This window comes from Myxocyprinus asiaticus, chromosome 18, assembly GCF_019703515.2.
Source record: "Myxocyprinus asiaticus isolate MX2 ecotype Aquarium Trade chromosome 18, UBuf_Myxa_2, whole genome shotgun sequence".
In the NCBI taxonomy this organism is placed as follows: Eukaryota; Metazoa; Chordata; class Actinopteri; order Cypriniformes; family Catostomidae; genus Myxocyprinus; species Myxocyprinus asiaticus.
Window position 1 is genome coordinate 45161494 of NC_059361.1, and position 144179 is coordinate 45305672.

The 144179-nt window shown below is 39.0% G+C and overlaps 2 protein-coding genes and 1 pseudogene across 3 annotated transcripts in view; all 3 read right to left on the reverse strand.

The window, feature by feature from the left end:
* Window positions 1-6938: 6938 nt before the first annotated feature.
* On the reverse strand, window positions 6939-77673 carry LOC127456149 (early endosome antigen 1-like; annotated as a pseudogene).
* Window positions 77674-88640: 10967 nt separating this feature from the next.
* On the reverse strand, window positions 88641-108752 carry LOC127456095 (guanylyl cyclase-activating protein 2-like). 2 transcript variants are annotated; one of them, XM_051724418.1, is made up of 4 exons: window positions 108469-108752; window positions 92312-92461; window positions 91733-91838; window positions 88641-89968 (listed from the first exon to the last, which is right to left on the reverse strand). In XM_051724418.1, the coding sequence occupies exons 1-4, from the start codon at window positions 108667-108669 to the stop codon at window positions 89949-89951; spliced, it is 477 nt and encodes a 158-aa protein (XP_051580378.1). In that variant the 5' UTR covers window positions 108670-108752; the 3' UTR covers window positions 88641-89948. The 2 variants fall into 2 exon arrangements, with proteins under 2 accessions (XP_051580378.1, XP_051580377.1); XM_051724417.1 differs by having other exon boundaries at window positions 88641-91071.
* Window positions 108753-133011: 24259 nt separating this feature from the next.
* LOC127456111 (CBY1-interacting BAR domain-containing protein 2-like) overlaps window positions 133012-144179 on the reverse strand; it is a 16947-nt gene continuing 5779 nt past the window's right edge. Inside the window, exons 4-8 of the mRNA XM_051724447.1 lie at window positions 141229-141234; window positions 134803-134907; window positions 134487-134600; window positions 134277-134405; window positions 133012-133681 (exon numbers count right to left, since the gene is read on the reverse strand). Of these exons, the coding sequence (XP_051580407.1) occupies window positions 133526-133681; window positions 134277-134405; window positions 134487-134600; window positions 134803-134907; window positions 141229-141234 (510 nt within the window). The 3' untranslated portion in view covers window positions 133012-133525. The remainder of the gene's footprint in view (window positions 133682-134276; window positions 134406-134486; window positions 134601-134802; window positions 134908-141228; window positions 141235-144179) is intronic.

Sequence of the window (144179 nt, forward strand, 5' to 3'; positions counted from 1 at the left end):
AAAAGGCACCTGAAGGACTCTCAGACCATGAGAAACAAAGATTGAACTCTTTGGCCTGAATGGCAAGCGTCATGTCTGGAGGAAACCAGGCACCGCTCATCACTTGGCCAATACCATCCCTACAGTGAAGCATGGTGGTGGCAGCATCATGCTGTGGGGATGTTTTTCAGCGGCAGGAACTGGAAGACTAGTCAGGATCGAGGGAAAGATGAATGCAGCAATGTACAGAGACATCCTTGATGAAAACCTGCTCCAGAGCACTCTGGACCTCAGACTGGGGTGAAGATTCATCTTCCAACAGGACAACGATCCTAAGCACACAGCCAAGATAACAAAGGAGTGGCTCCAGGACAATCCTGTGAATGTCCTTGAGTGGCCCAGCCAGAGCCCAGACTTGAACCCGATTGAACATCTCTGGAGAGATCTGAAAATGGTTGTGCACCGACGCTCCCCATCCAACCTAATGGAGCTTGAGAGGTCCTGCAAAGAAGAATGGGAGAAACTGCCCAAAAATAGGTGTGCCAAGCTTGTAGCATCATACTCAAATAGACTTGAGGCTGTAATTGGTGCCAAAGGTGCTTCAACAAAGTATTGAGCAAAGGCTGTGAATACTTATATACATGTGATTTTTTTTTTTCATTTTTTAATTGTAATAAATTTGCAACGATTTCAAACAAACTTCTTTCACGTTGTCATTATGGGGTATTGTTTGTAGAATTTTGAGGAAAGTAATGAATTTAATAAATTTTGGAATAAGGCTGTAACATAACAAAATGTGGAAAAAGTGAAGCGCTGTGAATACTTTCCGGATGCACTGTACATCTCTGTCTTTCAGAATTTTATTTTAGATAAAAAAAATTTCACCCAAGCATTGATCGTATAATGATAAGCAAACTTTATAACTCAAAATGTCAAATATTTAACCTACATTCTTTCTTTTTTAGATTGATGTCAGTGTTACCGAAATAATGACAGATGAACAGCTGAAGACATACTGTCCATCATATGGTGATCGCGTGGACTCAAACCTGTTTAAACGTTAATCAATGCAGTATTTAAACATGTTACTGTTAGTTGTACAGATGTTTGTTGCTACAGCTGAGCATTTCTTTACTCGGCGTATGCGATATCTTAAGGATAAATTGCTATGGAAAGATTTGCATGTTGTGCTTTTGTCCAACAGCAATGAACCCAAAGCATTACTCAAGGTACCATTTAAATATTTATTTAATGCAGTATACAAATAAGTAAGAATGTGCTGCTTTTAGTTTTATTTGTTTTCACATACAGTAGTAGCCCCACTTAATGTTTTCCTTTCAATACAATAAAAGTTACACAACAAAACATAAACATTAAGGTTGGAACCATTAAAGTGATAACTGTGTGAATGCCTTTAAGAAATACATTGCAACCATATCAAGGCATTGTTTCTCAACCTCAACAGCTTATGTGTATTACTAAGCAGAGTATAACATTTGTTTTCAGATAAGGTTCCATTGCAATGTAATATCCTTCACAAATGAGTTCAGTCTGCATTATTTAGTTCAGTATTTATCAGCTCCCTTAGTTTGATATAAATATCCAAATTTGAATAGACATCTTTTGACATATCCAGATTGTGTTCTGTAATGAGGTGAACACAGGCATCAAACACTTCTTTGTCACAGGGGTAGTCTTTGAACACACATTCCTCCAGATACACTTCAACTTCTTCTGGGCCTACAGGGTGCAAGTAATCTCTTGCACCATATGACTGGGGTACTGCATGCATAATGGCTGGACGGCCATTTGGAGATCGAGAGTTATGGACTGATCATATTCTGTGATTGTTCCACGATGATGCCACTTGATCCAGTTCCTCCTAAAGAAATAGAATTACGGAGGGTATGTTTACATGATGGGTGTGATACAGTAATAATTATTATAATTATTAACAAACAATTGCGTGAGGGATTCACATCAATCTTAAACCCTCATCGCTCAGGAACAACCAACAACAACAACAACAAACAATTACGTAAGTCATGGCATCCACTCATGTTATTTCTTCCTGCATTGCATGTCATATGTTTATGATAGCTTCTTCCGTCAGCAGTGAGGGATTCACATGTGATAAATGTCAGGAGGAATTAGTCAGGTTGACGGAGAAGGTTAATGAGTTAGAGACACGCATCCAAACACTAGTGGAGGTCAGTGAGAAAGAGAAGCCAGTAGATACTGTTTCGGATGCGGGTAGTACAACGAGCAACACACACACTTTGGTTCTGGCTCTAGAGCCCCTGCAGCAGGGTTTTTGGGTGACGTCTCGGCAGCATACTCGCTCAGCAAAGCGACACCACTCTCCCGTTCCTGTTAGGGTTTCCAATCGATTCTCCACACTCAGTGATGCACCCGCTGAGAATCGTGTTGAAAGAGCCCTAATAATTGGTGATTCTATTGTAAGGAACGTGGAAATAGAGACTCCAGCCACTATTGTTAAATGCATTTCCGGGGCTCGAGCGTCTGACATCAGATCAAATTTACAAGTGCTGGCTAATGCTAAACGTAGATTTTCTAAAATTGTTATTCATGTCAGTACTAATGATGTCTGGCTTCGCCAGTCAGAGATCACTGGATATAATGTTAAAGAGGTGTGTGAACTTGCAAAAACGATGTCAGACACTGTAATATGCTCTGGCCCCAGCCCTGCTCATTGTGGTGATGAGGTTTATAGTAGATTAGTATCACTGAATGGCTGGATGTCTGAGTGGTGTCTGGAGAAAAGCATAGGATTTATAGACAATTGGAAGAGTTTTTGGGGAGACCTGACCTGCTAAAGAGGGACGGACTCCATCCCTCCAGGGAAGGTGGCGCTCTCCTCTCTAATAATTTGGCTCATAGTCTTAATAATGATAGTATCTGACTAACTGGGGCCCAGGACAGGAAGCAGACAAACTGGTTAATCAGAATATCTGCTAGCTGCCTTGAGACGTCACACAGGTCACATAAACATATAGAGATTGTATCACCTAGATATCTCATAGAGACTGTGTCTGTTCCCTGAACTACCAAATACAAAACTCTCACTAAATCATTCAGAAAAAATTTGATTAAGGTCAAGCTTGATATAAATTAAAAAAACTCTGTCGTCTTTTGCCCTTGCTACAGTATATAGATCACCCGGGCCTTATTCTGATTTCCTTGGTGAATTTGCTAATTTTTTCTTCATATCTTGTAGTTACTGTAGATAGAGCTTTAATTGTTGGTGACTTCAACATTCACATAGATAATGAAAATGACACATTGGGATTAGCATTTATCGATATTCTCAACTCTCTTGGAGTCAGACAAAATGTGACAGCACCTACTCATCACCATAATCATATGCTAGATTCAATTCCGTCATATGGAGTTGATAATATAGAAATTCTTCTGCAGAGCGATGACATCTCAGATCATTACCTCGTCTCTTGTTTGCTGCGATTAGCTAATGTTACTCAATCTATACCACGCTATCGTTCAGGTAGAACTATTCTTTCGACCACTAAAGATAGCTTCACTAATAATCTTCCAGATCTATCTCATACACTCAGTAAGCCCCAAAGTCTAGAAGAACTTATTGGAAACATTGACGTTCTGAAATAAACGACATTACAAAAGTTAGGCAACATTCATTAACATTAGACATAATTGCTAGTCTGATAAGGTCAAACGTTGTAAAGTTTTTATAACTGCAGGATATTCTGGCCAAATAGACCATGGTAGTAACTAATTTATAGATTGTCATTGTTACCAACCAGTGGCCAACATCATTTCAAGACTCACATGTCCTTGGCAAGCCTATTTATATAAATTACTGCCGTTATAAAGAAAATGCACACGTGTGATAGCAAGTGAAAAGTTCTGCACTGATTACAGTATAAATATTGTATTTCACTACACATGTGTGTGTGATTACACAACTATACATAAACCATATCAGTAAAATATCTTACCTGTTGAGTAAGAAAAAAGCCATCTCTGGGTCGCTTTTAAATCCTTTCAGATCTCAGAGTTGTTGCCACCTTTGAAAAGTCAAGCCGATGTTGATTCAGGTTTTATTACGGACTCTGTCACTTTCCCTTTTTGCTTGAAGACTCTGCTCTGTTCGGGGTTTCTTTTTTACAACCGGTGATTCCCCGGAGGTTTGCTGTTTTGTTTGTTGTGACAACAAACCTTCACACCATACACGCACTACAGTAGCCGGAGCTTATTTTCTCGGTGTACGGATATGACATCAACACGTGAACACGCACGGCAAATGATGTATGAATGCAATTTCCCGCAAAATCCATCCCAACAGCTGTAAAATATAAATCATTATTATAGGTTTATCAAAGTGTATTTGGGTAAAGACATGGTTCGGAAGATGGATTTTTGTTGCACTTAACTAATAACTGATTATTTATGTGTTGATTTGAAAATAAATATGCTTGTGGGCCGGGCAATGATATTTTATAAACAGTGGAGTAAAATATGCTTATGTGACATACATATATATATATATATATATATATATGTGTGTGTGTGTGTGTGTGTGTGTGTGTGTATCAGTGTACCATGAGAAATGTGTTGATAATCAAATCTCAAAATCAAACCTCAAATCCTTTTGTCACTCAACCATATATACATGTGCAACAGTGGGTGAAAGTCTTGGGTGCAGTTCCAAGCAACATAGCAGTATGGCAATTACAATAAACATCTGATTTACACATAACACAGTTTACACATCTAACACATCTAATCAAAAGGCATTGCAGAGGTGAATTGTATGTGTGTATTTTCCTTTGTTTTCAATGAGCAAACAAATACAAACAAACACTAAGGAGCTGAAATCAACTTCTTTATTCAACACTCCAAGTTTTACCATCCACCTAAAACAATAACATTTTTGTGCAAGCATCGCATCAGGTTTTCTGGATGAGTCTTCCCCTAGAAACCATCATTAAGTACAGAATATATCAAACTATTATTCAATACTTAAGTCTTCACTTTTCTTAAACAATATAGTAACTTTCCGATTTGAATGGAATGCAGCAAGAGGCAGATTGCTAACGCTAGCTAGCTAGCTTTGCTAGTGTAATGGGAGCCAGCTGATGGGTAGCTGTGCAATGTGTATAAACCTCACTCTCCTGACCTCAAGAGGTACACTAGAGACAGATGCTAGTGGCTGTAGCCTTTAGCCTCCTTGTTAGCGCACCCGCCTCCCATGCCAGAAATGCCAGTTCAAGTCCTGTATGGAGCAGGTACAACAGGAGCGTCACACTAGCATCACTTACACTAAGCATACCTTTCTTTATGCTTCCTTTCTAAGTGCCAATAAAAGTTTGACGTGGTCCCAGCCATCTCGGTAACATTGCATTGCAGAATTTACATACTGCTGTGTGTTTTCTTTTGGACGCTTTTTTGCAGATGAACTCTTTGTGGTTTAGGTCAGTGTTTCCCAATCTTTTTTCTGTCACGGCACACTTTTTACAATTAAAAAGTCCCATGGCACACCACTATCCCACATAACCATCGTTGATAGTTTTCCTTTTCAAGAACGTGTCCATGTTTGCTGTCTGTCTTAGTAGCGTGAACTCGTAATGTTTGATATTCGGCTATGCAAAAAACATAAGTAACGCTGTATAATGAGATCACAGGTGACAAAAGCGCTAATTGGATAATGAAAAACCAACAAATTTGGGTCTTTTCCAATTTATAGATTTGTTTGTGCAAATTAATTCTTGCAACAGCACAGCAAATAAGTGTTTTATTTATTGTATTTTCCGTAAATAAAGTCGCACCTTTCTGTAAGTCGCACCGGGTCAAAATTGCGTTGTTGATAGAGAGAAAAATAGCTCACAATTCGCACTGACAGAGGTGGATCCGTCAGGCACTAGGACCCAGGAGCAGACCAATTTTGTGTACTACAACACTGCCTCAAACCATTACCGAACAATGTGTGCAGTGTGGCAGGGCGTCTCATCCTGCCATCAGGGAATATCATTGCCATGAAGGGATGTATCTGTGTCTGCAACAATGTTTAGGTAGGTGGCACATGTCAAATTTATGTCAATATGAATGGCCGGACCCAGGGTTTACCAGCAGAACATTGCCCAGAGCATCACACGCCCTCCTCCGGGTTGTCGTCTTCCCACAGTGCATCCTGGTGCCATCACTTCCCCAGGTAAACGGCACACACGTACACGGTCGTCCATGTGATGTAAAATAAAACGGGACTCATCGGACCAGATGACCATCTTCCACTGCTTGAAGGTCCAGTTCTGACACTCGCATGCCCATTGTAGGCATTTCGAAGGTGGACGGGGGTCATCATGGACACTCTGACAGTTCTGCAGCTACGCAGCCCCATACGATGCACTGTGTGATGTGACACATTCCTTCCGTAACTATCATTAAACATTTCTGACTTGTGGCTCAGTAGACCTTCTGCTGGTTCGGACCAGATGGGATAGCCTTTGTTGCCCTTGTGCATCGATGAGCCTTAGACGCCCAACACACTGTCGCCAGTATGTGGTTTGTCCCTCCTCGAACCACTGTCAGTAGTTACTCACCACTGCTGACCGGGAGCACCCCACAAGCCTTGCCATTTTAGAGATGCTCTGACCCAGTCATCTGGCCATACCAATTTGGTCCTTGTCAAAGTTGCACAGGTTTTTACTCCCGCCCATTTCTCCTATAGAACTGATTGATTGCTTACCATCTAATCTACCCAGACCTTGACATGTGGCTTTGTTAGGAGATAATCAACAATTTGCTTCACCTGTGAGCGGTCATAATGTTTTGGCTAATCATTGTATTGTATCATTTAATGTTTGTCTCAAATTTGTACTATTTACTAGAATATATCTGATTATATATTTGGTTTACATCAAAGAAAAACTGTGTGCATGTGTAAGAGAAAACCAGACAACATGGAAGGTATCAGTAGTTTAATTAAAAAAAGATTAACTTGTTTCCTCCTAAATCATACTCCACTTACATCCATTTATGCAGACAATGTAGTGTGACTGCTGTCAACAGTAATATTACATTGTGACTCAGCAAATCAGAGCGTATTTAATTTGGAGTATATGTAACAGAAATATTCAAAACTCAGTCCACAACAAAATGTAGTTGTTAAAGGGTTAGTTCACCCAAAACATAATTTACTCACCTTCATGTTGTTTCAAACCTGTGTGACTTACTTTCTACTGTGGAACACAAAAGGATATGTTATGCAGAATGATCGGCATTGACAGCCTTATTCACTATTCATGAATGACTGAGGCTGTTCCAGTCCCTAACATCTCATTTTGTGTTCAAGTGAAGAAAGTAATATGGGTTTTGAACAACATGATTGTAAGTAAATGATGACAGGATTTACATTTTTGTGTGAACTAACCCTTCAATGCCAGTGTTTTTGCACAGCAATAAGCAAGTAAAACAAGTAACAGAATGTTACTTTCCTTTTAACTGGGATGAACATTTCAGCAGATTTAGTGCGCAAACAAAACAATTTCTCTTAAGTATTCTCTCTATACAAAGAACATTAAATACTTTATACTTTTGATCTCACATATTAATTTCTAGTGCAGCCAATAAAGACTGACATACTCAAATTTACCTTCAGCTTATTTGAGTGTAGAATGTGCAAAGCATCATTGCTTGAGAAACTAAATCATTAAAAATTTCAGTGCATAACCATTTCAGCAGGTAGGAATCATGTCTAATGACATGTTTGTGTGTGTGTGTGTGTGAGAATGTACACAATCTCTGGCATTATCAAATCTGGTGTTGAAGCCTACATGGAATTTATTTGCTGAAATATGACAGTGATCTGCGGTAAGTTTCAGCTGAAGGTTGCGGTATCTCAGAAATGCAGTTAACTATTCTGCTTTACACCATTTAAGTGAGCAACCGATGAGATGTTCCTGTACCGTCATTATGATGCAGTGTAGATTGAGGGCCTTCTAGACCAAAGTTTATGGTAAATGCTTCATTTGTGTGATTTTGATGGTGGTTGTACTTTAGAGGGCACCACTGAGGCACATTAAAACCAGCACATGAAGCATGAGAAGGTAAGCCATGAATATATAGCGTGATTTTGCCCTGGATGTCAGCTGTTTGGAACAGTATATGCTCCTTCCTTTGAGCCAACGCCGGCATAAGTGCATCCCACTCTTCATCTGAAGAACACACAGCACAACATTTAGGCACACTCAAAAGTGAAAGCATTACTACAAAAGTGAACATTACTACAAAATTAATGTTTACTTAAAAGAATGAAAAATGACAGTTCGGTTTGGAATCAGCAGGCAGTTCTTTCCACAACACATTGGCAGCTTCAATGTCAAGCCAGAACTCAACATTTATATGGATATTAATGGTTAAAGTTACGGCTGTCAATTTAACTCGTTAATTTAGTATGATTGATTATATAAAATTTCTTAAATAAAAAACAGTTAAAAACATTACGCAATTAATCATGCTTTGACCAGCACTTTAATTGCCTAATAAGGATTGTTCCTGCTGTTCAATTCAAGCTTGATGTACCACCTTAATGGTTTCGCAAATCTGTGACAGTTGGGGCCATTCGAAGCTCCACGCCTCGTCAAACCAACGAGAGCAACAGGCAGCATAGCCTTCCACAGATGACACGTTTTTGCGCTCAATGACAACTGGACCGAGCACAACAGAATGCAGGGGTCTCGTGATATGGTTTTTAAAGTTCCAAACTATGTTTAATTTGACACAGCGTCACTAGTGAGATGTGACGCAGCCAAAAGCCCTATTCGGACGGGATTCGTTTTAAATGGGGACGTGGGGAAATGTAATAATTACCTGAGCTTTTCAGTAATTTTAATCGGTCATGTAAGTAGTTTTTCCAGACTTTTCCGGACTGCGCGTTTCTGCGCCGGTAAAAATGACAGCGTGTTTTACCTACCATGAAACGCCTGGTAAAAATAACCAACAATCATGCCACATTCAAAATCACTGAGATCACATTTTTTCCCCATTCTGATGGTTGATGTGAACATTAACTGAAGCTCCTGACCGATATCTGCACAATTTTATGCACTGCTGCCACACGATTGGTTGATTAGATAATCACATGGATGATTGTTGGTGCCAGACGAGCAGGTTTGGAGTATTTCTGTAACTGCTGATCTCCTGCGATTTTCACACACAATATTAGGCAGGTGGTTTTAATGTTGTGGCTGATCGGTGTAATTTTCCTTTAGATTGTGTACTGCTGAGCATGACTTCACATCCAAAAAGACAACAATAATAGTCTAATATGAGTTTCAATAATATCCTTACCGTTTCCAAATTAAAATTTGCATGTTTACAAACCTACTGACTTGACTGAGCATGACTTTTATCAGACAACAATAATAGCCTAATAATAATTATTATTTTGAGTTTCAATAATGTCCTTTCGTCAGTGTAAAGCGCATTTCACACGAGCTGCATCGAGGCGTCAGCGCTCTGTTCAACGTCAGCGTCAAGCGTTGCTTTGCCCTCCACGACAAGCATTACAGAAAGAGTCATGGAGGGGCGATTTTACGAGTTTGCCATGCAAGAAAGCGGGAGATGTGCACAATAAACATTTAGAAGAGAAAAAAAATGGCAATTGCTATGTCTGCAGAAAGAGAAAAGAGGATTTGTTTATGGTCTTTGCGTTTTCTCGTGAATGTAATAACTTAAGTTCAATAACTGGGTAATATTTAATTAAAAGAAATTATGAGACAATCAATAACTCCTCATAAATTTGAACAGTTTTTTTTTATATTTCTTGTTACTTTGTACTCTCAAAGGCATCATTTGTGAGGCAAAAACGTGTGTGAAAAACAGCCGAGGTTGCGCTGAGGCGTCACAGACTGTGTTGCAGCGCTGTGTGGAAGCCCCCCCAAAACAAAAACTCTTTGGATTTGCACAAATCATAAAAGTGACGGCAAAATGGCAAGATTTGCCGAAAGGTAAGTAGTTTGCATCCCTGTATAATTATAAAATAATTGCCACACCGTGCAATTAATTTGATTGAAAATGTTAATCGATTGACAGCCCTAGTTAAAATAGCTGCAGGTGATGACTGGAAGCTTTGATGAAGCAGTAATGTGACATGGAAGTTCTGTAATATGTTCACTTAAACATTCAGTACCTTGCGCATGAGTAGGTGCTGGTTTGGATCTAGAATAAGAGCTTCAAACTGTTCCTCGTCTGTTTCCAGCTCAATGCTAAAGTCCCTCTGAGAAGACCAGGATGTGTTTGACTCCATGCTGAAACAAACACAAACTCAATAACTCCAAACACATCTGCATAAACACTGAAAATCTAATGAGCTAATTAAAAGGAACAGAGTTCGAATCCAGGGTGTGCTGAGTGACTCCAGCCAGGTCTCCTAAACAACCAAATTGGCCTGGTTGCTAGGGAGGGTAGAGTCACATGGAGTAACCTCCTTGTGGTCGCTATAATTTGTTTATCGCTCTCGGTGGGGCGCGTGGTGAGTTGTGCGTGGATGGCACGGAGAATAACGTGAAGCCTCCACGTGCTATGTCTCCGCGGTAACACGCTCAACAAGCAACGTGATAAGATGCCCGGATTGACATCTCAGACAAGGAGGTAGCTGGGATTCGTCCTCCGCCACCCGGATTGAGGCAAGTCACTATGCCACCACGAGGCCTTAGAGCACATTGGGAACTGGGCATTCCAAATTGGGGAGAAAAGGAAAAAAACAAAAAAAAAAACAAAACTAGCACAGCCAAGCTTCCTTTAAATTTTTTATAGGAAGCCAATAGTTGCTCCGCAAGGAAGAAGCCACTGCTCCAAAACCACCATAAAAAAGCCAGACTACAGTTTGCAAGTGCACATGAGGACAAAGAGCTTTTGAATGTCCTCTGGTCTGATGAAACAAAAATTTAACTTTGTGGCCATAATGACCATTGTTATGTTTGGAGGAAAAAGGGTGAGTCTTGCAAGCCGAAGAACATCATCCCAACCGTGAAGCATGGGGGTGGCAGCATCATGTTTTGGGGGTGACTGCAGGAGGAACTGGTGCACTTCACAAAATAGATGACATCTTGAGGAAGGAAAATTATGTGGATATTCTGAAGCAACATCAACACATCTGCCATGAAGTTAAAGCTCGGTCGCAAATGGGTCTTCCAAATGGACAATGACCCCAAGCATACCACCAAAGTTGAGGCAAAATGGCTTAAGGACAACAAAATCAAGGTATTGGAGTGGCCATCACAAAGCCCTGACCTCAATCTGATAGAACATTTGTGGGCAGAACTGAAAAAGCGTGTGCAAGCAAGTAGGCCTACAAATCTGACTCAGTTACACCAGTTCTGTCTGGAGGAATGGGCCAAAATTCCAGCAACTTATTGTGAGAAGCTTGTGGAAGGCTACCCAAAACGTTTGACCCAAGTTAAACAATTTAAAGGCAATGCTGCCAAATACTAACAAATTGTATGTAAACTTCTGACACACTGGGAATGTGATGAGAGAAATAAAAGCTGAAATAAATAATTCTCTCTACTATTATTCTGACATTTCACATTCTTAAAATAAAGTAGTGATCCTAACTGACCTAAGACAGGGAATGTTTTCTATGTTTAAATGTCAGGAATTGTGAAAAACTGAGTTTAAATGTACAGGTGCATCTCAATAAATTAGAATGTCGTGGAAAAGTTCATTTATTTCAGTAATTCAACTCAAATTGTGAAACTCGTGTATTAAATAAATTCAATGCACACAGACTGAAGTAGTTTAAGTCTTTGGTTCTTTTAACTGTGATGATTTTGGCTCACATTTAACAAAAACCCACCAATTCACTATCTCAACAAATTAGAATACATCATAAGACCAATAAAAAAAACATTTTTAGTGAATTGTTGGCCTTCTGGAAAGTATGTTCATTTACAGTATATGTACTCAATACTTGGTAGGGGCTCCTTTTGCTTTAATTACTGCCTCAATTCGGCGTGGCATGGAGGTGATCAGTTTGTGGCACTGCTGAGGTGGTATGGAAGCCCAGGTTTCTTTGACAGTGGCCTTCAGCTCATCTGCATTTTTTGGTCTCTTGTTTCTCATTTTCCTCTTGACAATACCCCATAGATTCTCTATGGGGTTCAGGTCTGGTGAGTTTGTTGGCCAGTCAAGCACACCAACACCATGGTCATTTAACCAACTTTTGGTGCTTTTGGCAGTGTGGGCAGGTGCCAAATCCTGCTGGAAAATGAAATCAGCATCTTTAAAAAGCTGGTCAGCAGAAGGAAGCATGAAGTGCTTCAACATTTCTTGGTAAACGGGTGCAGTGACTTTGGTTTTCAAAAAACACAATGGACCAACACCAGCAGATGACATTGCACCCCAAATCATCACAGACTGTGGAAACTTAACACTGGACTTCCAGCAACTTGGGCTATGAGCTTCTCCACCCTTCCTCCAGACTCTAGGACCTTGGTTTCCAAATGAAATACAAAACTTGCTTTCATCTGAAAAGAGGACTTTGGACCACTGGGCAACAGTCCAGTTCTTCTTCTCCTTAGCCCAGGTAAGATGCCTCTGACATTGTCTGTGGTTCAGGAGTGGCTTAACAAGAGGAATACGACAACTGTAGCCAAATTCCTTGACATGTCTGTGTGTGGTGGCTCTTGATGCCTTGACCCCAGCCTCAGTCCATTCCTTGTGAAGTTCACCCAAATTCTTGAATCGATTTTGCTTGACAATCATAAGGCTGCGGTTCTCTCGGTTGGTTGTGCATCTTGTTCTTCCACACTTTTTTCTTCCACTCAACTTTCTGTTAACATGCTTGGATACAGCACTCTGTGAACAGCCAGCTTCTTTGGCAATGAATGTTTGTGGCTTACCCTCCTTGTGAAGGGTGTCAATGATTGTCTTCTGGACAACTGTCAGATCAGCAGTCTTCCCCATGATTGTGTAGCTTAGTGAACCAAACTGAGAGACCATTTTGAAGGCTCAGGAAACCTTTGCAGGTGTTTTGAGTTGATTAGCTGATTGGCATGTCACCATATTCTAATTTGTTGAGATAGTGAATTGGTGGGTTTTTGTTAAATGTGAGCCAAAATCATCACAATTAAAAGAACCAAAGACTTAAACTACTTCAGTCTGTGTGCATTGAATTTATTTAATACACAAGTTTCACAATTTGAGTTGAATTACTGAAATAAATGAACTTTTCCACGACATTCTAATTTATTGAGATGCACCTGTATTTGGCTAAGGTATATATAAACTTCTGACTTCAGCTGTAATAAAAAAAAAAAAAATCTCAGATGTCCAGAATAAAATTGCATTCCAGCAAAAAAGCATGATAAACAATGAATAGGTGTTAGAATATGTAGAAAATCAAAGGACATCTAGACTGAGCTTCTAATCCAATCAGAAGCTGAAATTTTCAACAAAATAGCGGAGAACATACATGCAATCCAAAATAGCTCATCTGCGTTAGAGTGCCACCTAGAGTTCAGATCTGTATATTGTGATGGATGTTGATAAAGAACTTTTTTTTGCTGCCATCTAGTGGAATGAAATAAGACATATTGCAGGGAGATAGAGCAAACAGAACCAGAAATACATGCTTATAAAATAAGGACATAAAACATATACAGTATTATTTATGAATTATTGAAATATTTATTTATTTTTAATTATGAGGGCTTTGTATAAAATGAGACCAATTTTTGGCAATTAGTCCACTGTATGCATGTAATGTACATTTTTTTAATTTGGGTGTGGAAAATTGCTGGCGGCAGCCAAAAAATGCACCAGAGTTGAAGAGGTTAATTATGATTAAATATTTTAATTGATTGACAGCCATGGTAAGAGCATAAAGCATTTTTGTAGTAGCATATATTTTTTTTTAAAACAGTATTTCAGATCCAAATTTACAGAATGAGACTTCTAGTTACCTGCAAAGGTGAATACTGATTTTGCGATTGTCTTTCCAGCAAGTAGCAGTGGTTTTGCAGCTCACTAACAGCTTGCTGTGTGTCTCTGAGCATCTGGGAAATGGTGCTCAACTGGGCGGTCACCCCTGCCTTTTCGTCAACTGTCTGTTGCAACTAGTGCATATGAAAGGATAATAATACACGAACACAAAAGAACACAATTAATGACAGCAAATTTAGCAGTTTATTTTGTTGTCCAGGTGTAACAGATGGATGTGTACCTTGATGTTGAGTTGTTGGAGGCCAAAGTCTCTTTGCTGTATCTCTAACTGGCACCGCTGCAGGTGGCTGTGAAACTGGACCCAGTGTTCTGGAGACACATCTTTACCTCGCAGAGCCATGGACACCTGCTCTCACACAGACAAACATTCACACCACTTTTTTGTAACTTTGTTTTTCATAAGTGTCATGAAACACTAAATCATGTTTTTTTGAAACATTAACTGATATGTATGTTTTGCCCAATATGGAAGAGTATGATGACATTATAAAATGTTGAGTCTACATTTCAGGGAACAGTGGTCAGTTTATGCACCGAGCCATTTTCTTAACCTAGCGATTTTATTAATCATGAGACAGAATGTCATCTTATATGATGTTCTAATCCATATGATATGGTTATACTCTAGGAATGGCACCATTTAGGGCCCCCCCAATCCATTTGGGTGGGGGAGTAATACATATACAGTACTGTGCAAAGATTTTAGGTACTTGTGAAAAATGTTGCATAGTGAGGATGTCTTCAAAAATAATGCCATAAATAGTTTTGATTTATCAATTAATGTCATACAAAGTCCAGTAAACATAAAAAAGCTAAATCAATATTTGGTGTGGCCACCTTTGCCTTTAAAACAGCCTCAATTCTCCTAGGTACACCTGGACACAGTTATTCTTGGTTGTTGGCAGATAGGATGATGCAAGCTTCTTGGAGAATTCATCTGTTTAGGCTGTCTCAATTGCTTCTGTCTCTTTATGTAATCTCAAACTGACACGATGTTCAGTGGCTCTGTGGGGGCCATGACATCTGTTGCAGGGCTCCCTGTTCTTCTATTCTAATCTTTTCTATTTGCAAAAGTAATGTTTGAGAGTCTAACATGTATTTTTGTAACATGTATTATTGACACACTGAAGCTGAAGATATAAATAACCATCTTAAGACAAATGTTTTTGTGAAACATCTTATGTGCCTAAAACTTTTGCACAGTACTACATATATATATATATATATATATATATATATATATATATATATATATATATATATATATATATATATATACACACACACACACACACACACACACACAATGCTCTATTTTGTGACATTTTTTATTCACACTTTTTGGGTGTGCACGCAAGCCAACAATTTGACAAGATTTCCTGTTTCAGTGGCATTCCAAAATGAAAAGCTTATAAGTTGACAACACCCCCCCCCCCGTAATGATAGTGTTTGCTATCATTACAAAGAAAATTTTTCATTTTTTTAAATTATATAGATAATAATACATTCTGAGACTCTCAGCCTAAGAAAATGCTAAACACACATTCACAAAAAAAATCTAATTTTTCTTATTTTAAATTATATATCTCTGGGTGTAAATAATGTGGCTCTGAAAAAATGTATGTTGATACGACAAAGCAATCAAAAGTTATAGCATTACAAAAATAAATGATCATAGTGTGTAAAAACATCTCCATATGTCCAAAAGCCTCTCCAAACAAATAAAACATTATATTTGCACAAAAGAACTAATTACACATGCAAACACAACAATGACTAAAGGTATGCATGGAGACATGAGTTTAGTCATGAGATTTCACAGAACGAGTGCCTTGAGTCTACATGGAGTGTGTGTCATTTACCTGGCACCACCTCCTGGTGGCCATATGTAACATTGTGCTTCATGTGGATTATTACCTTGTGTATGGGTTCGTTTGAAAGATAATCACCTCCTCAAAGTAATGGAATGTGAGATTTTATGTTCCGTTTATTTTTCGTGATGTTATAAGCGCAAAAGCGGTATATAAGCAACACCAACAAAATTGTCAAAGAAATATACTTAGCTATTACTTGCTACATTTTTGTCTGTGAGTAAAACGAATAGGTGGTTGTATTCTACTCTTTGAGAGTTTTCCAACAACATATGACACATGGCTGTTCATGAGTTTGATGTTTTTACTAATTGCAATATGTACAGTGCAATTTTGTTTTTAATATAAATGATCAAAATGGAACACTTCTGATTTGTCTGCAAATTTCAAAGCACTTGTTCAGTTTTGGTCATAATGCCTGCATGCGTCGGAAAGTAAAGCTTCTAAGCTTTCAAACGATACCTATTTTGTGTTGGTCAAGACTGTAGTTATCAATATTTTTACAATTATTATTTTTTTCTCACTGGCCTGTCAGCATCGAGCTTAAAGGGTTAAAAAAAAACTTTAAAAATTAAAATTGTATTCTAACCATGATAATGAAGCGCCATGCGTATTTTTACAAATACCACAGTATTACTATAAGTTCTGTGCAAGAACTAAGGTACATTTTTAAAGGTAACAAAGCAGAATCAATAATTAAGAGCCTCATGAAATAACAATATCAGTAAAGGAGTCTTAACCCAGTCCCTCTGTCAGGATATTTGAACTATGCCTTAGATAAATTAAGGAAATGTTAACATATTTTTATTGTTTAACAGAATTGTGCATTTAAAATGTGCATTTCTATGGGTCAAAAATGTGCAATAGTATTGGTGCGATACAACACTATCACTGTTTTTAGTGGTTTATGTGCTTTAATTTTTCAATTTCAGTCTTACTGTGGATAAATCTTTTGTCTGTGATTAGTTTAACATTTTTAAGCCATTAATTTTCAGACTCTAGGTTTGTTAAATTCTTTGATTTCCTAATTTTAATTCATTTAGTTTCATTTTCATCACTAACCTGGATGTGGAGTTGTTCTCTCTCCATCTTCATTTCTTCCTCCATGTCATTCATTGTGCAAGATTGCTGCTGGTTGCGTTGTACCTGTTCCTGCATTCTCTGAATCTGCAAAATGGTGTTTCTGCAGATATCTTCCTTTTCCATTACCAATTTACCTTCCTCCTCTTCCTTTAATGATTTTTCATTGATAACTTTATGTAGCTCTTGTCTGGTCAAATTATATTCCTCTTGAAGCTTCTTGTATAACTCATCCAGTTTCTGCATTTGAGACTGAGCAGCAAAAATGACTTGTTCTTTCTCAGTTTGTGTTTCCCAGAGTTGTGTTGCCTCTGAGGATAGTCCGTAGACAGTTCAGTTGTGATATTGTTTTCCAGTTCTGCCACACTACCTTGCAAGCACAGATAGTTCTCTTTCTCCTGCCTCAATAAATAATCCTTTTCATCAACCACACTCATGAGATGCTTATTCTTTTCTAGTAAGTTCAGTAAATCTCCCTGAAATGTAGCAACTACATCCATTTCTAATTACAGTTGGGCTTTACATGCCTCTGATTCAGCCATTAATGTCATTTTTACCAGAGAGAACTCTTGTACTTTATTTAACAGCAAACCATCTTTGTCTTGCAAAGCTGTCTGTAAACTCTGAGCTTCTTTCTGTAGTTCAGAAATCACATACATTTTCTGGCTGATTTGGCCCTCGCTTTCCAACATATTGTCTTGCAACTTTTTGACACTCATCTCCTGCACCCTGAGAGCTTCCTCTTTCTCCTGCAAAGTGAGGTGTAAAACTTCATTTCCAGCCAATTCACTCTGTAGGGAAGCAATCATCTTCTGTTGTCTAAATATTTCTACCATTTAATTCTTCAGTTCAGATTTTATTGTATTGTTTTGCTCAGTAAGTGCCTGAACAGTATCCTGAAGTTCTACGAGCTCTATTTGTTTCTGTCTTAATTCCTCCTTCAGTCTTGCACTTTCTGTTAAGTGCTGCTCTAAAGTGCATTTTAAATTAGTATTTTCGGATTTAAGTTTCACATTATTTTCATTCATAATACCAAACTGACTAGTTAGCAACAGGACAGACTATTTTCTTTTGTCCAGTTCCTCTGTGCACTCAAGGGTTTTCTCTCTTAAAGAGCTTTCTTTTGCTTCCAAAGTATGGTTTAATCTGGAACACTCTACTTTCAAAGACTCTTATCTCATGTTGCAGATTAAAAACAAGTTCTCTTTCATGACCAAGTTCATTTTGAAACAAATTGCATGCATTAGATTCTTTCTGTAGCAGCACATCTTTTTCTATTAAGCCTGATTTATGAGCAATGGCTTGTTCCTGGAGTAATGGAAGAATCTTATGAAGATGCTCAAGTTGGTGCTGATAAGCCTCCATTTGTGTACTTTGGTCCTTCAAGATTTTGTCCTTTTCAAGAACAACATGGCTGTAATAAATGACCTGAGAACTGGAGGACTCAAGCTCCCCTCTTAGATGAGCTACTTCCTCTTCTGTCTCCACAACACGTTTTGAGAGGGCTGCACATTCTGTAGACATTTCCTGTAAGCTCTCGGCTCCAGACTGCTGCTTCTGCTTGAAAACTTTGAGAAGTTCCTCTGCCTGCAAAAGCAACTCTTTCTTGTGTTTAATTAAGTCTTCAATGACTTTACGGTTTTCCACATCTTGCATCTCAAAAATTGAGATTTTGTTTTGTAAAGTGTTTCTCTCCTTAGTCATTTCTGTAAGTGACTTTATATGTTCGGTCGTTTGTTTCTGAAGGTTCTTATTCTGTTCACCTAGACTAAAGACTTGAGAAGCACGGTTTTCATTCTCTTTGGTCATTATTGCTACCTTGTTATTTGTTTCAGATACAACCTGGGTCAGATTAAGCACTTCTTTTTCTTTTCCTTCAAACATGGCTTGTAATTGTTGATTCTGACTATTCAAACACTGCATATGGTCATGGTGTTTAACGGCACCAGCTTGAATCTGAGCCAGTTCCTCTTTAAGTTTGTTTTTATCAGTAAGCAAAATGTCTTGTGCCACCTTAATTGCAGTGATTTCAGACTCCAGCCTCACACTGATCTCATTCACTGCAGCCAACTGATCACTCAGTAGTGCCACAGACTCGTTTCTTTCTCTAAGCTCATCTATGTGTGTTTGACATTTGTGAGTCCTGTTACTGAGGGCTGTTTCGCTTTTTTGGAGACTCCTGGGCAATCCTGTACATTCATTTCTTAGAGAATCAAACTCACTTTGAAGTTTAGATGAATGCTGTCTTTGTTGTTGAAGCTCACTCTGTAAAGATGTGCACTGTGCAACCTGAGCTTGCATTATGCCATCTTTTCCCATTAGTTCAGTTTTCAAAGTAGCTTCCTGTTTTTGAAGTCGAGTCATAGCCTCTTGGATTTGAAGAAGCTGGATTAATGGATCAATTAATGCATTTTTCTCACCTAGAATTCTTTCTTTCTCAGTCATGCAGGAGTTTGATTGGTCAATCTGATTGTTTAAAGACTCAACTTGAACTTGTAAAGATGAAATCATTTCTTTGCTCTCTCTGAGCAATGCATTATGCTGGCTGCATTCATTTGACTTCTCTAACAACATCTCAGACATGGACTGTTTGTTTTGCTCAAGTTCTTTCTTCAGTTCAGTTCCTCTGACAGACAAGTCTTCCTGTTCTTTCTGCAAGTCTTCAATTGTTTTTGCACTTTCTATAAGCTGAAATTCAACCTCAGATATTTTGGCTAACAAAATGTTATTTTCTTCCAAAACATTAGAGAGAGATTGGCTTCCAGTGTCAATTTTCTGCTTTAATAGACAACTGTCATCCGTGAGACTTTTGACTTGTAATAGCAAGCTGGAATTCTGATCTTGCAGAGTGTGCATTTCTTCCTTGATATTATCCAGGAGCTGCTTTTGTATTTCAAGCTCTCCCATATTCTCCTTAAGTGATTCTTCAAGTTTCTGGTTGTCATTCTTCACAGATTTCTAGTGGGCTTTTATCGTAGCTATACTCTCATTTTTACTTGACAATTCTTTCTCAAGCTTTTTCTTGGCTTCATCTCTAGTCTTGAGTTCTGTGCTATATCTAGTCCTCTCTCCTTCTGCCTCCTCTTGTACAATCTTCAGCCTCTGCTCCAATGAAAATATCATCTTTGACTTGCCCTGGACATCTTGCTTGAGCTGTTCTTGATATGCAACCTTCTCCTCAAGCTCTCTAGAAAGAGTCTGAAGCTCACTTTTATGTTTGGTGACTTCAGCAAGAAGCTTATTACATTCCTCCTTGAAGAATTTCAATTCTTTTTCATGCATTTGTTTTGAATCCAACAGATGGTCTTTGTGATTCACATTCACCTTCTGTAATTCCAGTCTGAGATCTTGAATTTTTTTCGTCATCTTCTATTTGCTTTGTCAAGTCTTTAATATCATTACTCTTTGACTCTCCCTACGTTTTAGCCACATTTAGATCACTTTCTGTTTTCTTCAATTGTTCCATAAGCTCAGCTATTAAGTTATTAAAGGACTGTTGGTCAGAATGCTGTGGGTCTCTAATTGTTTGAACTTCCTGTTCAACGTTAGCCAGTGCAGTCTCTTTGAGCTTTACTTGCTGTTTAAGTTCATGAATTTGCTCTAAACATTCTGTTGTGCTGGATGATAGAGCTAATATTTCTTTGTCCTTGTCAGTGATTATATTTTTAAGGCTGTCGATTTTACGCTCACAGCTCTGCAAGTCATGAATGAGCTGTGCTCTTTCTTCCACATAAGCAGTGTTCAGTCGGTCAAGCTCATCGTTTGTTTGAACCAGATCACTCTGCAATGATTCTATAGTAGCCTCTTGTTTCTGCACCTGAAAAAATAAAATGGAATAGAAGGAAAAGTTAATTAATTTCTGTCAAAACATAATGCACTTAAACATTAAAAATATAAATGACAATATTGTCAAATCTCATTCACAAATTAAAAAAACGACATTTGAGTTATGGGAGCCAGTGAATGATGTTACCTTGTCTTTTAGCACACTGAGTTTCTGCGTCAGCTCTGCAACTATTGATTTCATCTCTGAGTTTTTCTTTTCAAAGATGCTGCATTTCTTCATAACTTCAGCCAGCTACATAGGAAGGCAATCTTATTTACACAGATGTAGTAGTCCAGTCTGATGTATCAGAGATTGATTTTAATAAGCAATTTTTGACATGCATATATTTATTGTTAAGTTTACAGGTATGTAGCTATATTGAAAGGAACAGTTCATCCAAAAATCTCTCATCATTTACTAACCCTCGTGCCATCCCAGATGTCTTCTGCAGAACGAAAACAAAGATTTTCAGAAGAATATCTCAGCTCTGTAGGTCCACACAATGCAAGTGAATGGTGACCAGAACAGATATTCTTCTAAAAATCTTTGTTTGTGTTCTGCAGAAGAAAGTCATACACATCTGGGATGGCATGAGGGTGAGTAAAAGATAAGAGAATTTGAATTTTTTGGTAAACTATCCCTTTAATGCTATAAAGATAAAGTCATGCAAACTTATTTGTTAAATATATAGCTGAAGTTACTGTTTACAAACAAACGCTCAGCTCCGGCACTTGTTGTTTTGGTACAGTAGAAAAGAACTGCTTTCAGTGGGTGCTTTGTTGAAATAGAGTTTAAAAAATGCCCCCAAAGTGCTGTTTTTTGGGATTAAAATACCTAGTTTCCATCAGGATTGGTGGATGAGAACAAACTCAGAATCTGAAAAACATTATGACATTTCACAGATCACCGTCATCGTGATCACCTCTGCTCTAATAAATCCCAATTGCCCCACTGCTGCAGTTGGTAGATTTGAACATGTCACAAAGGAATCACACAAACTCAGATCGCAAATGGCTGTTTTAAATTTCCAAACTGTAGTGAGAGATATGAGGTCACATTATGACCTAATGATAATCTTATACCACCGAGTAAGGTCTAAAGGGATGAATGGTACCACAGCACATAGGCTGCTGTTTGTGAAAGGATATGCAAATAAAAATAATGCAATGTAACCATGGAAAGCTGCTGCCCAAAAGAACCCAAAGTGAGGTTTCCTGCTGTGTGATGTCACGGTAATTTCATTTATAAAGTGTATGACAGTCAGTTCACTTTCTTACTCACATTGTGTTCAGTTTGCAGCAGTTTTTCAGCTGTGTCTTTGTGTTGTTTTTCTTTTGTCCGTAAAGCCTCTCTCAGACTCTCAATACACTCCAGTTTCTCAGAGGTTTTAGCGAGAGTGTGCTCCTTTCCTATGAGCGAATACTCCAGACACTCCTGTGTGCTGTTCAGTCTGAGTCAACAGATGCTTTATTGACTTTATAGACTTTGCTTTTTAACACACTGCATTAGTGGAAACTACACATGTACATTTATTCATAAGCTAATGGATAAATCACAACAGCAGCTGATGAATAAATCACAGAACCAGAAGCTTATTTGAAGTAAATACCCTTTAAGTTGTTCGTTCAGACTGGTGATGAGTAGCTGGTGCTTTTCTGCATCTTTGACCTGCTGACTGCGAAGGCTAGTGACCTGTGCCTGCAGCCGCTCTGACTCATTCTGATGGAATAGCTAGGAAACAGATCAGAACAGCAATTCAAGCAAAACAATTAGAACAAAGAAGCACCCCACTGCACACCCAGTGTTTCATGTTTGCATATTGATTGAAATGTGAAAAATAATTTGTGTGAGAACTGCACACTTATTTATTGTGGGAACAGGACGGTGATAAAACAGGTACAAAAAAATAGATTTCACTGCCAGACATGCTCTCAGAAGCTCACACAAACATGAACAAACCTGAGATATCGCTTGACCGCCTTCAGCTATGCCAAATGTCACCTGTGTTACAAAATCCTATAGTTCACTCAATGTCTAGGTGATTAACTGACTATCCAACACTCATATCAACAAGATTCAAACAGACCAAAATAAAATGTGAGTAGAATATTTTCTAACAATCAATTTATCAGACAAAAAGGACCGGAATCTTTCAGCTTTCATTTTGGACATTTGATTCTGATCCTAACAGATGAAATTGACTCTTCGCTAAGCCCCACCTTAGAAACATTACGGACCAATCCGTCCTTGGAAAATGTTGCTTTCCGCCATATTATCTGAACTTCTGCTTTTTTAAGTCTATGTATGTCTTATTGCAACATTTGACAGAAATCATTCAAAAGTATGGCAAAACGTTGTTGGGGCACTTATAACATTGACAAAATGTACCCAGAAAGGATACACACCTTTTCTAAATCTTACATGTTTTTTGGGAAGAATACATGGATTATAGTATCCATCAGCCCTCATTCACAATAGTTATTTGCGGACACATTTAAATATTGATTCAGGTCATAGTAGTGGTGATAATAACTATGGAGTTCAAAGTACCATTGTGAGAACACTGTAAAAATGTTACAAACAGTTTTGTTCATTACTATTATTATCAATAGTTATCACAAAAAAATGCTGCTTCTCTCTTTTTTAGTTGACTAAGGCTGCATACATTAGTAAAAAAAACTAGGGCTGTCGATTTAACGCGTTAATTCGGTGTGATTAATTATACAAAAAACAATGCCATACAAAATTAACGCAATTAATCATGTACCCGGGCGGAGCAATTCAAGCTTGGAGTACCACCTCAGGGTGCAGTAAGCGAAACTCGCTGTATAGGCAATGCACAGCTCAAACCGACAGAGAACACACCGCACTTATTGAGAGCAGACAACACAAGATGAGAACATGTTCTTGTGTTCAAACTCAGCTTGATGGAGCACAAATCCGAAGGCAGGGATCTCAAGATGTGTTTTTCTAAGTTTCAAACTTTGTTTAACTTGACACAGCAACCTAAAAACAGTATGCAACCGTAACAGTATGAAGCGATGCAACCGAGACGCTCCAAAAGCTTCTGTCTGGCGCAGGTGTACATTGATGCGTCCTTTGACAATCCCTTATAATAAATCTCAAACTGACTGACGAATTCAATTGCAAAATGGATTGCTGTGAACTGTAGGCCAATGATAGGCTTATGTCCAATAATATGCAAATAAACAATATACTGAATTCTAAAGCCACTTTTTGTATTGTCTTTTTTAATACTTGTGTGCCAAAATAATGTAATACATTTCAACTATACGTATCATACATTTTTATAATATATATTTTATTTATAATTATTTAATCATTATATATTGAATTATTGTTACTTGATGGGCTTTCTCAGCAAATATTTATGTATGCGATTAATTCAATTAATTAATTGATATACCATGTAATTAATTTAATTAAAATGTATAATCGATTGACAGCCCTAAAAAAACCATTTTGAGATTTTTTTCACAAATATTGCAATGTAAAATGCAATTTGATTTAACATCTAATATAGCTCAGATATCAAGGCTAAAATAAATTCACATAACAGCAGCTCTCAGGTTGGAAAACGACAAATTAGTAGGTTTTTCCCTAAAATAAGCCATGTTTGTCCATACTCTGCTGCCGGTAGAAATAGTAAGTCTTTAAAGGTGCAAACAAGTATTTTTTTTTTTTTTTTTACTTTATTATTTTTTTTTTTGCTAATTGCTACACTTTTAAAGAAGATGAAATAGTAATATTAGAATAGTATATTTGGAAAAATAAGTTTAAAAAGATGTACTCCACATAAAATAATGGCTTTAGCCATATCAGTCTTAAGTCCCGTTCACACCGTCAGCGACACCGTTGCTTGGTTTTGCTAGACTCTGCGATCTGCGTCGCTGGTGGGCAATCCTACTGCTGTCACTTTAATATTATTGGTGGACTGCACATCTGGCCATAGTAGCTTTAGAAATTCTGATTACAGACTATACTGCTAGTAAAACTAAGATATCATTCTAATTTGACAAGGAATCAGATCTATTGTCTCTGAAAATGAACATTTTGCAGGGGAGAGTGTTTTGATATAACCTGCAACAGTGCTCAATGCATCATCTGAAGAAGATAAATGATGTATCAATGTATGAATCAAACTCACTCGGAATTCTGACACGGTTTTCCATGCATCATTTTTATTAGGCTATATCCATGTCTGTGGATCTGTTATAGACAAATTATACAGAACAGTGAAATCGCTCACAGAAACTTTTAACTTCTCCGTCTTGCCTGCACTCGACTCCAGTATCTCGCACACTCACTGCCTGGAGACGGATGATGTGAGCTCCACTGTCTTCACTCTCATTGGTAGTCACTCCCGAATGTCGCTCGTCATTTGCATAAAGTTAAAACTTTCTCAATTTTGTGTTGTCGCTTGCCATGGTGACCTCTGTCGCCAATGGTAACTGCAGCTCGTGTCACCGAAGTCGCTCTGCTCTTATTGAAAATGAATGGAATTGTGTTATTTTGTTGTGCAATGTTGCCAGCAGTGTGAACAGGGCTTTAAGAAAAAGCTGTTTTATTCTACATATGGTGCTGGGCACACATTCATGAGCGCCGGCATATTGAGATCATATGACCAGGAATAAATTAACCATGGCTGACTGCGAATATCACATTTTTACAATTACATCAGTAACTGAGAACTTCTGTTTTTGCTTGATGCTGCATCAAGCCACAAGTTGTCAGTGCAACATGAACACAAATTTTACTGAGTGCACCTTCAAGGGTGTTCACTTACACCCTGTCTACACCGGACACGAGTGGTGTGTCACGTCAAAAGCAAGGGAGGTCTTGATCAGCTCCGATTCCGATCAGGTTAATCACATGATTTTAAAGAAGCCCCCCAAAGAATGAGCAAATTAGCTTTCCAGGGGTCTCCGGTTACATTCAGGAGGTCTGAGACCCCCCAAGACCCCCTGTAATTCACACTGTTTTTGTTGTTGCCATGCATTCGCACCGGCAAACAACGTCAGAAGAAAAACCGCCGACACTAGATGACGTCACTATGAGGTTACTTTTGTGAATGCGAAGGCAAGAGGGGAAACGTCTCATCGAGTGTGCTATTCCTCTTAAGATTCTCATCTAGAAGTTTCTAAGGGTAAAGTACCAGGACTGTAAGAGGGACAGGGGCTCATGTCAGACATGAAAAAGTAACTTAGCAAAGGGTCAATTGGCATGGTTTCAGGATGAAAAGCTGCTATGTCCTTAGGTGAGCCTTGCATATTAAAGGGGTCATGAAACTGAGAATCAAATTTTCCTTGATATTTAGACATATAAGACGTAACTGTACTATAAAAACATACTGTAAATTTCAGAACTCAAACTTCCTCCCCAGTCTAAAAAGAGAATTTATAGTTGCCACCCTGCTGAAACATCTCGTTTTGAAATCTGTCTGTTCGTGACATCACGACACACTGCTCATTTGTATTTACACATCCACAACATGTCATCGCACCCGTGGCCCCGCCCACTGGCACGCAGTTCAAGTCAAGAGAGCAGGCCTTGTGTGGCTGACTATTCCTAACATTACACCAAAGGGGACCCATCAGGACTATTTTGAATTATTTTGTATATAAACATTAACTACACAGACTCTTTGACCGCTGCCATGTATCTTGCTGCTTTTAAAAGATGGAGTGTCAAGTTACAACTCTAAAGATGAGAAGCCATTCTCTTTCATTCAGCTGCTACTTCTTGTTGCTTTCGCACATCTGCGCTATTTTTAATTTTCTTTGACGATGGACATCTTTGACCGTTTCAGAGTGTTTCCGGTGATGTGCACCACAGTGCGCCTACAGAATGTGTGTGTTGGGCCTCATGTATTCAGATAGAAGACAAAGGCAGGCCTAACACAGTCGTAAAACCTAACTCAGGCCCCCACATACCAGGTCATAAATTATACTGATAAAAATCGCACCAAAATCAAACAAAGGGAGTCCAAAACAGACTACAAATCCCATGAAGCCTTGCTCACTAAAGGATCGAACACTCAACTCCTATTGGATGAGGCACACAACAGAACGTCCCTCAACCATGACATCATCAGCAGTAGAAATACCTCTGAAATGTCTTCCGGGATTTGCTTCCAGCAACTTTGCTTGCCGTGTGTAGACGCAGCTCATCTCTGCTCTCAGGTGCAGTCTCGTTGCACAAGGAAGTAACGTCTGACTTGAAACTGTGGCCATACAATCTCCATCTCGCTGGACGAGTTGAGATTACTCTGTGTTCAACCGAACACTCTAACGGATCCGAAGGAGACCGCCAAGCAATCCACAACGTCATCCGTTTGCCTGCAGAAGTGAAGAGATTAAAGATTTCTCTTCCATTTTCAATCAAGTCGACGTTTCTGATTTCTCCGCCAGCCCGCCAAGAATCAGCAGCCGTACCGCCTGCCGACAGAGCGAGGAAACGGCCTCCCGTCATCACCTGAGCCTCGAGGAACCGAGTCTGAGTTAAAGGACGGATGAACACACATTCCACCTGCATCCTCATGCGATTCAAGTAAGAGGTTTACGTCTGGGCAGAGATAGAATATTATAGTGTGTTATTCTTGTGTTTCAAGGTTTTTGCTTGTACAGTTTACGGACCGCCATGTCCGCTCATTATTAATACTCAGGGTATTAATTATCACAAATTTGATTTGCTGTATTGTGGTCCTACCATAGGATTATTTTGATTTCCATATCTAATCATATCACTGTTTAGTTTGTAGTTGTAAGTCAGAAGTTTATTGACTGCATTGTATTAATTATTAATTGATATTACTGCATAAATAAACTTTGTTTATATTACAAAGAGAAGTGTTTTGGTTTGTTTTGCATACACCTGTGTCATGCTGACGGGATGTCAGTGCTCGGATTCAAGCCTTCATTCATTGTTTTTTTCCTGAAAATCGATATTCTTCGGATGTCGATTTTCCTAAGAAAACAATCTAATATTGAGACTGTTTTACTATCTGGTTATTAGTCCCTGATTTCAGGGTGGTGCCCCGTCAATGTTAATCCTTATTAATATTCTATTGATTTTTGATAATTGATAATTATCTTTGATGATTGTTGAATTTGAATGATAAATAAGCTAGTGTTAATTTTAATTAATGTTTCATCGATGTTAACAATTAATGATTATCTTTGATAATTGTTGATTTAAAGGATTAGAAAAAGCTAACATTGATTCTCATCAATGTTCTATTGATTTTAATAATTAATCATTATCTTTGATAATGATTAATTATTGCTAATAACCAAACTTGCTCCTAAACGTAGCACACTACATTTACTGGAGCCCCATATGAGGTTTTAATGAGTTAGATTCAATTAATTCATTAAATATTAATTAATAATTACAGAAATAATTATTAATTATTTCTGATAGTAACACTGATCTAAACAACCAGTAAAGCCCTACATATGTGTCATTTAACCATTCTTTGGACTATGATGTGTTCATTTTTTTTCGGCTCATGTCAGCGTCAATTGTTTGTGAACCGTCATAATACGATTCAAGCTTTGCAAAGGAACTGTTATTGAAGGAAGGGTTAGTTAAAAACACTTCAAAAACGTAAGTAAATATTTCAAATGTCATGACTGTTTGATAATTTATGCTGCTGAGTGTTAACAGCTGTGCTTGAGATGAACAGTTTAATATATTCGGATGCAATGTGTTGGATGTGTGTTATGTAAGTTTTATAATGTCAAGGTTCATACTCTTCCGATTGAGTTTGCTGAACTTGAGGCCAAACACAACAGTAGGAGTTTACGTTGAAGTTTTAAGGAGGTGCTTAGCCAAAACTGAGCGTTTCAGACAGAGGGTCAGAGACAGGGTGGAAAATTATCGTATATTACTAAATTCTGACTGTTTTGGTGAAAAAAAAAAGAAAACTTTTATAACATTATCACTGGACCTCAGGAAAGATAATAAAATGATAATAAATAGCACTTCATGACCCCTTTAATGTTGATAAAAATGCATAATGCATTAATACGTACTTTCCAAACAGAGTTTCAATGTACCTGTAGCAATTCAATACGAGCCTGAAGTTGCAGTTGGTCCTCTAGACCTTGACATCTGCTCCTGCAGTTGGTTTCTCTCTAGTTCGAGCTCCTCGACAACAGACCGTAAGCCATCTAAAAAAAAAAAAAAAACAGAAATCAGCATACAGCATCTACACAAATAACCTCCAATAATATGCTAAGGGCTGTTATACTGCATACTATTATAATACTGTCACTGGGTTCAGTTTATTTTCTAAAATTCTGAACCAAACACCTCATACATGTCTATTTATTCATAGTAGGAAAGATCATTCCGGAAATATTTGTTGTTGTTTTTTTAAATTCAACAATTAATTAACTGCATAAACATATGAGGAGGACCCCAAAAACCATGTAAATATAATCTATTTTCAACAACAATTTAAACATCTAATTAAGGAATGCAAGTATTAGTATTTTCCTTTAAATACATTTTCAGTTCACTATATTTTAATGCATGTAGGCAGTTTAGTATAAATTTAATTAGTTTAATTTACCAATAATTTATTACCGTTAATACTAAATTTGAAGAAAACGTGACAATTTAGATGTGACCATATGCAATCTAGCTTCAAATGATTCTACAGACAATGTTTTCGCACACTGCTCGAATAATTACTAAATGCACTTCTGCTGAAATTGATTAATTGATAATTGAAAAGCTTAACTGATCAAATTATTAACAAGAATTAATTGTTTGTTGATTAATCAGCACCCCAAATTCATACCATTGTCTACTGCACTACAGCTTACACCGAGTTGACAAAATTTAGTAAACATGAATGAGTAAATCAATAAATGACAAAGACTGGCCACAGCCAACATATAGAATATGGACAGTGTGTCTAGAAGATTTCACACCTGTATCTGCAGCACTATGCTTTGGCCACCATCCACCCATATTCTCTCTGTCCATGAAAACATTGGGACCTCTCGGGTCTGGGAAACACTGCCTGTTATGAAACTCCAAATCTTCCTGCAGAAAGAAATAGAAAGAATATACACACACATTTAATTTATTTATTTTTATTTTTTATTTTTTTAAACACTTCTGGAAACAGAGTTCAGAGAATTACAATTAAGTACACCAATTGTTTACTCAACCTCATGTAGTTCCAAACCCATGTGACTTACATTCTTCCACATATTTAAACATTGTGTGTCAAGACTGATTACAAGAAATGGGACACACAATGCTCTTGACATGCCACATTTGGATTGAACACATGTGTGAATAAGATGTAAGAGCTGTGTCAGAGGGAAAAACATTTTCAAATGTACAATTTAAATTTCTGCCTGTTCCTCACATAAAGCTACCATTTGGCTTTAGAAAATATACAAGTTATTTCCCTCACTCATCTGGATGGAATTTATGAAAGGCCCTGTACTTTTGGAGCTCTGGTGCCCCAGAGTGTTTTACAATTATTTTAAATGGGATTTATTCATATGCAATTCAAAATTAAATGTAATTCATGTTGTACATAAGGGATATTACAATTTTAATGATAATGTTAAATGATATTTAGTCTTTGGTACACATCTTTGGTTTTGTGTCGATAAAGGGGAACTTGAGTCCTACTGATTGTGCTGTGGGGGTACTTATAGCAAAAAAGGTTGGGAAACACTGGTCTACATGTTTCGTCTTATTTGTCATCTGTATAAACTAAGACAAGCGCATTATTTTCCAGCTATTCTCTTCTGCGCATTCTTGCCATCAATTAAGCTGCATTTTAGTATATTTGTCCAATCATACATTTTCATTTGTGTCCTCAACAACAGCAGACAAGAGGCAGAAAATGAATTGATAAAAAAACTGCAGGCGAGTTTTAAATGTTTAAACTTGTATATTGATTTAGCTATGTTTTAACCTTTTAAGCTCTGAAGGTGTTTTTAAAGATTTCCTGTTTCGGTGGCATACCCAAAATTAAAGGCTTATAACTTGACAAAAAAAAAAAAAACAAGGAGGGTTGAGTGTTTGGTATCAATGTAAAGAAAACTTTTCAAATGTTTTAATGATATAGATTATTATACATTCTGAGACTCTCAGCCTTCGAAACTGCTGAAAAATCAGACAAAAACTTGAGCCAAAAATTTTCTTTTTTTCCTATTTTTCTTATTTGACATATACAGTATATATCTCTGGGTGTCAATAATGTGGCTCCGAAAAACTGATTTTGTTTTGTTCCCAATCATATCAACTGTGTCTGAGAAAATTTGTGTTGTTGATACGACTAAGCAAAAGTTATAGCATTACAAATATAATTTCATGTCCAAAAACGTCTCCATGTGTCCAAAAGCCTCTCCAAACAATTAAAACATAATAATTGTACATAAGATCTAATTACACATGCAAACACAACAATGACTAAAGGTTTGCATAGCATGGAAATTTTATTTTAGTTTTCACAGAATGAGTGCCTTTTGACTCACTGAGTCTGCATCATTGAGTTTGTGTCATATAATTGGCGCCAACTCCTGGTGGACATATGTAACTTTGTGCTTTGTGTGAATTATCTAACAGAGGTGGGGGTAAGTCACACATGTTGAAGTCACAAGCAAGTCTCAAGTCTTAACCATCAAGTCTGCATCAAGTCTCAAGTCTTAACCATCAAGTCCGAGTCAAGTCTCAATTATTAACCATCAAGTCCGAGTCAAGTCTCAAGTCTTAACCATCAAGTCAGCGTCAAGTCTAAAGTCTTAACCATCAAGTCCGAGTCAAGTCTCAACTATTAACCAACAAGTCCGAGTCAAGTCTCAAGTATTAACCATCAAGTCCGAGTCAAGTCTCAACTATTAACCATCAAGTCCGCGTCAAGTCTAAAGTCTTAACCATCAAGTCCGAGTCAAGTCTCAACTATTAACCATCAAGTCCGAGTCAAGTCTCAAGTCTTAACCATCAAGTCCGAGTCAAGTCTAAAGTCTTAACCATCAAGTCCGAGTCAAGTCTAAAGTCTTAACCATCAAGTCCAAGTCAAGTCTCAAGTCTTAACCATCAAGTCCGAGTCAAGTCTAAAGTCTTAACCATCAAGTCCAAGTCAAGTCTCAACTATTAACCATCAAGTCCGAGTCAAGTCTCAACTATTAACCATCAAGTCCAAGTCAAGTCTCAAGTCTTAACCATCAAGTCCGAGTCAAGTCTAAAGTCTTAACCATCAAGTCCGAGTCAAGTCTCAAGTCTTAACCATCAAGTCCAAGTCAAGTCTCAAGTCTTAACCATCAAGTCCGAGTCAAGTCTAAAGTCTTAACCATCAAGTCCAAGTCAAGTCTCAACTATTAACACACAAGTCCGAGTCAAGTCTCAACTATTAACCAACAAGTCCGAGTCAAGTCTCAAGTCTTAACCATCAAGTCCGCATCAAGTCTAAAGTCTTAACCATCAAGTCCGAGTCAAGTCTCAACTATTAACCATCAAGTCCGAGTCAAGTCTCAACTATTAACCATCAAGTCCGCGTCAAGTCTAAAGTCTTAACCATCAAGTCCGAGTCAAGTCTCAACTATTAACCATCAAGTCTGAGTCAAGTCTCAAGTCTTAACCATCAAGTCCGAGTCAAGTCTAAAGTCTTAACCATCAAGTCCGAGTCAAGTCTCAAGTATTAACCATCAAGTCTGAGTCAAGTCTCAAGTCTTAACCATCAAGTCCGAGTCAAGTCTCAACTATTAACCATCAAGTCTGAGTCAAGTCTCAAGTCTTAACCATCAAGTCCGAGTCAAGTCTCAAGTCTTAACCATCAAGTCCGAGTCAAGTCTCAACTATTAACCATCAAGTCCGAGTCAAGTCTCAAGTCTTAACCATCAAGTCCGAGTCAAGTCTCAACTATTAACCATCAAGTCCGAGTCAAGTCTCAACTATTAACCATCAAGTCCGAGTCAAGTCTCAACTATTAACCATCAAGTCCGAGTCAAGTCTAAAGTCTTAACCATCAAGTCTGAGTCAAGTCTCAACTATTAACCATCAAGTCCGCGTCAAGTCTAAAGTCTTAACCATCAAGTCCGAGTCAAGTCTCAACTATTAACCATCAAGTCTGAGTCAAGTCTCAAGTCTTAACCATCAAGTCCGAGTCAAGTCTCAAGTCTTAACCATCAAGTCCGAGTCAGGTCTAAAGTCTTAACCATCAAGTCCGAGTCAAGTCTCAACTATTAACCATCAAGTCCGAGTCAAGTCTCAAGTCTTAACCATCAAGTCCGAGTCAAGTCTCAAGTCTTAACCATCAAGTCCGAGTCAAGTCTCAACTATTAACCATCAAGTCCGAGTCAAGTCTCAACTATTAACCATCAAGTCCGAGTCAAGTCTCAACTATTAACCATCAAGTCCGAGTCAAGTCTAAAGTCTTAACCATCAAGTCTGAGTCAAGTCTCAACTATTAACCATCAAGTCCGCGTCAAGTCTAAAGTCTTAACCATCAAGTCCGAGTCAAGTCTCAACTATTAACCATCAAGTCTGAGTCAAGTCTCAAGTCTTAACCATCAAGTCCGAGTCAAGTCTCAAGTCTTAACCATCAAGTCCGAGTCAGGTCTAAAGTCTTAACCATCAAGTCCGAGTCAAGTCTCAACTATTAACCATCAAGTCCGAGTCAAGTCTCAAGTCTTAACCATCAAGTCCGAGTCAAGTCTAAAGTCTTAACCATCAAGTCCGAGTCAAGTCTCAAGTCTTAACCATCAAGTCCAAGTCAAGTCTCAAGTCTTAACCATCAAGTCCGAGTCAAGTCTAAAGTCTTAACCATCAAGTCCAAGTCAAGTCTCAACTATTAACCATCAAGTCCGAGTCAAGTCTAAAGTCTTAACCATCAAGTCCGAGTCAAGTCTCAACTATTAACCATCAAGTCCGAGTCAAGTCTCAATTATTAACCATCAAGTCCGAGTCAAGTCTCAAGTATTAACCATCAAGTCCGCGTCAAGTCTAAAGTCTTAACCATCAAGTCCGAGTCAAGTCTCAAGTATTAACCAACAAGTCCGAGTCAAGTCTCAAGTATTAACCATCAAGTCCGAGTCAAGTCTCAACTATTAACCACAAAGTCCGCGTCAAGTCTAAAGTCTTAACCATCAAATCCGAGTCAAGTATCAACTATTAACCATCAAGTCCGAGTCAAGTCTCAAGTCTTAACCATGAAGTCCAAGTCAAGTCTCAACTATTAACCAACAAGTCCGAGTCAAGTCTCAAGTCTTAACCATCAAGTCCAAGTCAAGTCTCAAGTCTTAACCATCAAGTCCGAGTCAAGTCTCAACTATTAACCATCAAGTCCGAGTCAAGTCTCAAGTCTTAACCATCAAGTCCGAGTCAAGTCTCAAGTCTTAACCATCAAGTCCGAGTCAAGTCTAAAGTCTTAACCATCAAGTCCGAGTCAAGTCTCAAGTCTTAACCATCAAGTCCAAGTCAAGTCTCAAGTCTTAACCATCAAGTCCGAGTCAAGTCTCAAGTCTTAACCATCAAGTCCGAGTCAAGTCTCAACTATTAACCATCAAGTCCGAGTCAAGTCTCAACTATTAACCAACAAGTCCGAGTCAAGTCTCAAGTATTAACCATCAAGTCCGCGTCAAGTCTAAAGTCTTAACCATCAAGTCCGAGTCAAGTCTCAACTATTAACCATCAAGTCCGAGTCAAGTCTCAAGTCTTAACCATCAAGTCTGAGTCAAGTCTCAGGTCTTAACCATCAAGTCCGAGTCAAATCCGAGTCAAGTTTCAAGTATTAACCATCAAGTCCACGTCAAGTCTAAAGTATTAACCATCAAGACAAATCAAGCAGGTCAAGTCAGTCACTTACCTCAGTCAAGTCCTGTTAAGTATCAAGTCGTCAAGTCACAGTACCAAAATGAAATAAATAAAAGTTAAAATTTGGGCTCCATATTTATTTGTACCCCAAAAAGATTAACTTATATACATATCTTTACATATATGTATATGGATTATATACATATCTGTGCTACATTAATATCTAAAAATAAAATAATATAAAATAAAATTCAGTTACTTACAATGTTCAAAATCGCAACGAAAATCCAATCTACATTATTGTCTAAAATTGATTTAATTTACAGAAAATAAGGTTAGCCAAGACCTTGCCACTAAGTTGTGAACGAAGGGGCCACATAATAATCCCTCCATGGCTAAACACACGCTCAACAGGATCATAAAACATCATTTCATAAAAGCTAAAAAAGTATGAAATATCATCCTCGAGTGAAACGCCGCTAATAAACATCACAGTGTCATTAAAACTGTGTTTACTGTTTTCCATCATTAAAAGAAACGAGTAAAAAGGCAAATGTCAGCTAATTTCAAACGTGTTATTAATCATGCTAAAAATACAAAACATGAGATTAATCATGAATAATTATTTTGATTTACTGACAACCCTTAAAAAAAAGAACAGTAATTTTGCACATTAATCTTTCTAGATATTAGTGAAATCTATCCATAACGAAATTATTTACTTACCTTTCTTTGTGGTTCTTGAAATGTCGGATGAAATTTGAGGTCGTGGTGGTCATGTCCTATATTCTTGCATTTCATATTGTGCAACTGGCAAATCTTTTTTTATTGACACGGTACTTATAGCCAAAAGAGATTATTTTTGCAGGTCGAACTATTATTTTTCGCTTAAACTATTTGTTCTTCTTGTTTTTTTTGTTTTTTTTTTAACATAAAAATATTGCCTACTGACTTTTAGTCTACCCAATTCTTTTAACACGATGAATTGCAAATATCAACTGAAGTGAAGATTTTCCTTTATTCATTTAAAAGTTTTTCTATAACAGATTAAAATTGCCTTTGTTGACTGTCATGCTTCTCTTTGTAGTTTCAGTCCTCCACTTCAAGTCAAAGTCAAGTCTCAAGTAATTTGCTCTCAAGTCAAAGCAAGTCCCAAAATTTGCGACTTGAGTCAAGTCATGTAACTCGAGTCCCCCACCTCTGTTATCTAATGATCTATGCATCCGATTACCTTGTGAAAGACAATCACCTTCTCTAAGAAATGATATGTGATATTTTATGTTCCATTTATTTTTCATGATGTTATAAGTGAAAATGCAGCATATAAGCAACACCAACATAATTATCAAAGAAATATACTTAGCTATTACTCGCTATATTTTTGTCTGTGAGTAAAACAAATAGGCTGGTTGTATTCTACAGTTTGAGAGCTTTCCAGCAAACATATGACACATGGCTATTTGATCAGTTTGATGTTTTTACTAATTGCAATAATATGTCCAGTGCAATTGTTTTTTTTTGTTTGTTTTTTTTTACTTCTGATTTGTCTGCAAATTTCAAAGCACTTGGTCAGTTTTGGTCATAATGTCTGCATGCATTGGAAAGTAGAGCTTCTAAGCTTTCAAACGATACCTACAGTTGAAGACAGATGTTTATATACACCTTAGCCAAATACATTTAAACAAAATTTTTCACAATTCCTGACATTTAATCATAGAAAACATTCCCTGTCTTAGGTCAGTTAGTATCACTACTTTATTTTAAGAATGTGAAATGTCAGAATAATAGTAGAGAGAATTATTTATTTCAGCTTTTATTTCTTTCATCACATTCCCAGTGGGTCAGAAGTGTACATACACTTTGTTAGCATTTGGTAGCATTGTCTTTAAATTGTTTAACTTAGGTCATACATTTTGGGTAGCCTTCCACAAGCTTCTCACAATAAGTTGCTGGAATTGTTGAGTCATGTTTGTAGGCCTCCTTGCTCGCACACGCTTTTTCAGTTCTGCCCACAAATTTTCTATCTGAGGTCAGGGCTTTGTGACGGCCACTCCAATACCTTGACTTTGTTGTCCTTAAGCCATTTTGCCACAACTTTGGATGTATGCTTGGAGTCATTGTCCATTTGGAACACCCATTTGCGACCAAGCTTTAACTTCATGGCTGATGTCTTGAGATGTTGCTTCAATATATCCACATAATTTTCCTTCATCATGATGCCATTTATTTTGTGAAGTGCACCAGTCCCTCCTGCAGCAAAGCACCCCCACAACATGATGCTGCCACCCACATGCATCACGGTTGGGATGGTGTTCTTCGGCTTGCAAGACTCACCCTTTTTCCTCCAAACATAACGATGGCTATTATTTCCAAACAGTTAAATTTTTGTTTCATCAGACCACAGGACATTTCTCCAAAAAGTAAGCTCTTTGTCCCCATGTGCACTTGCAAACTGTAGTCTGGCTTTTTTATGGTGGTTTTGGAGCAGTGGCTTCTTCCCTGCTGAGCAGCTTTTCAGGTTATGTAGATATAGGACTCGTTTTACTGTGGATATAGATACTTGTCTACCGGTTTCCTACAGCATCTTCACAAGGCCGTTTGCTGTTGTTCTGGGATTGATTTTCACTTTTTGCACCAAACTACGTTCATCTCTAGGAGACAGAATGTGTCTCCTTCCTGAGCAGTATGATGGCTGCGTGGTCACATGGTGTTTATACTTGCATACTATTGTTTGTACAGATGAACATGGTACCTTCAGGCATTTGGAAATTGCTCCCAAGGATGAACCAGACTTGTGGAGGTCCACAATATTTGTTCTGAGGTCTTGGCTGATTATTTTTTATTTTCACATGATGTCAAGCAAAGAGGCCTTGAGTTTCCTATCAGAAGCTAATTGGATAATTGCCTAAAGGCTTGAAATCATTTTCTGGAATTTTCCAAGCTGCTTAAAGGCACAGTTAACTTAGTGTATGTAAACTTCTGACCAACTGGAATTGTGATATAGTCAATTATATGTGAAACAATCTGTCTGTAAACAATTGTTGGAAAAATTACTTGTGTCATGTAGGACAAGTAAACGTCTTGCCAAAACTATAGTTTGCTAATATGAAATCTGTGGAATAGTTAAAAAATTAGATTTAATGACTTCTGACTTCATCTGTATTTTGTGTTGGTCAAGACTGTAGTTATTAATATTTTGACAATTGATTTTTTTTCTCGCGGGCCCACCTGCGGGTCGGAATACAAACTTGACATATTACATACCATATATACAGTTACACCTGCCTGTTATCTCGTAATTCTCAAAAAAAAGGTTATTATGGAAACGTAAATATAGGGCTATAAATAAATATTCTGTTACAGTGGATATCCAAAATAAAGCATTAATATTAAACATACATAGTGTAAATATGACCGCATTCTGACTTATATATTGTAATGTTCTTGTGCACGAAACGTGCTCACTCCTTTACTAGTCGGTCAACAACTTGTATTTGCATCACTAAGTCTTCAAAAAGTCAAGTCAGTGCGCACTAGCTCACTGGAGCATTAACACACACACACACACACACACACACACAAAAAAAACATTTGAACGCATGTTTGTCAGTTGCCGTACACATAAGTACATTTTCACATCAGTTTTTGCCTTTATAAATCCCGTTTTAGTCCTCACTTTTAACTTAGGATCAAATCCATGAAATTTAGGACCAATTCTGATAGTACGTTTTGTGCTTTATAAGTCAAAAGAACAGCATGAACAAACTGTCATTTCAAAATAAGAGTCCTCCATGTGTTTCAGGCTTGTTGAGTGTTACAAGTCCCACATTATGCACCCAATCTTCTTTTATTAGGGGGCCAAGCACCGAAGGTGCTGGAACCGTATTGTATCCGTTAGAATTTTCTTAAATTTCAGCACATGAAGCAGCATATCAAATTTTGTGACAATCGGCCACACGGTGGCACTATAATTAGCTAATTTGCATTTTTGCTAATATCTCCGGAACCGTATAGGCTAGAATAAAATTCTAAAACTTTTCTGAATCCATCAGTGCCCCCAAATAATAGTCACATGAATTTCCAATTCTGCAACAAACATCTTCATTTTCGATTTATTTGAAAAACCAACTTTTTCGAACTCGTCCTAGGCCGTTTGTCCGAGTCGCACAAAACTTGGTATACGTCATCTACAGACCCTCCTAACAAAAAGTTGTTAAAAGAATTTTGATCTGTCAAAAATGTTCTGAAGATATAAACAAATATATTTTGGGGCATGGCCTATAATGACTAATTAGCCTGTATCTTGTGAGTGCAATTTTCAAACTTAAAACTTTTTACACATGGCCAAGAGAACACGCTGAGGTAACATGCTGAGTTTCATTCATTTTTGGTGCTAGGGGGCGCTATAACTTAAGAAAATCCTATTTTTTCAACTGTGCTCAAAGCAGTTGAAATTTCACACCATAATAGCTGTGTTCACAGCATCCACAGGATTTTTTCTGTAAAATTAGATTATTTTGATAATAAACACCAGGCAAGTCTGATGACACATGCTAAATTTCACCAATTTCTGTTGTCAGAAACACATCAAAATTATTAGTTTATTCAACTATGTGAATTACAGATGCAGGGTGTTGTACCAATTTTGTACAACAGGACAAGAAATCCTAATTCGGTATGCAGTCTGTCTTCATTAGCGCATGCTAAAGTTTTGGCTTGTAAAGGTCTACTGGCATCTTGTTTATTTGTTAAGGAAATGTCTGTTTTACCATATCTGGTGCTGCTGTGCATGAGTAATATTAATCACAGTTTTAAATGCATTTTAGAGAGTGCTAATGTTTATCTTAATTGATTTTACCTTAGGAATTTTTCTATGGAAATAAGTATGTAATACTTGTAATGCTTATAGACTTGACTGATTTCTCAGTTATTTATCATCAAAGGTGTTTATTCATCTTCACAAATTTTTTATTTGTTATCTGTAAACAAAAAGCTTAGTTAGCTCTTCAGTATTATAACAAGTGCACCTGCAGGTCTCTGTGAGACCTCATCTCAATGTTGATAATTCAGTATTAAATTAGAATAATAAACTTGACTGGGTCCCACAGTAATATTTTAGTATTATGCAATGTTCTACTGAGTTCCAAAAATGTGTTTTTACACACCTTGTTCATTCACAAAAAATTTTTTAAGTAAACTATATATGAAGGTAAATAATGCTTTTTATTAGGCTACTTTGTATAATTGTATATAATATATAAATATAAATGTGCATATCAATGAAAGTGATAAGATCTCATTCTCCCTTGTGTTAATTTAGTGTAAAACTAGTGAAACATGCCTTCATAACTTTTAAATAGATTTAGCTGTTTCAGGGGAAATACCTAATTATTCAGATTGAATATCATCAATAGCCTGAAATTTTTTTAGATAATTTTTGAAACCACTGTGTCCAACCCTAGTTTACTGCACCTCTTTAAAACATGTTCTGTTCAAGTAATATGACAACATTTATTCTTTATAGTATTACTGCTTTGCTGTATTGTCATATTAGTTTTGTACTACTATTTATTATGCTGATTTATTTTTTCTCACAGAAACAATACACTAACCAAACATGTACAGTCTTCACTTGACAATATACTTTTGAAATATAAACTCAACAAAAAAAGAAATGTCCTCTCACTTTCAACTGCTTTTATTTTCAGCAAACTTAACCTGTGTAAATATTTGTATGAACATAAAAAGATTCAACAACTAAGACATAAATTGAACAAGTTTCACAGACATGCGACTGAAATGGAATAATGTGTCCCTGAACAAAGTGGGGGTCAAAATCAAAAGTAACAGTCAGTATCTTGTGTGGCTACCAGCTGCATTAAGTACTGCAGCACATCTCCTCCTCATGGACTGCACCAGATTTGCCAGTTCTTGCTGTGAGATGTTATCCCACTCTTCCATCAAGGCACTTGCAAATTCCCGGACATTTCTGGGGGGAATGGCCTTAGCCCTCACCCTCCAATCCAACAGGTCCCAGACGTGCTCAATGGGATTGAGATCCGGGCTCTTCGCTGGCCATGGCAGAACACTGACATTCCTGTCTTGCAGGAAATCACGCACAGAACGAGCAGTATGGCTGGTGGCATTGTCATGCTGGAGGGTCATATCAGGATGAGCCTGCAGGAAGGGTACCACGAGGGAGGAGGATGTCTTCGATTGCATGCAATGACAACAAGCTCAGTCTGATGATGCTGTGACACACCGCCCCAGACCATGACGGACCCTCCCCCTCCAAATCGATCCCGCTCCAGAGTACAGGCCTTGGTGTAACGCTCATTCCTTCGATAAACGTGAGTCCGAACATCACCCCTGGTGAGGCAAAACCACGACTCATCAGTGAAGAGCAATTTTTGCCAGTCCTGTCTGGTCCAGCGAAGGTGGGTGTGTGCCCATAGGCGACATTGTTGCCGGTGATGTCTGGTAAGGATCTGCCTTACAACGGGCCTACAAGCCCTCTCTCAGCCTATTGCAGACAGTCTGAGCACTGATGGAGGGATTGTGCGTTCCTGGTGTAACTCGGGCAGTTGTGGTTGCCATCCTGTACCTGTCCCGCAGGTGTGATATTCGGATGTACTGATCCTGTGCAGGTGTTGTTACACGTGGTCTGCCACTGCGAGGATGATCAGCTGTCCTTCCTGTCTCCCTGTAGCGCTGTCTTAGGCGTCTCACAGTACAGACATTGCAATTTATTGCCCTGCCCACATCTGCAGTCCTCATGCCTCCATGCAGCATGCCTAAGGCACGTTCACGCAGATGAGCAGGGACCCTGGGCATCTTTCTTTTGGTGTTTTTCAGAGTCAGTAGAAAGGTGTCTTTGGTGTCCTAAGTTTTTATAACTGTGACCTTAATTGTCTACCGTCTGTAAGCTGTTAGTTTCTTAATGACCGTTCCACAGGTGCATGTTCATTAATTGTTAATGGTTCATTGAACAAGCATGGAAAACATTGTTTAAACACTTTACAATAAAGATCTGTAAAGTTATTTGGATTTTTACAAAATTATCTTTAAAATACAGTGTCCTGAAAAAGGGACGTTTCTTTTTTGCTGAGTTTACATATATTACGATGTAACAATACCAGTGTTTCTGCAGTACCGGTAGTACCGACTCAATCCAGTACCAGCGCGCAATATGACTGACACACGACTGCTTTAAAATGCTCATTTTGAACTGCAATGGAAATCGTGACATGTCCTAGTGTGATTTATTAAACCGCTAAAGGCTGCAATCTTAGTGAAGAAGAGCTGCGTACTTTGAATGAATTTATTAATCCGACCGCTCATACATGTTGAGAATAGAGATGTGCGAGACTGGCACAGACCTTTTGGATCAACAGACGAATATGCCCACCACGTTTTGTTCCGATCTGCCTTTTTTAACATTGTCTAAAAGCTGCTAAAACATGATTGGACAACGGCAGCCATGTTTCATTAAGATATGCAGATAGACCTTGTTGGCACCTCGGACAATGACACAGCATGCAAAATTTAAAGTCATTCAGGTTGGATGGGGACCGTCGGTGGACAGTCATTTTCAGGTCTCTCAAGAGATGTTCGATTGGGTTCAAGTCCGGGCTCTGGCTGGGTCACTCAAGGACATTCACAGAGTTGTCCAAAGCCACACTTGCGTTGTCTTGGCTGTGTGCTTAGGGTCATTGTCCTGTTGGAAGGTGAACCGTCGGCCCAGTCTGAGGTCCTGAGCACTCTGGACCAGGTTTTCATTAAGGATATCTCTGTATGTTGGTGCGTTCAGCTTTCCTTCAACCCTGAACAGTCCCTCAGTTCCTGCCGCTGAAAAACACCCCCACAGCATGATGGGGTGGTATTGTGTAGGTGATGAGCGGTGCCTGGTTTCCTCCAGACATGATGCTTGGAATTGAGACCAAACAGTTCAATCTTCGTTTCATCAGACCAGAGAATCTTGTTTCTCACAGTCTGAGAGTCCTTTAAGTGCTTTTTATGTGTCTTGCACTGAGGAGAGGCTTCCTTCTGGCCATTCTGCCATAAAGCTCAGTTCGGTGGAATATTGCAGTTATGGTTGTCCTTCTGCAAGTTTCTCTCATCTCCACATATGATCTCTGGAGCTCAACCAGAGTTCTTGGTCACCTCACTTACCTTCTCCCCTGATTACTCAGTTTGGCCAGGCGGCTAGCTCTAGGAAGAGTCCTGGTTGTTCCAATCTTCCACTTAAGAATTATGGAGGCCACTGTGCTCTTGGGAACCTTCAATGCAGCCGAAAAAATTTTGTAACCTTCCCCAGATCTGTACCTCGATACAATCTCGTCTCTGAGCTCTGCAGGCAGTTCCTTTGACCACATGGCTTGGTTTTTGCTCTGATATGCATTTTCAGCTTATATAGACAGGTGTGTGCCTTTTCAAATCATGTCCTATCAATTGAATTTGCCACAGGTGGACTCCAATCAATGTGTATAAACATCTCAAAGAAATGGGATGCACCTGAGCTAAATTTCATGTGTCATAGCAAAGGGTCTGAATACATACGTCAATGTGATATCAGTTTTTTCTTTTTAATAAATTTGCCAAGTTATCAAAAATCTGTTTTTTGCTTTGTCATTATGGGGTATGGAGTGTAGATTGATGTGAAAAAAAAAAAGCATTTTAGCATAAGGGGTCTAAATACTTTCTGATGTACTACATCTAGGATTTTATTCATTTTGGACTCTGGCCTCTATGTCTTTGCTGACTAAGAAAATATTGTCACATTCTATGAATCGATTTGAAAAACTATCGGTCAATTAATCGGTTATCAGCATTTTCCACCACCTTAGTTACTGTATGGGCAAAATTCACCATCGTTCAACTTCTAAAAACAAAAAAAAAAACAAAAAAAAAAAAAAAGCAAAAAAAAAAAAACTTAAAACCACTGTAAAAGTAGTCGAAGGGTCTTGTGCGCTATTTTCCAAGTCTTCTGGTGGCACATGTTCACTTCGTGTGATGAACAGACCAAAATTTAAGCTGCTATTCACGCTCAAATGAAATCCAATCAAATCATTCATCAACTCCTGCAAACAGCGCACAAATCAAATATAGTGATACTTAATTAACGTGAAACCTCACTGGTTCTTGCGTGTCTCGTGACCAATGAGATTTAATGTTACTGAAGTGTCACCATCTTTGATTTGTACTCCATGGAATGAATAAAGTCATATGGGTGTGGAATGACAAAACTTTAATTTCTTGGTAAACTATTCCTTTAATTCAACTTTGCAACACAGCAAAAGAAAAAATAATGAATGGGGGTAAAGGGACTCTATCATTTATATAGTATACTGAATTGGCTTTAGTTCATACCTGCAAGCTGTGTGGGGTGAAATATTTGGGCCTCCTGTTTTTCTTTGTGTGGAGACCATGGGCCTGGGCCAACTACTCCTCTACATCTTGTTGCCGATTGGCTAATGCTGGATCGGAGCAGCCAGGAAATAACCAGTCATCCTTAATCAGTTTTGTGCCACAAGATGATGGGAATGGATCAAATACATTTAGAGCAATGGAGTACAAGGTACAAAATCAGAGTGAAGAGAGAGAGACAGAGAGGTAATTCTAGTGCAGATAAGAGAGAGTGGTGAACACGGATGTAGGAAGCAGCAGGAAGGAGCACACACTGCAAACTTGTTTTTCAAGGCAACAGCATGATTGTGGACCAAGAGACTAAAATACTTGCAGTTCACACAAAGCCATGCACACTTGCTCCAGATCAGAACACCCCACAGTCATCTGCAGGGTTTCATTTAAACCTAAATTTCACGTTGACAGCATTCTCAGATTGCCTCAATCAAATCGCATGCGAGTATGTTTTGATCCTACGGCAAAGGAAAGGCTTCAATTCCTTTGTGACAGGGTGCCACAATATTTTTACCTCAGATTAGGGAAAGGGAGTTTAGAAAGCACCACAAAACCAACTCAACTATTTTGTGCCACTGCACAGGAAACAGGAATCAGTCCCATCTGTTTTGTGTTGAGGAAAAAGGTTTAAACATGCAGTGAAAGGAAAGCGTCAAGATTAGTGATAAACGAAAACTGATCTATGATCACAGAAATAAACAGGTTCTCGTTGATAATGGAGAGAACAATCATGAAACAGAAAATGAAAAACTCAGCCAAAAATGTACTTTCTTTCGCTGAACATAATGAAAATGTACAATGAAATCATACAGAGAGCAGGTATTGCAAAGTTACAAGAAAGCATCTTAATAGTCCATACGACTCGTGCACTATATTCCCAGAATTAACTGAAATTCCTCCTTTACGCTACAGCTCTCAAATCTCACCTTTGTTGGTGCCAATAATAGCTGTGACTACGGCTGCGCGATTATAACAAAAATCTTTATTGTTGATTATTTCCCTGGGCGCTATTCAGACAGGGTTCGAAAAATCGTCCGCCAACAATCCAAAAGACAGCAGTCTGATTTATTTTTGTTCAAGCTGCGATGAAAACTGTCTGACCAATGAGATTAGAGTCGTTGCTGCTGCACAATTCAGTGCGCTGTTGCCGCTAATCAACTGGCAAACACAGGTGCTACACTGTTTTACTCGTCTCAAGCACAAAAAATCTGAATTCAATGCAAATATGCAGTAAATAAATAATATAGAATCTGTAAGCACAATCTTTCTTTTTAGAATATTTATGTAATGTCCTGATACCTCATATCATATACTGTACCTGGTGTTTTGTCTTAATGTGCATTATGGGTCTGTTCCAAAACCCAGTGAGCCTCCTCTGTAGGCAGCATTTTAAGGTATCATAGGTGCACTCCCTAAAGGTAGGTATCTTAGACCCGTTTCCACATGGTATTTAGATGCGTTTCAGTGATCCCATCACATGTGGTCAGCCCTAAATACAGGTCTAAACGAGATCTAAAACATTTTGTGATCGGAAAACCACATACGATTGTGGTCAAAAACAGGTGACCACATCGCATTTGAGGTGTAAACGATAATCCATACTGTATGCGTCCTGGCAGCAGTGAAGCGCCACCCCTCACCTGTCAATAAACCACTGTGCAGTGTGTAGCTTCTCATTTCTTAAACAACCATGTCGGAAGATGTATTTTACTGTGTTTCAGAAGGGGCAAATTAGTGGCCTGCATCAAGCAAAGAAAACAAGTAAGAAGATTGCTGAAATCACTGGAATTGGGTTTAAGAACTGTCCAACGCATTATTAAAACCTAGAAGGATAGTGGTGAATTGTCAGCTTCACGGAAGAAATGTGGGCGGAAAGAAATCTTGAATGATCGTGATCGGAGATCACTAAAACGCTTGAAGTCACATCGTAAAAAATCAACAGTAAAAGTCACGACTATGTTTAATAGTGAAAGTAAGAGCATTTCCACACACACAATGCGACGAGAATTTACAGGATTGGGACTAAACAGCTGTGTAGCCACAAGAAAGCCACTTGTTAGTGAGGCTAATCAGAAAAAAACGCTTCAATTTGCGAGGGAGCTTAAAGATTGGACTGTGGAAAAAGGTCATGTGGTCTGAAGAGTCCAGATTTACCCAATTCCAAAGTGATGGGCGCGTCAGGGTAAAAAGGGAAGCACATGAAGCGATGCACCCATCATGCATAGTGCTCACTGTAGCCTCTGGAGGCAGTGTTATGATCTGGGGTTGCTTCAATTGGTCAGGTCTAGTCTCCGCAATGTTATGCGGCAATACAATGAAGTCAGCTGACTACCTGAATGTACTGAATGACCTGGTTATCCCATCAATGCATTTTTTTCTTCCCTGATGGCACGGGCATATTCCAGGACGACAATGCCAAGATTCATCTGGCTCAAATTGTGAAAGAGTGGTTCAGGGAGCATGAGGAATCATTTTCACACATGAATTGGCCACCACAGAGTCCTGACCTTAACCTCATTGAAAGTCTTTGGGATGTGCTGGAGAAGACTTTACGGGCTGGGTCACGAATTCAGCATTGATTATTCGTTTAAAACCTCTATGAAAGCTCATAGTGTGTCGATGATTAAACCAGTTTAAATTTTTATTAAATGGCCCCAACATTCCAAACAGCACTGAAAAGGAATAAAGGAGAAATCTGCACAATGAACAGACAGAAATTGTGAGGTTTCAATCCACACATCACAGATATTCAAAAGAATATTTACCATGAACTCATTTCAATATAGTAGTGAGAGAATACAATTTAATTTCTGGATGTGTTTTACTTACGAAAAATGCCATAATTTGTTTTATGGTTACTGCTAATCATGGTTTTACTTTTGGTTACTATGATCTTATTGCAAATGCCACAGTGAAAACTATGGATACAATGAAACTTTCCTTATGTGTAAAATCTTTTCTAATGCCCTCTGATTGTAGAAAAAGGCTTTGTTTGTCTTCAGATGACTGTATTTTAATCATCAAGATCCTGATAAAAAGAAAGAAACCGTAAAATATTTTTTTTTTCTTTCAGTTGGACCAGTGCGACCATTTGAAGAATTTAACACCGGTGTTACCACTCTTAAATGTTAGTCTGGAGCCATGTAAATAAATAGATAAATAAAAAATTATATGCTGTGGCATTGCAAGAATTAATTTGCAAGAACAAATCTAAAAATAAGAAAAGATGCAAATTTGTTGTTTTATTCATTACCCAATTAGCACTCTTGCTACCTGTGATCTCATTATACACCGTACCTACGTGACTTGAGTTTTTTGCATAACCGAATTTCAAACATTACGAGTAAACACGCAACTAAAGTGGACAGAAAACATGGAAGTTCTTGAAAAGGAAAACTATCAACGATGGTTATGTGGGACAGTGGGATAGAGGTGTGCCATGGGATTTGTTTAATTGTAAAAAAGTGTGCCGTGGCAGAAAAAAGGTTAGGAAACACTGGGCTAGTGCACTATCAAACAGAGACACTGTGACAGAACCTTGGAGACAGCAGCAGGGTTTCCATTAGCTGGTAATCAGTACTGCCGCTCCCTATACGCATATTACGCAGTCCGCGTAGGGCACCAACTCCCTAAGGGGGAACCAGAAACTCCACCGGCTGCCTTTACTGGCACGTTATATGTTATTCAATGACCCGGCAGCAGTCACGGAACACAGACGATCGCCTCGCACTCACACTTTCACTTCACGCTCTCACCGCGCCTCGCAACTTTTGCCTCGCACTCGCACCGCGCCTCAAAGTGCAAGGCAGGTGTTCAAATGACAACTGTCTTGCCGCTGCAATGATGTTACAATGTTAGGAGCTCTATCTGTGCTTTGCAGGCATGTTCTACCACTGTGCTACATTGATAAAATTTTTGGACCTGGTCTCAGCATGATGTCTCCAACCATCTGTTTTCCTGACGGCAATGCATGTGACATTAGCGACGTTTGCACGAATTGACTCGCTTCTCATGAACTACGGTTTATTAAAAGGGTCATATTACGTGTTAACGGCGTTAAAACAATTTTGTGGTGTTAAACGAATTTTTGCATTATTAACGCAGTAACTTCGACAGCACTAATGTGTATATATAATAGGTGATGAGTCATGTGGACTACTTTAAGGTGCAAAGTAGTAATTTTTGGATCTAGACAGCCCCTGGTCACTGTATGCTTTCACTGCATGGAAAACATTCTCCTAATCTTCTAATTTTCTGTTGTATGGAAGAAAAAAAGTTCACACAGGATGACACGAGGGTGAGTAAATTATGGCAGGTTTAATTTCTGGGTGCAAAGAAAGTACAAGAAAATTATTCTGAAACCATTAAATACAGCGAATCCACTGAACGAGAGCTTCATTAGAGTTGTCATTAGAGAGGAATTTTTATTTTATTTGAGCAGAGGTCGGCAAAGATTTCCACATTAAGTCACATTTTTTCACTTTGTATTATTATAAGTGTATATACAGTACTGTGCAAAAGTGTTTCACATGAACATTTGTCTTAAGATGGTTATTTATATCTGCTACTTTAGTGTGTCAATAGAAAATATACATTTTATACTCCCAAACATTACTTTTGCAAATATAATAGAATAGAAGAACAGGGAGCCCTGCAACAGATGTCATGGCTCTCACAAAGCCCCCCACTGAACATCGAGTCAGTCGGGATTACAAGAAGAGACAGAAGCAATTAAGACAGCCTAAATAGATAGAAGAACTGTGGCGAATTCTTCAAGAAGCTTGCAACATCCTATCTGCCAACAACCAAGAAAAACTGTTCAGGTGTACCCAGGAGAATTGGTGCTGTTTTAAAGGCAAAGGTGGTCACACCAAATATTGATTTAGATTTTTTTATGTTTACTGGACTTTGTATGATATTAATTGATTAATGAAAATTATTTATGTCATTATTTTTTCAAGAAATCCTCATTTTGAAAGTTTTTCACAAGTGCCTGAAACTTTTGCACAGTACTGTAGGTCTTGTTTCAGTAAAAATATCTAAACATTCATAAAACAAGATAAATTAACTTGAGGGGCAAAATGGCATAAGATATTTTGTCTTGTTTTCAGAGAAATTGAACAAAAATTTAGTAACATTTATGCTTATAAATCAAACTATTTGAATTAAGTTTTTTTTTTTTTTCTTAACTAGGGATGCACCGATCCGATACCTGGATCGGTATCTGCTCTGATACTGATGTTTTTAGACAGATCGGGTATCGGTCTGACGAGCCCAATCCAAATTAGAGACTGTGTGTTAGTGATGTTCGTTATTATCAAGCTCCAAAAATGACATAAAGAACCATAAAAGCAACATTAAAGTAGTCCATCTGACTCTTGCATTTTATTCAAAGACATGCGATAACTTTGCGAATCGTAAAAAGGCTGCGTTTATTAAGTAAATATACAGTATGCATGTGCAGTGCGTTTCGGTGAATAGCGCTGCTCTGTTGACACACATACATAGCACGCGCAGGCTGGTGAGGTGGTCGTGGCTATTTTAAACCCTCAGAGCTCGCGGCTATTTTCATATTGGAGCGCTACTCACGAACAACATTTCAGATGTAGTTGCTCAATAGTTCGTTTCACTTATCATATACATTTAGAATGGCACCGGAGGAGCATTTTACCAGAATTTGAATAAGAAGCTAATTAAACTACTGTGAACTAGCCTACATACAGACACTTACAGAACTTCCTGGAGTGTTTTGACCGTCAAAATAAAAAGCTTGGGGGTTTTAAAGTTGAAGGTGCACGACTGAAATACATTACTGTTGTATTTTAAAATTCTAAAAGTCAATAATAATAATAATAATATTAATGATCATTTATTATTATCATTATTTGTTTACAAATTACAACAATATTTAAGTTGAATGTGGACTTATATCTTACAACTAAATAAAAAAAAAGAAAAAATGATCTAGATACAAGTTGAAAAAATTGTGCAAAGAAATCTGGCTTCTTTTCTACTGAAGACTGCTACATTATCCAGTGAACTAGTTAACAATAAAGTGTTTCTTATTAGGCTACACATTTATATTGAAATAAAGTGTAGTTAGACCTTTGTGTTTCTTTACATATTAAAGAGTACTCCCAATCAGTTCCACACAGATATTCTAAACTGATTATGAACAAAAAACAACTATGGTATCATATCGGAATTGGCCAATACTTAGATTTCAGATATCAGAATTGGATCTGAAGAGAAAAAGTGGTCTCGATGCATCCCTATTCTTAACCCATTGTCAAATAGTTTTTTTTTTTTCTTTCTTGTTTTCAACGTAAACCCCACTAAATGTTGTTACATTTCTCTGAAAACAAGACTTTAATATCTCATATTATTCTGCTTCTCAAGTCATTTTGTTTTAAGGATGTTATATTTTGTAAATGTAGATATTCTTTTCTGGAAAATAAGCCAAAGAATTACTCAAAGAAATTTGCCAACCCCTGCTTTAAGAGTAAAATGTATTTAGATTATATTTGGGGAAAAAATCTGATGGAAAATGACTACCAAAGCTTTTTTTTTTTCCATTTCTTATGTAAGCTGGTTTCATTATCATTTACCCGGTTAGAACAGGTGCTGGGGTTAGGTGGACATCATTAGACCAATGAAAACCTCAATCTGATACTACCATGCATTCACAGAGGTGAAAAGGTTGGACATTAAAAGTACTGACACAACAGATACATGTCACAAAGAGGTTTAATGCTACAGGCCAGTATTACAGGTCTTGTCCAGGGAATTGAAAGAAGAGGAAAAATTATGAGAAAACAGAAAGAGACCACAGATGAAGGACAGGATGCCAAATGGGCTGGCCTCACCTGTACTGCCTGAGTTTCCTCAGGAGGAGATGAAGAGCTGCGGGAAACCACAGGCAGTACAGATGGAGGCAGACGCTGGAGGGGACGGAACCTGCATGCACAAAACTGATGGGAAACTGTTCTTAGTGGCTGCACCCATCACACGGAGCAGGAGCAGAGGAGGAGGTGGGGAGGAGGAGAGGCTCGGGACCGATTGATGGGAGAGAAGTGTTACAAAATAAAAGCAATCAAAAAAATAAACCAAACAGTTTGGCAAAATAGAAAGCCAAGATGGGTTTACATGGACCTCTCTGGTGGTATTAAAGAGATAGTTCACCAAAGCTGAAAATTCTGTCCTCATTTACTCACCCTCATGTGGTTCAAACGCATCTGACTTTCTTCCACAGAGCACAAAAGCAGATGTAAGGCAGAATGACAACCTCAGTCTCTATTCACTTCCATTGTATAGAAAATGATGCAATGAAAGTGAATGGTGACCGAAGGCTGTCATTTTGCCTAACATCTCCTTTTGTGCTCCATGGAAGAAATAAAGTCATATGGGTTAAGAACACCATTAGGGAGAGTAAATGATGACAGAAATATTTTATTTTGGGTGAACTATGCTTTAAAGTCTAGTTTTTTGTCTATAAAGCAGCACTAATAGGGCTCTTTATACTTTGCACTATGTGCCTGTATAATATAATTTAATACCCATAATTCATAAAAAGTAAAAGAAAAAGAAAAAATAGAACCTGAGAATATTTGCAAATGGTAAGCAAATTTCACGCTTCCAAGTAAATAAAAGTTGTGCCCACAATGTGCCAGGAAAGTACAGGTCTTTATCAGCAGATTCTTCTGTTTGAAATATCTGTAAAAGTATAATATTTAAAAGTGTCATCCTCACCCTCTCTCTCCTCTTCAATGTGGCTCATTCTGAAGGCCATAGCATGCTTTTCATGACCCTGATCCTGAATCCCATCTGACTCTGTCACCACAGTAACCATCTCCTGCCACTCCATCACCTGACTCTGAATATCATCCATGCTGCCCGTCTCACTCGCCTGTCATTGGGAATGCACACAATCATTCACATTTAAATTCATTTTATGACATCAGAGGAGCTAGTGGAATAACTGAGTTCACTTTTAAAGTGTTATTTGACCATTGTAGTCACAAATGTACACAAATAAACAACAAGAAAAATTTCAACAAAAAAAAACTTGTTACTTGTATGAAGGTTATATGTATATCATGTACCGGTAGTTCCAACTATAAATTTGGATAAATTCTGAGCCAAAATTGAAGCTGTAAATTGAATATAAATGCACACCTTGCCACACTGTGTGGTCAATAGCAAACAGCCTACAGATAGGATAAAGAACTATATTACTTGACGGAAGAACGATTTATTCCCATAAATATTAACAGAATATATGTTTATTAAACATTGTTGCCTATATAAAAGGAATAAGCCACCCAAGGTTGTAAGTAACAGTGATTTCACAGTGTGTAGGGAGTTTTAGGTACACAAAATTCAGTTCAGTATGGACGTTGGTGTTCGGGTCATGATTTTGGTACAGCAGCGAGAACAAAGATTCTTGAAATTATGTGTTGTATAAACACAGTGGCTGCAACAATTTGTATTTTGAATGCAGTATTTTGCAAATGACTGCATTATGCATATGATCTCTCCAACTAAATAAAACAAAACCAGAAACAGGAATTCTGTTCTGTACATGGGGGATAATCCCCCTTTAGATGCCTCATTCTGAGGGGATTTATGCGCTTTGGGGGGAATGCTAAAACTTTTTACAACATTCTCTCAATCTCATTCTTACCTGTAGTTTTAATCAGATGGAACCATTTTTAAAGTATACAGCCTACACCATGGCCCTTTCTTTCAGTCACTTGTTTTCCTGCGAGACGTGATGCGATTGTGTGCAGATTTACAAAAATTGACTTTTATTTTAATTACTTAAAGGTGCACTCAGTAATTTTTTTCTCATTAAAAAAGTGTACCTCCTAAAGACATGAATTGTACTTTTGCAATATATGTAGGAAATCATGAGCACTCACATTAAAATGAAGACTCCAGTCATATCAGTAACCTTATAAAAGCTGTTTTATTCTACATGTTAGAATCACATGACCAGCCGAATACTACTCGTTTAATCTCAGCATCCATCCTGTTATTTGACACTTTCACTCATTGATTAAAGTAATCATGGCTGACTGTAAATACTAAATTTCTACAATGACATCTGAAACTGAAAACTATTGATTTTAAATGATGCTGCATCCAAGCCGCTAGATGTCAGTTCAAGTTCAAGAAGACATATTCAAACAATTACTGAGTGCACCTTTAAAAAGGTAGCTGAGAGTAGATGTCAATACTCACCAGTAATATTAAATAAGGGACAGTGTGAAGCTGAAAAAATGTCCTGAGATAGGGGACCATGCCGCAAAACCAGTTTTTACATATTATAATAGAAGATAGACAATAATAATAATAATAATATGTATATAAAAATATAGATAATAATGCAGTCTGGAATATGCATATACAGGTTCATCTCAATAAATTAGAATGTCGTGGAAAAGTTCATTTGTTTCAGTAATTCAACTCAAATTGTGAAACTTGTGTATTAAATAAATTCAATGCACACAGACTGAAGTAGTTTAAGTCTTTGGTTCTTTTAATTGTGATGATTTTGGCTCACATTTAACAAAAACCCACCAATTCACTATCTCAAAAAATTAGAATACATCATAAGACCAATAAAAAAAAAAACATTTTTAGTGAATTGTTGGCCTTCAGGAAAGTATGTTCATTTACTGTATATGTACTCAATACTTGGTAGGGGCTCCTTTTGCTTTAATTACTGCCTCAATTCGGCGTGGCATGGAGGTGATCAGTTTGTGGCACTGCTGAGGTGGTATGGAAGCCCAGGTTTCTTTGACAGTGGCCTTCGGCTTATCTGCATTTTTTGGTCTCTTGTTTCTCATTTTCCTCTTGACAATACCCCATAGATTCTCTATGGGGTTCAGGTCTGGTGAGTTTGCTGGCCAGTCAAGCACACCAACACCATGGTCATTTAACCAACTTTCGGTGCTTTTGGCAGTGTGGGCAGGTGCCAAATCCTGCTGGAAAATTAAATCAGCATCTTTAAAAAGCTGGTCAGCAGAAGGAAGCATGAAGTGCCCCAAAATTTCTTGGTAAACGGGTGCAGTGACTTTGGTTTTCAAAAAACACAATGGACCAACACCAGCAGATGACATTGCACCCCAAATCATCACAGACTGTGGAAACTTAACACTGGACTTCAAGCAACTTGGGCTATGAGCTTCTCCACCCATCCTCCAGACTCTAGGACCTTGGTTTCCAAATGAAATACAAAACTTGCTCTCATCTGAAAAGAGGACTTTGGACCACTGGGCAACAGTCCAGTTCTTCTTCTCCTTAGCCCAGGTAAGACGCCTCTGACATTGTCTGTGGTTCAGGAGTGGCTTAACAAGAGGAATATGACAACTGTAGCCAAATTCCTTGACATGTCTGTGTGTGGTGGCTCTTGATGCCTTGACCCCAGCCTCAGTCCATTCCTTGTGAAGTTCACCCAAATTCTTGAATCGATTTTGCTTGACAATCATAAGGCTGCGGTTCTCTCGGTTGGTTGTGCATCTTTTTCTTCCACACTTTTTCCTTCCACTCAACTTTCTGTTAACATGCTTGGATACAGCACTCTGTGAACAGCCAGCTTCTTTGGCAATGAATGTTTGTGGCTTACTCTCCTTGTGAAGGGTGTCAATGATTGTCTTCTGGACAACTGTCAGATCAGCAGTCTTCCCCATGATTGTGTAGCCTAGTGAACCAAACTGAGAGACCATTTTGAAGGCTCAGGAAACCTTTGCAGGTGTTTTGAGTTGATTAGCTGATTGGCATGTCACCATATTCTAATTTTTTGAGATAGTGAATTGGTGGGTTTTTGTTAAATGTGAGCCAAAATCATCACAATTAAAAGAACCAAAGACTTAAACTACTTCAGTCTGTGTGCATTGAATTTATTTAATACACAAGTTTCACAATTTGAGTTGAATTACTGAAATAAATGAACTTTTCCACGACATTCTAATTTATTGAGATGCACCTGTATATTAATCATGTGTATAATTACACAGAGAACAAACCTAATAGTGCCCTGTTTATGATCAAGTAGATTCTGTATTATGAGCAAACAGCGCGATGAGACATGGCAAAACTAGATAGCTCCAACATTAACGTTTCCGGTTTTTTAGAGGTTCCTGTAACGATTCCAGTAATTCTTTTAGTACTTTTGAGGAAGAATTATTTGAAAATGAGAAATGCAATTCTTATTGCATTTCTAATACTCTAATTGCAGTCTGTTGGCAAATGATGACATGGTTTAAGATTTCTACAGAGCAGATATAACAAATCAGAAATAAATTACAAATAATTCTTGCAAAAGGTGTGTTTGCTGAATTTTTAGAGACATAAATCCAATCCAAGAATTGATCCTAACTAGACGAATTTAAAATAATAATAAAAAAATCTAAACAAAAAAGAAATGTGATGGCATATTTCATTCATTTAAAAAAAAAATATATATATATATATATATATATATATATTCCTTGTATTACAAAACTCGTTTATCATTAATTAAACATTGCCATATGAACAACCAGTCCGTAACTACGCTGCTTGATTAAAGTCTCAGAGGTCTAAAGAAATATGACATAACAGTAACAGTTCCAGAGACAGTTTAGACTGTGTTCTTTTGTCTAAGGGCATTTTCAGACCTGTAGCTCGTTTAATTTGTTGCAAAACAGGGGCTAAAATTGTTACAATGTTGCATTTCCTTTTGGTTCGGTTCGCTTTCACAAGGCAACATTTCAAACAGACCTAAACTGTGTCAATAAAAGTCACATATAAGCAAACTGTCCCCTTATTGGTCAGAATGTTTGTGTGCTGTTCTGGGATGTAGCGCATCCATTGATACAGGATCAATTAAAATGACATACCTGTAAAATTTTGTCAACCGTGACACATTTTCAAGTGTTGTTTATGTCACGCTTATGCAAAACGTCACCGGATGTTACAGAATGCGCGTTCCAGTCAGAGGTTGCAAAGACACTTTATCGGACACACAAATGATATGCGATGTAAAATTTGCATCATGGCTATTTTTATCCATCATTAGTTGATTTTGCATTATTTCTGCATTGAAAAATGCCTGTTCTCATGGTCATAGAGTTGGCTCTCACACACATGCACACACGCACAAACAGCAGAGAGAAGCCATGGAAAAAACAGTTTTTTTTTGTCAATAAATTTTAAACATACAACTATATCTAATATAGTTGCCAAAAGGCTATATATGTGTTTTGATGATGAATTACAGTAAAGTGCTGACCTACAGATGTCTTCTCCAAAGATCCATCAGGTATGTTCATGGTTTTTATAGGGAAATTGTTTGGTTTGTTGGTCCATTGTGTCGGATTGCATCAGATTGCAAGCAAACCATTCCAGAGTTTGTTTGCAATCAGTCTGAGACCACCTCATCTAGTTGGCATTGGACCGATTGTTTTGGAGCAGATCCGAGTGCAATTGCCATGTTCATATATGCCTAAACTAACCAAACTAAGGGAGAAAACGCACAAGGTTCCAAACGAGCCAGGTGTGAAAACACCCTAATGTTGTACTTCATGAGTAATTATTTTGGGAATCTGACTATAACAGAAGCGCTGTATGTTTCACGCTGTAGATTTAACAAAGCCGGCACATAATTCATTAATTTGTGTGTTTTACGCTGTAGACCCAGTAAAGGGCAGCGCTGCTGCTGAAATGCGCTGCAGGAAACACCATCAGAGTATTTTAGCACAGTGTTCCAACCGGATCTGCAGAAAATCCACAGGAGAACCGTTAACGGAACCGAAAGTCACGCAGATCATTCGATTCCGGTATTTTGTAAAGAACCAGTTCTCGGTTTCCAGCCCTAGTGCTTGCACTACAGACTGCTTTGTTAATTATAAACAGGAGTTATAGTTTAATTGTGTCGTCATTTGCATGTCACATTAACAAGTTTTTACCCAGCAATCCATCATTAACAGAAGTACAAGAACTACGCAAGAGCGCGCTTCCTTTACTGTGTGAATAGCAGGACTCCGCTCACGGCCACACTAAACTCAAGTGTTTAAAGGGTGTTTGTGTATGCTTTGCTACGGTAAAGTCAAGAGACGCATGTAGATGATGTAAGACAGAATGAGCCAACTAGCCAGGTTACAGAAAGCAGCTGATGCTTTTTTGTGCCATGTTCTACTAAACTCGGTAATACATAAAAGAAAACCCTGTACCCTTTCAGTTCGGCACGGATAAATATACATTTACAGCCCTAGTTTTAGACACTTTGCTTTGCGTCATGCCAAGGAATACCCCTTATCCGGGATAAAATCACTTGCAAATGCCTGTTGGGTTACTGCATATAATACAGTCAGAATAGAAGATGTCACTGACCTGTGAAGCTGCTCTCTTGGTCACCTGCTCCAGGTCGGCCTGCATCTTCCTTTGCTGCTCCTCATATTCCACAAGCTGCTTATGAAGTTCATCTATCAACAGCCCAAAAAATCTCAACATTTAACATTATTCAAATAAATGCCACTTAAAACTAACTGGCTTAATTTTTTTTATACCATTTTTAGCCTTCATTTCTTCATACAGTTCCAATTTACAGAACATTTCCTCTCGCTCCACTTCCAGTTCAGTAACACGACTGCGTAGGGACATGATGTCAGGGGGCATCTCGGGACAAACTCCAGACTAAAGTCAAACACAGAGAAAGTTTATTAGCCTGATATTCACTTATGCAAAACTGAGGAGAAATGATAAATCTTTTACTTACCTGAACTTTCCTGAGCTCCTCCTCAAGGTGCCTATACGTGACTTGGACCACGCATTCATCTTTAAGAACTCTGCTTCTGCTTTACTGGCCTCATCTGTTTTTAGCTTTGCTCGGGCTGAACCGAACAGAGTGAAAGATTGACAGGAAACATTTAAACAGCCACTGAGAAGGAAAGACTTTTTCAACAATGAAGCAAAAGGACACATCATTTTTCCCATCTCTAACAGAAAATACTCGTGCCAAAACAATAGACACCCTCCTACTAACGGCTGTGTAACAGTTGTTATCAATGCTCAATGAACTTTAGGAGGTGATGTCTGCTATTTTGGCACATAAGTATACTCATAAGTAAACAACAAACAAATCATCTGGTGGGTCTGTGTCTGAACATTGGAAGACAGGGCGGGGAAGGAGTGTTAGGAGTGTTATTAATACCTGTTTCAATTGCAATTTTTTCAGTTCTGTTTTGAACAGCTAGTGCCGTAGATTTTACAAACTTTTCTTTCAAGGAATAGTTCACCCAAAAATAAAAATTATTTCATAATTTCATTCCAAACCCATAAGACTTTCTTATGTGGAAAACAAAAAGATTTAATGAGTATCAGGGTCCGTTTATTCAATTTAAAGCTTAAAAAGGGCCCAAAAGTATGCTAAAAGTAGTCCATCTGGCTCACTGAACTTGCATTGTTTTTAGTACTAAATAAACATTCTCATGTATAATAAATACTAAATATTGTCTCATAAGCTGTGAACCGGTTTCTCTAATGCACTCTTGACAGCGCAACACACATTGAGATTTCCAATGACAAATGACTTAAATTGTTTCTAACAAAAAAAACTATTGTATGCCTTCAGCAGACTTAGAATATGACGCACAAGCCACATGTAGTACTTTTATGATAACTTTTGGTCATTTTTAAGCTTTAAAATGAGTCTCTATCAACTGCCAATGTTGGTAAAGTCATACGGGTTTGAAACAACATGAATGTGAGTAAATTATGAAAATGTTAATTTCTGGATGAAGTATTCCTTTAAGTGATCCACTATGAACAGGTGTCTATACAATATACAAAATCACTGTTGTAGGACAGGGAGGTCACACTGTATGCACCATTCTACAAGCACACATGGACACACATAATGAGATGTCATGAACTACCTTCCAACTCTGTGATTCTTTGAGCTGTGATGCAAGTGGACGGGTTTGCAGGTGCATCTGTGGATAGTGCAGTTGAACGCTGCAGGGTCTCCAGCTGTCTGTGCAGCGCCTGCTCTTTCTCCGACATCTCACTGTCATGTTTTTCAGCAGCCCTGCAGAGCTCTGCGCTCTGCAAGCGCTGCATTTGCTCTGTTAGGTCTTTTTAAACATACACACACACAGAAGACTGACATTCAGAACACATCACATCTGAAAACTGCAAGAACTAGACCCTTAACAGTCCAAACACTATTATCAATAACTATTTAATGGGCACGTAAAAATCTACTAAGAAATGTAATAATTGATTAACATGTTTTAAAATGTTTCAAATATAGGCTGAGTGGGGTTTTTTTTTAAATCCGAAAGGTCCTATGACTTCAGGCCAATTTATGCTTCTGTGTCAATCTTACGCTGTAGGCAACGCAAAGCCTGATGAGCACCTCTCCAAAAATGTAACTAAGCATCGCATCTATGTCAGAGTTTCTGCTAAGTTCCGCTAGTTCGAATCCCAGGATGTGCTGAGTGACTCCAGCCAGGTCACCTAAGCAACCAAATTGGCCCGGTTGCTAGGGAGGGTAGAGTCACATGGGGTAACATCCTCGTGATCGCTATAATGTGGTTCGTTCTCGGTGGGGCGCGTGGTGAGTTGAGTGTGGTTGCCGCGGTGGATGGCGTGAAGCCCCCACATGCGCTATGTCTCCGTGGCAACGCGCTCAACAAGCCACGTGATAAGATGCGCGGGTTGACGATCTCAGACGCGGAGGCAACTGGGATTCGTTCTCCGCCACTCCGCCTGAGGCGAATCACTACGCGACCACGAAGACTTAAAAAGCACATTGGGAATTGGTCATTCCAAATTGGGAGAAAAAAATTAAATAAATAAATAAATAAATTCTCACCGTGGCTAATTTCCTTGGTTCTTTATTTTTTACTATTTTCCTTTCGATTTTTCGTGGTTTGTAGCATTTTGCTGCCAAAGTGAAGCCAAATGTGTCCAGTTTTCTCCGCAACTTGAGATTCAGATAAGCCTGGTGTTGTTCTTTCCAGAAGACGACAATGAAAGGCTGTTTTAACGTGATTCTACAGTGAGAAGCTTCTCACTGCGGCAATGCGAAATGGTAATGCAGGCTGTTTTTGCCAGTGTGCGGGATACAACACACTGTAGATTAGGACTTCGCAAGTTTCGGGAAAGATTAAACCTCCGTGGCAGTGAAGCGCCGTTATCATTGGCATGGTGTCACACTGTACACTTGTGGCAGCAACTAAAGGGCTTGCTGACGCATTGTGTTAATATTTTCACCAGACATTGTGTCTGACAATGTTTGAATTTGTCAGACATTAGGACATTTTAACGGTCAAAACTGGTAATTACTGGCTAACGGAAACCCTCGTCTACGTAGACCACAACATCAGTGATTGGTCTGCTTTGTAATCAGAGACTCTAAACCAGGAAGATTAAAATATATCTGAGGTAGCTTCGCATATCCTCCAAGACTTTTTTAAGATCTATACATAATGTCACTTTGTTTTAGGGCTCATTTTAATCAGGAGCATCTGCTGTTTATATTTTCAGTTTGTTTCATGAAGTTACAAGTGAAAATGCAACAAAAGCCATGCATTTTTACAACTAAAAAACAGTTCTTTTGTCTCTGGGCTTTTACTTGATATACATTTCATCTGTGAGTGAAACAATATTTGTTGTATTCTACTCAAGACTGTTGATGTACAATGGTTATGAGAATAAGTTATGAAAACTGAACACTTCTAATTTGTCAGAAAATTAAAAAGCATATGTAAAGAGTTGGCTATATTGCCTATTTGCATTGTAAAGTCAGGCTTCTAAGCTTTAAAACGACACCCAATTTGTGTTGGTCAAGCGAGTAGTTATTAATAAATTTGATATTTTTCTCAACGTGGAGCGTCAAAGTATGCCAACATATTAATTTATTATTTTTCAAGCGACTTAAGAGCAATCGAGTATATGTCCGATTTATTTTCTCTCTACATGGCAGGCAACATGTATAGTAAATAATATGCACCTACTGTAAATCTCAACATGTTCAAATATTTTGATGAACTCATTTTTAATGCTACCATATTTTAAAAAAAAAAAAATACTTTTTGAATCCATGTGCTCGCAGAAGGATACAGACAGACCAACGCAGAACTATAGATGCAAGCCAACACGCAGGTCACCACATAGAGGCTTCAGCGTAGGTCTGACGCAGAAGTATATAGTCCAAAATTATCACATATGTCAGCCAATTAAACACAGAGTCAGGTGAAACTTATTTTCTGGAACATACAGTATAATCATACCCAAAGTATAAAACAATACTTTATCAAAAATACAAACTTGACTTTGTTCAGTTGTAAAAATCATAATATTTAAGAATGCTGCCTGCCATTAAAATATAAGCCTGACAGAGAGGTTTAATATTGTCTGTGGTGTGATCTCTACCATCCACCTCCGCCTGCAGGACATCAATCACTTGCGTTTTACCCAGAAGAACTTCCTCTTTCTCATTGAGAGTTGGCAGCAGCCGATTCTGAATCCCCGGCTTCTCCACTGCCAATCTAAAGAATCAAAATCAGCTCATCAGAAAATATAAAAAAAATGAGAATCATAAAAGACAGTTAGACCACAGAGGAGCTGACTCATGATACTTGATGGATATAACTTCTTTCAGATATAGTGTATTGAAAGGATGACAGAGTTTTAATTTTGAAGTTTTCATTTTAAATTCCTTTAAATAAGCATTTCCTGCACCACAGGTCAGCAACAGCGCCCCACAGCTACTGAATCTTATGCATTACAGCAACAGAAATTACATTTTACCTGAGTTGTGAGCTTGCAGCTTGAATGTGATAAGATACAAAGGGGGTGTACTGCAAAATAAAGGCAAGATAAAATGTCTTTATATTGTGTTATGTTTGTTGGTGGAACTCAAAAACAAATAAACAATCGCGCAGTCCAGTTCACAAACAAATTACTCTTAAGATCCAATTCTTTCAAATAATCTATTCAACAACTCAACAACTGAGGTGTCGGACTGAATCATTCGTGAAACTTAAATCAGTCATTACACTTGTTGTTCATATGATTTAATTAAAACAAATTTAAACATTCAAATATAGATGCAAGTCACAATTACTGGGGTCCAAACTGTTAGAAAAGTGGGCAAAATAAGTAAAACTGTTAAATTAGAAAGAACAGATCTGTCGGTGCAAAAGTATTTTTATTACTAAGTACTCGTTACTTTGTCATCGCTTGAAATTTTTTTTGATTCTAGCCTATACATGTTGCAAAGATATTAGCCAGAAATAAAATAAAATTATATATATACAACTCTGGAAAAAATTAAGAGACCACTGCAAAATTATCTGTTTCTCTGGATTTACTATTTATAGATATGTGTTTGTGTTGAATGAACATTTTTATTTTATTCTATAAACTACTGACAACATGTCACAATGACAACTGGTCAAAATAAAAAAAAAGATGCAGTGTTTTCAGACCTCAAATAATACAAAGAAAACAAGTTCATATTCATTTTTAATCAACACAATACTAATGTTTTAACTTAGGAATGAGTTCAGAAATAAATATTTGCTGGAATAACCCTGATTTTCAATCACAGCTTTCATGTGTCTTGGCATGCTCTCTACCAGTCTTTCACATTGCTGTTGGGTGACTTTATGCCACTCACCCAACAGCAATGTGAAAGACTGGTAGAGAGCATGCCAAGACGCATGAAAGCTGTGATTGAAAATCAGGGTTATTCCAGCAAATACTGATTTCTGAACTCATTCCTAAGTTAAAACATTAGTATTGTGTTGATTAAAAATGAATATGAACTTGTTTTCTTTGCATTATTTGAGGTCTGAAAACGCTGCATTGTTTTTTTGTTATTTTGACCAGTTGTCATTTTCTGCAAATAAATGCTCTAAATGACAACATTTTTATTTGGAATTTGGGAGAAATGTTGTCAGTACTTTATAGAATAAAATAAAATAAAAAAACAATAATTTTACTTAAACACATATCTCTATGAATAGTAAATCCAGAGAAACTGATAATTTTTCAGTGGTCTCTTTAATTTTTTCCAGAGCTGTATATACACTGACCAAACAGAAAGCGGAGGCTGCAGTGGGCACAGGCTCACCAAAACTGTTTTGGACTGGAAAAACATAATCTGGTCTGATGAATCTGGATTTCTGCTGAGGTACACAGATGGTAGGCCCATTGCATCCTCAGCCTTCTGTTCTTGGCTGACAGAAGTGGAACCTGACGTGGTCTTCTGCTGTTGTAGCCCATCTGCCTCAAGGTTTGACATGTTGTGCATTCTGTACTGCATTTCTGCTCACTACAATCGCACAGAGTGGTTATCTGAGTTATCGCAGCTTTTCTTTTAGCTCGAACCAGTCTGGCCATTCTCAACCTCTTTTATCAACAAGGCATTTCTGTCCGCAAGCTGCCGCTTACTGGATGTTTTTTGTTTTTGCCACCATTCAGAGTAAACTCTAGAGACTGTTGTGCATGAAAATCCCCGGAGATCAGCAGTAACAGAAATACTCAAACCAGCCCGTCTGGCACCAACAATCATGCCACGGTCCAAATCACTGAGATCACTTTTTTCCCCATACTGATGGTTAATCTGAACATTAACTGAAGCTCCTAACCCGTATCTGCATGACTGCATGCATTGCACTGCTGCCACATGATTGGCTGATTAAATAATTGCATGAATAAGTCAGTGTACAGGTGTTCCTAATAAAATGCTAGGTGAGTGTGTATACACACACACACACACACACGGGGCTCCTCTGCTGCAAAAGCAGAATTGTTAAGGAGACATTGCTTTAAATACACATCATTTTCGTTTATTCTTCTTGTTTTCTCTAATAAAATGATCATCTGTACCTGGCGATGTGAATGCCCCCGATTTAAAGGAATAGTTCACCCAAAAATGAAAATTCTCTTATGACTGACTCACCTTTAAGCCATCCCTGATGTGTATGACTTTCCTTCTTCAGCAGTAGTAGTAGTTTCATTTATATAGCACCTTTCCTAAAGCTATATAAATAAAATAAAAATGCATTTCAGAAATTCATTTCATAACATGATAAATGATACAAGATAAAAGGTCAAACAAAAAGGTAAAAAAACAAAGGGTTACTGAAAGTGTACTGCACATAGTTTTCAGCTGGATCTTGAAAGTGGATAGAGAGGAAATATTACAAAGAGTAAGGGGTAATGCATTCCATAGCTTAGGAGCAACAACACAGAATGACCTTCCACCTATAGTGGACACTCGAGATCTAGGAACAGAAAAAAGGCCAAGTTCAGAAGATCTAAGAGACCGAATTGGCAGATAAAGGTGTAGTAGATCAGACAAATAAACCAAGACCATTTAAAGCCTTAAATGTTAGGAGTATCATCTTAAATTGAATACGGGATGCAACAGGTAGCCAGTGAAGATCATGCAGAAGAGGGGTGATGTGGGCAGAGTGCCTTGTGAAGGTGAGGACTCTTGCAGCAGCATTTTTGACATACTGTATTCTAGAAATTGTTTTTTTTGGGGGGGGGGGGGGTAAGCCGATAAACAGGGCATTACAATAATCAAGACATATGGTGATGAGAGCATGTACCAATGTTTCAGCATCAGCCAGAGTGAGTGAAGATCAGAGTCGTGCAATATTTCATAAGTGGAAGAAAGAGTTTTTAACAACAGAGGAAATATAAGAATCAAAACAGAGAGAGGAGTCAAATAAAACACCAAGATTATGGGGGGCCTGGGTAGCTCAGCGAGTATTGACGCTGACTACCACCCCTTGAGTCACAAGTTCGAATCCAGGGTGTGCTGAGTGACTCCAGCCAGGTCTCCTAAGCAACCAAATTGGCCCAGTTGCTAGGGAGGGTAGAGTCACATGGGGTAACCTCCTCGTGGTCGCGATTAGTGGTTCTCGCTCTCAGTGGGGTGCGTGGTAAATTGTGTGTGGATTGCAGAGAGTAGCATGAGCCTCCACATGCTGGGAGTCTCCGCGGTGTCATGCACAACGAGCAACGTGATAAGATGCGCAGATTGACGGTCTCAGAAGTGGAGGCAACTAGAACTTGTCCTCCGCCTCCCAGATTGAGGTAACCGCGCCACCACAAGGACCAAGTAGTGGGAATTGGGCATTCCAAATTGGGGAGAAAAGGGGCTAAAAAAAACAAAAAAACACCAAGATTATGGACAGAAGGGGAGGGCTTAACATGAACCCCATCAATGTCAAAGCACAGGTCCATTCTTTTTACCCAAGTAGTGGAGCCAATTAATAATATTTCTGTTTTTGTGTTATTGAGTTAAAGAAAATTCAGTGACATCCAGTGTTTGATGTCCCTAATACATGCAGTGAGTGAGTCAGGAAGAGATGGTGAGTCAGAGCTAGTGGTAAGGTAAATTTGGATGTCATCAGCATAACAATGAGATTGAAGGCCGTGTTTATGTATGATGTCACCAAGTGGAAGCATGGAAATAATAAACTGTAATGGTCCGAGAACTGAACCCTGGGGAACACCATGTGTTAGTGGAGCAGTGGCAGATATGTAATTTTGTATAGTGACAAATTATTTTCTGTCAGTAATGTAAGAAGTGAGCCAGGACAGAGCTGAACCAGTGACACCAATTTCAGAGAGGTGAGAGATTAGAATATAATAGCAAACAGTGTCAAAAGCTGAACTTAGATCAAGGAGAATTAGAATGTTTGTAGACCCAGAATACATAGACAGGAGGATGTCATTAACCACATGTAAAAGAGCAGTCTCAGTGCTGTGTGATGGACGGAAACCAGACTGGAAATGTTCAAAAAGACCATTCGAATTTAAGTAAGACTGCAATTGTGAGGCCACTACTTTTTCAAATATTTTTGCTAGGAACGGTATATTTGAAATTGGCCTGTAATTATTCAAATTTAAATGATCAAGACCAGATTTCTTAAGAATGGGGGTTCCATCAGCAGTTTTTAGTTCTGCTGGAACTGTGGCAGAGGCTAGGCAACAATAATCAAATGGGTGATGGTAGGTGAAATATCAGACACACATTTTAAGTAGAGAGGTGGGAGCAGGGTCAAGTTGACAGGATGTAGAATTAGACTTCATAATTAGATCACTTATAGTAGGAGTAGTGGGAGTAAAGGCAGACAGAGAAAAATTTGGGTGGACTGACAAAGACTCAGTGTGGGAAGCACATGTATGTGGGGTATCGTTGGCAAAAGACTCAAGAGATAGACTTTAATTTGTCTGCGAAGAATTGAAGGAAGCCATTCACAAGCTCATCAGAGCCAGAAACAGCATGTTCTGGAGGCTTAATGAGTTTATTTACAATTGCAAAAAGTGCTTTAGGTTTGCATCAAGAGTTTTTAATGGTGGAGGAGTGTGCGGCAGTGAGGACAGTTCGGTAGTTAAGCAGGTGTTCTGTATAAGCCAAAGAATGTACAGTAAGTCAGTACAGTTTTTCTGTATAATCTTTCAAGGCAACAGCCTTCAGCTTTCACAGCCCGGAGCTCGGGAGTGAAACAGGGTGAGGCGTGAGTGGAGGGAACCGTCCTAGTCTTAACTGGAGCATGCTTCTGAAGTGCTTTAGAAATAGGATCATTATAAATAGAGAGTCTGACAGAGGAAGCAGTTTTTTTACATGGTATAGATATTGGAAAACTGAAGCAAAAGTTTAAAAGTTTGTGGTCAGAGAAAGCAAAGTCAGAGCCAGAAAGAGAGACATTAGATAAGCCAGATGTACAAATAAAATCCAGTATATGACACCTGGAGTGAGTTGTAAAATCAACATGTTGTATAAGATTGAAACATTCCAATATAGACATAAGTTCGTTAGATTGTGCAGTATTTTCATGTATACTGAAATCACCAAGTACAATAATAGATAAAGACATAGCACAGACAATAGTAAGTAACTCACTAAGTTCAAAGAAAAAAATCAGGGTGAGACTTCAGAGGTCAAAAGATCAAGATTACAGACAATGATGTATGACCAACAATACAAAAGGCTAAGTACTCAAAAGAGGAGACATCATGAAACTCAGTCACAGAGATTTTAATACTCTCAGGGCAAACTACAGCCAGTCCTCCACCCCTGTGATGAGGACGCGGTTTTACTAAAATGGATGTATCCAATTTTAAGCAAGTTTAAATTTAGGAAGTCATTGGGCACTTGCCAGATTTCAGTAAGAAGCAGCACATCCAGTTTTTTATCAGTGATCATGTCATTAAGCACTAATAATTCGCCTGTTAAAGAGAGAGAGTTTAACAAGGCACAGTGTACATTTGAAGACACGAGTTTGTGGCTGCCATAATGGGGATCAATGGGCAATGTCTTCAAATTTCCACAATTAATTACATGATTTGAATGTGGAAAATCACGGGGAGCCCGGGTGTTTGACCAGATAGCAGGAATGCCAGTCGAAGATGAGCGGTGAAAAGTCCAAAGTGCCCTCTTTGATCAGTGTATATAACGTGGACGGCGTACAATTCCAAGTTGTTTACACTACTCATAAGTGTCTGAGGCCAAGTGAAAAAATCCTTTCAAAGTTCTAAGCTGAGCAGTTGAGTATTGAACAGCCATGCCGGACGAAAAAGTGTGGTTGAAGCTGGCCAAAAACACTCCAAAAAGTCCAAAGAACAGCATTTGAAAGTAGTTAAACAGAGAAATGACCATTAATTGTTCGAGACCCAAGCAAACAGCTTACCGATAAAACTACTACATTAGTCAGAACCGTATCGAAACCACACCAAACAGACCATAGGAAGGAAGGATACCAAACCGTATTAAGAAATGCCAGCACAAATGATAAAGAGAGTGGAAACTCACTGTATCAAATGCTGAGGAGGTGATGGATACAAAGGGAGAGGGCTGAAAGCAGATCGGCGTGATGAAAGAAAAAAGCAGCCAGGTCAGTCATCAGGATCATTTGTAAAAATAGTCTATGTACATTTATTCCAGAAGAGCAGTTAATATCCGAAAAATACTGATCAAAAGAAATAGTTACGAGCAAGACTAAGATCAAACTCCAAGAAGTTAGTCCAGAGGTCCAAAAAACAAACAGACAGACGAACAAACAAACGGGCACCAGCGTGAAGAAGCAGCACAGGCCAGTACAGCGTACTCACCAAAGTGAAAGACTTTTATCAGCACATTTCAGCTCTGTATGTCTATACAATGAAAGCGAATAGGTGCCATGAGGCTTTGTTTAAGGATCCAAAAGGCATATTGAGGCAGCATAAATGTAATCCACACACATCCAATCGATCAATTCATATCTTCAGAAGCAAACTGATAGGTTTGTGTAAGAAACAAATCGATAATTAAAATGTTTTTAACTTTAAATCGTTGTTTCCGCCCAGCGCTGTATTGCTGTTTGAAATGATCTAACTTTCACGTGACGTTTGTTCCTCTGTTGTATACACAGTGCATGCTTACGACTTCTCGTGTGAACACGCTATTGCACTTATGTCACTGATGCATCGAGTGCTGGCAGCAAATGATTTTTTAAAGTTAATGAAGTTTTAATTATAGATTTATTTTTTACACAATCCTATCAGTTTTCTTCACAAGACATTCACTGATCGACTGGAGTCATGTGGATTACTTTTATGCTGCCTAAATATGCCTTTTGGACAGTCAAATAGCCAGCAGCACCATGGCACCCATTCGCTTTCATTGTATGGACATACAGAGCTGAAATGTGCTTATAAAAATCTTCACTTCAGTTCTGCTGAAGGAGGAAAGACATACACATCTGGGATGGCTTTAAGGGAAGTAAATCCTCATGAGAACATTTTCATTTTGGGGTGAACTTTTAATACATGTACACAGAAGGGTTCTGAGAAAATAAAACATCTCTTGCTGTATTACTGCTATCAGACACTTTCACATTCGGGCAGGACTGCCCTGCTTTTTGCTCCCTTGGTGTTTCCGCAGTTCCTCAAGTTGGGAGTTGAGTGAGGTGACTTTTGCTTTGTTTTGCAGTCGTATCTTTGATTCATAGGACTCCCTCTTCACCTGAGGGTAAAATGTTCATTTGAAATCATTCTCTCTTTTAACATGTATGACACTACAGCCTTATTCACTTCAACAACTAAACGAGTAAGTGAGAATAGCAGACTTTGATAAATGAAGCCACATCAGTGCAGAGATGGAAACTTGAGTCTGAGACATGGACTTTTGTAAGCTAAAAAGAACCGACTTGACTCAAGACTCATAAACAGGTATGATACACTCTCTGTCACTCTTTTTTTCCTGTAAGAATGTGCAATCATTTGTTCCTGTATTCCAAAGTAAAGTTTCAACCCAAATGTTCCTAAAGTTTTGACTTTAATGATCAGACAATTAGAGCACACAATAAACATGTGGCCTCTGTTTTAAAATCAGTGGACATTTTACTGCATACAGCATGATGGAAAATCCTTAATGAACATAGAAATCCCTAGAAACAATGTGTCTTTAAAAATATAATGTATGAAATTAATTGTCCAGCACCAGGCTTTATAAAACTAACCTGTAGCATACAGAAAACTATAAACAAAAGGGATTTAAGACCTGAATTGGACTTGTGACGAAAGACCAAAAGAATACAATTTTAGACTTGCCCTTCAAAGACCAGAGACTTCATGGCTATGAAATAGTTTTGTTGATTGCATTACAACTGTTTATAACTTCACTATATTCTCTCCTAATTGTTAAACAGTTTCAATTACAATGGAAGTAAATGGTACCAATGTTTGTAGGGTTTAGATTCCAAAATATTTTGCTCATATTTTTGTTAATGGAATAGTTCAACCAAAAATGAAAATTCTCTCATCATTTACACTCATGTGTATGACTTTCTTTTGCTAGACACAAATGAAGATTTTTAGATAAATATTTCAGCTCTGTAGGTCCTCACAATTCAAGTGAATGGGTTCTAAAAATGTTAAGCTCCAAAAAGCACATAAAAGGCAGCATAAAAGTAATCCATATGACTCCAGTGGTTAAATCTATATCTTCAGAAGTGATATGATAGGTGTGGGTGAGAAACAGATCAATATTGAAGTCCTTTTTTACTATAAATTCTCCTCCCAGCCCAGTAGGTGGCGATATGCATGATATCGCTTCTGAAGACATAGATTTAACCATTTGAGTCATATGGATTATTTTTATGCTGCCTTCATGTCCTTTTGGTCCTTCAAAGTTCTGGCCACTATTCACTTGCACTGATCTAAACATGTATAACAGTCTTCTCCCCGCACCTTCAACTGTTAGAGATTAATACTGCCTAACGAACGCTGTTAAAGCATTTATTTACCTAATTTGGCAGAACTGTTTCAATATGTTCTTTCCATGGTGTTGATGCATTTTGAGGAGTATATAATCTGTGTTTTTTTAATGTCAGAGCGTTGAGTAAAGAGCACTGCTGCATAAATATATGTCCTTTAATATTTGCACATTGTATTTATCTACAAGTATCTTCCAATCACACTCCAGAACACAACTTTTCTTTTTTAAATGCCTGGATAATATAACACAAGGAACAGTGATATAAATACACATGGAATAATGTACATTAAGAATAACAGTTTAGTATAAAACAGGATGCATATATTAAAAATAATATAAAATAAAATATTGCCTCACTGCCTTTATTTAAATTATTGCAATACTTTGTTATCTTATCCTTGCAATAAAAATAGAAGTGTGGTTCTGCAATTCGTTTGTCTAAAACTCTGCATGTAACAAATCTTTTTATGGGATATTTTACTATGAGCTTAGTCCAAAAATTTGCCAGACCTCGCTGCTATTTTTAATGCCATGAGAATATAACAGGCACAGTGATCTACATATGAAATAATGTACATTAAGACAAAACACCATAAGCAGACTTTCAAAAACAGAACGGGTTTATTTTTGCTGTACCAAGGGTACAAGTATATAATTTTTGGGTGTGTATCAGCTGCACGTTCAATGCCTGTGTTTGCCAGTTGATTAGCGCCACCAACACGCTGGATTAAGCAGCTGCAGTGCCTGACAAAAATCTCTTATCTCATTGGTCAGTCAGTTTTCATCGCAGTCCAAAGAAAGAAAAAATTGGAACATTCTCTGTAAAAAAGAAAACTTTGGGTTGTCAGAGGACGAATTGTCAGACTCGGTATGAACAGCGCCATCGAAATCCATATTTACCGTATAAAAGCTTGTTCGGAACAAACATTCGAAACAACGGCTTTGGTGTAAACAGGCCTTTACAGTAATTTACAATATACAGCCCTCTACACTGCAAGAAAATCACTCATATATGTGACAAAATTTCACGCTATGTGGCTAAAATATGTCAGTTTTTAGCCACTGGCTAGTACATATTCAGATTTCACTCACCACTGCGCCAGTGATTGAGCTGTATAAGTGGCAAAGCACTGAGATCCTTTTCCTGAATAAGAAGCTAGCGATTAAAAAGCTGGATTCAGCCTCGACATTCACTGAATACTTGCTGTGTCTCAGGAGTCTTATACTTCATCGAAGGTAAAAGTGTTGCAAAACTCGAATGCTCGTACATTTGAATTTGAGAACTTGTACAAATACTATTTTTACAAGCAAGTCAATACACATAATGAAAGTAAAGGTTTCCTTTTGGCTCTTTCCATGTATTGTGAGTCCAATGAGATAATTTCATGTCTCTTACTATCCTTTCTGTTATTTACAGACAGTTGTTGATCAAAAAGTAAAAAAGAAAGATTAATTTTAGTCACACATTACACAGATGAACTGTGTATCTTCTCTTTCATTAATGTGTCCTACGCTCATCCAATCATAAACACTTGCTAGAGGAAGTTCCCGTGAACTTTTTCTGTAAATAGACAGTACCAATTTAGTGCTTGCTTTACATAATATAAACTCAATGTAAATCATGCAAGTGTATATAAACAAACATATAACAATGTAGTAAATGTAATAAATGTGTCAATTATAAATATTTAAAGGGACAGTCATACATTATTAAATATTTTTTTACCCACTGTAAATATAAACATTTTTTACAAATAGGTTCTTGGAGCATCAAGGCAGGAGTTTGGTCAAATATTTTATTTTTTTTTTGCATGGTTTTGGTATAGTAAATATATTTTCATTCATATTATGCAATTTCATGACATTTTTTTAAATGTGAATGTGAATTTGTAGATTTAAGAATCTAAAATGTGATTAAAATGATGAAAAGCAAAATATAAAATAAAATGTACAATCTTACATACTATATTGCATGAAGTCATACATATAAATACCATATATATGTGAAGATGCCCCCTTCCTGGTTAGCTTCATATCTTTTCAGTTTGTAGTTGCATTAGGCTTACATGTTGTTAAAAGTCTGGCGAGTTAAAAAAAAAAAGACTATTTTATAGTATAAAAACTACATAGTGATTTTTATATAACTAAATGAGCACAACTTTATCAACAGAAGACAGCATCATAAATGTCCGGTATTCTGGTAATCCAGTATTATTACAACCGACTTTTCCCTCTTTTCTCTAGCAAAGAAAACTCAGCTGTGAATGTGTATCTTTACGCGAATCCGACATCACACTTCATGCAGTGTTTGTTGTTGCATGCAGCGAGCGCATCTAAACAGAAAGGGTAAAAAGCAGAGGAAGACACATTGGTGTGAGCGTATGCACACTGCACGCACAAACACTAAAGTGACAATCACACGCTCAGTCTATTCTCTGCTATCCGAGTTGCCATAAATGTTACTTTTTAAAGTTATATAATAATTCCTTTATCGCAAGCCCTTGCGATATGCATATGTCGTACGTCCATTTTGTAAATACCTTTGTGATATTTTGATAAATTCAACATATCTTGCAGACCTAGAAACTGAAACCACAGTGGCCCAACAGCCTTTGGTTCCTGGAGCTAGTAAAGCTGTTGGGTGCATCCCCAACCAGAGTAGTCCCCTCATTGGGTGGCTGTATGCCTTAAAATGGTGACTTTTCGCTGACTGGTGTTCCTCTGTAGAGAGGACCCAGTGCACTACCCTGTGCAGACGGTGCTTCACTTTTTGCAAGAGCACATGGATGCAGTGATCTCTCCATCCAAGTGTATGTCACTGCCATAGTGACAGGCCTTAACATCTTTGTGTGGTTTGTCTGTTAGCAAACCACTGGTCAGTAAGATCTTGCGAGGAGCGAGTCTGCTGAGACCCTCTGGCCCCATTACTGTCCTGGTCTAGGACTCGCCGCTAGTACAGAGTGTAATAACGGGTTACTCGTTCAAGCCACTTGACGCAGTAAGCTTGCGTGTACTCTTTCTAAAGACTGTGCTGTTACTCACTTTGGCTTCAGTCAAACATGTTGCGGACCGTCAGGCTTAATCGGTCAATGATTCTTGCTAAGAGCTTGTACCAGGCCTATCAAAAGCCGTTCTCAAGCCTAGGGAAGATTATTTCCACAAGGTTTTGGGCAATCCCTCTAGGACTCAGGTTGTTACCTTACAAGCTTTTTCTCCTCCTTTTGAGTTGGGCGAGGCACAGGGTGCTACACATGTATATTGACTGTACGAGTCAATTATGGCTGACAGATCAGCTCTTTGTCTGATTTAGAGGCTGTTCAAAGGGTTTGACTATCTCCAAGCCAAGACTCTCACTGGGCTGTTGATGCCATTGTGCTCACTTACAATTCGAAAGGCATATCATGTCCCATGGGCTCATTCCACAAGGAGCATGGCCTCCTCCTGGGCATGGGTGAAGGGCATGTGCTTAGAGGACATCTGTCTGGCTGCAGGCTGGGCTTCCCCTAACACCCATGCCAGGTTTTGTAACTTGGATGTCTCTTCCCTCTTTTCCCAGTTCTTCACTCCGAAGGAGGGTTGATTTTCCAATGTTCACTACCCTGATGGCTAGGTTCATTGTGCAATAACTGTTGGTCTCATGACCATATCGTTCTTAAACTCTTCCCAGTATGAAAAGCAATGTATTTAACCCCATTGGCTAGTGACATTACATTACTTTGTCAGTCAGTGACTGTTCTTTTTCTCACTTTCCCCCACTACAGTGTGGATGAGAATTTTTGGACAATGTATCACTACCTGGTATGGCTAGTGTCATTGTTATACTTCCTAACCATGAGTGGTTATTGAGGTTTCTCTCTTTTTCTTCCTATTGTTCCATATAAAGGGGAGACTATGTCAATGCCTTTTTAACTACCTTACTGGCTAGTAGGCATTGCCACGTGCATGTGAATCATTAGCATGGCGTGATGGTATTCATTTCCCACAGCATCAGCTACTGGCGCAACATCGAAATGACCGACTTGAAAGAGAATGTTCTGGTTACGACTGTAACCTTGGTTCACTGAAATGAGGGAATGAGATGCTGCATAAGCTTGGCCGCACTTCTGATTTCTCGCTGTTAACGGGCCGAGAGATGCGCTCTCCTCCCTTCAGTTGAAAAATCCAGATGAAATGGCGCTGAAGAGTCTGAAGTCAATTATTCCTAGCATATACTGTAATTATTTACACTGATGCTAATACACATGTAAACACATGTAAATTATGTGGATGGAACAAATTTTCTGCAAATATTACCTTAAGTTGTTCATCTTTGCTGCAGAGTTCTGTACCTTTCTCCCTTATCAGCTCTTTTAACTGAGTCACCAGTTTCTCCATCTGTGATAGCTGCTCAGTGACCTCAGAGAGCATAGGGGCATTGCCACCCGTGTCCACCAGCGGAGAGCCAGGGGGCTGACACACGATCAAGAGAGCTATTAATGGCTATGAACATTTAGGTAATATGAAGTGTTCAGCTCATATTACAAGAACATGCATGACATTTTCTGCCTTTGTTTTGACATGTAACAGAAATATTTTCTTTCCCCTCCTTAAAATTATGGTCTAGGTTATTTTAACTGCAAGAAGCACCATGCTCCTTAAAAGATTATGTAAATTTTTTTAAATGCACCAAGCCAAAAACAATTTTACAAAAAAAATATTTTAACTATTCCTGATAAAAAAGATGCACTACGCAGCTTGACAATCCCACACTAATCATATCAGGCTGGTTTCCCGGATTGAGGCATCATACATCACAGAAAATCATCTGCAATACAAGACATTTGAACAATTGATTAATACTCACTCCATGGGCAGAGCCAGCCTCATCTGCCAAAAACCACTTCAGCATCGTTGACAGAGCCTGATGATAAGATGCCACAGCTACAGATTTAGTAACATGATAACACAAGGCAAGCCTACGCAAAACTCATCCCTAGTTATCCCAATTTCTGTGTATCTGAGCAAATGCATCACCAACAAGGCATATTACTTCCTAATTTCATGTAGTGGTAAGGAAAAATAAGTACAGTTTTTTTAAGTGTACAACATGTTTAAAGGAATGTTCTGGGTTCTTTACAAGTTAAGCTCAATCGACAAAATTTGTGGCATTTTTCGACTCGTCCCACGTTTGTTTAAAGAGGCCCTATTATGCTTTTTGGGATTTTACCTTTCCTTTAGTTTGTGATATAGCTGTTTGTGCATGTAAAAGGTCTGCAAAGTTACAAAGCACAAAGTCCACGTCAAAGGGAGTTACTCTCTCCCACAAACAACACTGCTCCTGAACTGCCTGAAACGCCTGGTTTGCAGTCCAGCCATTACTTCCGTGACTTAGCTACGTCACTATGTAACACATTTGCATAATGCCCGCCTCATGAATGCACTGCTCAGGAAGCCTCGGGAGCTGAAACTCAGTTACGGTAAGGGGCGTTACATTTCTGACACACGCTCTAAGTGGTTGACCAATCAGAGCAGACTGGGCCAGCTGACCAATCAGAGCAGACTGGGCTTTTCGGAAAGGGGGGCTTTAAAGAGACAGGAGCTACAACAGAGCGTTTCAGACAGTGGGTGAAAAAAGGTGCTGCAGCAATGTACAGTATGAGAAAAAGCATGTATGAGCATGTAAACCTATTCTAGTAGACCCCCAAAATAAAATTATGAACCTGTAAATGAGCATAATATGGGCTCTTAAAAAAAAAAAAAAAAATGCAGTTACAGTAAGGCACTTAAAATGGAAGTGAACAGGGCCAGTCCATATAAGCTAAAATAAACAACACACTCTCATGGCGAAATCGTCAGGATTCCTACGACTTTTCTATATTTGGCTAATTCGTCTGATATCGTGTGGCTGCACTCATTTGAATTCCTACGACTTTCACTACAGCCAATGACATCGCTGGACATCATTTCCATCTAATGCGTGACAATTACTTGCTTCCGTCACACACAACAGCTTCCTATCATTTTTACACACTCTACTGATTGGTTAAGTTTAGATAAGGTGTTTGGATAAGGGCATAATATTAATAAGTATGTCCTTAAAACCTTGTGTGTGGAACTCGCGCTTACATCCACATTAGACATCCGGGAATTTGCAAGTGATGAAGTCGTACAAGTTCATGCGAACAACATCGTGCGAGACCATACGAAATAGCCAACTCGTAAATTATTTTCATGAGATTGGATTGAAAATAAACACCATTTCAAGTATAGCCACAAGATGTAAACATTACACGTTTCCATCTTGTGGCTAATCACTTACTAACTTTATCTGTGTAAAGTTATATCTAATACTAAAACTCGCTGTCATGACAACCTAACGCCAGTAAACCCTGTAACCTGGTAAACGCTTTAAAGCCAGTATATCCTTCATTTTATGACAAATCATACTAAAATTATACTAATATAATAATACTAATAATTTTAATGTTTGCTTCTTGAGGCTATACTATTGAAACAGCATTTTAACATTTATGGACTGGCCCCATTCACTTACGTTGAAAATGTCATACTGTAACCACAATATTTGCTTCTTTTTTTAAATAATAGAGGGAGAAGACATTATGTCACAAAAGTTGTCGCTTGAGCTCAACTTGTATTTAACACGGAACACATCTTTAATATTAACATTATAATTTGGGGGACAATAACCACTGTCTGTGTTCAGTCAGGAGAAAAAGATTATGGTCAATATTTAAACAAACATTTTAGCCAACGTCCACTACAACAAAAAGAGAAACAAAACAAAAACATCCACAGAACACAAAGCATCTTGACAAACATCATAAAAGGACACAACAGTACTATGGTGGTATAATGGCACAGTGATGATGGTATCAGATGGTAATAACATGGTCCTTTGATATGACATTTTGCATTTAATATTTATCATTCAAATACAATGGTATATACATGGTATTCCAGGGTATTTAAAAAAAATACTAATCTGTCCTGTAAAACACTATGGTAATTAACTTTACACTTTTCGGCTGGTTAAACAAAAAAATATTTAAGCTAAGAAACTTAAACAGTTTAAGCACGAGATTAAACATATAAACATATTTTTAACTGTGTGTTAGCTAGAGAAGACCAGAGATATGATCTTACGCACTTAAAAGTGAAAATATATACCGACTGACGTGATTTAATAATATGAAATGATGAAACACGTCAGAGGTGTTCAGATGTGTACACAATCTTACCTGTCTCTTAATAACACGAACATATGTCGCGTCACATTGCGACCACAGCACACAAAGTCGATATGTTCACTCTTACATGTTTAAAACATGTGTTACATTCAGCAGTGGAGATGCTGTAAATTATTCTTAGTAAATGAATGTGAAAATGAAGATTATAATCTGCGCATGCGCTTCTTCTTCATCTGGTGTTGTAATAGCGGTTGGCAAACCAACGTAAAAGGTGAATTTCCTCCTACTGGACTGGAGTGTGGAGCGCTGGCAAGTCAATCCACTGAACGCTCTCTGGAGGTCCAGTCATTGTCAGTCATGCCACGGATATGTATGTCTATGGCCCTGTCCCAGTACCCCCACTTGCGGTTTTGATCTTGCCTACTTACCTACTTATCTTACGTATTTCCGGTGTTTGGCCACTAGTGTGCAAGTAGAAGACTGCGAGTGTGTGGATGACTTTTGATTGCACTTTGGGACACTCATAGACTTAATATGTTGGTGCTGGTTGCGACAGCTGTTTTTGTATTTTCACTCAGCTGAAGACTGGTTGTTTTTGGTAGCAGTGACTGTTATAGCCTACTTAAAATAATAAATAACTGACAATTTTACCCATCTTTTCATTTATTAATAACACTACTGGTTGTTGGAAGTGTATTGTGTTGTAGAAAATATGTACAGTTGTGCTCAAAAGTTTGCATACCCTGGCAGAAATTGTGAAATTTTGGCATTGATTTTGAAAATATGACTGATCATTCAGTCTTTCATCTTCATCTTTTATTTAAGGATAGTGATCATATGAAGCCATTTTTCATCACATAATTGTTTGGTTCCTTTTTAAATCATAATGATAACAGAAATCACCCAAATGGCCCTGATCAAAAGTTTTCATACCCTTGAATGTCTGGCCTTGTTACAGACACACAAGGTGACACACACAGGTTTAAATGGCAGTTAAAGGTTAATTTCCCACACCTGTGGCTTTTTAAATTGCGATTAGTGTCTGAGTATAAATAGTCAATGAATTTGTTAGCTCTCACGTGGATGCACTGAGCAGGCTAGATACTGAGGCATGGGGAGCAGAAAAGAACTGTCAAAAGACCTGCGTAACAAGGTAATGGAAATTCATAAAGATGGAAAAGGATATAAAAAGATATCCAAAGCCTTGAAAATGCCAGTCAGTATTGTTCAATCACTTATTAAGAAGTGGAAAATTCGGGGATCTCTTGATACCAAGCCAAGGTCAGGTAGACCAATAAAATTTTCAGCCACAACTGCCAGAAGAATTGTTCGGGATACAAATAAAAAACCCACAGGTAACCTCAGGAGAAATACTGCTCTGGAAAAAGACGGTTGTTTCAAGGAGCACAATATGACGATACTTGAACAAAAATTAGCTGCATGGTTGAGTTGCCAGAAAGAAGACTTTACTGCGCCAATGCCATAATAAAGCCCGGTTTCAATGTGCACGACAACACCTTGACACACCTCACAGCTTCTGGCACACTGTAATTTGGAGTGACGAGACCAAAATAGAGCTTTATGGTCACAACCATAAGCGCTATGTTTGGAGAGGGGTCAGCAAGGCCTATAGTGAAAAGAATACCATCCCCACTGTGAAGCATGGTGGTGGCTCACTGATGTTTTGGGGGTGTGTGAGCTCTTAAGACACGGGGAATCTTTTGAAAATTGATGGCAAGATGAATGCAGCATGTTATCAGAAAATACTGGCAGACAATTTGCATTCTTCTGCACGAAAGCTGCGCATGGGACGCTCTTGGACTTTCCAGCACAACAATGACCCTAAGCACAAGGCCAAGTTGACCCTCCAGTGGTTATAGCAGAAAAAGGTGAAGGTTCTGGAGTGGCCATCACAGTCTCCTGACCTTAATATCATCGAGCCACTCTGGGGAGATCTCAAACGTGCATTTCATGCAAGACGACCAAAGACTTTGCATGACCTGGAGGCATTTTGCCAAGACGAATGGGCAGCTATACCACCTGCAAGGATTTGGGGACTCATAGACAACTATTACAAAAGACTTCACGCTGTCATTGATGCTAAAGGGGGCAATACACCGTATTAAGAACTAAGGGTATGCAGACTTTTGAACAGGGGTCATTTCATTTTTGAATGTTTTCTGATTGTGCCATTCTGTTATAACCTACAGTTGAATATGAATCCCATAACACTCCCATCACCATCAATGGAGCACCAGTGGAGAGAGTCAGCAGCTTCAAGTTCCTGGGTGTCCACATCACTGAGGAACTCACGCATCCACACTGAAGCCGTTGTGAAGAAGGCTCATCAGCGCCTCTTCTTCCTGAGACAGCTGAGTAAGTTTGGAATGAACCGCCACATCCTCACACGGTTCTACACCTGCACTGTAGAGAGCATCCTGACTGGCCGCATCTCCGCCTGGTACGGCAATAGCACCGCCCACAACTGCAAAGCACTTCAAAGTGTGGTGCGAACTGCCAGACACATCCTCGGAGGTGAGATTCCCTCCCTCCAGGACATATATACCAGGTGGTGTGTGAAAAAAGCTCGGAGGATCATCAGAGACTCCGGCCACCCGAGCCATGGGCTGTTCTCACTGCTACCATCAGGTAGGCGGTATCGCAGCATCAGGACCTGCACCAGCCGACTCCATGATAGCTTCTTCCCCCAAGCAATCAGACTTCTGAACTCTTGATCTCCCACGATCAAAATACATCAGCACTGCACTTTATTACCCTTACTCTTATATCTCACACCGGACTGTCATAAATTATATTATTATTATATTATATTCTCTCTTAACAACTGACTATCAACCGACAGCCTGAATGTCAATACAGTACATTACAACCTACTGTATATATTATATATACTATATATACTTTTTTATTGTATAATGTATATTCTATATTGTGTGTATTGTATACTGTACATTGTATGTTATTATTTGTATATTGTGTTGTGTGTAATTATGTGTATATTAGATATGTAAATTGTGTTGTGTAATTATGTGTATAACAGATGTTTAAATTGTGTTGTGTAAATCTGATGTTTATTGTAAATTGGTATATGTCTCATCACTGTCACGACTACTATGTTGCTCGGAACTGCACCCAAGAATTTCACACACCATTGCACTTGTGTATATGGTTGTGTGACAATAAAAGTGATTTGATTTGATAAGAAATAAAAGGAATGTGTTTTGCCTGCTCACTCATGTTTTCTATAAAAATGGTACATATACCAATTCTCCAAGGGTATGCAAACTTTTGAGCACAACTGTAAGTCAATTTTTATAATGTTTTTATTGTGTAAAAATAATTGTAAAAGTTAATTATTTTTACTCATTTTGATTTTCAATAATTTGCACATTAAAAAATGTTTAACTGTAAAATTGCGTCGTCCAAAACTGTTGTAAAATATGAAATATAAGCAATTTCTTTCTACTTTGTTTCTCAATACACTGCATAAAACTTAATTTAAAAATGTTTAAACTTTATTCTATAAACCTGTGTGATCCATTAATAGCTACTAATACAAACCATTTAAATTATATGCTTTGGCTTGTCATTTATATAAGACGACCAAAGACTGCTTTACACAACTTATCAGTATGTGGTTTCATACAACAAATAAAAAGCATTAAAACGTATATCTGAAATACATAAAGATGTGAAAGAACCTGTGGTAGTGGTTGATACATTTTTTATTTTAAAACAATATTTACAAGACCACATATTGTATGCCACACTGGCTTATAAATGACCAAAATGACCAGCAGTATTAGGCAAAAACAAACAAAATAAGGTGATCACTGGGCGAGATGGATAACAAAAAGGTATAAATATACACATAAATAATATTTTGTAATTATGATGCTGCTATTAAGTAATCCCAAACACATTACATAATGTTGAATATATTCATTTATACTAAAATATATATATGCTTCACTTACGTTTCACTATCTGATTATAATGAATAACTTATGTTGAAAAGCTTCCCTTGTCGTCATCATGGCGAAAATACACTGATCGCTTGGGTAGGCAGGGTGTGGCTCCTGATTGTGATGAACTCTGGGATACACTTAGCCTGAAAGACCACTCCGAAGCGTTATTCGCTCTAGTGTGGATTTAGTGTGGGTTAAGTGCACTGAGTTTGGCATGTTTTAGACATGGGACAGTCTTGAACACTTACTTCCTGTCACGTGCACTCAAGTGGCCAAGACCGCAAGGGTGGGTATTGGGACAGGGCCTATGAGTGCAGCTACTATCTACTTCAGGGGTGTCCAAACTTTTTCGGTCGGGGGCCAAATGTCTAGAAGATACTAGATTGCCACTATGTATAATATTTATATTGTACGCTTAATATTATGCAAGTGTTGATCATAATTTGTGCTCTATGGTATGCTTGTGTAGGCCCTGCATGTAAGTAAAGGATAGGGTATTTCACTCACAAAGAACTCTTATAATGGAACAGTGATGCGTCTTATACAAAATATAATACTCATTTATTCACATTTTTATCTTTTTGACATCCATTCAGTGGCACAGCCAAGCACATATAGATCTGCTACTGAGTGTTGTGACCCATCACAATAATCAGAATCAGATTACGTTCGATCACTTTATGAAGTGATGCAAGAATTGCTCTTTCTAGCTATCCAATTATAACTTCTGTTCTAATTTTAATTTGATCAAAATTATTGCGCTTCATTTTTTGTAGACGTGTATGTGCTCTCTTCTACAGTAGCCTACAGTGTGTCCTCACTCAAATGGTGCTAGGAAGCCTGTGAATAATTTTTCTTGTTTCAACGAAATATCAGAATGAACCAGTGAATTACAGTATACTTCCCTGTGCTACAGAAGACGTTCTGGAAGAGTATGTTCGGTTCGCGCGACTCTGTGCGCGCTCAATAAACTCTGTACAGCCGCTCGCACAACAGCAGCTCTACTCAGTTGTATGATGTGAGGTATCGGGACATTTTAACAAGTACATGAATAAAGTATCTAACCTAATGCAAATCCTTTAATGAATGCATCATTCTTTCTGTGTTTCGTGTCATCCTTGGAAATAAGGAGATTTATTCCAAATTCCTGTTGAACTCTGCCAGTGGATAAAGCTGGTGATGACACAGAACGCACTAGCGGAGACGATGCGCTGTGAATAGCAGCTGCACGTGATAGCGACATCCAGTGCCAAGAATTGGAATTTAATTTCTCCATAGCGGGCCTAATTCTGTTCTATTTCTAAAGTCTCTCGCAGGCCGCATCGGAGCAGTCGGAGGGCCGCAGATGGCCTGATACCCCTGATCTACTTGAATGGAGAAATCTCAAAAACGGTTGGTCAAGATTACGATCAAAGAACATATTTCAAATCAGCAATAAAATGGGACAATACTGGAATCATAAATTGTGCTTCTTTACCTCAGATTACGCTAAAAAATGCAATTTCCCCAGCTTCTATAGCTATGTTCTTTCTATGTGCATTCTAATGGTAATTGACAGGTGATGTCTGTATCTAAAAGGTGATTGGCTCTTTTAACTTTCTACATCCGTTGACCATTGGGCGCTTAGAGCTCCTTGGTTGAGCGTTCCATTCATTTTAATAGAAGTGGCTTGTCTCTGCTAAATAGTATGGCTGCTGCGTTGCAAGCTCTGACACAATATTGCAGTTTTTTGTTTGTTTTGTCTACAATTCTAATGTTTTTTATATTGGATGTTGTCTGCCTTATTGTCTACGATAGACAAACACTTTTAGACTGTACATTGTATATTATTATTTGTATATTGTGTTGTGTGTAAATATGTGTATATTAGATATGTAAATTGTGTTGTGTAAATCTGATGTTTATTGTAAATTGGTATATGTCTCATCACTGTCATGACTGCTATGTTGATCGGAACTGCACCCAAGAATTTCACCCACTATTGCACTTGTGTATATGGTTGTGTGACAATAAAAGTGATTTGATTTGATTTGATTTGAACTGTTAAATCCCACTGATCTCAAAACTGATCTTATTTATTTTAGTCCATATTAGCTTTAAGATCACTGTATATGCAAGTGTACTTCTAAACACTGACTAAATTTGCTTTTAGAAAATATGTGCATTTAAAATTTACAGTCTCTCTCTTCCGGAGATATGGACCCAGAAAAATGTATAACATAGCAAAGCACTGGAGAAAGTTTGTCAAATCAAATGCTCTCTAGAATGACAACGTACCTGCCCCTTACATCTGCTCTGAAGCACAAAATCTTCCAAAAAGACCACAGTGAAGAAGAAATGCAGATGAGATTCCAGGCAATCTAAGAGGTCAACAGCGTCGTGGACACAGAGTTTCTTAGTCTTAGACAGTAATCGATATTTTCCAAAAAAGAGCTGTCAATCGAACTTTTTTTTTTGCATACATGTGGTGTTAAAGGTGCACTCAGTATTTTTTTCCTCATTAAAAACGTTTAACTCCTAAGGACATGAATTGTACTTTTGCAATATATGTAGGAAATCAAGTCATATCAGTAACCTTATAAAAGCTGTTTTATTGGAGATGGTCCACACATGATAGAATCACATGACCAGCCGAATACTACTCGTTTAATCTCAGTAACCGTCCTGTTATTTGACACTTTCACTCATTGATTAAAGTGATCATGTCTGACTGTGAATACTACATTTCTACAATGACATCTGAAACTGAAAACTATTGATTTTAAATGATGCTGCATCCAAGCCACTAGGTGTCAGTATAACGCTGTGTTCCTATTCAACTCAGAAAAGTATGGAATGCCATTTGAAGTCGGAATTCCAACTTGGAAGCTCATGCGGTAATTTTTAACTCCGAGATGCAGGTGTGTGACATCACACAAACATGTCAGCACCAAGGGAGATATGCAAAGTAAGTGATAAACATTGCCTTTATAAAAAAAATCTCGATATCTCGAATTTATACCTTCCAGCTGTGAAGACGGAGTGTTTTTCCTAGGACCCAATACATAATTTAAAGAAGCATTTAATGGTAAGACCCATATGAAAATCATGTTAGCTAGGATAGCTAAAATTAGTCATAAGTGTTCTCTAATTTCACCGTACGACCGTCTGTCGATTGTTTTCGCGGTAGCAGGAATAGAAGTGGAAAAACTACCACTCCCCCAGGCTAACGGCCAGTTTTCCAGTACGCGGGACGCCTACTGTCGAAACTTTTGTGTGACTTCTCATTTCCATTCTAACTTTTGTTGAAACTCTAAAACTGATCTCTGAAATGTGTTCATGTTGTAATGACAACTGTAATTGGGACAGCATTTCTTTTTCTTTGTTGAAAAAAAAAAAAAAAATATCCAGATTGTACACATGAATACCAAATGAATTGAAAATGTTAATAAGTTCTTAGGGGAAAAGTGCAATGGATAATTTAACTGATTTTGATACTTATTTTAAATGTATCAATAAGAAGTTCAAAAGTATGGGTGAGGGAGAAATACTGGCAAATGTAACATTTGAAAACTCATAGAAAGTAGGATTAAATCAATCAAGACACACTAAAAAGGTTTAAGTCTATTTTTTATCTATTTTTTAAAACAAGATTTAAATGTTTTTTTTTTTTTTTTTGTTGTTGTTGTTGTTTTTTGTTTTTGTTTTTTTTGTCATTAAAAATCCTCCTTAAACATAGACATAGAATCACCCATAAATGTTAGCTGGTGATGTTTGACTGTGGATCCTGAGCAAGCAGAGGACAGACACTGTCAGGGGCACCATTAACTGTTCTAAGTGGGGTGTGCCCCCCAGCCTTTGACTTTGGGATTTTTATAAGCAAATAAAATAATTTATATTTTTTTTAGAGAAATGAGATTCACTGGGTTAGTGCAAATAGCACATAAGATTCCCACATACTTAGATCAGTAATTGTGTTTTTATTCAAGAGTAAACACTGCACCACTGCAAAAATGCAATACTTAAAAAAAATTATTTCATACTTTCACACAACAATTTTCCTTCCTATTTTGAAGAAGACATTACATTTCAGAAACACATATCAAAGCGACCAAACACTGCAACAAGCTTCTAAACACACAAACACAATACCATACACTACCGGTCAAAAGTTTTGAAACACTTGACTGAAATGTTTCTCATGATCTTAAAAATCTTTTGATCTGAAGGCATATGCTTAAATGTTTGAAATTAGTTTTGTAGACAAAAATATAATTGTGCCACCATATTCATTGATTTCATTACAAAACTAAAATTTAATTTAAAAAAAATAAGTTGTTGAAATTGATGACTTGGACCAAATAATAAAGAAAAGCAGCCAATAAGTGCCCAACATAGATAACCTTCAATACTGTTTAAAAAGCATCTCAGGGTGATACCTCAAGAAGTTGGTTGAGAAAATGTCAAGAGTACATGTCTGCAAATTCTAGGCAAAGGGTGACTACTTTGAAGATGCTAAAATATAACACAGTTTTGATTTATTTTGGATTTTGTTTAGTCACAACATAATTCCCATAGTTCCATTTATGTTATTCCATAGTTTTAATGACTATACTATTATTCTAAAATGTAAAGAGAAAAAAAATTATAATAAAGAATGAGTAAGTGTTTCAAAACTTTTGACCAGTAGTGTATCTGCAGAGCTGCAATTTTAACTGCCTTATTTGCAGTCCTATATTGATGAACCTCATTCCTGTAATTTACATTGCCAGGAGGGCAACAAAGAACAGGAAAATATATTTTTCTAGAAAGGGGTCAAGGAAATTGCTTCTTGCCCTAAACCTTTCAGCCTTGGACAATAGCCAACTCACGATTAAATTCTGACACGTCTTGATTTCATGCTTGCCCATATGTCTAGAATTTCTTCAAAGAATGTGGATTGTGCGACTTTGTGCTCTATTGATAGGACTGCCAGATGCATTAATTGGTCTTGGTCCATAGTAGACAGACATTAAGGAACACTCTTAATGCCACTACCACATTTGGGATTACTGATTCAAGATTTCTTTTAAGTATAAAGTCCAGCTTTTCAGTTGCGGATTTGCGTTCACAGTAAATTGCTCGGACAACAGACTTCCTGAATTATGTGTTTCGACACATCCCTGCAAGGTGGCAGCATAGCACCTTGGGGACATTACTAAATTCAACTTTGACATAATTTCATTTATTTGCACAATTAAACAAAATTTATCAGAAATCTGCTTCAGATTGTCAAGTCTGGTCTTAAGTTCACTGATTATGTTGTCAGCTATTAAACTGATATGGTAAAATTAAGCTGGTGGTCCACTGGATGATTAGGTTTACCAGTGCTTACTTCATCATGAAATATTTTGTGCATTCAGTTGTGTTTCTGTAAGAACTGTGTAGAAGAATAAAATTCTGTAGCTGAGCGCCGCTGCTGAAAAGCAGTGCAGGAAACACTGGTGCATTGGCTCCACTGAAAACTTTGCACGCAAAGCAGTAAAGTTTCACTCGTTCCCCATTTGTTTACTGCTTATAACAGTAGGCTTTTGAAAAATGTCTGTTACTCTCCTGTGATCTTGGGAATGGACAAGGGCATTTCGTGGACCATTTTCAATAAACATAATATGGAATGAATTTGTGACTTTTCCTGGGCAAGGCCAGTTTTAGCATGACGATATTCACGTTCCCTTCCTCTTTGCTTGGCTGTTTGCCGTTCCTTGCTATCATCACTGACAGTGATTGGCTGTGGTTACACCGTCAACACATTAATTCAGTTAGCCAATAGAAGGCATTAGAACTGAAGCTGTAGTGCAAGTCCATCTCTCTCTAACTCTCTCTCTGTCTCATACACACACACACACACACACACACACATTGGTGCAGCTATCATTATGAGGACTCTCCATAGACATAATGATTTTTATACAGTACGAACTATAGATTCTATCCCCTAAACCTAACCCTCACAAAAAACTTTCTGTATTTTTACATTTTCAATAAAACATCGTTTAGTGTGTTTTTTAAGCGATTTAAATTATGGGGACACTAGAAATGTCCTCATAAACCACATTTATAGCATAATACCCTTGTAATTACCAGTTTATAACCTAAAAAAAAGTCCTCGTAAACCACTTAAACCTGCCCACACACACAGTTTTCAGCTAGTGATGAAGGAATACCCTCTTTATAGATAATATATTTATAAATCAAACCCAGACAGGATGTTTAGCAAAAGTAAAGTCATTTACACTCATTGTATTGTGGAAATTAATCATCATCTAAGCTAAACAAGTGAAATAGCCTATTTCACTTCACCCACTAGTGAAACACATTCATAGAAATTCAAATACCAGCAGAAGACTAAACAAGCACTGCACACAGCACAAGATACATCCATAAATCAAGGGAAAATTTATTTTATTATAAATAATATATAAGATTTTTTCAAAAATGTATTTTGCTGTATTAATACTGTGGATTTATTTGTTCAGTAACATCGGGCATACTTTTTGAATTGTCTTGGTCTAAAATTCCACCAGGAGGTCCTTTAACCTCATACAAACTTAGGCAAATTTACATTTAGTTTTATAGGTCACCTTCTACCCTACTGATATTGACCACTCCATTGTTGAAAAAGCTTCTGATTGGCCATTTCTATTTTAAATTGGCAAGTGTGTCAATTTTATGTGTATTTGTAATTTCACAGTACATATTGTTGCAGAGCAGCTTTACAGAAAATCATTCCTTAATGTCTAAAGTCCCCCTTTGGCAAGACAAAGGTGACTGTGGTAAGGAAAAAAATTGATGCTAAAGTAGTAGAAAGAAAAATAACTTGGGAGAAACAAGACTCTGCTGGGGGAGCCATACTCCTCTGGCATTAAAATATACTGTACATATGCCACATATTACCTAGCTTCATCCTCTGCTTTTAATGGTCCACGTCTTTGGAGGGTATGACCCAATGACCTTTCACCAACTTTGATACAAAAAAAAAAAAAAAAAAAAAATTTGGTTAACTTTTTCACTAAATCGGGAACAGTCACCATGGAGTGCAGAGTTGCCACCCTTTTATTCACCCATCTTCGTAGTAGCATTAAAGTCATTCTTTACCCACAACAAACAAATGCACATCATTCACTCTTCATTTTGTTGCACCAATGCAAGTAAGTGAAAAAGAGAAAGAAATACATCCATTTTACTGAGACCAAAATCACTTGAAAGCACAACACATCATTATTCTGCTTTCCAAACTTGTAAGTAGGAAGCTCTCAGAAAGGACTTGAAAGCAGCATTTGGCTAACCTGCAGGGGTAAGTAATAACAATAGGAAAAGCATAATTGTCATCTAAAGCCAAAGTAGTTTTTTATTTTTTTATTTGTCTGTTTGCTACTTGACTGTGCGCCACTTCTTATTCAATTTTCGTGAGAAGGCTAATTCTAAGTGCAATTTTCGTGCCAGCACAAAGCGCAAGTAGGCATGGATGGGAGTGTTTGCGCTATCTGTGGGTGTATGCGCGCAAACTGTGGGTGTATTTTTGAAGTGGCGAGAAGCGCAATTTGCTTTTTTCGTGAGAAATAGGTCAATGCGCTAAGACGTTTGAAAACCACGTCTAATTTTGGCACATGTCTAAAATAAATTACTGCATTTGCAGTCTGGGGATTCCACCAGCAGATTGTCAAAGAGCTATCGATCACTTTTAATACTAGCCATGATTTGTGTGTCAGTAGATCAATATGATTAATCATCATAATAATAATCATCATAATCATGCTAAAAAAGTAATAATAATAATTAATAATACTGTTTATTTTGTATAGCGTCTTTCCAAATCTCAAAGACGTCGGAAATGAATGAAACATAAAACATTAGGCTAAACAAAGAAACATATGACAAATATACATTACAAAACAATGAACAATGGGAGAGAAGCAAAGCATATTTCAAGCAGGTGAGACATGGACAAGCAAGATGAGAGCCAGCAGTCCCAGAGAGACAGACAGAGAACATACAACACACACATCGCTGTCCAAAGCACCACAGGCAACAAACAGAGCAGGGGATGCATTGCATACAGCCCATTTACACAACCAAATTCTTATGAATGGGTTGTCTTCATTTATATCGACTTTGCTTGACATGAAATGGAATATATAATAGGACGCAGATGGTGCAATAACCGGAGAAGAATCTCCAGATTCCACTTGACCCAGCCCATAAGTACTTTGAGCACACGGTTTTGACAACCCACCTCCGCCTAGACTAGCACATGCCTGCACATTGAAAATATGAAAACTTAATAGCCATGCCCACTGACTTTGCGCATATGACATATTGCATAGAGCTGCGCTTAAGGAATAGCGCTCTTAAGGAATAGTTCACCCAAAAATGAAAATTCTCTCATCATTTACTCATCCTCATGCAATTCCATATACCTGTATGTATGACTTTTTCCTCCTACTGAACATAAATTAAGATTTTTAGAAGAATATCTCAGCTCTGTTGGTCCTCTCAATGCAAGTGAATGATGGCTGGAAATCAGATAAAAAAGCAGATAAAAGCAGCATAAATGTAATTGATAAGACTTCAGAGGTTAAAGGTGCACTCAGTAACTTTTGTTTTTGTGTCATCTTGGACTTACAATAGTAGCTTGGATGCAGCATCATTTAAAATCAATAGTTTTCAGTTTAAGATGTCATTGTAGAAATTAAGTATTCACAGTCAGCCATGATTACTTTAATCAATGAGTGAAAGTGTCAAATAACAGGACAGTTACTAAGATTAACGAGTAGTATTCAGCTGGTCATGTGATTTTATCATGTGTGGACCCTCTCCATGTAGAATAAAACAGCTTTTATAAGGTTACTGATATGACTGGAGTCTTCATTTTAATGTGAGTGCTCATGATTTCCTACATATATTGCAAAATTACAGTTCATGTCTTTAGGAGTTAAACTTTTTAAATGAGGAAATAATTACTCAGTGTACCTTTAAATCTATATCCTCAGAAGTGATATGATAAGTGTGTTTGAGAAATAGATCAATATTTAAGTCCTTTTTTACTATAAATCTCCACTTTCAATTTCACACCTGAAAGTCACATGAAGCGCCCGTTTAGTTTCACTCTTACATCTGAAAGTGAAAGGGTCAACAGAGCTAATATATTTTTCTAAAAATCTTCGTTTGTGTTCTGCAGAAGAAATAAAAACATACACATCTGGGACAGCATGAGGGTGAGTAAATGAGATGAAAGAATTTTTGGGTAAACTATCCCTTTAAAATAGGACCCATTGTGTAGATTCCTTTTTTATGCATCATAGCTATTAAACATAAGAATCACTGTGATGTTTTTTTAAATAAAGTAAAAAGATGCACATAATTGCAAATATCAGAATTTTTTTGCATTTACATTGCATAATCAACAGAAGGTTTATTCCATTTAAAAGGGAAGTTTATGCAAAAATGTAAAAAAACAATATGAGATATGGGCATATCCGTTTTCACAATTATGTTTGGTTATATTTCTTTTGCTGTTCAAGAAACCAGCCACTTGGTCGCACATCCAGTTTGAGTTGTTCCATCACCCATCTGTCTCTCTGAGCTCCTTCCAAAAATTCCTCTAGGGAAATCTCACCTGAAAGACCCCAGAAGACAAAGGTCAGCTTTAACCCTTTAACAAAGTCTTGTCTTTGTTCAAAATGTTTTTATTTTATGCAATAGATATCCCTAATATAGAGGCTGAGGCAGAAATGGCCTCAAAAACACCTTTAACATTTAAATATTAACTTTACGAAATTATTTACTTATCTTCACTTAAAGGTGCACTCAGTAATTTTTTTCTCATTAAAAAAGTTTACCTCCTAAAGACATTTTGCAATATATGTAGGAAATCATGAGTGCTCACATTAACATGAAGACTCCAGTCATATCAGTAACCTTATAAAAGCTGTTTTATTCTACATGGAGAGGGTCCGCACATGTTAGAATCACATGACCAGCCAAATACTACTTGCTTAATCTCAGTAACCGTCCTGTTATTTGACACTTTCACTCACTGATTAAAGTAATCATGGTTGACTGTAAATACTACATTTCTACAATGACATCTGAAACTGAAAACTATTGATTTTAAATTATGCTGCATCCAAGCCGCTAGGTGTCAGTGTTCAAGATAACACAAAGACAAAAATACTGAGTGCACCTTTAAACTTCAGTAGAGACTAATTTTAATATCTGTTTGGGGGTTTATGAGAGATTATACAACAGAATAAGAAAATCCTCTTAAAATAATTTACCATCTTTGTTTTTGTCAACAAGTTCGAAGATTCTGTCACATATCTGGTCTGGGCTGAGATCTCCACAGCCTGAAGGGTTTCCATGCATCTTCAGTCTGTGTATAGTCTGTCAACAGAATGTAAAGTCCTGATATTAGTATGTGCATATACTGTGTTAATGATGAGATGCAATATGGAATGGCAAATCTACATGATTCATTTCTAAATGTATTACTAAATAAGCAAAATTACTGATGTAAAGTTCAGTGCAGAAACATTGCCAATTCAATTTAATAGAAGTATCAGTACTGCTATCGATATCGTTGATATTGGTTTGATAATATTTGATTTTGGATTGAAAATTAAATAAGTGCCCCATTCCTAATGGACATTTGTGACTAGAACATCGTCATGTTGCACAGTTATAGCACCAATCCCTGAACCTCTGTGCAGCACATCCTCTTTTTGCAAGTGTTGTTTAACAGAATACTGAGTAAATGTTGGGTTGAAACATAATTCTTTTCCTATTTAAATTTAATATTGTTTTATCACAAAACATGCCTGTCAGCCTTACAGCAGCAGATGAATAGTCACCATTACCTTAATAACGCATGTCACCTCTCGCTTGTCCAAACATCCGTTTCCATCTCTGTCATAAACTTTGAAAGACCACTTCAATTTATCCTCAAGTCTACCACGAAGAACCAAATGTAGGGCAGCCACATATTCCATGAAATCAATGGTGTTATCCTGGTTAAAATAAAGAGATCAATTTATATTAACCATTAAAGAAAATAAATCTTTTCAACCCTATAAATGTAGAAAATCCACATCCTAAAAGTTGATTTAACCATTTAATTCTAATGAAGATGGCATCACCGATGCTTTTTTGCATCAGAACCACTCATCTCAAATTGCAGAAAATGTCTGCTACCCCAATGCATGATTTCTGTGGTTTTTTTTATTTTTTTTTACCCTTTGTGACCTGCAATTGTTTTACATGGTGACTTGAGGTAATTTCAGCATTTACAGGTGCCATGTCTGTGTTTTTCTCCCACCACCAAGGAGTAAATTCCCAGCTGTAATACCTACTGTTTACTAACTGGACAAACACCAGGATTGTGTGGTAATTTAAAAGGTGCTGGAAGGGATTTTTATTATTAAATGACATGCAAAATGTCTTGGTTACTGTCGTAACCTCCATTCCCTGATGGAGGGAATGAGAAGTTGTGTCGATGTAGTGACACTAGGGGTCGCTCTTGGGAGCCCCAAACACCTCTGATCTTTGAGAAAAGGCCAATGAGAATTGGTGAGTGGAATTTGCATGTCACTCCCCCGGACATACGGGTATAAAAGGAGCTGGCTCGCAACCACTTATTCAGGTTTTGTGCTGAGGAGCCGAGACAGGGTCCTGGACATTTCAGCAGGTAGTACAGTGTTGTGGCAAGAGGGACACAACGTCTCGTTCCCTCCATCAGGGAATGGAGGTTACGACAGTAACCAAGACGTTCCCTATCTGTCACTCACTCGACGTTGTGTCGATGTAGTGACACTAAGGGTCCCTATACAAAACGCCACAACTAGCTGAACTGTGTTACGTGGACTGCCGATGCAGGTGCAAGCAAGCTGCTGCATGCGTAATAGCAGGTGCACCGGTCTGCAGGTAGCCTCCCCCAACGCCCCAAAAGACGTCATATAGTTCCCCACATCCCTGTGGGGGGGGGGAGTTGGAGAGACTTAAGTAGTATGGGAGCAGGCCGCACCAGCTGTGGCCTTTTCTCTCTATGTTTTTTCTCTCCACAGAGAATTTAGATTCGGCTGGGAACCTTGGGCACATGGCCCGGTTGGGGTCTCAGGACCACGTGAGAGTCCTCTGGACTGAAATCCAGGCAGGTGTTGCTGACAGAGAACGCCTGTAGGTCCACAACCCTCTTGATGGAGGTGAGTGCTGTCAGGAGGGCCGTCTTCAAGGAGAGGGCTTTCAGCTCGACTTACTCTAGAGGCTCAAATGGGGCTCTCTGAAGGCCCAGAAGGACAACGGGGAGATGTGGTGGCAGATCGGCATGATGGCCACACGATGTATGCCGCGGTGCCATGCCCATCTCGGGACTCGAGTCTGAAGCCAGTTCTGAAGCGATCTCATATGCATCAACCTGAGTGGCGTGACCGCCGCCGAGGAAGCCATATGCCCCAGGAGCCTCTGAAAGTGTTTCAGTGGAACCGCTGTTCTCAGCTTGAATGACTTCAGGCAGTTCAGCACCGACTGCGCACGCTCGCACATGAGGCACGCTATCATCGAGACTGAGTCTAACTCCATGCAGAGAAAAAATATGCTCTGAACTGGGGAGAGCTTGCTCTTTTCCCAGTTGACTCGAAGCCCTAATCGGCTGAGGTGCCTGAGGACCAGGTCCCTGTGTGCACACAACAGGTCTCGAGAGTGGGCTAGAATCAGCCAGTCGTCGAGGTAGTTGAGGATGCGAATGCCCACTTCCCTTAGCGGGGCAAGGGCCGCCTCTGCGACTTTCGTGAAGACGCGAGGCGACAGGGACAAGCCGAAGGGGAGGACCTTGTACTGATACGCCCGGCCCTCGAAAGGGAGTCTGTGAAATGGGAGTCTGTGCAAGGCCCGGTTCAGCACACGCAAGCACACGTCCAAGATTGGCCACAACCCACCGCATTTTTTTGGCACGATGAAGTAAGGGCTGTAAAACCCTTTCCTCATCTCGGCTGGAGGGACAGGCTCTATCTAGTCCTTCTGCCAAAGGACTGTGATCTCTGCGCACAGGGTGGCGGTGTTCTCGCCCTTCACCAAGGTGAAGCCAACGCCGCTGAACCGGGGTGTGCGCCTGGCGAACTGAATCACGTAGCCGAATCGGATGGTTCTGGCCAGCCACCGCGACGGGTTGGAGAGCGCTAGCCATGCGTCCAAACTCCAGGCGAGGGACACTAAGGGGACAATCGCGTCTGACGTACCTGGAGGTGGGTCCTTGCGGCGGGGGGGAGCAGGAGACGCCACATCGAGGAGCCTCGCTTCGTCCCGATGTCGTGGCCGCGCTGAGGGGAACCTCAAAGCACTTACCTTGCTCCGTCCGCCCGGCATAGAGCGGGTTGGCGACAGAGGAGGAGGGCCTTTTTTGTCGTCCTCGTAACTCATCACAACCGGCTGGCCGGGGATGTGAATGTTGTGTGGCCGGGCGCACGAAGGCGAGGGACACAAGTTCGTGGCGCCCTGGCCGAAAATGCTCGGTTTCTGGTCACCGTGATAACGGCGGCCGTGAACGCCGGCTGTGTGACTCAAGGAGAGAGGAAACTGCTCTTTTTTTGACAATGTGGTGCGAACACAAAACAAAAGGGAACAAAAGATTCTCTTCCCGGCCGCCACCGGGGGATGGAGTGGTCTGGACACCAGCTCCAGGGTTCCAGCAGACATCTTCCTCCTCGGGTCGTCCGTCTCAGGGGTGCTTAGGAGCCTTCTTCTAGGTCTTAGCGCCAGACCGTGAGGTGGGGGGCGTCAGCTTCCTGCGGGGGGCTCTACGCCAGGGCCGAGAACTTGGCTCGGGCTGAGGCTGAGCCACCTGGGCTTCCGCCGCCGCAGGGGGATGCCCTCAGCAGGGCAAGATGTGCTGTATCGCCTCAGTCTGCTTCTTCACCACCGAGAACTGCTGGGTAAAGTCCTCAATGGTGTCACCGAATAGGCTGATCTAGGAGATGGGCGCATTCAGGAAACGAACCTTGTCGGCATCCCTTATCTCGACCAGATTCAGCCATAGGTAGCGCTCCTGGACCACCAAGGTGGACATCGCCTGCCCAAGTGCTTGCGCCGTGACCTTCGTCGCCTGTCCAGTAGCACTGTAGGCTTTGCCCACCAGAGACGACGTAGTCCTACAGGCCCTGGAGGGGAGTGCTGGACGATTCCACCAGGTGGCGTCGTTTTGTGGGCACAGGTGCACTGCAACCGCCTCGTCAACCTGAGGAATCTCCGGATATCCCTCGGCCGCCCCGCCATCGAGGGTAGTGAGAGTGGATGATCTGGGAAGTCAGGTTTGGACAGAAAAAGGTGTCGCCCATGACCTCGTCAGTTCGTCATGCACCTCCAGGAAGAAAAGGACCAGGGGGGATGGGGGGGGGTGGGAGGGGGATGTCAGTCGCCGAGCGCTGCTCCTGCATCACATCGGGATTAGGACTACCATACCGCAACGTTGCGATGGTCATGTTCTCGCAATGAGAACATGAACCATCCACAAACGCTGCCTCAATGTGATTACGGCCCAAGCACGTGAGGCAGCGATCGTGGCCGTCGGAGGTGGAGAAATACCGACCGCACCCAGGAATTACACAAAGACGGAAAGGCATCTTTAAAAAGACGCTGTCCGTCAATGCGTGCTCTTTTATTGGAAAATATACTCTTGCTCAGAATATATACTCTTTTAAAGGCTGTCGAAGCGCCCAGGGGCGTACTCTGCACTGATCGCTCAGAGGGAGAGAAAGCCACTGAAATGCACTGTATATCCAACAGCATACGCTTCTAAAGAGGTGAATGGACTGGCAGTGAAGTTCAGCTGTGTGAGAATCAACCACTCGGCTCCGAAGAAAAAATCTGAATGAGTGGTTGCAAGCCAGCTCCTTTTATACCCGTTTGTCCGGGGGAGTGGCATGCAAATTCCACTCGCCAATTCTCATTGGTCTTTTCTCAAAGATCAGAGGTGTTTGGGGCTCCCAAGAGCAACCCTTAGTGTCACTACATCGACACAACGTCGAGTGAGTGACAGATAGGGAAACAAGGTTATCATAGATTTGCATTTTCAATGCCGTTTTCAAATTAGCTATAACTTTCAGTTTAGTTTTAGTTAGTTTCATTAATCTTGAGAGTTCGTGGCAAAATTGCCACCGATTATTTTCACATGCAAATGAGCTTTGTGGCAAACTTGTGGGAAATTGTCCATTGATGCCACCACTATCGGTGAAGGGCTGCAAACTTCTGGCAAGCATTTGCAGTGAATCACAAGCTAATTTGCCTGTGAAAATAATGAGTGGCAAATTTCTGGCAAGATTGCGGCTAGTTTGCCACAACTCTAGATTTTTTGTTAGGGTGGTTTTGTTAGTCACAGTTTAGTTTTTATTTTGTGGACATTTCTATTTCGTTTTTAAATATTTTATATTTAATTATAGTTTAGGAATAAACAAAACACTTCTAGATTTGCTCAAAAATGAAGCAGTTAAACCTGTTTTACTCCATCCATTTACATTCAGCTTACAGTCACTCTCAGCATTTCCTTTATACACCGAGTTACCGTTCGCATTATTAGCGCAATCATGGGATTAATTCGTGCAGTGCTTGGAGTGATGAACTTGGGTCAAGAGCAAAAAACTAATTTAAACGTGCGTTTTCGTTTATCATATTCATGTGAACTTGAGTCCCAAACCTCAATCTTTGAAAACACGAGGTCAAAGTCTGATGTTTCCCACATTGAGAGCTACTAGCACAGGCTTCATTATCAATGGTACTCTTCCTTTCTGCATCTTTAGCCATTAATAACTTGTACTCCTCACAATGGTTGCTTTGCAAATGCAAAAATCGTGTGATTGGATGTGACAATGCATTTCCTTTTTCCAGTTTCATAATTTAACTCGAAATAGTCCCACACAGACCTCTGTCATTTCCTACCGGCCATCTTTCACGTCCCTGTCATCTGTCAATATCAGCTAACCTCACACGCCATATAGCCATCTGCAGGTCTTCACCTAGCCATACAGGTCAGATTATTCCGCTGTGTGATGAGTAAGTGCACACTGATTATTAAAGTTTTCGCTAATTTTACATTTACTTGCAATAGCGAGATAAAAATTCACAATTACGAGATACAATCTCGCAATTGCGACTTTGTTTCTCTCAATTTTGACTTTGTAACTCGCAATTGTGAGAAATAAAGTCGCAGTTGTGAGTTTTCATCATGCAATTACGGGTTTATAGCATGTAATTGCGACTATATTTACATTTGCAGTGGCATTTCTCATCATTGTGTCCTCTCTATGCGACAATCTTACAAATATATCTTTATCACAATTAAGTTAGAGTATATAACTGTAATATATGGGCATAAACCATTTCAAACAGTCTATGTTTGTTGTAGCAACAGAATAAAGCCTGCAAAAGCTCGGATGCGCGGTGTCCAAGTATTCAATCAACTGACTTATGCCTATTATATACACTACCAGTCAAAAGTTTTGAAACACTCATTATCATTTTTCACATTTTAGAATAATAGTCAAGTCATCAAAACTATGGAATAACATAAATGGAACTATGGGAATTATGTTGTGACTAAACAAAATCCAAAATAAATCAAAACTGTGTTATATTTTAGCATCTTCAAAGTAGTCACCCTTTGTCTAGAATTTGCAGACATGTACTCTTGACATTTTCTCAACCAACTTCTTGAAGTTTCACCCTGAGATGCTTTTTAAACAGTATTGAAGGAGTTCCCATCTATGTTGGGCACTTATTGGCTGCTTTTCTTTATTATTTGGTCCAAGTCATCAATTTCAAAACCATTTTTTTTAAATTACATTTTAGTTTTATGATTAAATAAATTAATATGCTGGCACAATTATATTTTTGTCTACAAAAATAATTTCAAATATTTAAGCATATGCCTTCAGATCAAAAGATGTTTAAGATCATGAGAAACATTTCAGTCGAATTTCAAAACTTTTGACCGGTAGTGTGTGTGTGTATATATATATATATAACTCAGCAAAAAAAAGAAACGTCCTCTCACTTTCAACTGCTTTTATTTTCAGCAAACTTAACATGTGTAAATATTTGTATGAACATAAAAAGATTCAACAACTAAGACATAAACTGAACAAGTTTCACAGACATGTGATGGAATAATAATCTGTCCCTGAATAATGGGGGGGTGGGGGGGGTGGTCAAAATCAAAAGTAACAGTCAGTGTCTGGTGTGGCTACCAGCTGCATTAAGTACTGCAGCACATCTCCTCCTCATGGACTGCACCAGATTTGCTAGTTCTTGCTGTGAGATGTTACCCCACTCTTCCATCAAGGCACTTGCAAGTTCCCGGACATTTCTGGGGGGAATGGCCCTAGCCCTCACCCTCCAATCCAACAGGTCCCAGACGTGCTCAATGGGATTGAGATCCGGGCTCTTCGCTGGCCATGGCAGAACACTGACATTCCTGTCTTGCAGGAAGTCACGCACAGAACGAGCAGTATAGCTGGTGGCATTGTCATGCTGGAGGGTCATATCAGGATAAGAATGCAGGAAAGGTACCACATGAGGGAGGAGGATTTTTTCCCTGTAACGCACAGCATTGAGATTGCCTGCAATGACAAGCTCAGTCCGATGATGCTGTGACACACTGCCCCAGACTAAGATGGACCCTCCACCTCCAAATCGATCCCGCTCCAGAGTACAGGCCTCGGTGTAACGCTCACTCCTTTGATAATAAAAGCGAGTCCGACCATCACCCCTGGTGATACAAAACTGCGACTCGTCAGTGAAGAGCAATTTTTGCCAGTCCTGTCTGGTCCAGCGAAGGTGGGTTTGTGCCCATAGGCGACGTTGTTGCCGGTGATGTCTGGTAAGGACCTGCCTTACAACAGGCCTACAAGCCCTCAGTCCAGCCTCTCTCAGCCTATTGCGGACAGTCTGAGCACTGATGGAGGGATTGTGTGTTCGTGGTGTAACTCTGGCAGTTGTTGTTGCTATCCTGTACCTGTCCCGCAGGTGTGATATTCGGATGTACTGATCCTGTGCAGGTGTTGTTACACGTAGTCTGCCACTGCGAGGATGATCAGCTGTCCTTCCTGTCTCCCTGTAGCGCTGTCTTAGGCGTCTCACAATACAGACATTGCAATTTATTGCACATCTGCAGTCCTCATACCTCCATGCAGCATGCCTAAGCACATTCACGCAGATGAGCAGGGACCCTGGGCATCTTTCTTTTGGTGTTTTTCAGAGTCAGTAGAAAGGTGTCTTTAGTGTCCTAAGTTTTTATAACTGTGACCTTAATTGCCTACCGTCTGTAAGCTGTTAGTTTCTTAATGACCGTTCCACAGGTGCATGTTCATTAATTGTTAATGGTTCATTGAACAAGCATGGAAAACATTGTTTGAACACTTTACAATAAAGATCTGTAAAGTTATTTGGATTTTTACAAAATTATCTTTAAAATACAGTGTGCTGAAAAAGGGACATTTCTTGAAAATACATTTTACGATTCTTAAGTTTGTAGTAGGCTGCCAGTGGATAGAATGACTTACTACATGCTATATTTTCCCAATATGTGCAATTATATGTATAGTTTTCAATTATTTTAGAGGAAAAAAAACACTCCAAAATCAAAAGTTGCTAACTGCACACTGAATTGCAAAACAGACTAAAAAGGGTCTAGCAAAAAGATATAACTTGATTAAATTTGCATCCTAAAAAATGTGCGTTAAAAGTGAGTTAAAAGCCACACCAACAAAGAGAGCAGACATTTCAGCACACTGCTTTCTTCAATGTTCATGTTGTAAAAGACATTCGCCCATTTTAACAAGTCTTAATTGAAAATTGCAACCAGCTGGGTCTAATGAGTTAATGATAGAACCTAAATAGACAAAACATTTACCTAAGTGGAATCTAGAATCAGCAGGGTCCAAGGGTGCAAACACAAAACAAAATCACAATACAAAATAACCACTGTAACAAAATTACATAAATAAAAATAAAAAAAACACCACACATTATAAAAAACAGGAAAGATCGTGTTCTTCATTCATACCACTTTGGAGCCAAAGATTTAAGTACAAAAATTCAAAAAGCCTCCCTCTGTAACAATTTCTTATCTCTGTCTCCACATCTCCTATGAGGTAAAATCCTCTCAATGTCCAGGAATTTCAAATCTTTCGTTTCAAACGACTGTTTAGCCAAATTAAAATGACGAAATTTTTTAGATGTATCATCTTGTCTTCTAATAGCACTAATATGTTCAGTAATTATTGTACGTAATGCACGTTTAGTTTTGCCTACATATAGCAAAAGACATGGACAAATGATTATATAAATTATATATGTAGTTTTACATGTAATCAGTTGTCTATTCTTGTAATTTCTCAATGTATGAGGATGTGTAAACAAACTGCGTTTAACATATTGAGAATAAGATGTACAGTTGTTACAAGGAAAATTACCCTGGGCATCAACAAGGGTAGTCGGAGGAGAGATATAAGTATCTGCATGAACAAGTTTTCCAACAAATTGGAGCTTCCAGAAAACACACAAAGTCGTGGATCATTAAATACATTCATTAACTGAGAATCACTTAGAATGATGAGCCAATGACTATTGATGATCTTTTTTTTTTTTTTTTTTTGATTTTCTCCCCTTTTTTTCCCAATTTGGAATGTCCAATTCCCAATGCGCTCTTAGTCCTCGTGGTGGCGTAGTGACTCGCCTCAATCCGGGTGGCAGAGGACGAATCTCAGCTGCCTCCGTGTCTGAGACCGTCAACCCGTGCATCTTATCACGTGGCTCGTTGAGCGCGTTACCACGGAGACATAGCGCGTGTGGAGGCCCACGCCATCCACCGCGGCATCTTACGCACAACTCACCATGCACCCCACCAAGAGCGAACCACATTATAGCGATCACGAGGAGCTTACCCAGTGTGACTCTACCCTCCCTAGCAACCGGGCCAATTTGGTTGCTTAGGAGACCTGGCTGGAGTCACTCAGCACGCCCTCGAACTCGCCAACTACAGAGGTGGTAGCCAGTGTCTTTACCACTGAACTACCCAGGACCCCTATTGATGATCGTTTTGACATCAACACTCAAAGGACTAAAAGTAGATTTAAAGACACATGAGAAATTCTTGTTTCTGTTTCTGATCTTTCCAGTTACATAATTGGTCCCCTGTTCACCTAAGTCACGAACCTTCTGGAGTGAGGTGTCCAACCATTCATTAGGATATCCTTGTGATTTAAAGACACCATATAAGATCTGAACTTTACTCTCAAAATCTTCTTTTCTCGAACGGATTCGATAAAGTCTTGTAAACTGACTATAGGGCAAACCACATTTAAGAGAAAAGCACTCTTAGCATGTAAAAGACTGTTTTTATCTGTGTCTTTTCTATAATGTGAAGAGACAATTTTTCCATTCAAAATTGAGATACAGCAATCCAAAAAGTTGACACTGGTAGCACTAACCTGATGTGTAATCTTAATTGAGCATCTTAAACAACTGATGTATAAGGCAAATGCTTCAAAATCCTTTACTGAGCCTTTGTAAATAAACAAAATAATATTTTCAGCAAAAGGGTAGTTCTTAAAGATATAATTGTCCTCCAAATAACCCAAATATAAATGAGCATAATCTGGAGCCATGGTCACACCCAAGGCTGTACCCTCAATCTGCAAATAATATTTGTTCTCAAATACAAAATAGTTCTTAGTGAGTACCAATTTGGCCATATCAATGATGAACTTTGTTGGAAGATAGTCCTCATCTCACTAAAATTCACCAATTTGTAATTTTTACATTCCAAAGGTTGTTCCTAGTGTGCTGCATGTCTAACTACAGGTCTTATTTTTCCAATATGTCAAATTATACATATATTGTATATGTATACACAGGGTTGGGGAGTAACAGAATACATGTAATGGGATTATGTATTTAAAATAAAAAATATAAGTAACTGTATTCCACTACAGTTACAATTTAAATAATTGGTAATTAGAATACAGTTACATTCAAAAAGTATTTTGATTACTGAAGAGATTACTTTGCATTTTATTGTCATTTGTTTCATTTAATATTTAGTCCTTTCAGATGGAAAACACTTATACATATAAATGATGTGATCCAAAGTGCATTTGAACAGCGGTGAAACTCTTTCTTATGAAGTGTTACATTCATACGAGCAGACAGAGAAGTAAGTTTGAAGTAAGTTTGGAGTAGAAGAAATAGAAATAAACCTTGTGTAAATTGTCAGCTTTATGCTAAGCTAAAATGCTATTTCTAGCCATTTTACATGCACGTTACCAGACACGATCATATTTTTTTATCAAGAAAATTCATGTTGAATCATAATTTCTTTTTTCTAGTAAGACCTTTGATATTAGGGCAAAAATCCTATTCTTAATAATAATTTTGTACTGTTTTCCTGTAAAATTATCTAAAAATCCTTAGTTTTTATAGTCAAAACAATTGAAAAAACTCTATCAGTTCTGAAGAAGTAATCCAAAGTATTTAGAATACGTTACTGACCTTGAGTAATCTAACAGAATACATTACAAATGACATTTTACAGCATGTATTCTGTAATCTGTAGTGGAATACATTACAAAAGTAACCCTCCCAACACTGTGTATACAGTATTTACTTAAAAAAAAATCATTTAAATTCGCTGAAATTATATTTTCACATTTCAAAGGCTGTAGTAGGTTCCCAGTGGATAGACTGATTTACTACAGGAGAGATTATTAGCCTACAGTAAATCCAATTTTATGAATATTCAATTATAAAAATAAATAATAATAATAATAATAATAATAATAATAATAATAATAAAAATATAAACATTTTATTTTAAATATGCCACAGGTTGTAGTAAGATGCCAGTGGATAGATTGACTTACTACAGGTGAGATTATTACAGTAAGTCCAATTGAATGAATACAGTTTTCAATTAAGAAAAAAATAGAAATCACCTAAATGCTATTTTCACAATCCAAAGGTTGTTCCAAGCAGATAGACTGACTTACTAAAGGTCAAATTATTACAATAAGTTAAATTGCATGAATACAGTATTCAGTTATTATTATTATTATTATTATTATTATTATTATTATTATTTGACCAAAATGTTATTTTCACTATCCAAAGGTTGTTCCAAGCAGATAGACTGACTTACTAATGGTCAAATTATTACAATAAGTTAAACTGCATGAATACAGTATTCAGTTATTATTATTATTATTAGACCAAAATTCACCAAAATGTTATTTTCACAATCCAAAGGTTGTTCCAAGCAGATATTACCTTTAGTAAGTCAGTCTATTACAATAAGCTAAATTGTATGAATACAGTATTCAATTATTTTAGGAAAATAATTCAACAAAATGTTTTTTTTTTTTTTTTTTACAATCTAAAGTTTGTAATAAGTTCCCAGTGGATAGACTGATTTACTACAGGTGAGATTATTTCAGTATTTCTAATTATGAATACAGTATTCAAAAAAAAAAAACAAAAAAAAAACATTGTTTTTTTTTTTTTCATTCCAAAGGTTGTAGTAGTCTCCTAGTGGGATGAATGACTCACTACAGGTCTTGTTTTTTTTTTTCCAATATGTCTAATAATACTTATACACTTATACACTCAATTATTTAAGAAATCACTAAAATTCAATTTTCTAAATCTCTGATAACATATTATGATAATTTTATGCTTTAGTACAGTAAATATATTACATATTGCACCTTTAACTATCGCCAAAATGCAGAATGAGACATTTTTGTTTGCAAGCGCTCTTCATGTGAGGTTCAAAGTGCCGCTGGCGTTGATGCCCTGACGCGAAACATGAACGCAGCTTCAGGATTGCTGTAGGAAAGCGAATAGCCACAATCTACCGGCAGATTGTGAAGAATTTGAGTTTAAGAGATTTAATGCCCATTGGAATGAATGTGCAACCTATGTGGGGACTAGTTCTTTCAATTACTCTCACTTAGACTTTGGTAAACGGTTAATGTTACACGAATTGGTGATTTATTAGTGCATTTCTATCTTTATACTGTGGAAGGCTTTATTTGGAAAATGTTAATAAAGCATTGTATTGTTACATTTTGTTTTCTTTCCCAAGATGAAAATAAGTGCATTTTGACAGGAAAATAAGCATATATAGTGTCAAATTTCAGCACTTTCAAAATCTGCAATTAATTGCAATTAACTACATAAAATTATGCGATTAATCATGATTAATAATGAAAAAGCCATTACCAGGCAGTACGCTGTCAGAGTCAAAGCTCTGGATTTAGACCAATTAACTCTGTATCCCAAGAACTTAGAAAAGGAATTAACAATTCTGTGGAGGCAAGGCATAGATCTAGTTGGGTCGGAGACGAATAATAAAATATCATCTGCATAAAGCAAAAGCTTATGCGCCACACCTCCCGCCACCACCCCTGGAAAATCATCCTCCTTTCTTATCGCGGCTGCTAATGTTTCGGCTCATTGGTTGCTTCCACCTGAGAGAGCCCCTCACTGGTTTTGTATTGAACATGAAGTTCTTGCCCCTATTTCGCCATTGCAAAGCCTTTCTATCAAACTAATCGGAGAAGTTAAGTTACACCCCGTTATCTCGCTTTTGCACTCGGTATGGACAAAAGTGTCCAGAGTGTTTAATTCGGACATTTATTTAAATGTTGCTTCAAGCATATGGCTGAACCCAAAATTATGTATTAATAAGTCCCCTTTCTGCTAGTCAGAGTGGACTGTGAGGGGGGTTACTATACTCGGTAACCTATATGAGAGTGGAGTGTTGAGATCTTTTGAAAATTTGGTTCAACGTTTTGGGATTCCCAGATCTCAGTTCTATAGGTATTTACAGCTGCACCACCTGCTCTGTACAGTTTTGGGAGTAGCACACCCCCCCCTAATGTGGCATCAGTGTATTACTCCCTGCTAATTCAGAGTTTGGGGGATGAAGCTTCAACTTCTCTCAAGAGATTATGGGAGAAAGTTTTAAATGTGGTATTGGAGGAGGGAGTGTGGGAGGCTGGGATGCTTAAAAACTTCAAGTCTGCATCTAGATATGCAAGGGTGTGCCTTATGCCCTTAAGGGCCGAATTCGTGGAGGGGTTGAGTTTCTCACTTTTGTTTGGAATGCCCCTTCGTGTGGTGTCCCTTTCCCACACCCTTTCAAAAAAATCTAAACTAGCCGCAAAATTTGCAGCTCGTTATTTCCACATGCAAATGAGCTTTTGATTCGCTGGAAATGTTTGCCAGTAGTTTGCAGCCCTTCGACTGTAGTGGTGAACCTCCGGCAAACATTTGGCAACAATTGACAATTTGCCACAAGTTTGCAGCAAAGCTCATTTGCATGTGAAAATTATCAGTGGCGAATTTGCGGCAAGTTTGCGGCAAATTTGCCATGAACTCTCGATTTTCGTAATGGCAGTGCCCTTCAAGGGCGCAAAAACGCATTGAGACAGCACTCTGGAGAAGCACTGAGAAGAACTTTTTACCCCTAATATGTTATCTTGTACCTCCGCAAATTTGCTTGTATTTGCAAGTGGCAAATGCTGCACGAAATGAAAAGAAAGCTTCACTTTAAGATGTGAGCTGTAATATCATAATAATATCAAAGGTCATCATCAAAAAATTTCAACATATACCACAAGACAACTTACATTTCTCGATGTCACAGGGGACAGATTTTGTTTTTTTTATCAAAAGTGATGTCCTAATGTCCGATGACTAGTTATTGGACATGACCAATATTGTCATATGACCAATGACTAGTTAAAGGTGCAATATGTAACAATTTTCATATAATATTCACCCTTTTTTTTGCCGATGTGTGAACAGCTTGTAACGCAACTTAAAAAATGAGCCCTTCACGGACTTCCTAGGTTGCCTATTAAAGCCTGTAAACTGATTTTCATGCGAAGGGTGCGGGTCGCTTTTGCCAGGAAATTCCAAAGGATGTGACATTTTAGCACGCTCCCGAGAGCCTTGCCTCAGTGCGTCTCTTCCGCTATTCAACAGCGACAACAAACTGCAACACTAGGTAATGTTATCTTAGAGATGGCGCGGACTCGTTGGCCGTGGCAGGCTCGTTGGCCGTGGCAGGCACGGGGACGTTGGCGCGTTGGCCGTGGCAGGTGCGGGGGGGCGTTGGCTCGTTGGCTGTGGCAGATGTGAGTACTGACAAGCTGTGAGGAAGGGTCTTTGTGACCCTACGCACCGACATAAATGGTGGATAATTTAACTTGGAAACAAGGGCCGTGTGAGGCTGGGCTGTGGTATGGCGTGGAGTAGACTTAAACTTGGTGGTGACATGGCGTGGAGCAGACTCAGGCGTAGCTGTGGCATGGTGTGGAGCAGGCTGAGGTTTGGCTGTGACATGACATGGAACAGGCTGAGGTGTGGAAGACTCGGAAACCGGAACCGAGGTTGAGAGAGGAGGTTCCACTGAAGCAAATGTCTCTAAAATTAACTCCACATATTCCTCCCACATGTAATCACCGGTCTCCGGCATTTCCCGCCACATGTGAGCTAGGAGGCCAAACTGATACAAGGACTTCAAGTGGGAATCAGTAAATCCTGTGTATCTGGCAATGGTGCTAAACAGACGAGAGTATTCTCTAATTGGTAAGTTTGCTCGGCTCAACTGGACAAAGCACGCTGCTAGATCCATTTCAGATGATCAGTCCTTCTGTGACGAGGCAGATGAGGAAAGAGGATCTAAATGCAGCTTTAATGAGAACAAAAGATGAACCAAGTAACTCAGAAAAAACAAAAACATAGGGAAACCAGGCACAGAACATGACAACACATGTAAAGACTGACAAAGAAACCAGGGGAAACAAGGAAATGAGAAACACCTGGGGAAAACAATCAGGGGAAAACCAATCATAAAATGAAACTACAAAAGGACTACAAACTAACAGGAAACAGGAACTAAACAAGAATTTCAACATAAAAGTCAACACAAAAACAGGGAATATGTGACACTCTGAATGCAGCCTTCGAATGCAACTTTCTTTTACTGGAATTCAGAGGATGTAAGAGGTGTATCCTTCATTGGCACTCACAATCCACAATTCTTTGCTTCAGTGGAAACTTACATAATTTCTCTGAAAAATTGTTCCATGTGTCTGTTGATTTCTGTTTACAAGGCCTCATTCTGGTTTCCTGCTGGTAACAGTCGGGTTTGGTTGAGATCCATGCAGCCTTGAGGCTTACCTCTCCAGCCCAGCCAGTCGACTGCACTCCTGTTCTGGGACTGAGTTTTTTGCGCTTCTGGGAACCTTTTGTTGATTTTGTTTTTCTTTTTTGCCTTTTTAAAATAAACTTTGGCTTTCTGCAATTGGGTCCTTGCTTCCCTTCACTAAAACCTGACAGTAAGAGTATAATAATATACAGTATAATGTAAAATAAAGTAAATATAAAAGTACAGCTGCAAAATCCATTTGCTTTTCTCTCAACATTGTTGTAAATTTCCTAAAGTTTACCTCAGATATTCTCTTCTCACTCTCAGCACTGGTGCAGGTTGAGAGCGATGTGTGCTGTCATAGCAACCATGATGCATTTTGTTTCCATTTGTCCTGTGAAGGCTGTCTTGTTTAAGCAAAGCTAATTCTAAGTTGAGGAAACTCGGTATGCCGCTGCCTACAAATGATGCATCCTACCTATCAGGAGCCTTCTTAATGGGACACACCAGCTTACTCCAGAACTTGCGATGGTTGACAACTTGCAGCTATAAATGAGAACCATGCACTGTTTATGTGGCCATTTTGAATAAAATGATGTCACGACTCCACTGTATCAGAGGAGCCATGGAAGAAATTATTTTACAGATGTCACCCCAAGAAATTAAAATTGTAGAAAATCAGTTAATGCTGTATTTTATTCCATACAGTAACTCTTGAAGTGTATTCCATAATCCATGACCGTTCATATCCGAGCCTCTTAACAGAGTTCATTCTACTGCAGAATTTAATGCACAAACGAACCACTTAACACTCACCTGATTTGTATCAAAGGACCTAAATAAATTCTCCATATAGGCACATTCTTCTTCAGAGGACTCACTGGTGATGCCAAAGATTCGTTTGAACTCATGAAGATGGAGATTTCCGCTGGGGCACTCGCTGGCAAACTTCTTGTACAGCCCTTGAATCTGAGCGAGTGCCACTTCATTGTCTATTTCACTCTGTGACTGACCCATTATTTTAAACACTGGAAAAAACACTAGTTCCTGTTTATGAATAAAGTTTCAGAACAGACATGCGCTGTGTGTGATGCATGTTGTTTCCACCATCTCTTGTAGAGTATGTACTGTAGGACCCTGGAATCACTCTGTTTATGGTAAATGGATTAACCCTTAGCAACATGGCAGTATTTTTAGGTGCAGACGCCAATCTAATCTTGCTTGTAAAATCCTTTGACTTAATCCTTATATAATCTGTTTTACAATCAGACAAAGTGCTCTCTCTCTCTCTGTAGTATGTTAGGTGTGATGTGTTTTGGGCTCAAAAGATTCTGCAATATAGAAATACTTGCACAAGCAAGCAAAGATCCCAGCAGCTTTTAACAGATTCACATATACCTGCCTTGATATTTCGCATTATATAATCACATTTATTAACTTGGCCGTAACTTTTCTTTTTTTACAAAAAGACTTTGAAAATACATAGAGTAGCAACTATATGTGCAGGTAGAGTAAGATACAACATGAATACACAAATATAAAGATAGCACATTGCAACATGAGTTTGGTTAGAAAGTGTGTTCAGAATTGAATCTAAGTACAGTATGTTGTGTTATTATTAATTATTTGTATTCCTTATTCAAAATACATTTTTAAAGGAATTTAAGCAATATCACACAAGCAAGAGCACTGTGGTACACATCAGCATGGCTGTAATCCATCCATAGGCCAAAATGTAGGGCAGAACTTGATTTTACACATCAGTAATTGATTGGATTGGGAAAAGAGGGCATTACATACCAGAATGGAGCTAGGTGGTTGGAGGGGAGGGGTTGAAAAATAAGAGTGTTTGGTGATGTCAGCTGGAAGGAAAAGTAATTTCAGAGATAAAATTTTAATAAAAGTTTATGGAGACCATTTTTTTTTTCTTTAGAATAACATGCACTGATGAATCATGCACAGTAAGACTATACATTTGTTTAAGAAGTAAATATGGTCAATTTGGATTTCATTCTTACACCCCTTGACCACTTTTAATCCTTTTGTTGAGTCAGTATAATATGTGCACATGCATGATTCCTGATTTCCAGTCGGACTCAGCAGTCGCAAGTGTCTAGTTTCAAACAAATTTTCAAACACATTAGTTTTGCTTGCAATCTTGCAATCTTGCAGAATGCTGTCAGAGCCAGAGCTTCGGATTTAGACCAATTAACTCTGTATCCCGAAAATTTATTATAGTGATCATAACACTAGTTAGGACCCAGTTTTTCATGTGCTTATTCTCCAAATTAATGTCTGCCCCATCTCTCAAGATACAGAGTCTGGGACTAAATAAAATTTGAGAGGCCAAAACCTCGCACATAAAACTCTGAATCCTCATCCAAAATTCTTGCATCTTAACACATCCCCAAAAGACATGGGTTGCGTCTCCATCTTCTAATTGACATCGCCAGCAGGTGGATGTGTCTTTAAGACCAAGCCTATGCAATCTAGAGGGGGTCCAATAGACTCTATGTAAAATCTTAAATTGCATGAGGCGAACCCTTGCGTCTCTGGATGCAGATTTGACATTTTTTAGAATCCCAGCCCACTCTCCCTCCTCCAATACCAAATTTAGATCTTTCTCCCATAATCTCTTAAGAGAAGTTGAAGTTCCATCTCCCAGACTCTGAATTAGTAGGGAGTAATACACCGATGCCTCATGACCTTTTCCAAAAGCAGTAATCACCTCTCCCAGAGTGTCTGCCGCTTTAGGAGGGTGTAAACCACTCCCAAAAACAGTACAGAGCAGGTGGCGCAGCTGTAAATACTTATAGAACTGAGATTTAGGAATCCCAAAAAGTTGAACCAAATTTTGAAAGGATCTCAACACTCCATTCTCATACAGGTCACCGAGTGTAGTAATCCCCCTCCCAATCCACTCTGACCAGCAAAAAGGGGACTTGTTGATGCATAGTTTGGGGTTCAGCCATATGCTCGAGGCAACATTTAAAAAAATGTCAGAATTAAACAGTCTGGACACATTAGTCCATACCGAGTTCAAGTACGAGATAACGGGATGTAACTTAGCTTCTCCGATTAATTTGATAGAAAGGCTCTGCAGTGGCGAAATGGGGCAAGAACTTCCTGTTCTATACAGAACCAGGGAGGGGCTCTCTCAGGTGGAAGCGACCAATGAGCCAAATGTCTGAGACTGAATGCATAATAATAAAATAAATTCTTGGGTAGGCCTAGCCCACCTTTGTCAATTGGCCTATGTAACTTGTTGAAATGTAATTTGGGATGCTTACCATTCCAAATGAAAGACTTTGCTATGCTATCAAATTGCTTGAAATAAGAGAGGGGGACATCTACAGGGAGAGACTGCAGTAAGTAATTGAATTTTGGAATACAATTCATTTTAATAACATTAACCTTCCCAATCATAGATAAATGTAATGAAGCCCACCTGCCCACATCGCTCGAAAACCATTTTATTAAGGGGTCAAAATTAACTCTAACTAAATCACACAGATTTGCTGGAAATAAAATACCCAAATACTTAATGCCCTGTTTGGGCCACTGGAAAGCACCCGGCTGGAAAGCTGTTTCTGGGCAGTACGCTGTCAGAGCCAAAGCTTCGGATTTAGACCAATTGACTCTATATCCTGAAAACTTAGAAAAGGAATTAATAATTCTGTGGAGGCAAGGCATAGATCTACTGGGGTCAGAGACAAATAATAAAATATCATCTGCGTAAAGCAAGAGTTTATGCACCATACCTCCCGCCACCACCCCTGGAAAATCATCCTGCTTTCTTATTTCGGTTGCTAATGGTTCCAGGGCAAGACAGAACAATAATGGGGAAAGAGGGCAACCCTGCCGGGTGCCCCTATCCAAAGTAAAATAATCTTAAATTATTCTATTTGTTTGTACCGCCACTACTGGGTGTCTATAAAGTAACTTAATCCATCCAATAAACGTACTCCCGAACCCGTATATTTCCAAAACCTTAAAAAGATAATCCCATTCCACCATATCAAATGCCTTTTCAGCGTCAAGTGAGATGGCAGTGACCGGAGATTGTTCATTCGCTACTGACCACATGATATTGATGAGACGCCTAATGTTATCAGAAGAGCTACAGCCCCGAATGAACCCCACCTGATCTATATGTATAAGTGATGTCATAACTTTACTTAATCGATTAGCCAGAATTTTTGACAAAATTTTTACATCTAACTGGATCAGGGAAATTGGACGGTAACTTTTACACTCACTTGGATCTTTGTCCTTTTGAAGAATCAGACTGATCTGGGCTTGTGTCATGGCTGGAGGAAGCTTTCCATTCTTTAATGATTCAGTATAAACTTCTAACAAAAGTGGAGCCAGTTCTGTAGCATATGATTTGAAAAACTCAGCAGCAAAGCCATCAGGCCCCGGAGACTTGCCTGTAGGTAAGGCCTTAATAACCTCGCCAAGCTCCTCCAAGTTTATCTCAGAATCAAGAGAATTTTTTTGCTCAGTCGTCTGTTTAGGGAGATCTAATGGTTCCACAAAGTTTCTAATATCTTCATCAGTAGACGAAGATGTGGAACTATAGAGATCAAAGTAGAATTCTTTAAAAGCATTATTAATATCAATGGCCGAGGTAAAAATTTCACCACCAGCAGATTTCACTGAGGGAGTGGTAGAAAAAGACTTTCTCTGCATTATATATCTAGCCAAAAGCTTCCCTGCTTTGTCACCTGACTCAAAGTAAGACTGTCTTGCCCTGAATAACCAAAATTCCACCTTCCATGATAAAATAGTGTTATATCAATTCTCTGAGGCCATCAGACGACATTCAGCGCTTCAGTATTCGGCACTTTCAATATTCCCTTCCAACTCCACAAGTTCACGTGCTTTGGATTTTTTGGTAAATGAGGCATACTGTATGATCCGACACCCTAAGAACTGCCTTAAGTGCCTCCCAAGCCACGGCCACAGAGGATACTGAGGACCAGTTGGTCTCCATATAAACATTGATTTCAGTCTTTAACATTTGTTGGAAATCAGGATTTTGCAAAAGGGATACATTAAAGCGCCAACTATATGATCTCTTTTTCTCCGGATGTGGCAACACCTCTAAACTCACCAGAGCATGATCTGAGACTAAGATGTTTCCAACTGAACAATCAACAACAGATGAAATGAGGGACTTAAATATATAAAAAAAATCTATTCTAGAATAAATCTTATGGACTGATGAAAAAAATGTATAATCCCTACCAGATGGGTTCAAAAGTCTCCAAATATCTGTAAGACTAAGATTTTTACACATCCTGTGAAGCATCAGTGTTGCTCTAGGGGGCTTACACACTTTTGCTTCACTATGATCAAGGACTGAGTCCATGAAAAGATTAAAGTCTCCTCCCAATATTATATCTTGAAGGGTGTCAGTGGCTTGCAACATCCCTTTAAGATCTATAAAAAAGCCCTGATCATCAGCGTTAGGTGCGTAAATATTAGCCAAAATAAGACTTTGCCCCTGAATTTCTGCTAAAACAATAATGACTCTTCCTACTTTATCTTTAATCTGTTTGAGACATTTGAATTGTAGATGTTTATTTATCAGTATAATGACTCCCCTACTCTTACTTGAGCCAGCACTAAAGAAAACATGTCCACCCCATATTTTCCCAAATTTTTCAGTTTTCTTATTCTTCTTAATTTTTTATTTGTATTTTTTTTTTCTGTCTTTAAGTCTATGGCAGCCCATAGAACTGTACATAGGAAAGTTATGAAACTTGTCACACTGATAGAAGACACTCTGAACTGTAACTGACCTAAATTTGGGGTATCTAACTCAAACCCTCTAGCGCCACCAACTGTTCAAATTTTCACTTATGTTTATGTTCATAACTGTTGAACCATAAGGCCTACAATAAAAAAAAAAAAATATATATATATATATATTTTTTTTTTTTGGCTCATACCGAGTCAAATGCACACCATGGTTTCAATTTCCACCGGACTAGATTTTCTGCCATTTGGAATTTTATTTAAAAAATACTTTTCAAACTCCTCCTTGTCCGTAAGCCCGATTTGCATGAAATTTCTCGTGTATCATCTATGGACACTAGGGAAAAAATGTATTAAAAGATTTTTGATAGATTTATATTTCTTCAAATAACCTTCGAACTGCTTGGTTTAAAATGATGACTTTGAACTAATTTAATTTTAATTTAAAAAGTATTAATTTTTTTTTTTTTTTTTTGTCTGGAACTGCCTAGGTATTGAGTGGAACTGTAGTTGGCATTAAATAAATGTTGGTTGGTTGTACATCGCTGTTTCATAAGAACGTGATGTTGACTGGCTAAAATCTCTCTTTCTCTTTTGGTGATGGGTCATTCATGAACGATTCATTCATTTTGAACAAATCTTTTATATGACTCAGAAGAACGAGTAGTCTTAGAGAGTGATTCGTTAATTTGACACTTGACAGACCCATAGGCTGTGTCTCGTTTTGAAGGCTGTGTCCTCCGGGGGTCTCATTTATCGGCCGCATACATCATCGAGGCTGTCACGTTTCAGAAAAGCCAGTAGGACACTTCGAATGCAGCCTTCGAATGTGACCTTCTTTCACGGGAATTCTGAGGATGCATGAGGTGTATCCTTCGTGGGCACTCACAACCCACAATTCTTTGCTTCAACAGAAATGTCTAAAAAGAATTACGCCAATTTGCCCATAACTATGATGTTCAAATGCAAGTAATGTTAATTCCCAAGTTGAAGTACCTCAGTAGATGGGTGCAGAGTATATAATATGTATAATTATATTAATATATAATTAAAATAAAGTATTAGACTAAAAGTACACCTGTAAAATCTATTTTCTTTTCTCTCTACATCATTATAACTCTCCTAAAATTTACCTCATACATTCCCTTATAAAGGGACTTTGTTACTTTCTCACTCAAAGCGCTCACGCTTGTTAAAGTGTGGCGTGCTGTCATAGCAACCATGTTACGTTCCATTTCCGTTTGTCTTACAAAGGCCGTCTAATTTAAATGAGACTTGTTTAGAGGAGGACACTCGGTATACTGCAGCCTTCAAAGGATGCATCCTACCTAGCATGCAGCCTTCCAAACGAGACACAGTCATAGGCTCTGTACAGGAAACAGAAATGAATAGTTAACCTTCTGAGTCTTCGGGTATGAGTCTTTCGTTCATTTGACACAGGACAGCCGCATCAGCTTTTTGCAGGAAAAAGAAATGAGTTTATACTCCCAAACTTACTTACATACAAGCGGTTAGTAAGGTGTTTTTTTCCCCTTACAGTTACACAAAGCGTTTCTGATGTCAAGTCAAGTCAAGTAATTTTATTTGTATAGCGCCTTTCACAACACTCATAATTTCAAAGCAGTTTTACAGAAAATCATGCATTAACAGAAAATGAAACTGTAATATCTATAATGTCTTAGAGTCATTATTATGTAGTTTGATTAAATACGATTGTGAAATGTGTTTAAAAATAAGTAATTAAATAATAATTATATTTAGAACCCCAGTAAGCAAGCTGAAGGTAACTGTGGCAAGGAACACAAAACTCCATAAGATGTTGGTTAATGGAGAAAAATAACCTTGGGAGAAACCAGGCTCATTGTGGGGGGCAGTCCCCCTGTGGCTAACATCATGAATATAATGCCAGTATTACTTATGTATAGTGCAGGTCATGGTTTAAAATGATTAAACTAAGTAAGTGGTAAGGGCTAGTGTTTAAACAAAGATTTTGTATGAACTGTAGATTAATGACTAATGTCTTTGAAGTTCATCCTGGATTAACTGCAGAAGTTCACATAGATGCACTGTCCTTGTTAGTTGGCTGATGAAGGGTTTTGATGGCAATTAATTGATAGTCAATGTATTCCATTATAAGAGTGATGTCCATCATTAGAACAAGGTGATGCAGGCAGAGATTAGTGAGGTGCATCGCAGTTCAAAAATTTATAACTTTGTGAATATTTCTGTCATGATGGGTCTTTTCCATAACATTGAATCTGGTGATAAAGAGTTAGTTAATGCTTTCAAATTTATCTGTATGATGGGGAAAACACATTAATAAAGCATACGATTCCTTAAATTCAAACCCAGTCCTAAACTGTTTACAATGGATTTACAACTTTTATCCTCTCTTCAAAAAATATACAAAAGTACACAACCTATGAGAAAATCCAATATTATTGACTTGACTTAAATTGGTTTGATAAATTGTAATTTATTTTTCTCTCATGATGCATCCCCTTTTGTATGATTTATGTTCTTTGACATGTGTCTTTGACTAATTTAATTCACTTGACTGGGTCTTGGTCTGACTGATGTTTTGTTCATTTGTCACGTGACAGCTGCATACACTCTGTATTGAAAATAAAAATGTCACAACTCAGCATTTACACTGTAGTTTAGGATTTACGTGTAGTTATGATTCACTCGCACTGATAATTAAGACTGTTTTGGGTGCTTCCTTCTGAAATGTCAATGGTTACATTTAGCAGGGTATATCACAACATCAAAATATTGAAATAATTTCAAAGCGTATTTATTTATTAATAATCAGGTGAACTTTTTGAATGAAAAAGTAATGCACTATACATTATAACACTGTACACACCCTTATATTGTTGTTTTATTGGGGTTTTTTTTTTTTTTCCAGCAGGACTTCATTGCAAAAGATATCACTATCTCAAAGAATTAAATAAATGTAAAATTAGAATAAACTAAAATTAAATCACACAATACAGCCACATAGCTCAATAACCATATAACTAGCTCTAAATCAGTGTTTCCTAACCTTTTTTCTGCCACGGCACACTTTTTACAATTAAACAAATCCCATGGCACACCTCTATCCCACTGTCCCACATAACCATCGTTGACAGTTTTCCTTTTCAAGAACTTCCATGTTTTCTGTCCACTTTAGTTGCGTGTTTACTCGTAATGTTTGAAATTCGGTTATGCAAAAAACTCAAGTCACGTAGGTACGGTGTATAATGAGATCACAGGTAGCAAGAGTGCTAATTGGGTAATGAATAAAACAACAAATTTGCATCTTTTCTTATTTTTAGATTTGTTCTTGCAAATTAATTCTTGCAATGCCACAGCATATCATTTTTTATTTAGCTATTTATTTACATGGCTCCAGACTAACATTTAAGAGTGGTAACACCGGTGTTAAATTCTTCAAATGGTCGCACTGGTCCAACTGAAAGAAAAAAAAAATATTTTACGGTTTCTTTCTTTTTATCAGGATCTTGATGATTAAAATACAGTCATCTGAAGACAAACAAAGCCTTTTTCTACAATCAGAGGGCATTAGAAAAGATTTTACACATAAGGAAAGTTTCATTGTATCCATAGTTTTCACTGTGGCATTTGCAATAAGATCATAGTAACCAAAAGTAAAACCATGATTAGCAGTAACCATAAAACAAATTATGGCATTTTTCGTAAGTAAAACACATCCAGAAATTAAATTGTATTCTCTCACTACTATATTGAAATGAGTTCATGGTAAATATTCTTTTGAATATCTGTGATGTGTGGATTGAAACCTCACAATTTCTGTCTGTTCATTGTGCAGATTTCTCCTTTATTCCTTTTCAGTGCTGTTTGGAATGTTGGGGCCATTTAATAAAAATTTAAACTGGTTTAATCATCGACACACTATGAGCTTTCATAGAGGTTTTAAACGAATAATCAATGCTGAATTCGTGACCCAGCCCGTAAAGTCTTCTCCAGCACATCCCAAAGACTTTCAATGAGGTTAAGGTCAGGACTCTGTGGTGGCCAATTCATGTGTGAAAATGATTCCTCATGCTCCCTGAACCACTCTTTCACAATTTCTGTCTGTTCATTGTGCAGATTTCTCCTTTATTCCTTTTCAGTGCTGTTTGGAATGTTGGGGCCATTTAATACAATTTTAAACTGGTTTAATCATCGACACACTATGAGCTTTCATAGAGGTTTTAAACAAACAATCAATGCTGAATTCGTGACCCAGCCCGTGCTTCTCACAGCTCTGTTTATGATAATCTGCATGGCTGAGCGCTCGAGACCGGTCCACGTGTAAATGCACGTCTCTGCGCTGACTGATCCGGGTAAAGTTGTTTCCTTTCTCATTTGGAACGTTTGCCGTTTGATATTTCTCATACGGAACAAAAAACGACAGAGCACAATCAGAGAGTCAGCCAAATTTATAGTCGCACCAACGCGACCTCTTGCAAAGTTTAATCGCACTGTTAGGAAAAATGGTTGAAAAATTTGTCTCAATCCGGAGCCCTGATTTATTTTGTGGAATCTGATCATTTTCCACGGCACACCTGACAATCTTTCACGGCACACTACTGAGGGCACAAAATGACAGGTTTTTTTTTTTTTTTAGGATGTGCACCCTCTCGTGTCCACTGTGCACCCCTCTACCCATATATTGAGCACTAGCGCTACGCGATTATATTAAAATCGGATCCTTATCATATGTGGACAAAATGAGTGAAAAAGAACCAAATTATCAAGTGCACAAGGCAGGAAGCAACAAAGAAGAGGAGCAGAAAAAAAAGAGCAATATAAAGGTAAGAATTACAATTTAAGGACTGCTCATGTCAGCCATTGATGTTTATTTACTAGGGGAGACCGGGTATGGTTGTAACATGGGGAGAGTTGTAACGCCACTAGTTCCACCAATCAGGGATAAGATAGTAGTTAAATGATCATTTCAGTGTTTTTCCACTTCCTCTCTGATCCCACACGGTGGTGCTCAAGGCTGGAAACAAGCACATGCTAATTTTATTGTGAAAAAAACGGATTTTGAGGTAAGAAAGTAAATTTTTTGACCAAGACTATATTTTGTTTACAACGAATACTATTACAGATAAAATCATATGACTTATATTAGATTAAATTGTAGTTTCTCTGTCAAATTGTGATACATTTTTCCCTGCTAATTTTAAACCACTGTGCTAATACAGCTAGCTAAACAATGGCTGACAGTGTGTAACAAAGTTTTACAACCATCCCCTTACTTTCAACTAAGAAAATTTTCTTTATTTTAATAATTTTACAAAATGCCTATTCAAAACCCATTAACATTCAAGCTGGTTTCCAATCCACAAGTATTTGGCCCTTCAATCCTGACATTTTTGAGGAGTGTGACTATGCACCCTTACAAGTCACTGACCGTCCAGACCCAGGTACGTCATTGACATCTGGAGCTTTCCAGTCGCACTCTCCTCCAGCTCACCTGGCGACTGCATCCTCTCCTCCAGCTCACCTGGTTACTTCATGCTCCTCTGCAATTCATGATGTCACCATGTCCTGTGCTCCAGATGAGCCAGGCACCCATTTGGCAACTCAAAGCCAAACGAAGTGTGAGTAAAATGTGCCCTGTGCAGTCTCTGGGCCCACCAAGCCAGCACTCCAGGGTTACCAACATTCATTTGTCACCATTTTGACTCTTATTAAGAATATACACACATAGACACATACACATGCATTGACATTGTTTTTTTATTAGACCTACATGTTCTTTACACAGGTACATTGTAGCAGAGGGTTCATTAAGCATACACCCCATTAAGAAACACACACACACACATTCCTGAGTCAAATAAAAAGTGGATTTGAGTTATGGTCTGTCACAGAGAGAGAGACATTGTTCTGAAATGTTATTTTATTTAATTAAACCTGTTTTTGAAACATATTGCATGGTGTGGCCTCTGTTTTTGCTTCTTTTGTCTAACTGTTACAACCTACCCCAGCATGTGTTACAACCTACCCCGGTAGTGGGGTAGGTTGTAACAAATGAACACCATGTATTTGATATCAACTCATGAGGTCTGTGATGTTCTTGCAAAGGTTTTAATTGGTGACATTTCTAGTAAATAAATGTAAGTACTTTGTATAAAATTTTGAGAACTCTAGCTCAAAAATTCAGTGAGTTAAAGGTGCTGAAGCAAAACGTTTTACAACCATACCTGGTGTCCCCTACTTTGAAATAGCTTATTTAGAACCTCTTAATTGGCACGGATACTGTGGGCCGTTTTTGCTTGGTTTATTTAAGTTTAGTGCAAGTTAAGTGCAGTGTATTTTCTTTAAAATAAACTCAAGATTCTATATAATGTTGTTTTAATTTCAGTTATATTGCTGCTTGCTTTCACTTCACCAAAAAACTCCTAAGTGTCTTCTTTTAAAAGAGACCATGGTTAGGACTGTAGTCTAAAGCATTCATGCTAAGCACCCTCATACGAACCTTAGAGCACCCTCAATTGCAGACCAGGACAGACTACTGCCCAAGGGTCGATTTATCATGAAGGTTTTTTTATTAGATCTTTCATTTATCCGGCTTTGGGACCTATCACGCACCCACAAGCTTTTAATATGCAATCTGGCAACCACGTATGCAAGTGTGTGCGCTCTCTCTTCTTCTAAAAAAAAATGTAGCGCTCAGTAGTGCAATATTCAACTTGAAGAAAAGCGTGATGCAGCCACTCCGTGTCCATTCGTGAGGCTGTGTGTGCTGTTTAGTGCCAAGTCTGCGAGCAAACCTTTTCAGTGATGAACTTTATTAAAATCCCAATAGATCTTCGCATCATTTGCACACGGAGGGGACACGCAAGCAAAACCAAGTGAGAGAGGAAAATGTTTGTTCTTTGTGTTATCTGTAAAATGATGAAGTCCCTCACAGCTGTATGTGAATGTTACTCTGGCAGTAATCATTTATCAGTGTCATGCAGCCTGTTTTATTCAGTTGTATGCTGAATGGGATGCCAGTCAAACCATTGACGAGACCCACATCATGACCCATAAGGTAAACAGGTTGATAATGTTTTGAGAAAACAACTTGGTCCACTTTGCGGCAAACATTAAAATAAGCTTTTAGAATCTCTCATTTCCAAATATTTTATTTTACTATTAAACCAGACTCCTGATGTAGAGTGATAATTGAATACTAAATTACCACTGCATTGAAGTATGGTAAAATAAACAATTAATCAGCACCCCCAGATCGGGCAGCACCCCAGATCATCACCGATCCTTCACCTGGTTGTCTGATTGTTAGACAGAGACCTGGAGAGGCCTGCAAGCCACAGTGACTCATGCCCACTGTGAAATTTGGAGTAGGATCGGTGATGATCTGGGGGTGCTTCAGCAAGGCTGCAATCGGGCAGATTCGTCTTGGTGAAGGATGCATGAATCAAGCCATGTACAAGGTTATCCTGGAAGAAAATTTGCTTCCTTCTGCTCTGACAATGTTCCCTAACTCTGAGGATTATTTTTTCCAGCAGGACAATGCTCCATGCCACACAGCCAGGTCAATCAAGGTGTGGATTGAGGACCACCAGATCACGACCCTGTCATGGCCAGCCCAATCTCCAGACCTGAACCCCACTGAAAGGTAGATAGCATCAGTAAGCTTCTCAATGAGCTCTGCTCTGCTTAACCTTTTAATCATTTCTGACATCAGGCTGTCCACAAATTTCTGAACAGGTTCAAAGCTGGAGGGATTTCTTTGATACAGGGCAACAATCTTCTTAAGATTTCTTGTTATCAAAAGTCAATATCATACATCTTTGTAAACAATAAGGCTACAGGTATCCATCATTAAGGAGATAGAGTTTAAAATCAGTATTTAAAATAAATGTTAATTATTTAATATACCTACCTTTCTGGGCTCACTTCAGTGGTGACCTCCTCGAAAGCCTTCATAATATCCACTGTTTCTCTGGCAATTTCCCATTCATCTGGCGATAAGGCTGGCAGAGATGCATTAGTGAGTGCCAGGGTTGCGATGATCAGATCCTTTAGTTCAGTGAATCTTTTCAACATGTAGAAAGTTGAATTCCACCTTGTGGCCACACCCTGCTTTAAATGCAATTGTTCTTGACCCACCTGTTGTTGTGTAGCCTTGATATTGTCTGAAGCAACAGTATTTCTATGGAAGTATTCAACGACAAGATATAGCGATTTATTCGCTATATCTTGGACCTCCTTCAGTACAGCTCTGACAGTGAGGTTTAGCACATGGGCAAAACATGGTATTTGGTCCCAGTGGAGGTGGTCTCTCAGGACTGAAATCATGTTGCTGGCATTGTCTGTGACACAAGCTATAATTTTGTACCTCACACCCCATTCAGTGGTAACCCTGGTAGGCTCCCTTGCCAGGTGAGCAGCAGTGTGTCTGTCTGTACAGAGCAGGCACTCTTAATGTTGCCCATTATATGAATACTTAACTTATGATACAGCCTAGGCAGTAGAGTTTTTGATAAACAATTTCTACTAGGTAGACTGTATGATGGGTCCAGAGTCTTTGAATATTCATTAAAGCCCTTATCCTCAACCACAGAAAATAGTCAGAAGCAATCATTTTGACCAGAGCCTCATCCAGTTTGCTCTGCCTTAATAGATCCATTGGCCTTGTTATAAAACTTCCCATGGAGGTTTGCTGGTGTGGCATGCATGGTCTAACTGCTGATTGGTTGGTGGTGGGTGCTGTTGGTATACTGGATACAACTGATGTGGTCAATGTGGCAGCTACAGCAGTTGTAGGTCCAGCTGAAGAGGTGCTGCTGATGGAAACAGCTCCTTGTAAAACAGTGCCACCATTTTCACTCTCTGTTCTGACTTGTGCTAACAACACAGTTGGATGAGTAGATTTGAGGTGCCTTCTCAAATTTGAAGTGTTTCCTCCTTTAGTGGAAAACCATTTCTTGCAGATGTTGTATTTTGCTTCAGTGGCTGTCATTACAACATAATGAGCCCAAACATCACTTATTTTAATGCGTGTAGCTTGCGGGGAGGCCGAAGGGACCGAGTCATCTTGAAATGTCAAATCATTAACCAAATTTTGTGTGTTTTCCCTAGTCTAACCCTGACGCAACTACTTTCTTTGTGTTTATCAACACAATCCAAATTCCGGTATTCAAACGCAGCCACGTCCGGAAATAAATTGCAGAGACAAGTGCCAAGTAACCAGCACCGCCCCCGAGCATGTCTTTGAGGCATCTGTGGTAAGCAGTTCAACTGTACCACATAAACAGGTGTATGGTGTCAATCCTGCCAGATTGAAAACAAAATTAATTACACTTCACTAGTCCCTCACATTGAAAACAACACTTAGCTGTTACTACCCTTCATTTGTGTCTCCGCACATTGAAGCCAACAACTAGCTGTAACACTACACCTAGGCCCATAACCCTGTGCAGATCTGTGTCAGCTCTCTCCCTAGTCTTCCACTACAATGTGCCAACATGTCGCTGAAGACTGACCCCATGGCCCACTGGAAAGACTTGAAGGTGATGCTGAGTGACATGCTGGAAAAATTCACCAACTACCTGGCCCACAACTTCATAGGCCAGATGAAACCAAGCGACAAGAACTCCACCCATCTGACACAGGACATAAACGACCTAAAGCTGCAGTCCACAATGTCCCAAAAGGTGCTAACGCATGCCATGTGCCACATCGACCAGCTAGAAGCTCAGACCAGCTAGAAGCCCAAGATCGATGCAAGGTGTCCAAACAACTGGAACAAGCGTCAACAAGAGAAATCAAAGGACTCCAGGAAGCCCTGACAGCTGCCAAGCACAGAGAGCAGCAGGCTAAAGCCGCCCAGGAGGACCTGGAAAAGAAACTCCAGCATACCAAAGCGCAACTGGAAAAGGCCAGGTTTGATATGAAAGACATGAACTCTTGAAACAGGGCCTTGGAGGCCATCTGGAAATGTCCAGAACTGAAGTTGAAACCCTGACCCAACAACGTGACCTCAACAAAGATGAGCTTTACATGGTCAGAGATGGACTGAAACACTCTTACGAGTTAAGGCGACAGTTTAAGATGGACAGGCATCCTATAGCAGCAACCCTCTTCAACAAAGCAGCATCCTCCAACCAAAAGCTGTCATATGATGAGAGACACGAAGGCCTGCCGCACAAAACCTCAGTGGCCCTCTTCCAAGAACCCCTCTCCAACAGCAGTGAAAGGGTAAACATCCCAACGAACCCTGAAGCAGCACCTGGAATGTATTTTAAAGACAAGCTGGCAAGGAACATTGACAAGTTCACACCAAATCCTGCTAAGGGTCACAAGATCCATGCTTACCTGCATGACAAAGACTTCCACCTGAATATGAGGCCTCAGATGACTAACAGAGACACTTTATGCCTACTATGGATAACATCCAGCCATGAGGTACAACGTTTTCTTGACAGACAGTCAAACCACACAAAGTCTGACTACCAACTTCTGAGAGAGGCCCTGATTAAAGAATTTTCAGATCCAGAGTCTGAGCAAGAACTGTTTACCACCCTGAACACCAAACAGGGACAGAAAGAGACCATACAAGCCTACTACCATAGACTACGGCAAGACTACTTCCAGTCCCGGAACGAACCTGAGATGGAAGAAGAATTAAACTTCAAAACCATTTTCCTCTGAAACCTGCATCCCATGGTGAGCTATCATCTAGGAGTCATGGCCTGTCCTCGCACGATGACAGCTCAACAACTGCGTGACTTGGCACATAAGGCTTATGTTAAACAAAGAATTGCCTCAAGAAAGGCCCACAAGGCATCGTCAGTCTCAAGCCTTGTCTCTCGAAATCAAGAGCCAGCATCAGAAGATACATGACATCACAGCAAAGCCAGGTTCTTCAGCATAGAGCGGAGTAAATCCCATGGTGATCAAGAGTGTGACCCCCACATCAGTGCCAGACCCATATGCATGTCCAACCACTGGGAGAAACCATGGAACAAACCACATCCTTCAAGCAGTCCAAAAGAAAGGATGACATGGGAACCCAGATGGACGTTTAAAGGCAAACGACGATGAAAGCCATCTCAACACTGTGCAGACAGACACAAAACTGAGCCTGCACATGAACACAGAACTAAGCCTGCACACAAACCAGATAAGCCACCTGCAGAAGACTCACCAGAACTGCTGAAGCTACTCCCAACATACTTAAAGCAGAATCCACCCAAGGTCGACCATAAAGATATTTCATAATTCTCCTGTCATGACCAATGACAGGAAAACAGGCACAACAGTGACTGACACAGCACCGGCTTATGGACAGTAGACTCAGCCAGTAGCCTTAACCTCAACTCCATCCTAATTCACAACAAGACAGAAACTCAGTCATACAGCAGCTCATGACGAGTCATATAGAGACATCAAGAACTGTGTGAAAGGCTTCTATGAACTGTAGCTCCATCAGCACCGACAGTCACCTAGAGGATCCAGATCAGCCAAGACACAAAGTGCCAATCTTCAAATGGGTCCACTGAAACCAAGTTGACAGTCAAGAGCTCCAAGACCAGGAAAGGGAGGAGCTTGAAACAGTCTGACAAAGTTTAAAACAGTCTCACATACAGCTTGAAACTGTCTGACAGTTTAAAACAGTCTTACATACAGCTAAAACAGTCTGACATAGATTGAACTGTTCTTAAAAAACATCTTTAACACACCAAACCACTATAGGAAAATATCCAGATGTTTTCCTCAGAGATAAAGCACCCAACATTACTTTAAGGTACTTGAAACCCCTAGCCACCCTACGCTTAGTTCATACAAGTACACACTAACCACTCAACACTGGTTATGCTAACTTACACACACATTATGATAGGAAACACTCAGTGGCAAAATGCTAATCCAATTAGCCAGCAAGAATGTCAATGGCACTATATCAGGATTGACTCCTTATGCTTTTCATTTACGAGCCACCATGAATTCATAGAGCATTCAGAAAGCCTCGTGCGAATAAGACATTTATCTGTGATATGCCATGATAGTGTGGACAAAAACCAGTCCCAACTAAATTGAAGGAACTTACCACGTTATGCTACACAACTGAACCATGTGGATCAATTTCCAAAAAATGCAATACTTCGTGCTTATGACTTAGCCTTCGGTACTTCCCAAGTGAAGAGTGTCAAACGAAGCTCAATCCTTCTGATTTTAAATGGGTACTTCTTCTCCCTTGGTTCTGAATTGCGACAGAAACAAGGCAGAAGGAATTCACCTAACTGAACTGACTCTAATCGATACAATTTCACAAACGATCACCCGTATTCATGACGATTCACCTCAATCAAATCCAAATTACCCTTTACTGGTTTCCAAACCACTAAGGATAATTAAAAGATGACTCTAAAACACGAACAATTGTAGAAGACTAAAAATAGCACCAAAACATCTCAAGATTCCTCTGAACACCTACTGAATAATTAATTATACTGCACCAGTGCTTTAGCTTTGATGGAGGTGTTGTCTTGCTCTATGAGGATTGTACAACCAGGGAGAGGTGAGAACACGTCCGCAAATTCCAATTGCAACTTGGCCACGTCGTGAGTTGCGACGGTGAGAGGTGTTCTCCAGACGGGACCGAGTGAATGAATTTAGTTTGAGAGTCACCTCCGGCCCGAGCTCCTGTCGCTAAGGCCACAGGGACCGCCTCCCTCCATGATTTTAGGAGGTCGATATGGTAAACTTGACGTGCTCCGCCTCTATCCGTTCGCTTAACCCCATAGTTGAGATCTCCGACTCGCCGTATGACCTCAAAGGGCCCTTGCCATTTGGTGGGTAATTTAGAGCTTGAGGTGGGCAGTAATACAAGCACTTTATCTCCCGGTGTGAATTCCCGTAGTCAAGTTCCCCTGTCATACAGCCGGCTTTGATGTTCCTGAGCTTGGAGCAAATTCTTCTGTGTTAATCAATCCAATGTGTGGAGTTTTTCTCTAAGATCAAGAACGTACTGAATATAATTTTTACTGTTTGAAGGTCCCTCCCAAGCTTCCCGTATGACGTCGAGCACGCCGTGCGACTGGCGCCAGTACAGCAGCTCGAAATGGAAAAAACCTGTGGAGGCTTGCGGGACCTCTCACACTGCAAATACAGGGATTCGAGCCACTTATCCCAATTCCTAGCATCCTTTTGTACGAACTTACGAATCATATTTTTAAGGTTGTATTAAATTGTTCCACCAACCCATCTGTTTGTGGGTGATAAACACTGGTGCGAATTGATTTAATACCTAGCAATTTGTATAGTTCTTGTAGTGTTTGTAACATAAAGGTAGTGCCTTGATCAGTGAGGATTTCCTTTGGAATCCCCACTTGGGAGATTATTTTGACGAGTGCCTCTGCAACACTACGTGCTGAGATGTTGCGCAGGGGCACTGCTTCCGGATATCACATTGCATAATCCACCAGAACTAATACAAAGTGATGTCTGCAAGTGGTCCATTCTAATGGCCCGACGAGGTCGATGCCAATAATTTCGAAGGGGACCTCAATCAGCGGTAGAGGGCCCAATGGCGCTTTTGGGGTGGCCGGTGCATTCACCAACTGACATTCACGGCACGCCGCACACCACTTACGAACATCCCTGCGAATGCCTGGCCAAAAAAAAGGGGCCATTATTCGGTTAAGCATTTTCTCAGCCATTGGATTATAGTAAGCTGCCTGGAAGAGGGTTTCCTGACGGCTCTTCTGTATTAATAACTGGGTTATATTTTCTTTTATTTGAGTGTCCTGTGTCACTCGAAACAACCGATCTTTAATAATTGAAAATTATGGGTGAGTGCGACGCCAGGCTTCAGCTGTTGACCATCAATGAATCTCACTTGGTCAAATGCGTGTTTGAGGGACCCATCACATGACTGCTCTAGAGGGAAATCCCCCTCAGGGAACCCCCTGAGAACGGGCACTCCCTCTCTTGCGTCATTTTGACGCGGAGCAGACGTAGACAGCCCAGCACCACCTCTCCAGCCATCGCACGTCACACACCGAGACAACATTTTACAGGACCCATCCATGCATATTTCCCCCAATAAATTCTTAAAATCAGGCTAATTTGTTCCCAAAATTAGTTGATGAGTGAGGCAGGAATTAACCGCAGCCTCTACTCTATGCCTTTTCCCCCTGAATTGTATCTCAGTGGTAACCACCGGATACATGTGAATATCCCCATGCACACACCGCACCCTCACCCATTTATCCGTGCCTACTGCCCCGTCTTGCACCAAGTGTTGGTGAATAGAGGTTTGAGAACAGCCTGAATCCACCAAAGCTTGCTATGTATCCACTTTTAGATTTACCTGCATACTATACACCCATACCCGGTCAGGGGTGGCCCGCGGGCATCAGAGATCTGGACAAGCATCCCCACCTCCATCACTGGACACCGATCCTGGCAGTGTCTGGCTTCCCTGCAGCCCCAACAGACCGGCACAGGCTTCCCTACTGTGCCCATGGGGGTGGTCTCATCAACCTGGGGGGGGGGGGGGGAGAATGGTGGGAGACAGGGGAAGTGTGAGAGAGAGACAAAGGGATAGAGCCCCTAGGTCATTGAAGGGGTCTGGGCGGGGTTCCTCCCCACTTCCAGTGAGCCGGAACAGGATGGAAAGGTGAGGGGCGAGGGGGAGGGGGGTTGAAATGCAGGAGAGAGAGAGAGAGAGAGAGAGCAGAGAGAAAAGAAAAAGAGTCTGCTTTGCTGCCTCCCGGAAACGCCGTCATGTAGTCCTCCGCCAGCTGGACGGCCTCTTCCAGCAATGCCGGGTGGTGGCACTGGACCCACTCGGCCATACCACGAGGAAGCTGGAAGATGAACTGCTCCAGTACCACCAGGTTGACGATGTGCATGGCACCGCAGGTCCCCTCAGCCAGCAACCATTTCTGGCAGGCATCCTGGAGCTGTTGGGCAGAAGCAAATGGGCGGCTGTGCCTCAAGAACCTCAGGGATCGGAACCGCTGGTGGCTCTGCTCCAGACTATGACCAACCTGCTGCTGGATGGCTTTCTTGAGATCCTGGTAGTTGAGGAGGCTGGTGGCAGGAAGTTGCTGGGCTGCTAGCTGCTCCTCCCCGGAGAGTAATGGCAACAAGCGGCTGCCCACTGCCCACTTCCACACCTTGGTGGTTTTCTCGAACAGGTCGAGGTAGGCCTCTGGATCGTCATTTGGCCCTATCTTAATGAGGGTCACAGGGGAAGTGGCCTCTGGGGGGGTCACAGCGCCAGCCCCCTCTCTGCCGATCAGGCTCCGGAACACCTGCCGGGCCTCTACTTGGGCCTTGAGCAGGAGTTGGAAGCACTGTTCCTGCTCCAAGCGTAACTCCATGAGGGCTTGATGCTGGGTCTACTGGATGCTGGCGAGGGACTTGATAACTTCGCCCAGCGGTGAAGACTCCATAATGGCGTTGTCCTCGAAATTCCTGGGTTTCGGCACCACTGTGGAAAGTTCGGTTCTTCGGGCAATGGAGGAGTCAGGAGACAACTAAGCAGTGCAGGTGAGTCTTTTATTTCACTGTGTAACAATTTATTATTATTTTTTGGTTCCTGGGTAGTAATTGTTATTTCCTAATTGCTTATGCCTCAAAAGTATAGAAAATGGCAATTATTCCCCACAAACTTAGCATTTGTGACCAGGACAGTGATATTTTGAAACGTAACTATTTCCAATGAGAAAATGGGCAAATGTGTGTCTTTTCGTTCACATAAAGTCAGAAAAAAACAACATATGAATCCAAATGAACATGCATTTATACTAAAGTAATACAAAAATGACTACAAAAGATTTAGAAGTGAGTCGTTTTTTGAGATTTATGATTTTACTGTAAATCACTTTCACGAATCAGCCCCCAAATTTAGTCTCCCATCATGTTCTCATTATACTGTCCTTGGTAGCGGCGTTCAAAGTCCAGTATATCCTGTTGGAAGTGCTCGCCTTGTTCCTCCGAGCACTGTTGGACCACCGGAAGGTGCTAATGCCACCACTGCACATCAAATTGTACTCGGAGGGGCAAGGCGAGCGCTTCCAACAGGATATACTGGACTTTGAACGCCGTCTCAATAATAGCCATTTTCTATACTTTTGAGGCATAAGCAATTAGGAAATAACACTTACTACCCAGGAACAAAAATGTTGTTACATAGTGTTTTCTGCCTTCAGTGACTTGTATTTAGTGACACTCAATTCACATAGATTCTTCACAACACTAAATAAGATAACATAAACTTTTAATGCACTCAGTACACATCGACACCATGCTCTCGTGTCACTCTCTCTCTCCCAAACTGATGTATTGGAGTGCCTTTTCAAGTCTCCCTCCGCCATCACTATAACAAGAGACAAGTGTTAGAGATAATTACAACCCAGGTGACAAGCCTTACCGCTCTCCCTCTCCTGCAGACAGACACATGACCATGCCCTCATCCCCACAGTGTGGAAACGTGCAGACTTTCAAACATGCTGATCATTTCCCAGAGTTATTACTGGGCCTTTGTAATGTCCGGGCAAGTTTCAGGAGTGCAGCAGCGCATCAAAGAAGTTCATCCATATGTGGCGTATATACACTGCATGGCACACAACGGAACTTGGTCCTAGTGGAATGTTGCGCAGTCACTTGCACTGTGAAAACATTCTTGAATGTACTTGAAAAGCTGTATTCAGTGTTTGCAGAGCCTTCTAATCATCACAGATTCATCGAAATACAGAAAGCCCTGAACATGAAACAAACAGTAATCGTAAAGCCTATTGAGACGAGATCAGCGTGCAAGTGGCGATGTCTATATTCTGTTAAAATGCACTACTCAGCAATTACAGCCTCCTTGAAAGAAATGAGAGATGAAGGAGAAAAATGTGTCAGAGCTATAAGACACACAGCCAGCTCCTCATCTGTTTTCGCACAAACAAAAACAGACTACTAAAGCCCCTAGTACCTTGATCAGTTACATAGTAGATACTTCACTAGGACATAGAGAAAAAATGAAGGTGATGCTCCCACTGAAACATCAAAATCCTCTGAATGGAATATGCAACAGCATCTGTATCTTCCTGAGTTGGATGCTGTGATCTCTGAGCTGGATATCCACAGGAGAGGTCACTGACCTTGCAAAAGCATGTGTCACAGTGTTTAAATGTGACAAAGAAGGAATCGAACATCTTCTACAGAAATATGCTGAACCACTGCGCATTCACCCACTGCTGGTGGGAGCGGAAATGGACCTTGTTAAGGCCTCTACCAGTGTGACCCCCATTTCATTGATACATCTTCAAAATATAGTGGAAAAAGGACACGCATCCAAATCTATACAAACTTCCTCAGCTGGCACTGACTCGCCCGGTCAGGTCAGCGACATCAGAGCGGAGTTTTTCGGCAATGCGGATAATTCATAACTGGCTACACACAACCATGAGTGAATCAAGATTTTCTGCTCTTGGAATTCTCCACATTGAAGCAGACATTACAGCGACTGAAAACTGTGGATATCTTTGCGGGTCAAAGAAAAGGCATTCAATTCTACACTTGGTAGGACAGCTGCATAATTTTCATGGCTTTGTCTCTGTGTATGGTTGCATCTTTTGGTACAGATTGAGTGATGAAATGTTCTTTTAAAAGGCTGGTACGGTAACATTGTTAGTAGACTATAACTTCATGTAAGCATGTTTCTTCTGGTTATACATTTTGTTTTTGTAAAGTGGCTGTGTGGTTTTCAGTAGAGCTGACATAACTTGTGTACCTGTCTGTAGAAAGGTGCACTGCATCACTGTGTAGTGGTTTCTCTTTCAGGATGTGATACTGTTGTATACCCCCCCCCCCCAGCCCCTGCTTAAATGTCAAGCAATGCCTATGCTCCTTTTTCTAGTGCTCATTCTCTTAACCTGTTAAAATCTTTCTAGACTCCTCTGTGTGCACCTCACCTAGTGCAAAAGCATGGGGGATGGTATATTACAGCTGATATATTATTTTACCCAAATACAATTTTTTTTTTTTTATTATTACATTTGTAAGTAGACCATTTTTAAGGTTATAATTCCTTTATAAATACACAATTACATTAGTATTATTAATGGTAAGATTAGCTGAATAGTTGTTGTGTAACCTGATGTCTTTCTCTTGGTGTCAACTGTAGATCCAAATCAAGTATGCCTTTCTCTTTTAATTGACTGACAGTCATCTAAGACCGTTTTACTTTAATTTTAGACTTTGCTTAGAATATTTTGTAAACACTTAAAGCATTAAATACATGAAAATAATTCATCATGACAATTCATATGATTTTAAAAGGTAATTTATTGTCACGCTGACATTTATTCTTCACGATACAAATAACTGCAACACACTGAACTGTAAACTGTAAAGAGAAAAAATAACAAAAGACAAGTGATTGTCACTTGTGAACGGATTGTTTGTTTTTTATGCTGAGCCTATTAGTGGTCATGTGTCAAATGAACGAAAGACTCGAAGACAGACTCGGGACGTGAACTAATAAATTATTTTTCCTGTACAGAGCCTATGGATATCTACTATGCAGCTGTCAAGTCACGAGTCAAATGAACGAAAGACTCATACTGAAGACTCAGAAGGTTAACTAATCAATTCTGTTTCCTGTAGAGCATATGCGGCTGTCACGTCACAAGTCAAAATGAACGAATGATTCATACCGAAGACTCGGGAGGTGAACTAATCAGTTCTGTTTCTTGGCTGCAGTAGAGCCTATGGGGCTATCACATCACGAGTCAAATTAACGAAAGACCCGAAGACCGACTTGGGAGGTGAGCTAACCATTTGTGTTTCCCATAATTTATCTTTGGCTGCATTATCATTTCCTAATTTGCAATATGATCAAAGTTTGTGTAAGTGGACATGTTCAGGGAATTTGGCTGAGAATTAAACATAGCGGCCACCTTCGCTCCCCGTTGATTCAAACGAACGAAATGACTTGAATAAAGATTTGTTCATTTTGTGAATGAGATTCAATGATCCAAGTCAGTAAAATGATCCAATCTTCCCATCACTACTCTCTATACACACACAAACACACACCTACCTCGTGACTGATTTCAGCCTATGCCCCAATTATCTTTTGTCTGGCACTATCCAGGAGTTGAGCGGAACTCTTGGGGGTTAAATGGAGTGCGACATCAGTAAAAAGCGTGGTGCCGAGTTGTGTTCAATTAGAGGCAATGCAGAGTCAGAAAAACAAGCAAATTAGTCTTCTTTATTCTTTCTTTCAGCTGTTCTAAAATGTTATCCAAACAGCGATTATAGAGAGGGGGCTATTTCTGCTAATATGATATTTTACAAATTACTATATGTTAGCCTGTTTACTTGTACATGGTCAATGACAGCCTTGTGATTCATGTGTACAATAACTGCATGCTTGTACCATTACATTCTTAATAAAATTTTTAGAAACTAGATATAATTGGAAAGGTCTTTGACACATGCTTCAATATTTGTCCACTCTGTGTTCATTTGTTTTACAATAGAATGTTATAGCAACAGTAATTTCTTAATTTACGTTTAGAGTATACATAAAGTCATGCAAAATCAAAAGCGGTTTTTATTTTACTATAGTGATGCAATGACAGTTGGCCAATCATACACACAGTTTCATGGCAGGGGTTCATTATTTTTGTACTGAATTATGTGTGCAAAACTCTTGCAAGACAAACCATAACCCTACCTCACATTTGGGTGGAAATGCAAGCTCGAATTGCTTCAGTGGTAGAAACCCTTCATTGTGGAATCCTATATTACAGAATTTATGTTCAGGCCAGAGGATATTATTAAATTAGTAAATTTTTTACACTTGATTTTACATTATTAAAACCGACTGCTCTAGTTGCAACAGATTATTATTATTATTTAAAGAAATTAATAGAAATGTGAAGATTTTTTTCTCTCTCTTCAAGACTCAACTACAAAACAGTAGAAGTTTATATCATCACTCAAAATTTATTATCACATTGTAAAATGTTCCTTTGAGAGTCACACAAATTATGATTTAGGAGACAGTATATGCCAAAACAGGTGTGGCTGAAAAAAGTTTCCTAACAACATGTTTGTGAAGATTTTATTTCTGTCTGCGAGTCTTAATATATTCAGCAGCATACGATTGTCTGAATGTGTGTGGTTCCTCTTCCTCCTCTGACACACATGTCCCCTCATCTTCCTCTTCTTCCTCTTCATCCTTAGTCTCTATCTGCCTGGGCAGAGTTCTCCTTGCAAGCTGTAGGGCAAATCCAGAATGACTGAGAACCGCATTTTCATAAGAGAACAGAAGAGCCCCTGACCAAGGTCAGTCAGTTGGGTACAGTAATCCAACTGCAAGAAACATCAATTATGTCCCCAAATAAAAACAAGGCAATGCTAGTGCTGCTGTTTTTTTTTTTTTTTTTTTTTTACAAAGATTGAAGACAACATGACACTGCAATCACAGTGGTATATTTACCTTATACTGTATACATTGCATTGTATGACGATCCCATGTTTCTCTTACATTTTTTGTCTGCTCTCTCCACTAAATGTGACGTTTCACTAAGTGAAACAGGAAATAATGTCAGACAGGAGTTGATTTTATCCAGATTTGATTGGATGGTGGATGTTAGTCTATTAAATTATTGATTTATTTTTTCTGGGTCTACATGACCGTAAAACACATTTCAGAGTTGGAGAAATACATTTTGATGAATGATAATGAAAATAACCTTATTTTTTCTCTCAGAATAACTTGCAATGATGAATCAAGCCCAATAAGACCATATACATTAATAGGAAAGTAAATAGGATACATTTTTTTTTATTTCATGTGAAGTTTTACTTACTGGTTTAGGCAAATCTGTGGTAGATCTAAGTGGTGAAGATGGAGGGCTGGGGTGACGGCTCGTTGTCAAAGTCTGCAGAGGCTGAGAACTCAGATAGGAATCAGTCACTTGGATACGGTTCCTAAAAGTCTGGAAAAAATTATAGTTCAAACATCACTATTCACAGAATCAGAAACAATCCACCACTTGTTATACAAACTTGGGATTTACCTCCAGGTCTCTGTCTATGTCCATGGTTTGCATGTTCTGGAAGGTGTGTGTGTAGACTTCCAGCGCTTTAGCATGAAACAGCATCTCCACCATAATGAAGTCCATAAAAATCTTCTAAAATTAAACGAGACAATTGTGTTACAATCCAAATGAACACCATTTATTTATTTATTTATTTATTATTTTTATGAGATCTAGAGAAAATTGAAATAAAATGTTGGCTTTTGGTCTTGATACATACAAAGGTGATTTCAATGGCATATGTATGTTGAAATCACTTCAGTGTGAAAGGGATTATGTCAACCTAGTAACTGACTTTTAAGTCCTCTAGTTTCTGTCTCTGGAAGTCAATGATGGTCTCTTCCATCTGTCTGGTGCTTCTGTCTGCATTGTTGGTGGCTTTCTGGACATTCACTTCTGCCTGTAAGATGATCCATCAGTGAAATGTGTAGACATCCCAATTGCTTAAAACGAAACCATATTCTGAAACCTAAATGACTAAAACCTTAACTGTAGAGGAGTTTTGTTGAATAACCACAACTGAAAATGCAATCTACCCTTCCAAAAAACAAACAAACAAAAAAACAAAACAATAAAGAAGTATTTATACTGCAAATACTATTATTTGCTGATAGCTAATAAAACTATTACCAAATGTTTTGTGTGTGTGTGTGTGTATTTAGGGCCACAGTCTATTAGATTTTAATGTATTGTATGTATTGGTTTCCAAACAGATATACACCAATCAGCCACAACATTAAAACCACCTGCCTAATGTTGTGTATGTCCCCCTCGTGCCACCAAAACTGTGCCAACCCGCATCTGCACTGTTTTGGCAGCATGAGGGGGACCTACACAATATTAGGCAGGTGGTTTTAATGTTGTGGCTGATCGATGTATACTGGTCCCTAATGGTATCCACTAGACATAACATGCCAACAATAGAAGCCGGCACATTACTAATAGAGATCCACAGGGACCATTATAGTTTTGATTAAAACCAATACAATTCCCATTATAACCATTAAAACCATGAAAATTTGGGTTTCTAGTGGTTTTTTTTCTTCATCAGCAGAGTAATATAGTTTTAAAAACAAGTACTAATTTTAATGTGAAAACTTTTAAGCTTTTACAAAGCTTACTATGCAAATTCGATTAAAAACTATTAAAAGCAACCTGGTCGAAAGTGACAAATGAGACATCATGCGAGGTTCGGACGTGTGAACGGCAAGCTCTGCGCACTTTGCTAGTTTTAACACTATTAATGTAATAAACCGGTGAGATTCAATACTCTCTGTTCCATAACTGTTCTAGGAGGACAATATGTCAAAGAATTCAAAATCCTTGGGCTCTGGGACATTAAAAGACACAGCTGACACCCCTCCAGAGGCCTCGAGCCAGGGAGTCGATTTGGTCAGAGAAATGAGGGAATTTCTGCGAGAAATGTTGAACATGTCGGCAATACTGATGAAGGTCGTTGCTGACTTGGAGGATCTTGCTGTAATACGTCGATCGATCACTGCCATAGAGATGAAATTCACTGAGGTGGTTACAAGAATGGGGGATGTCGAGAAACGGATCGATTATCTGGAGTCATCGGAGAGGGAATTATCTGCTAATCCACTAGCGACTAAGGTGGATTTGGAGCATGTCTGGGAGAAGTTGGAGGACTTGGAGAAACGAAGCCGGCGGAATAACGTCTGTATTGTTAAATTTTCCTGAGGCCGAAGAAGGACAGGATATGGTGAAATTCCTGGAAGGGCTCTTTCCGAGTCTGCTCAATATAACAGGCCATAAGCTGGAAATCGAGCAAGCTCACAGGGTTCCGGCTCGGCAATCCGCTGAGGGAGACAGGCCCAAATCAATTCTGGCCAAATTTCTGAGATCATCTGATAAAGATCTCTTTACGCGAGGTGAGGAATAAAGGAAGGCTTTCTTGGAAGAACCACAGCATTTTCTTGTTCCCAGACTTTGCAAATTAGATGAGAGAAACGTGATCGATTCAAAGAATGCAAGAAACTCTTACATCAATGGAAGGTCGCTTTTGCACTGATGTTCCTGGCCAAATTGAGAATAGATGCTAAGGATGGCCGTAAAACGTTCACATGTCCCCAGTAAGCAATGTCCTTCATAAAGTCAATGGAGTAAGTTATTTTGTGGTACTCACGTTGCAGCTGAGTGGGCCGACTCACTGAAAATTCACTTGACTGTCCGAGGAAACTGAGCGCCTTTTTTGTTTCTTTTTGTGCTGGTTCCGCCTAGCGGCTGGAGTTTGTTTTGTGAAGTAACACTCCTTTGGGACAGTTTGTGGATGAATCTGCACGTTCTTTGTGCTTATGCCTCCTATTGGCTGGGGTTTGTTTTGTGGAATATTTCTTGCAAGTCATTGGATTGATTCATTAGTCATTTGTTGCACTCATGTAGCAGCCGAATGGGCTGGCTCACTGAACATTCGTTTGACTCTCCAAGGAAACTGAGCACTTTTTGTTGATGTTTTTTTTTTTTTTGTGCTGGTTCCGCCTAGCAGCTGGAGTTTGTTTTGTGGAGGAACACACCTTCGGGACAGTCATGTGGATGAATCTACACATTCTTTGTGTTTATTCCACCTGTTGGCTGGAGTTTGTTTTAGAGATAATTTTTTGTTGTGTAATTCTGTCTCACAAATTTTGTATAGAAACACTGGACTTGAGCAATCCGACGGCAAAGTTGTCGCGGGGGATCTCATAGGCATACATGGACTGTTTAAGTTTAGAGGGATGGACGCCAATTGGCGCTGTCGTGCGCGAGGTTAATGCGCATGTTTTTCTTTTTTCTGTTTGTTTGGTATGGGGGGAAGTTTGGGGTTTGATTGTTGCACTATTGTAGCAATGTGGTCTTTACAATTTTGTTTTTGACACACAATCTAGTTTTTCTATTATGTCAAAATATCAAATGTTAATATGAGTGGATTGTCTCTCTCCATGTGGAATGTGAATGGGTTGGGGCACCCCATAAAAAGAAGGAAGGTTACTTCTCTTCTTAAGCATAAGAAATATGATATAGTGTTTCTTCAAGAAATGCATCTTTCACCGCAGGAAGCTGAAAAATTTGGGAAGATATGGGGTGGGCATTTTTTCTTTAGTGCTGGCTCAAGTAAGAGCAGGGGAGTCATTACACTGATATATAAGCATCTACAATTCAAATGTATCAAACAGATGAAAGATAAATTAGGAAGAGTCATTATTGTTTTAGCAGAAATTCAGGGGCAGAGTCTTATTTTGGCTAATATTTACACACCTAAAGTTGATGATCAGGGCTTTTTTATAGCTCTTGAAGGGATGTTGCAAGCCGCTGGCACCCCTCATGATATAATATTGGGAGGAGACTTTAATCTTTTGATGGACTCAGTCCTTGATCATAGTGATGTAAGCCCCCTAGAGCAACATTGACACTCACAGGATGTGTAAAAATCTTGGTCTTACAGATATTTGAAGACTTTTGAACCCATCTGGTAGGGACTATACATTTTTTCATCAGTCCATAAGATTTATTCTAGAATAGATTTTTCATCTGTTGTTGATTGCTCAATTGGAAACATTTTAGTCTCAGATAACACCCTGGTGAGTTTAGAGGTGTTGCCACATATGGAGAAAAGAAAATCATATAGTTGGCGCTTTAATGTATCCCTTTTGCAAAATCCTGAATTCCAACAAATGTTAAAGCCTGAAATCAGTGTTTATATGGAGACCAACTGGTCCTCTCTATCCTCTGTGGGCGTGGTTTGGGAGGCACTTATGGCGGTTCTTAGGGGCCGGATCATACAGTATGCCTCATTCACCAAAAAATCCAAAGCACAAGAACTCGTGGAGTTAGAAGGGAATATTAAAAGTGCAGAGGCAGAGCTGAAGCGCCGAATGTCATCTGATGGCCTCAGAGAATTTACCCAATTGAAATACAGATGTAATACTATTTTGTCACAGAAGGTGGAGTTTTGGCTATTCAGGGCAAGACAGTCATACTTTTGAGTTGGGCGTCAAGGCAGGAAAACTTCCCTCAGCCATTGATATTAATAATGCTTCTAAATAATTCTATATTGATCTCTATAGTTCCATGTCTTCGTCTACTGATAAGGATATTAGAAACTTTGTGGAACCATTAGAACTTCCTAAACTGATGGCTGAGCAAAAAAATTATCTTGATTCTGAGATAACCTTGAAGGAGCTTGGTGAGGTAATTAAGGCCTTGCCTACAGGCAAGGCTGCGGGGCCAGATGGCTTTGCCGCTGAGTTTTTTAGATCTTATGCTACAGAATTGGCTGCGAGTGTAAGAGTTACCATCCAAATTCCCTGATCCAGCTAGACGTTAAAATATTGTCAAAAATTTTGGCTAACCGATTAAGTTATGACATCTCTTATACATATAGATCAGGTGGGGTTTATTCAGGGCCATAGCTCTTCTGATAACATTAGGCGTTTCATCAATATCATGTGGTCAGTGGCGAATGATCAGATTCCGGTCGCTGCCATCTCACTTGACACCGAAAAGGCGTTTGATATAGTAGAATGGGATTATCTTTTTAAGATTTTGGAAATGTATGGGTTCGAGAATACTTTTATTGTTTGGATTAAGTTACTTTATAGACACCCGGAGCGGTGGTACAAACAAATGGATTAATTTCAGATTATTTTACTCTGGATAGGGGCACCCGGCAGGGTTGCCCTCTTTCCCCATTATTGTTCTGTCTTGCCCTGGAACCATTAGCAGCTGCGATAAGAAAGGAGGATGATTTTCCAAGGTTGGTGGCAGGAGGTGTGGCGCATAAGCTTTTGCTTTACGCAGATGATATTTTATTATTCGTCTCCAACCCTACTAGATTTATGCCTTGCCTGCACAGAATTATTAATTCCTTTTCTAAGTTCTCGGGATACAGAGTTAATTGGTCTAAATGGGAAGCTTTGGCTCTGACAGTGTACTGCCCGGTAACGGCTTTTCAGCCGGGTGCCTTCCAGTGGCCCAAACAGGGCATTAAGTATTTGGGTATTTTATTCCCAGCAAATTTGTGTGATTTAGTTAGTTAATTTTGACCCTTTAATAAAAAGGTTTCAAGAGATGTGGGCAGGTGGGCTTCATTACATTTATCTATGATTGGGAATGTTAATGTTATTAAAATGAATTGTATTCCAAAATTCAACTACCTGCTACAGTCTATCCCTATAGATGCCCCTCTCTCTTATTTCAAGCAATTTGATAGTATAGAAAAGTCCTTCATTTGGAATGGTAAACGTCCCAGATTACATTTCATTATATATATATATATATATATATATATATATATATATATATATATATATATATATATATATATATATATATGTGTGTGTGTGTGTGTGTGTATATGTGCTCATGTGTGACCACAGGGGTGTTTGTTGAGGGTGGGGTTGGGGATTGGGAGGGGGAGGGGTGGTAGTGGGGGTTAAATGTTGACTCTTTGTATGTATGTTTTGCTTTTCTTTGTTTGATGTGTGAATCAATAAAAAAAAAAAATTATCACAAAAAAAAAAAAAAAAAAAAACTGCTCTGATAGAATCACGTTAATATACCTCCATTTGTGCTGATTAATTTTTACGTGCCTCGATGTACATTTTGGCTGACCTTGATGCTCGCTTAAAAAAAAAAAAATATATATATATATATATATATATATGTGCATGACGCCCCTGATTGGGAGTGTTTGAGCTACAGTATCTGTGGGTGTATGCGCACAAACTGTATGTTCATGAATTGGTGCAAAGCGCAATTTGCTAGTTTCCTGAGATATAGGTCATTACACTAAGACATTTGAGAAGCACGTCTTTTCTTGGCACAAAGTCTAAAATCTGTTTCTGCATTTGCAGTTTAGAGATTTCACCAGCAGATGTGTTAATAATATTAATAATAATAAATACATTTATTTTTATAGTGCCTTTCCAAAGCTCAAGTACGCTGTACAGAAATTAAACATTAAACAGAGAAACATATAGCAAATATACATTACAATACAACTAACAATGGGAGAGAAGCAAAGCATATTCCAAACAGGTGAGGCACAGGTGAGCAGGACAAGAGCCAATAGTCCCAGAGAGGCTGATGAAGAAAACATAAATCACATACATCGCGGTCCATAGCAGCACAGGCGACAAACAGAGCAGGGGATGCATTGCATACTGCCCATTTACAGTACACAACCAAATTCTTATGAATGGGCTGTGTTCATTAATATATAAAAGTTACTTGACATGAAATGGAATGTATAATAGGATGCAGATGGTGCAGTAACCGGAAAAGAACCTCAGAATTAAATTGCACTTGACCCAGCCCATTAGTGGTTTGTGAGCGCCATTTTTCCAACCCACTTATGCCTAGACTTAGCGCATGCTTGCACAAAAATATAAAATCTTCATGGCCATGCTCACTCACTTTGCATGTTTGACGTATTGCATAGTGCTGCGCTTAAGGCATAGTGCTCTTAAAACAGGGCCCAGTCAAACACTAACACTGTTAAGAGTATTTGCCGAATTTCTAGACATGAGAGTGGCTACCCTCCCTTGAGGCACCTTCCCATCTTGCTTCAAAAGGCCAGGTCTACCCCAAAAACTATTCCAATTAACTATAAAGCATACAAAGCAACAACTGAATGAGTATAGAGTGGCTTTTTTTTAAAGGTAAGGGTTTATGGGTTAATGGTTGTGGGTGCACGTGGGTGACCTGTGATATTGTGTTTTACCTGTGACTGTGAGGAACAGTTGAGGAATTAATACATTCTGTTTCATTACAAGATCTAAGACATTATTTACAGATGACAGTCAGGGTTTTTCCTCCATTTAATTTTTTTCCAAAGTATATTCAATGACTTTCATCTCACGTTCACCGCTTCAGAAGTGCTGAATATGCTTCTCATCTGAAACATGCATCTCTGCGGCGCGATTGAAGACAGTTTCACGTGAATGTCATGCGAGCTATCGTAGAATTACTCGCACCAATGATCTGCTCTGCATTATCTCTGGTGCAAGCAGGGAGAAGGACATAGCTGCAGGCTGATCTCCAAAAAAGGGGCGGGAGCTCTAAACCGCCAGAAAAGAAATACAATGCCCCTAACCTTACCCTCTTCTCAACATTTCCAAAGATGCCACTAATCAATATAGCAACCCTGAACTCATTTGTGGGCACATCTTTCTGGTTATGCACCTCTTAAAAGTCTTTAAAGGACCAACTGACTTTCTTCTTGTTCCTAATGGTCCAGAACATCATTGCTGGAAAATATAAAATAAAATAAAAGTTTCCACTGTTGCATTCCCAGCTGAAGGCACAGCTCCACATTGTGGCCTGTTTTCGCTGCCATCATTTTAGCCCTACCAAAAGTGTGGGGATAACTGAAGGCATTATTCTTTGCCAAGGTCTGACAAAGGCACTGTAGTGACACAGAGCCTTTAAGTACTCCCGGTGGAGTAGAGTCCTGTAGAGCTGATATTGGTAGTCGGTCAGTCCTCTGGTAGAGGTCTACTAGCTCTACACGAATGAGCTGTGCCTCCACAACAGATGGCCCTGCCTTCACTGAGTCAAAAAAATGTAAATACTCTGCTAATCCAGACCTTCTGCAAGTCATTCTTTGTCCAATTGGACAATGGCAGAGGTGACATACTTGCACTGCTTGGAAAAGCAAGTCCCAGAAAGCCCCGTATAAAACTTAAACTGTTAGAGCTTATGGAGCTTGTCCCCAGGCTAACAGTAAAGAGGTGGTCAAAGTGAGAAAATGCAGCTCAAAGAACAGCTCTTCCAATGCAAGCTCATATTGATAAGCTCGCTAGGAGGCCCAATACCCTCCCATACTCTGGTCTTCATTGAACAGAGTCTTGAGGTCCACAGTGATGTGTTTAAGCACCCCTTGGAGGACTGTCAAAAGACCCACACATCCCCTCTTGTTTACAAAGGGAACAATCATGGAGTGAGCTGACAGAAGGGTACTTAGTGCCCTGAATATATATATATATATATATATATATATATGTATATATATATATATATATATACGATAACGCCACCGTTTCACCTTCTCTGACCTCCGGATACAACAGTCACATTTCACCCTCTAGTGACAATCATGATTAACTTTTAATTTGCTCGTTATTGATAATATCCATCAAGAGGGAGAAGACAAATGCAGATCTCGATATCAGAGCATTCACCTGTCCCAGAAAAGCTGTAATATCTGCTTGTTATTGTCACGTCCTGTCACCTTGTCAGGTTGGGTTTTGTCTGACGAGGACTGTGGCATCATCGTTCCCTGTCTGTCTTGTGTTTCATGTCCGGGGCATGATGTCTGGATCCAGACTTCCTGTCTGGTTCGGTTTTCATCTATGTATGGATCTGAAAACTCATGCATCATGTTCTGTTTGTTTTGTTCCAAGCATGTTGATGTTTTTGCCCTCATGTATTTCAGGTGCCATGGGAACCCTGATTGTTTCCATGGGAACGCTGATCATGCCAACTTTCAGCTTTGAGTGGCACCTGCCCCTTGTTTGTTCATGCTTATTTTAATCCCCTCATGTGTCATGTCCTTTGCTGGATTGTTAAATATTGAATGTTTAATGTTGATCAGTGTTGACTGAGTGTTTGAGTATTTTCACGTAATTTCAGAGTTTCACGTCATGGCCGCCGAGCCAGAGTTTCACGTCATGGCCGCCGAGCCAGAGTTCCTTATCATGGTCGCTGAGCTAGTGCCATCTTTTGCCCCAATGCCTCAGCCTGCTCCATGCCATGTCACAGCAACGCCTCAGCCTGCTCCATGCCACGTCACACTGGAACTGTGTCCCTCCGGCTCCTCCTTGGTCTGTCGGTCACCTGGCTCCGCCTCGTCCCTCCAATCTGTCAACTCCACCAGGAACCTCCATCCCTATGGCTCCACCTTGGTCCTCAGTCCCACCGGCTCCGCCTCAGTCTTCCGATCCCCCAGCTCCGCCTAGCTCCTCCAAGCCTCCAGTGCCGCCTTGGTCCTCCCTGCCTCCGGCTCCACCCTGGCCCTTTGAGTCTTCGGCTACTCTCCGGATATCCAGTTCCGCATGGCTCCGCCCCTCGAGCCTCTCAAGGCTCTGCCTTCCATGACTCTGCCCCTTGAGCCTCTCATGGCTCCACCCCCCACGGGCTCTGCCCAGATCCCATGCTCCATGCCCTGCCAAGCCATGCCTCAAGACCACCCCCCCAGCTCCCTATTGAACTTTGAATATTATGTCATGTTTTATGTGTTTTGTTTATGTGTTGGGGCTTTGGGAGCCACCTCTTAGTGGGGGGATATGTCATATATATTTTGTTGATTCTTGTATTTCATGTCTTTTATTTTGAAAATTCTAGTTCCTGTTTCACGTCATGTGGTTCCCTTGTCTTCATTGGTTTATTGTTTAATTATCTTGTTTAGAGTTCTGTTGTTCATTGGTTTGTTCTCCCATGTCCATGTATTTAAACCCTCATGTTTTCCATTGTCCCTTGTCAGGTATTGTGTTTGGTAACGTTGTTACTGTATGTCAAGTCAAGTTTATGTCAAGTCAGGTTTATGTCAAGTCAAGTTTAAGTCAAGTCAAGTTCATGTTTATGTTTCCCTATCTGTCACTTACTCGACGTTGTGTCGATGTAGTGACACTAGGGGTCACTCTTGGGAGCCCGAGACACCTCTGGTCTTTGATA

Excerpts from the sequence above, each read along its gene's own strand:
- LOC127456095 (XM_051724417.1), bottom strand. The coding sequence starts at position 108,669 with ATGGGTCAGTCACAGAGTGAAATAGACAATGAAGTGGCACTCGCTCAG. Across the intron at positions 92,462-108,468 it reads GGTCCTTTGATACAAATCAG|GATAACACCATTGATTTCAT; the intron begins GTGAGTGTTAAG and ends TATTTTAACCAG. Across the intron at positions 91,072-91,732 it reads TGTTGACAAAAACAAAGATG|GTGAGATTTCCCTAGAGGAA; the intron begins GTAAATTATTTT and ends GGGGTCTTTCAG.